Source organism: Corythoichthys intestinalis, chromosome 16 (assembly GCF_030265065.1).
Source record: "Corythoichthys intestinalis isolate RoL2023-P3 chromosome 16, ASM3026506v1, whole genome shotgun sequence".
Lineage (NCBI taxonomy): Eukaryota > Metazoa > Chordata > Actinopteri > Syngnathiformes > Syngnathidae > Corythoichthys > Corythoichthys intestinalis.
This window is the reverse complement of record NC_080410.1, coordinates 42,931,151-43,075,329: the sequence shown is the minus strand read 5'-3', so window position 1 is coordinate 43,075,329 and position 144,179 is coordinate 42,931,151. Positions and strand designations below refer to the sequence as shown.

General features: G+C 40.2%; 1 protein-coding gene across 3 annotated transcripts; it reads left to right on the top strand.

Annotated features, from left to right (window-relative positions):
• The first annotated feature begins 84,250 nt into the window (after positions 1-84,250).
• Positions 84,251-141,634, top strand: LOC130904874 (adhesion G protein-coupled receptor E2). 3 transcript variants are annotated; one of them, XM_057817960.1, is made up of 22 exons: positions 84,251-84,338; positions 84,411-84,582; positions 92,399-92,490; positions 108,795-108,875; positions 114,988-115,110; positions 115,200-115,235; positions 116,565-116,711; positions 116,812-116,958; positions 117,052-117,177; positions 117,269-117,312; positions 117,382-117,486; positions 126,298-126,451; positions 126,522-126,644; positions 126,727-126,917; positions 128,053-128,217; positions 128,288-128,482; positions 128,612-128,829; positions 128,902-128,962; positions 130,321-130,412; positions 130,498-130,666; positions 133,715-133,807; positions 140,987-141,634. In XM_057817960.1, exons 3-22 carry the CDS (start codon positions 92,460-92,462, stop codon positions 141,026-141,028), a joined length of 2,343 nt encoding a protein of 780 aa, XP_057673943.1. In that variant the 5' UTR covers positions 84,251-84,338; positions 84,411-84,582; positions 92,399-92,459; the 3' UTR covers positions 141,029-141,634. The 3 variants fall into 3 exon arrangements, with proteins under 3 accessions (XP_057673943.1, XP_057673944.1, XP_057673945.1); XM_057817961.1 differs by lacking the exon at positions 92,399-92,490; XM_057817962.1 differs by lacking the exon at positions 108,795-108,875.
• The last annotated feature ends 2,545 nt before the right edge of the window (positions 141,635-144,179 follow it).

The window sequence follows — 144,179 nt, the reverse complement described above, 5'->3', positions numbered from 1 at the left end:
GTAGCCGGATATAAAGACAGCTAGTGCTATAGTTCAGTGAGGCATACAGATCTTGGCGAAGTCACTTCCTGGTGTCACAGTAAGCACCAGCCAATGACGGATGACCATACAACTGTCTGAAGGAATAGAGGTCAACTGTATTAACTGCCTCTTTGGAGAGAGCAAAGATCTGCCACACGGGTGAAGCGACTGTATTAGAAAAAAGATTGTGGGTTGAGAATAGAGCTGAAACAAATACTCGAATAATACGAGTAACTCAATTTTAAATATTGATCGAGGAATTTTCTCTGCCTCGAGGAATCGTTTATTTTGCCAGCTCTAAGCATGACATTTTGCCTGGACTACTTTTAATGCGGCACAACGCGCTGACGTCACGTGCGTACAGGAAAGAGAAGCCGGATATATTTGATTCCAACCACGCATGAATATAGACCCTACTCACCTACGTCACAAAATGACGTGTCGCTGTATCCGGCCGCCATATTGTCCATATTTTTTAGACCTATTCTCATTGTTTTCAATTAGTCGTGCAAGTTATAGAGTAATTCATGAAAGCCCCGGTGTTATCTGACGCTGTAAACTCATTGGATGCGTTGCATAAAAGGCGTTATGTGGAAAAGCTTCAGTTTATCCATTCGCCAGATCCATATTTGATGCCTAAATCGATGTTTTTCGACCCGCTGTCTTCGCCGTCTTTGCCTGACATCTGCTACACTGATATTTACAACTATCTTGTCCACACAAAATCAGCCTATTCTCACGAAAGTCTGAAAAACTTTAAGAGCTTGGAGGCTTATAAATACTTCGTTGCTGGTTGGGTGAAACAGGTCCTCGTCCACGAAAATTCGGCAGGAATCTATCTTGTGCTCGGGAAGGTGAGTTACGAAATTTTCAATTCAAAATCTTTTGTTCTTGCTAACATCCACTGTCAAGTCTAATGTATTTCATGTCATTTGTCAATGGAGCTAGGGCTTTCAATGTTTATACGGTTTAGCGATAGCACTCTCACTACATACATATATAATATGTAATAAATATGAAGTGCGATAGCACTACTCCAGATTGTCCCTAGTTTAATTTATTTTTTGGCTTTTTTACCTCAATAGTGAAATTGTAAATTAATTGTATGACAACTGTTTTATTATCCCCTTATAATTATATATTTTCAGGTAGTTCATTCACAACGTCTGAGTGTATGTTGTCGGCGATTAGCCTAGCAATGATCTTAATTGTGGTTGTCAGCCCAAAACCCTCAAAATATATATTAAATGCACCTTACCAGATATAAAATGACTACTACATAATCTGAGGTAGTCGTTTGGAGCCCAGTTTTCTCGTCGAATTGCAGCAGTCTATCTCGTTCTCCTCTCCGGGTCTCTCGGAATATGGTAAAACTTCAAGTCTCTCCGTCTTCTCTGTTTTTGCAACCGACCGCCACACACGACTTCACCATTTTGATTATTAATGTTAACGAGCAGAAAAACACGGCATAATAGGAGGAATTTACGAGGCGCTAATGCATTAACATGACGAGTAGACGGACAACATGGCACGGGGGCGTGGCTGTGACGTCACGTGAGTAGGGTCTATAGAGGTAACCAGGCATGCAAACTGGTTTGGGGTGAAAAAGGTGACAAAGTAACATGGACACACGGCATGTGCGGAAAAGTGCATTTCATAGTGCAACCAGAGACATCCCGAATTAAACACAGTACATAATCATTTAACATATACAAGTCGAAATCTCTCATCCTGAAATCAGAACATATAAGACGCATTAAGTAGCAAATTATACAAAATCTAAATTATAAAATATACAGTATGTCCCATTTGCATTAAGCAGAGAACAGCTGTACTCCTGTCTCTCACTATTGTCAGTCATTTATTGTCACGAGAAGAGAGTGGCGGTGATAGGTCTAGGTCATCGGACTAGAGCAGGGATCCCCAACCTTTTTTGCACCACGGACCGGTGTTATTTGGGTCTTTTTTTCACAGACCGGTGTTCTGACAAATTTTGTAACAAATAAAAAATTGCAACGATGTGGTTCTGCGCATGCGGGTAACGTTAAACATAGCCGCAAAATGCGCAAATACAGCGTTTCCAAAGTAAACACTACACAAACTTTCTCGAAAGAAAGGAATATTAACTTACGTTTGATCATGAAAGGACTTGTACAAAAGTTCTCCACAGATACATCCTGCCATGTTAGCTGCACACAAAAACTGCACACCGCTCTCACCATTAACGACTTCGCCTCGTCGTTAAGCATTAATTAAGAAGCCCGCTTCACAAAGATACGATGTTGGAAATTGCAGGTTTTCAATGCTCTCGTAGCAATGTCAGGATATTCCGGAATGACTTTAATCCAGAACCTCGGTAGAGTTGTTGTCTCAAATGTACGTTTAATAAGGTCGCTGTCATTTGCGATATCTACAAGTTGATCCTCCTGTTGAACAGACATGCTGGAATCACTCGGTTTATTCGCAAACGGGTCACGAATCCACTCCTTCGCCGTTCGTGGGTCTTCAAGGTTGTAGGCTCGTCAGGTGCCCTTTTTGCCGTAAAAATATCTCCAAAGACGTCTGTTTTCCAGTCATCTTCGCTCGTGTGGGGGCTAATTATTTCCGGGAACAAATGTGCTGCGCCCGCGGCCTAGTAATACGTTATTATCGAGGACAAGCGCACATAGATATATTATATACGCAAAACAAGATGTACTGCTAGCATTCCAATCAATGGATTTCTATGACGAAATTCTAATCTTTCCCATAGTATTATATCTAGAGTAGGCAGGGCTATTGGCGTGTTAAGCAGGGGCACAGGGTTAATTCGGCCAGAATGCGGTCGTTATTAAATTATTATTTCTGTGCGGCCTGGTAGCAAATGCACACAAGAACCGGTCCGCGGCCCGGCAGATGGGGACCCCTGGACAAGAGTGTAGTTTTGAGCATGGACTACGGTTTTGAAGTTAACGGTTTCACTCGCTCGTTGACAGAACCCCCCCCCCGTCCCATTTTTTTCTCCTCGGATCTACGTGATTCAGAAGAATGACCCATTTTGACTTCAAAATGGCGAAATTTCGCCGAATGGTGGCAAGTTTGCATGCCTGGGACATAAAGCCCTCTAGTGGCTACAGTCAATATGACATAACTCAAACTCAAAAATAATTAGGCTAGTTGAAGTCGGAGTAGACTCACAGTTTAGTCTAAGCTGCACTAGAAGCTATAATGCTGGGGGCAGTACAGCCGCTGAGTTCTATCTCTTTTTCTTACTCTACCTACCACTTGTCTTACTTTATTTCTATTTTCCAGTGTTAATATCTATTTGTCTAGTCTCTTCATCACTAGTCACCCGGTGTACCCTTTCCCCCCTCCCCTCTGGGGAGGGGCTATTTTTCAGCTGCAGCCTCCTGACTGTCCGGACCCCTGGCTGGATAGACGTCCTCGCTGCTACCCCCGTCTCATCTGACTAGAGGGACCTCTTCTTGCTCCTTTACTCCACTATATTTTTACGGACTATAACTTCGCTTGCTAATTCCCATTAGCAGTTCTGGGGTTCCTGTCTATCCGTCCTGGGAGTGGATCTCTCCTGACTGTGGTACTCCCCAAGGTTTCTCATTTTTCTCCCAATTGACTCTGGAGTTTTGGGAGTTTTTCCTTGCCGGCATGGAGGGTCTTAAGGATAGGGGATACCCAGGACTTGAATTGTATCTATTCATCTTTGTTGCTTCATTTCTAATTGTGTATCATATTGCCTCTGTAAAGCCCTTTGAGACTTCTGTTGTGATTGAGGGCTATACAAATAAAATTGAATTGAATAACTCATCTAACATGGCTGAATCCAGCTGCTCTGTTAAAAACCAACAGAAGGTAAGATTTTGTTTGAGCTAATATCTTTGTTCATGCATTCGTTATTTAGTTTAGAAATATATTTCGCAGGGGTTTTTTTGCAGGTAGATACAGTATATTTGAACAATTTGTTAGGAGCTTTGTTTAAAAAAAAAAAAAAAAAAAGTTTGCATTTTATAGCATTTAAGCTAGCGGACTTTTGCAATGTAAGTTAGCCAATTGTTTTGGGGGTTTTTTTTTGTTGTACTTAGATCTGCATTTAGTTATTTTTTTTTAATACCGTTTGGGGCTAAGCACAGGTATTTTAACATTTTATTTTGAAATGTATTTATTGCTCTTGTGAAATCATACCCATCTAAGAACACTCCCAAGGACGGACTGGCATACGGGGAATCTGGGGATTTCCCCGGTGGGCCGGTGGCCCAGTAGTCAAATGAGTGGACCCTGAAATTAGCGCACACGCGTAATCCAAGCATTACGGTAATTGCAGCAAAAGTGAGCGGCAAGGCAGTTGACTTCCGTGTGCTTGCGTTGTTCCCAACTCTTAAAAACACTCTCAACATTGTAAAATATATAATAACACCATTGTCACCATTTAAAAATGAAATAAAGTCACCTGATTTTAAAACTGCTCTACCTACATGTGCGTTACGCGCGCTGTCACGTTAGCACAATATTATGCGATTCCCCTTGGCAACGGGTCGTTTTAGCAGATGGCAGGTTACAGTTCTCAGTTTTGTGGCACAGTAAATCCACACATCTGAATAAGTACTGGCTCAGGTTGGTGAGTACTAGTAGTGGACTTCTCTGACAACTCCCATACTCAAAACTATGTATTTTTACTATCCTAATATTTCAAAAAATGAATTAAAAGTAGGGCTGTCAAACAATTACAATTTTGAATCGAGTTAATTACAGTGTAAAAATTAATTATCGTAATTAATCTCATTTCAAACCATCTATAAAATATGCCATATTTTTCTGTAAATTATTGTTGGAATGGAAAGATAAGACACAAGACGGATATATACATTCAACATACGGTACATAAGTATTGTATTTGTTTATTATAACATTAAATCAACAAGATGGCATTAACATTATTAACATTCTCTTAAAGTGATCCATGGATAGAAAGACTTGTAGTTCTTAAAAGATAAATGTTAGCACAAGTTATAGAAACTTTATATTAAAACCCCTCTTGATTTTTTCGTTTTATTCAAATTTGTAAAATTTTCAATCAAAAAATAAACTAGTAGCTCGTCATTGTTGATGTCAATAATTACACCATGCTCACTCATGGTACTAACCCATAAAATCAGTTGGACCCAAGCGCCAGCAGAGGGCGCCAAACACCAAAAAACAAGTAACAAGCGGACATTACACTGTACTGTACATTTTAATCTGTTTCAGCAGGGCATGTGCGTTAGTTGCGTCAAATATTTTAACGTGATTAATTTAAAAAATTAATTACCGCCTGTTAATTCGATAATTTTGACAGCCCTAATTAAAAGTCCGAAATGTATACCTTAATCGGGTTGCAGTTTGCAGTTTTGTGGTACTGTAAATCTAAAATTCTGAATAAGTTCTGGATAAGGATGATGAATATTAGACGTTGACATCTCTGACTATTCCCAGACTCAAAACCATTTTTACTGTACCAATATTTTTTTTTAATTATTTAACTCAATTGCTCCTAAAAACATATAAATACGTTCTATTTTTAATTGTTTCAGTGGCCCAAAGACGTATTTATATATCTTTTACGTTTTTTTTTTTGTTTTTTTATTTTTATTTTTTTACAAGAGACATCTCTGGGTTCTGATTTAATTTAGCTCCAAAGCTCAAGGATGAAAATCCATTTCAAAGCAATAAAACTGGCCACTGGCGAGCAGTAGCGCATTTGGTAAGACCCGCACCCCGATTCAACGGCACAAACGGCCGGGCCGCCGGCAGAAGACAACCGAATGGCGTCCAGGATGCCAGGCGGCGGACGAACGAGCAGAACAACCTAGAGGACGCCCGGGATGCCAGGCGCTGGACAACTGAGCAGAACGACCAGGACCATCAGTGCAGCAGACGTCCGTGCTGCTCACCGAGCAGACCCCGCTGAGACTCAAAAAAATCCATCTTTATGAGACAGGCGGCAATGAGGGAAAAGTTTACCCGGCTGTCGCGGCAACAACAGCGTCATCTCTCAGTTAGTTATGTGTAAATAAATTGTTACTTTGCTATCAAAAGCTCTATTTGTCTTGTTGTTTATGTTATTTATAAAAGGAAAACATTCAGATGTGTGGGATGTAACTAAAGCAAAAAATAGCTGTGTTAAAGTCAAAAGATATGTTTGAAATGTATGCTTTCACAAAAAGCTCAATTTCTCTGTTTTTTCATCAGAAATTGGAAAATTGCTCAAACTAAGCTATTTTCTAATGCTGATTTCTAAAGAATTGAAAACAATATGAACTTACTTTTTTTTCCTGCTGAAAGAAGAGAGTCTAATCTTTCTTTTGGTGGTCATGTTTATATAGCAATAGAATAGAATTTTCTGTGGGCCTTGCAAAATCAGTCAAAATCCATTTAAACGGCCGGGAGCGAAGGGGGTTGCACCCGTGAAAATGGCTGGGAGTGAATGAGTTAAGTGTCCTAAATGTGTGACTTTGATCTGGTTACAGGTCTCATTTTTGTGGTACTGTAAATCCTCAATTTTGAATAGGTTCTGGCCAAGGTTGATAAATATTAGTAGTACCCCTCTCTTGACTACTCCTACTCAAAAGTATGCATTTTTACTGTACAAATATATAGCAAATTTGAATTAATATTCCAATATGTGGACTTTGATCCGGTTACAGCTTACAGTTCTCATTTTTGTGGTACTGTAAATCCACAATTCTGAATGAGCTCTGGACAAGAATGATGAATATTAGACATGGACATCTATGACTACTCCCAGCCTCAAAACAATTTTTACTGTATCAATATTTACAAAATTTTGTTTAAATGTCATAACTGTGTGACTTTGATCAGGTTACAGGTCTCATTTTTGTGGTACTGTAAATCCACAATTCTGAATAAGTTCAGGCCAATGATAGTGAAAATTAGAAGTGGACCTCTCTGACAACTCCCTGCCTAAAAGTATGCATTTTTACTGTACCAATATTTAGAAAAATTGAATAAAATATTCTAAATTTGGACCTTGATGTGGTTACATTTCTCATTTTTGTGGTACTGTAAATCCACAATTTTGAATAAGTTCAGGCCAACTACTCAAGTACTACTCCCACTCAAAAGTATTTGTTTTTACTGTATGAATATATAGCAAATTTGAATTAAAATTCCTATATGTGGACTTTGATCTGGTTGTAGCTTATAGTTCTCATTTTTGTGGTACTGTAAATCCACAATTTTAAATAAGTTCTCGCTGAAGTTCGTGAATATTAGTAGTGGATCTCTCTGACTCCTCACATGCTCAAAATTATACGTTTTTACTAAAGATGTCCTGATCGATCGGCATCCCGATCGATCGGGTCCGATCATGTCATTTTCAAAGTATCGGAATCGGCAAAAAAATATCGGACATGCCTTTTTTTAATATATACAGTATATATTTTTTATTTAATTCGTTTTCTAATTGTATTTAACGTTACAGACAAAATGGCTTACACTCATCCAGAGTAGTTTTGGCTTAAAGTAGGGCTATCAAATTTATTGCATTAACGGCGGTAATAATTTTTTTTTAATTAATCACGTTAAGTAATTAACGCATGCGCTGCACGACCCACTCACGCATTGTCGCGTTCAATCTATGAAGATGCTGTATTACCTATAGATAGCGCTAAGAGGTAGCGTATAATGAGTAGAGAGAATTTTGACAACCTTTGGAGCCATTTTTTATGTGGCTAAAGCCTTACAATACCTCTCTCAGCAATTAAATATAACGTGGGAATGTGGGGAAGAAAGGTAGTAGTTGATCATTTTCTTAACACCCTATGTTCTTCCCCAACCAAGAGAAGATATATCAATTGGTAGCCCTAGGCACAGTCATGGTTGCACTTCCCATCATGCATTTGGGCAAAAGTTAAATGGCTGCAGTATCATTTACTGAAAGCTCAACAAATACACTAGATGGCAATATTTAGTCACAATATACAAAGTCACATTTATCCTTTAAGAATTACAAGTCTTTCTCTCCGTGGATCCCTCTCACAGAAAGAATGTTAATAATGTAAATGCCATCTTGAGGATTTATTGTCATAATAAACAAATACAGTACTTATGTACTGTATGCTGAATGTATATATTCGTCCGAGTTTTATTCTTTTTTTTTTTTTAATGCATTGCCAAAATGGTTATGATCGGGAAAAATTATCGGGAATGATTGGAATTGAATCGGGAGCAAAAAAAAAAAAAAAAGCAATCGGATCGGGAAATATCGGGATCGGCAGATACTCAAACTAAAACGTTCGGGAGCAAAAAAACATGATCGGAACAACCCTAGTTTTTACTGAACCAAAATTCAGAACATTTGAATTAAAAGTCCATTGCATATTTTGATCAGGTTACAGTTCTCATTTTTGTGGAACTGAAAATCCACTGTCCTGAATAAATTTTGGTTGAGGTGAGGGAACATTGGTGGTGGACTTCTCTGTGTTGCTGGCTGGCTGGTTTTTGAAACCGGTTTTGGTTTTGGGCTGTTCTTTCCATGAATCCCGGGCCACTGCAAGCCCCCATAGGGAAATATCGCACACAGACACAAACAGCCAAAGTTCTATTCATTTATCAATACGGATATTTGAACACATGTCAAAAGTGAGCTCCCTTCACATTCATGACAACAGGTTAAATCTAGAAAATGGGAGTGACCTGATTTCAAGCTGTTAAGTAAGCCAACTTTGCAAAAGAAGGACAAGAACGAGGGATGAGGGTTATAAAAAAGCAGGAAGAGAGATGATTAACACTTCAGGGCTAAAGCACGGCTTTGAGTGAATCAAGGCAAATTAGGGAAGTAGATGGGGGGAGGCAATCTGGGGTGTGTGGAGGGGTTTACTCAGGATAGCTCTGAGGAAGCGGAATACTTCAAGGCCTGTGGTGCTCGGGTCCTCCTCCCTGGCGGAGGCTCAATTCTCACCACCTGCACTTTAATTAGATATTATGGAGATACATCCATATCCGCATTCGGAGAGCGGGGCAGGACGAGAGGGATGCATACGGTATGTGAAGAGCTGGTAATTAATGGATCTGAGTGTACATTTATGATTGGATGATACGAAAAGGACCTTCTGTAGGTTGATTGGAGGAAAGATTTACAGAAAAATTTGCTTTTTTTCCCCTTGGTTGAGCATAAATATCACAAGGCTATGTATTAAAGGTAGATGGCACTGATGAGTTCAACTGTGCTTCATGTGTAATTTATTATCGAAGTATATATATGACTGAAATATGGATTTTGGATTTCATATGGTCAAGATAGATTGACAAGGTACAACTGAAAAAGAACTACCGTAATTTCCCAAATATAACGCGCACTTTTTTTCCCCCAAAATCAACTTGTAAAATCATGGTGCGCATTATAAACGGGTACATGGGTGGAGACAGAAATACAGTGGTACCTCTACATACGATCGCTTCGACACACGAACTTTTCGACATCCGACGTAAAATTTGACTCGCCATTTGTTTCTACATCCGACGACATGCTCGAAATACGACGACAATGGCAGCACCACAGACGAATGCACGGCGGATTTTCTTGTGTGACAAATCAACACAGGTTTCAGAAAAGGTTGATACAGGTGGTGAAACAAGGAAAAAGTTGATGCTTACCTTCTAAATGAAGATGCAAATGACAGAAAAATATGAGCGTGGGGTGGGCATCCGTGAAATGGCTCAACAATACATCTCCACGGTCCTCCTCCGACCATCGTTCGCCAGTCTTTATAAGTTAAGCTGACAATTCTTATTGTGGTAACATCTCCAAAGAAATCGCCAGCTTCGCCACGTTTTCATCATTTCTTTCACAACTTATTCAACACAAAACGCCTGCTGTCTGCCGCAATTGACGGTGTTCTCAAGAGAACATTCAAAGTGAAAGTGAAACTCAAGCTCACCGGTCCGTCTCTGGCACGTCAGCGCCGCGGTGCGTTCAGGTACACAAAAAAACGTCCGCCTTATTAGAACCCGATTCGTTACACTATTACAGGAATTATTATTATTCTTTTTATTATATTATTCCAATTTTGATTTATAATTTATTTGTTTTGCTACGTGTGATTGCCATTTGTAATAGCACCAGCAGTATTTTTTAAGGATTTAGTGCAGGTTTTTGGGCTGTGGAACGAATTAATGGAATTACAATGTATTCCTATGGGAAAATCCTGCTCGACATACGACCATTTCGACTTACAAACAAGGTCCTGGAACGGATTAACTTCGTATGTAGAGGTACCACTGTATATATATATTACATACATATATAAACCGATTTTCTTTTATTGACATGGCCATGTTGTGTTGAAGAAAACGTATGCGGCGATCCGTTGCCGACCATTACGGTACATGACGTCACCATTTTATACTTCACTCTAATCAGCCGAATGATTTTGTCTGTGTTAAATTATGCTTTTTCCACTCTTCACAAAGCACAGAATGTAGTTTCTTGAACTCATTTGAGTCAACATTTATTGCAGCTCCGCAACTCGGACCATAACAAACGTAAGCACACAGACTTCCCGTGTCCGTCAACTTTATCTGTCCCTCGGGAAACTCAAACCCAGATAACAATAGTTCCTATTGTTACTGTCGTGTTGACAGCGATCAGCTCTCACGGATTTCCGACTTACGTTCTCACTTTCATTTTACCGTATCAATCCATTGAAGAAACATTTATTCATCATGATGAAACGAGCAAGTTATACAGCAGCCTCTAAAAGAAAAGTCACATGTTTTGTTTTCTCCTAGATTCTGGTAAGTTGGAGAAGTTGTCAAATCATATTATTACCGTAAATATTGTCAGTTTATGGTAATGTTTTGAACTACCAATGTGCTATGCTTGTGCTGTGTTTCACCAGTCAGTAAAATGACATTTGTGTATCTGTACACGAGCTCTGTTTTCTTGTATTCTTCTATTTATTGGTGCTAAAATTAGGGTGCGCGTTATAAACGGGTACAATAATTTTCCCTAGATTTTAGAAGTAAATTTGGGGTGCGCATTATACACGGGTGCGCCTTATATTTGGGAAATTACGGTAATAAAAGTATAAAAGTATAATAACGCCTCGATCTCATAGAGCACTTTTTAGGACACTCAAAATGCTACTACTACATTAGGACATAAAACCACAGAAACATAGTACACTCACCGCTGTCTTGCTTCCTTTTCTCCTCTTCTGCTTTTTTTCCCTCTCTTTTTGTCGCTTCCAGAAGGATAGCTTCTCTTCATTTTGGATATACGCCAATTTTAAAAAAGCCAAACCGCCGTTCACTCTCACTCCGAGTCACGTGAGGGAGGGGGTGGGGAGTGTAGAACGAGTGAAGTGGACCCTTCAGGTAACTCAGACACAAGGCTTTCACTGGCACTGTCGCTGCGACAGTGCAGTAAAGCTGCGTTTGCTAAATCTGTTGGCCCTCTGGGGGCCCCTGCTGGCTGGGGGCCCTAGGCAATTGCCTTGTTTGCTTAATGGGACGCGACACCTCTGGCCCAAAGGACCGTAGAACCAAAGAGAATTTCATTGTTTTGAATTTGCATTGTTCTCAACTAGAGCTGAAGCTATCGAATATTTTAGTAATCGAGTAATTCCATCGATTCATCGAGTAATCACATGAAACATTTCTTTTTTTTTTTTTTTTTTTTTTTTTTTAGGTAAAATGCAATTATAAGTATACATGAGAAAACAAGACATTTCTCCTAGTATTGAACCATTTTCAGACACTCAATGTTTTTATTTTCGATGTACGTTGTTGAAAACAGCCAACAATTGCATATTTGATGTGACTCAGAAAAAAACCCCAACAAATTCACTGCTTTCACTCAAAAAACTAATTAAAAAAAAAAAAACGTATTTCTTACCTAAAAATGTCATTACGCTTGGTAACACACATCACTTAAAAGTTAGGTATTTATCCCACGTGTTTCAATTGAATTTCCATTTATGTCAAGCTATTTTTAAGTTGTAGTTAAGTTTTAAGTAGTAAGTCCTGAGAGAATTTTGACTTTTTTGCAGTGTTCAAAATGGCTGCGTTGGAGCACTTAAGGTACCAGTGCTACTTGGTGTTTTATCCATCAATGACTACCGAGCTAAAATTGACAATTAGGTTTATTATGTTTTTATTTTACACCTTCATTACGGTATGAGAGACACGTTAGCCCAGTACTTCTCAAATAGTGGGGCGGGCCCCCCCAGGGGGGCGCAGAGTGATGCTGGCGGTGGCGCATGTGATCTTGGGAACATACTTTTTTGCCCAACTAGAATAAAGTGTAATTGCACATCTGCTGATTGGGTGGCAGTGGCACTCTCATTTTCAGCATGTGTGCAGTATTTCTGAACCAAACAAGAGCACACAGCAAAGAGCACTGGAGATATGAAAAGCTAAGACAAAGAAATATGACGAAGCATATGTGTCAAGAACGGCAAGCCGTTGATGTGAATCCCAAAAACAGACCAGGAGATCAGGTAAAGCTAATGTTTGTGTTTAATAATTACAACAAAGGGAGCACGCCAAAAATGCGGGTTTAACAAACTGAGAGAGCACGCCAATAAACGCGAGTGTAATAATAAATTACAACAAAGGGAGCACGCGAAAAATGCGGATATAACAAACTGAGAGAGCACGCAAATAAACGCGAGTATAATAATAAAGTACAACAAAGGGAGCATGCGAAATATGCATGAATATAACAGAGTACAAGAATCAAACTACAAAGCCCAAAAGAGCACTAAAGTAAAGATGACCAAACCAAAATACGACCGTAGAACGTCGAGAAACTCGAAGGCTGACGATGAACACACAGGCGGTAAGCAAGGCAAGTAGCAAGCAATAGTCCGACACTTGCAGATGGTGACAGGTTTCCTTAAATACTGAGCTTTCCTAATCAAGCACAGGTGTGTCGCATTACCCCGCCAATCTGGCTCGATCAGGTGCTGCATAAAGAAAAAAGAGCTGAGAACACACACAAATATGACAGAACCCCCCCCTCAACGGACGCCCCCTGGCGGACCACCTGGTTTCGAGGGATGAAGGGAGTGGAAATCCCGCAGCAGCGACGGATCGAGGATCCAGGAGCGGGGGACCCATTGGCGTTCCTCTGGGCCATAACCTTCCCAGTCGACCAGGTACTGCACCCCTCTACCCCGCCTCCTAGAATCAAGAATGGTACGCACCGTATACACCGGCCCACCGTCGACCACGCGAGGAGCAGGAGGAGGCACTGGCGGAGGGTTCAAGGGGCAGGTGGAGACCGGTTTGAGCAGGGACACATGGAAAACTGGGTGGACCCTCATGGAGCTAGGAAGCTTCAGCCTGACAGAGACCGGATTGACCACAGCATCCACAGCAAACGGACCAACGTATCTAGGGCTCAGCTTCCTAGAAGTCCCAGCAAGGTGCAAATCCCTCGACGACAGCCAGACCATCTCGCCTGGACGATAGACCGGAGCAGGTCTTCTGTGGCGGTCAGCTATCTGGCGGTTGCGTGCTGCCGTGCGGACCAGTGCAGCCCTTGTGTTCCTCCAGACTTTATGGGCCCTCCTCAGGTGGACCTGGACAGACGGCACAACTACTTCTGCTTCCTGCGACGGGAACAATGGAGGTTGGAATCCGTATGCGGTCATGAATGGTGACCTCCCGGTGGCTGAGCAAACGAGGGTGTTGTGAGCATACTCCACCCACGGGAGGTGTGCTGACCAGGAGGCTGGATGCAGTTGACAAACACAGCGGAGGGCGGCCTCTAGCTCCTGATTGACCCGTTCTGTCTGTCCATTCGATTGCGGGTGGTAACCAGAAGACCGGCTTGACGTGGCCCCCAATGCCTTGCAGAACGCCCCCCAAACTTTTGAGACGAATTGTGGCCCCCTATCAGAGACCAGGTCAGTAGGAATGCCGTGAGCTCGGAATATGTGCGCCACCAACAAATCAGCAGTCTCCAGAGCTGAGGGTAACTTGGGGAGTGCGACAAAGTGTGCCATCTTTGAGAAACGGTCCACCACAGTCAAGATGACAGAAAGACCTTTGGAGCGCGGGAGTCCAGTGATGAAGTCCAGTGCCACATGGGACCAAGGGCGAGATGGAACAGGAAGTGGATGCAGCAATCCAGCTGGGGGACGATGAACCGTCGTGCCTCGAGCGCAGATGGTACAAGCAGCGACGTAGTCCATGACGTCCCTGCGCATACCCGGCCACCAAAACCTCTGGAAAATGAGGAAGAACGTGCGAGACACACCGGGGTGGCAGGCGAACTTGGAAGTGTGACCCCATTTCAGCACTCCTGCACGTTGAGCATCTGGAACGAATAACTTGTCAGCGGGGCAGCCTCCAGGCACCGTTACACCCCGCAAGGCCTCCTCCACCAGACGCTCGACCTCCCACCGTAGCGCCCCAACAATCAGGCGGTCAGGTACGACCGGCTCCTCTGAAGGACCCTCCTCCACCGGTTCATGGATCCTTGATAGCGCGTCAGCCTTTCCATTCCTTGACCCTGGACGGTAAGTAATTGCAAAGTTAAAGCGGGTCAGGAACAACGACCAACGGGCCTGGCGAGAGTTGAGGCGTCTGGCAGCCCGAAGGTACTCCAAGTTTTTGTGGTCTGTGAGTATCTGGAACGGCTCTTCCGTCCCCTCCAACCAGTGCCTCCATTCCTGCAAAGCCTGCACAATGGCGAGTAGCTCCCGGTTGCCGACATCATAGTTTGCTTCCGCTGGGGTGAGGCGGCGGGAGTAGAATGCGCATGGGTGCAGTCTCTGGTCGACGGTAGACCTCTGGGACAGGACGGCCCCCACTCCGGAACTCGATGCGTCAACCTCGACCACAAACGGAAGATCAGAATCAGCATGGACCAGGACAGGTGAACTCGTAAATGCCCGTTTAAGGCCTACAAATGCGGCCTCTGCCACCGAAGACCACGTAAACGGCCTTTTGTTGGATCTGTCATATTTGTGTGTGTTCTCAGCTCTTTTTTCTTTATGCAGCACCTGATCGAGCCAGATTGGCGGGGTAATGCGACACACCTGTGCTTGATTAGGAAAGCTCAGTATTTAAGGAAACCTGTCACCATCTGCAAGTGTCGGACTATTCTGTCAAGAACGGCAAGCCGTTGATGTGAATCCCAAAAACAGACCAGGAGATCAGGTAAAGCTAATGTTTGTGTTTAATAATTACAACAAAGGGAGCACGCCAAAAATGCGGGTTTAACAAACTGAGAGAGCACGCCAATAAACGCGAGTGTAATAATAAATTACAACAAAGGGAGCACGCGAAAAATGCGGATATAACAAACTGAGAGAGCACGCAAATAAACGCGAGTATAATAATAAAGTACAACAAAGGGAGCATGCGAAATATGCATGAATATAACAGAGTACAAGAATCAAACTACAAAGCCCAAAAGAGCACTAAAGTAAAGATGACCAAACCAAAATACGACCGTAGAACGTCGAGAAACTCGAAGGCTGACGATGAACACACAGGCGGTAAGCAAGGCAAGTAGCAAGCAATAGTCCGACACTTGCAGATGGTGACAGGTTTCCTTAAATACTGAGCTTTCCTAATCAAGCACAGGTGTGTCGCATTACCCCGCCAATCTGGCTCGATCAGGTGCTGCATAAAGAAAAAAGAGCTGAGAACACACACAAATATGACAATATGTAGCATTTGGCTTTTGACTTTTAGTACAGTGGGAGATGAGGAAAGACCAGTCTGTTTACTTTGTCTAAAAATGTTCGCAGCGGGCAGCAGGAATTTTTTTTTTCCAGCGAAAAGGTGCCGAATATTGCCAACAATTGTCCCGCTTTGTCAGTGTTACATCAGCAAACCAGCGTACACTGTCAGCATGACATAAGGTGGCATACCAAGTTGCTCAATGCAAAATAACCCAACACCACATCAAAGGAGCTGATACTGCCTGCAGTAAAAATAAAAACTGTCTCTCTATCCAATGACACTGTCGTTTTTGTTGTATTAATTTTTGTTTTTTCACTCTAATGGTTTGGCATATTGTCCTCTTGAGTTAATGTTGCTAATCAATTTGACTTTAGGATTATTTTTTTATTTCATTTTATTTTATTTTTTTGGTATCATACGGTCAAAAAATGTATCTTAAGTCAATTTTTACAGTATGGATGTGTTCTTTTTTTTAACACTTTGTTTTTTTCTTCATTAATATTAAAAAGGACACAATGTTATGCAGAGGTGTGCTTATATTATAATAATAAGAATTTTGTAGACAAATGATACTACTATATTTACAGAGAGTTGGGGGGCGCGGAACGTTTATGTCTTCCTAATAATTGAGAAGCACTGCGTGAGTCACGCATCGACACTAGTCATAATGAATAGAAACCGTTGGATCTGGTTGCAGGTCTTTCCAAATGCGCTACTGCCCTCCATTGGCCAGTTTTATTGCTTAAAAATGGATTTTCAGCTTTGTGCTTTGGAGCTAAATTGAATCAGAATCCAGAGATGTCTCTTGTTAAAAAAAAAAAAAAAAAAAAATTAAACGCAAAAGACGTAAAAATACATCTTTGGGACACTGAAACCATTAAATATAAAACATATTTATACGTTTTTGGGAGCAAATGAGTTAATGTCGTGTCTGCTACTTTGGACCAGTTTTGGCCCCAAACTGTTTGCTGATTCAGGTGAATCGATACTGAGTTTGGCCCATTGTTCAAAAAGACACCTGGGCGGATCCGTTTCACGAAATAGGGCCGAAATTTGTTGTACTTCTAGCCCATGTCCGCTCCTGTTGTATTGGGCTTTGGGAGTTATTCAAGCGTTGTTCGCTCGCTGGCTAACTCGTGAAAAAGTAGACAATTTTCAGAGTGAGGACAGCACACCAATCATCTTGGCAAATATTCGATTACGGGTGTTCAACACATTTTTAGGGATTGTTTGACTCTGGCTACTCTTAAAGAGGACCATTCCCTTTAAAATTTGTATCACTTCTCAAAATGCACTACATCATTTACTAGAGATGTTCCGATCGATCGGCATCCCTTTTATTAATATATATATATTTTTTAATTAAATCGTTTTCCAATTGTATTTAACGTTACAAACATAATATGTTATACTCATGCAGAGTCTTTAGTTTAGGCTTAAGGTAGGGTTATCAAATTTATCCCGATAACGGCGGTAATTAATTTTTTTTTTAATGTATCACGTTAAAATATTTAACGCAATTAATGCATGCGCTGTACGACCCACCCACGCATTGTCACGCTCAATCTGTAATGGCACCGTTTTTACCTATATAGAGAGATACAAGGCAGTGTTAAATGAGTAGAGTGTATTTCGGCAGCCTTTGGAGCCTTCTTTTATTTGGCTAAAGCCTTACAATCCCTCTCCCTACAATTAGAAATATCATGGGAAGCAATGTGGGGAAGCAAGGTAGCTTTTTCTTAACACCTTATGTTATTTTCCAACGCAGAGAAGATATATCAATTGTTAGCACTACGCACAGTCATGGTTCCACTTCCCATCATGCATTTGGGCATGGCTAGAGTATCATTTACTGAAAGCTCAACAAATACACTAGATGGCAATATTTAGTCACAATATAGAGTCACAAGTCTTTCTATCCGTGGATCCCTCTCACAGAAAGAGTGTTAATAATGTAAATGCCATCTTGAGGATTTATTGTCATAATAAACAAATACAGTACTTATGTACTGTATGTTGAATGTATATATTCGTCCGAGTTTTATTCATTTTTTTCTTAATGCACTGCCAAAATGTATATGATCGGGAAAAATTATTGGGAATGATTGGAATTGAATCGGGAGCAAAAAAAAGCAATCGGATCGGGAAATATCGGGATCGGCAGATACTCAAACTAAATCGATCGGGATTGGATCGGGAGCAAAAAAACATGATCGGAACAACCCTATCAATTACCATTGTTTCACTCGGTATTGGTATTTTCCAACAGAGATTCTGCTTTGTCACTGCCACTGCACATTTTCGGTCTTCCCGTGAAACCAAGGGCTCTTCTAAGGGTGTCTGCTTCGCCAGGATCCCTGTTAATCCTCTGCCTTTGTGGTTATGGTGGTAAAACACATTTCCGTGCTCATGCACTATAGCAGCCAGCTTTTGTGTGTGGCTTAAGCTCGCAGCAACAACGAGGTAAAGATCCCGCCATTTTTTCTTGCCATGTGAGAGAATATCTTTCTGGTTGCCTTACTGTTGGACGCGTGTATTTTGGGGATTAGTGGCTTAATCGACCTTGTAATGGGGAGATCAGAATGGCATAGAAGTATGGAACGAAAGAGACACATTGACACTTTCCTGTGTTCCTCCCATTTAAGCAAACAAACGTTCACATCCTGACTTTATTAAACCACACAGCTGTCATCACACGTTCAAAGTTAACTCAAAGGCCACTGCTGTGTCTGAAACCAGCGAGCTCCCACTGGGTATGGTGTATTGTATGTACACACCACACATGAACACTAATAACCTCATACGTCTTCCTCGCAACAGCCAGAAAATGTACTCTCGCACACCACATAGTGTATTAAAGTACATTGGACATCTTACCGCCACCCACAACTCCCATATAGGTAATATGCTGCGGCTGCATAGAACACCGAGGTCTCTCCGGGGGGTCAGCGTATTGTCTCAATGAACAATGAGCGCTCGGCTAATGCCTGTGTAGACTCCAGAGGTCACCCCGCTGAGTCACCCGCCATGAATTTCCGCTAGAGCACGTCCATCTCTTCTGTCGGCGAACAGCACAAAGGCTTCGTTTTTCTCTCTCCAACCCGCCAACTGGTGTACCAAACTGGTTTGAGTTGGAGGACTGAGCTGTAATCCGCATGTTATCTCTCAAACAGCGTCGTTTGTGGAATCCGGTGCAATGTGGCTGATAAGATGAACAAACAGTTGGGATCATTAGAGCGGAGATATTGTGTAATCACTTCGCTAATCTTCCACTAATCCCAACATCTCCAAATTTGCCAGAGCCTCCAAAACGTGCGCGCCGATACACCAGCCCAACAGTCGCGTTTGGTTCCAAATGCGCAAATAACATGCAGCGCAAGCGACACAAACTCCGATGCATGCAAAAAGTATGGTTATCTATCCATTTTCTATAGCCTGATACGGCACTAAAATGCTGGCGATCGCGAAATTCCTTTTCTGACCTCTGCTACCTTTAACCCCACAAATGTTATAGCCATTTTAGGTTTTGTAATGCTTATATAAGAAATATTTATTCAGGATTTTATTAAGGAACAACTTTGAACTTTGGGGCAGTGCCTCTGGATTGGCAGACCGGGGTGGTGGACCAGAGGGTGTGTTCCAATTATAGAGGGATCACACTCCTCAGCCTCCCCGGTAAAGTCTATTCAGGGGTGCTGGAGAGGAGGGTCCGTCGGGAAGTCGAATCTCGGATTCAGGAGGAGCAGTGTGGTTTTCGTCCCGGCCGTGGAACAGTGGACCAGCTCTACACCCTCGGCAGGGTCCTCGAGGGTGCATGGGAGTTCGCCCAACCAGTCCAAATGTGTTTTGTGGATTTGGAGAAGGCGTTCGACCGTGTGCCTAGGGGAGTCCTGTGGAGGGTGCTCCGGGAGTACGGGGTACCGAGCCCCTTGGTAAGGGCTGTTCGGTCCCTGTACGACCGGTGTCAGAGTCTGGTCCGCATTGCCAGCAGTAAGTCGAATTCGTTCCCAGTGAGGATTGGACTCCGCCAAGGCTGCCCCTTTGTCACCGATTCTGTTCATAATTTTTATGGACAGAATTTCTAGGCGCAGCCGAAGCGTTGAGGGTGTCCGGTTTGGTGGCCTCAGCATTGCATCTCTGCTTTTTGCAGATGATGTGGTGCTGTTGGCTTCATCAAGCCGTGACCTCCAACTCTCACTGGGGCGGTTCGCGGCCGAGTGTGAAGCGGTTGGGATGAAGATCAGCACCTCCAAATCCGAGACCATGGTCCTCAGCCGGAAAAGGGTGGAGTGCCCTCTCCGGGTCGGGGATGAGATCCTGCCCCAAGTGGAGGAGTTCAAGTATCTTGGGGTCTTGTTCACGAGTGAGGGTAGGAGGGAGCGGGAGATTGACAGGCGGATCGGTGCAGCGTCTGCAGTGATGCGGACTCTGCACCGGTCCGTTGTGGTGAAGAAGGAGCTGAGCCAAAAGGCGAAGCTCTCGATTTACCGGTCGATCTACGTTCCTACCCTAACCTATGGTCACGAGCTGTGGGTCGTGACCGAAAGAACAAGATCCCGGATACAAGCGGCCGAAATGAGTTTCCTCCGCAGGGTGTCCGGGCTCTCCCTTAGAGATAGGGTGAGAAGCTCAGTCATCCGGGAGGGGCTTGGTGTCGAGCCGCTACTCCTCCGCGTTGAGAGGAGCCAGTTGAGGTGGCTCGGGCATTTGGTTCGGATGCCTCCTGGATGCCTCCCTGGAGAGGTGTTCCGGGCATGTCCCACCGGCAGGAGGCCCCGGGGTCGACCCAGGACACGCTGGAGAGACTATGTCGCTCGACTGGCCTGGGAACGCCTTGGAATCCCGCCGGAGGAGCTGGCTGAAGTGGCTGGGGAGAGGGAAGTCTGGGCTTCCCTGCTAAAGCTGCTGCCCCCGCGACCCGACCCCGGACTAAGCGGAAGATAATGGATGGATGGATGGATGGACTTTGAATTTTTTTAAGTCGCTGCTCATGGAGACTTCATACTGTACAGCAAGTGTGTAGGTTTGGTCTCAACATTGGTAGGGACGATATGGCATAACCTGCATGTACACTTTCTGCTGGGGACGGGACATTCTTAATAATCAACGCAAAATAAATCTGTATTGACTTGTACTAACTTTTATGTGTATTGGTTCAGCCTACACCATTCTTTGTTTTCAAAAATTACTAATGAAACATTTTGAAAAATTCCAGAAAAAATGTCCGGATTTTATGAACAAATTTAAATTGCATTATCTGAACATAAATTATATTAACATACACAATATATACAAGCTTGTTAATAATCTCTTAACTATCCAGGAATGCAATAAATAAATAAATAAATAAACATTTGTCTGAAGACCACTCAACATTGTCTAAATCAGGGGTGGGCAAATTATTCCACAAAGGGCCGCTGTGGGTGAGGGTTTTTGCTGCAACCCATCAAGAGGACACCTTTTCACCAATCTGGTGTGTTATGAGTGCAATCAGTTGATTGCAGTCAGGTGATTCTTATTTCCATTGAAACCTAATTGGTTAAAAGCTCTGTGCTGGATCAGTTGGAACAAAGACCAGGACCCACGGTGGCCCTCGAGGACCGGTTTGCCCACCCCTGGTCTAAATAAATAAAATATAACTGAAAAAAACTTCATTGTCAGGCAATAACAAAAGAAAAAAAATAAAATAAAATAAAAATGGAGCCGTCCTTCATGTAAAACACTACTGCTTTTGTCCACAAGCACAGCCAAACTCAACAAAAAAATGAAAGGTCCAGTCAGCTGCTTTAAGACCACATAAATCAAATAAAAAGTAAAATTGGGGAGATGGGGTAAAACTCGGTTCACGACATTTCTCACAGTTTAATTAACGTTAATAGTAATGGTAAATAGTGATACACTTGTATAGCGCATTTCCAGAAAATACATAAAGGAGGACACTTCTCTCTAAGCAGCTACCTATACTCGAGTTTTGCAGGTTAGCAAGTTCACACAGTTTAATGTTATGTTGACTTTCAATAGCAAAATTAGGGGTGTGTTCCCCACTTCCACAACATTGGCGTCGTTTTACATTTCTTAGAGTGGCTGCTGCTGGCTGGGAAAAAAACTTACCTAAGTTTGTGTGTGTGTGTGTGGGGGGGGGGGGGGGGGGGGGGTCAGTCATCAGCCAATCAAATGTGCGTTTAAGAGGATAAAAATGGACCGGCACATTCAGTAAGTGAAAAGAGGTACATGTGAGTCTGAACATAAATCACTTAATAATGGTGGGGTTAATTACAACAATTAAAACATATGGGAAGACAATCTAAAGGACCTATATAACTTACCGTAAGTCATTATATAACACAAATAAAGTTGCTTAAAAGTTGGTGGGGACAATTTGAGCATCCTGAAAAGTTGGTAGTGTTTTGTCCCTACCGTCCCGATGTATACCTACGCCCTTGCTGTACAGTGCCCTCCATAATTATTGGCATCCCTGAAAAAGATGTGTTTTTTAGCTTCTAATTAGTGATGCACGATAATGCATTTTTCAACCGACACCGATAACCGATAATTTCCTCCTCATTCCAACCGATAACCGATAATGTCAAGCCGATAATTCTATTAAAAGATTTATGTAAAATTTTAAAGTATACACAAAAGAAAATATTACTGTGCAAAAATATAATTTATTGCTCTTTTTTCAACACAATGTATGAACAAGTCGTCAATTCAAACATCTAAATAATGACAGATTGTCTGACATTGTGTAATGGTAAACCTTTGGCAACAATTACTTACAGAGTAAATACCTAAGTTGCACAAAAATGCGTTTAAAAGTAAGCCATTCCTAACATATATAACATTAATCCGCTGCAAAACACACCTCCTTAAAACTAGTCCGTTTTTAGTGTAAATCTATTGGCAATAAGTGAAATTATCTGCCATCGCTTCAAGTGTATTTCTCTCAGATTTCTTGGAAGAAAAATAGCTTGCTGAAAATAATCTTAACAGCCTTGTTTTAAGCAATACATTATTATACTTAGTCCTAAAAAAAAAAAAAAACTTGAAGAAGGAAAGATTTTGAATAATATTTGTGGCTACAGAATATTGATTTAAGAATTTGATTATCTACTGTGACTGTAATTGAGCAAAGAAATAAGTTAAATAATTTGAAAAGTGATTACTAATGTTATATGCTTTGTTGCACACTGTGAAAATGATTACCTCAAAAGAGCGAGATGTCATGTACCCATTCTGCAGCGCTTTGTTTACATTTGCGGCTTTCACGACATTTGCGTTACAGCAGCTAAACTGCTACACGGCAGTACTATTTGGACGGAGTTTGTGCTCGCATCCGTGTGCGTGTTGTTTTGTGCCCGAGTTTTATTAAGCCGAAAATAAAGGCAGCGTTACAAAGTCATCTGACCGCTCGTCATTTCACATTCTGAATGCATTATTGACTGGCTGACTTCGTTTTCTCCATGTTTAAATTATCTTATAACCACTGTGCCGTCATGATAAGCTTGCTTACCGGACATCACTTTTTCATGAAGAATGGTGGTCGTATAAACTGCATTATTTCTTTTATCCAGGGCTTTGGTTCTCGTGTCATTAAGGTAAAAAAAAAACTGTGTCTCGTCTCGGCGGCAGGTACATTCGTACCGGATAATCCGCCCGCCCGCCCCGGCCGGTTCGCCGCGGCGTATTCGGGTCCTGGCTCTGCTCGCACGCCGTGGGGGAACGCTCGAGAAACCGGGGTGTTCGCCGGAGGTCCAGAGGCCGGGGAACCGGGCTCGGCCCACCCCGTCTATGGCGAGGCGGCGGCGGCCTGCCGGACTGGCCAAAGCGGCGGGCTCCGTCGGAATTTACCACCCGCCTTTGGCTGCATTCCCAAACAGCCCGACTCTGTATCGTCACAAGCCCTGTAGCTTAGCTTAGTGTTTACAATAGCTTTAGCATTCCTGCTAGCAGCAGCCTCGTATATGTTCCAAAATTCTTTGTGATGCAGTTTTAAATGGCTGCTGGGTTAGTGGTTTTGAATGAGGACGCGTTCTTTCTGCCTCGTGGAACTTGTACGGTACATGTTTCGCAGATGGCGAGAGCGTCGTTTTTTTAGTAACAGCCGCCATAATATTCAACTACTTCTTGTCTTGTAACTCTGCCTCCTCAACCCCTCCTCCCTCAGGGGCTTCAGAGAGGGGAGGGGTTGAGGAGGCGGCGTGCTGAATTCTTCGGTTGAGCGCATTTGGAGGCAAAATCAAGTATATAATTATCGGATTGCATTATCGGTTGAATTTTTTTATTATCTGGATTATCTGTGTGACGTCATAATTGCCATTATCGGCCGATAATTATCGGTGACCGATATTATCGGGTATCTTTACTTCTAATATATATTTTTTTATTATTCAAATAATATGGGACCTTGGTCTCATCTGACCAAAGCACGTTGAAGCCTGGGACCGAGTGTATTTTTGTGTGAGACCAAGATTGAGCTTTTTGGCAACAAACACTCTAAGTGGGTCTGGCGTGCCACGAAAGATGCGCATGCTGAAAAGAACCTCATACCCACTGTGAAGTATGTTGGTGGGTCAGTGATGCTGTGGGGCTGTTTCGCTTTCAAAGGCCCTGGGAACCTTGTTAGGGTGCATGGCATCATGAATGCTTTGAAATACCAGGACATTTTAAATCAAAATGTGTTGCCCTCTGCCCGAAAGCTGAAGATGGGTCGTCACTGGGTCTTTCGGCAAGACAATGACCCTAAACATATGGCCAAATCTACACAGAAGTGGTTCACCAGACACAAAATCAAGCTCCTCCCATGGCCATCTCAGTCCCCAGACCTTGTTTTGTTGGCAAAAGGGGGTAGTACTAAGTATTAACACCAGGGGTGCTAATAATTGTGACACACATTATTTGATGTCAAATAATTTTTTTCTTTATGTGGGATTTTTTCCCCACTGAATGAATGCACTTGTATTGAAGGTTGGATTTTTCTTTTTTTTCCATTAAGGTCCCATATTATTTGAATACAAAGAATATATTAGAATAGGCACTGTATATGCCTAAGGGATAGGGTTGGGCATCGAGCATCGATGGGATCCGGCTCTAACACTCCGATGCTCCCGGAGCCATTCGAATTTTTAAATTTTGATTCGATGTTTCAATGCCCTGACTGCCGATCGGAAAATAATTGCTGCCGAAAACAACGAAAAAGAAGCCACATGAAGCATGTGTTTGTGCATTCCATTGTACCTTGATTACAACCATGGACACGGTCGGGCGGCGCTCAAAAGTTTGGCTCAACTTTACAAAAAAAAAAAAAGACCAGTCAGCTCAGTGCAACATTTGCAACACAACTATACCATGTAAAGATGGCTGCACGACCAATATAATTAATAGTGGTGCACAATAATTATCGGTCCGATAATAGGAATTATGACGTCATCCCAATAAATCCGATAACAATATGTTATCGGGCTTATTAATAATATTTTTGGCACGGTGTCGGATTGGGATATGTGCATTTGTTTCTACTCCTGTTTTGCCAGTATGCCAAGTTTTGTTACTGTTCTAGAGGCCGTATTTTTCCTTCACTGAGTTATAAACCTTACTATGGCAATTAGCAAATGTTTGGACACTTTATTTGAAAACAAAACTATTCTTGTCTTTTGTTTTTTTTTTCATTATAATAATGTTCGTGTCATCATGAAAATTCTGGTCCTGTCAAAGGCAAATCTACGCTGAATCAACCACTAGTATTTTTTACCTATGGGTGTTCAAAAACTCAGGTGAATATACATTGGAAAACTTAAATATGTATTATCGGTTATCGTATCGGTATCGGCCTTGAGGAGCAGGAAGTTATATATATCTGTATCGGTTTCAAAAAAGGGATATCGTGCACCCCTAATAATTAAACACCTCCAGCTTCATGAAATACAAGTGCCGAGTGCCAAATGCATAGGTGAGTGCCGCATATTTGACACGCTGCGCCAGTCCTCGTCCTCTAACCAGTCAGAACCAGGTAAGTAAAACAATAAATTACGACTGTCTTCTGCTGCCCCCGCAACCCGAACCCGGATTAAGCGGTAGATGTAGGCCTGTTGCGATAACAAATTTTAGTGGGTGATAAATTATCTCATAAATTATTGCGATATGCGATATTATTGCGCCCCCCCCCCCCCCAAAAAAAAAGGGGTTTTTTTGTTTTTTTTTGGTTTTTTTTTTAGCGTTTATTTATTTATTTAGTGTCATCATCATCGGTATCATTGACAGTTGCAAGATGTGATATGAGCAACCCGAAAAAAACGAAGAAAAGACAAGGGCTGACGAGAGAAGCATATGCTTATCAAGTCCCATCCCTTTTTAACCGATTTACAATAACACAGTGAGAATACATTATATATTAATAGATCAAGTGCACCCATTTAAACACAATAAATGTTTACTTTTAAATTAAAAAATACCTTTTAAGAAATCACAACTGAAAACAATCCACCATGCCTCTTTCAAGTAAATGACAACAATATTAATACCACACAGAAACACATAATAAATGTCTTTCTTCAAGAAAAAATAAAATTGCACTTAATAACTGAAGAATTTAGGCACATAGGTATAAAGTTGCAGTAACAGTAATTGCACTTCAACAACAACAGAGAACAATAGACTAAGTAAGTAGCAGTAACAAAAATTTGGCTCCCAAAGGTATCAAATATCATTTAACAGAGGTAAAACGGTCTCATTTCTTCAGCAATGTAGCGGACTTCACTTTCCGTGAGGGAACGCTATTTTGTGCGGTGTCGTCTGTATTTCTCACATCAAGCGAATACCTCTAATTGTCAATTAACGTGACGAGGAGGCTCCGCTTGTTGCGATGCAGGTTTCTTATTAAGCAGTGAAAACTGGAGAGGATGATAGTGTTTCAAATGAGCAAGTAGATTTATTCTGTTGGCCATCTTTGTTGAAAAAACCTCCAGAAACATTTTGCAGACTGGTTCGTCCTCTTCCTCATTCCGCTCGCTCATTGCTGTGCGCCGACAGTGCACTCGGCCCTGCCTCCATCCATTAAATGACGGTCACTCAAACTCAAATGTATAAAACGAACATACCCAGAAGTCAATAAAACACAGTGGCACAAGGAAGCTGAACTCTAAACAGCGCTGTCAAGCACGTCTGCCACACAGCTGCCGCAAGCGCGTGCGTCATGCGCGCACGCATGCACGCACGTTACAAACGCACGCGCGCGCACGTGCACGCGAGTCGATAAATCGCAGCAGGAAAATTACCGTCTTCATTTTTATATACCGCGCGATAAATGGAATTATTGCATATTGCGACAGGCTTAGGTAGATGATGGATGGATGGATGGCTGGACGGACGGACGGACGGACGGACGGACGGACGGACGGACGGACGGACGGACGGACGGACGGACGGACGGACGGACGGATGATCAGGCTAACATACCAGTTTACACCCACCTGGAACCCCTGCCACCGATGCGGCACACCGTGAGAGTCCCACGGCCCACAAGACCCAAGGCAGGCAAGGATCCCCACCAGAAGGGGGCGACACACCGGTGCCCTACCAGCATCTAGCTCCGCACAAAGGCCCAAGGAGCATGTGCCCAGAGGTTGGTAGAGTAGCCAAAAATTTTACTCAAGTAAGAGTAGCGTTACTTCTAAATAATATTACTCAGGTAAAAGTGAAAGTAGTCATCAAAAAATTTACTCAAGTACAAGTAAAAAAGGATTTGTTGAAGAGAATACTCAAGCAATTGTGAGCAGAGTTGTCAGTAACGTGTTACTAAGTAATCTGATTACATTTTTCAGTCACGAGTACTCTAACGTGTTCCTTTTTCTAAACCAGTAATCTGATTAAAGTTAGTTTCCTTAGTGTCTGTGCGTTACTATTTTGTTATTCCCGCAAAATGTATGTAGAATGAAGAATATTTTAGTCATGTACAAAAAGCATTTTGAATAGAAAAATGCTTGAAACGTTCCCGGTACATGTTTCCATGGTAACTGCTCTAACTACTTCCTGTTTTGGTCTCGAGTCACACGCGCTAAGTGTTTTGGGACCGAGAAAGGCGTGGGCCAGGCTGAAGTGCGGCTGCACATTCGAGCTGTGTGTTGAGATGTGCAAAGGAATGTGTGTACATCCACGAAGGAACGTGAGTACTTTTCCTTCATTTACGAGGGTATCAGCGATAGTTTGGACACCCTACATGCACGGCCGTTTCGTAGCTTTCGTTGCAATGATGTGCAGTCATCGGTACAAGTTGGCAAGCATTGTTTACATGATATTTGTGTTGCACATTTATGCCGTGAGGTGAAGTGTTCCTTTTGCATCTTTGGGATGTGCTTTAAGTCCGATTGAGTGTAAAGTGCTTAGTTGCCGCCACGTTTTGTAGCCAAGCCAACCGTGTGTGTGTACGGCGTACTTCCGGGTTGTGCGCGCACATCCGCGCAGTCAATTTGCATTGTTTTATATTGCCATTGATATGCTGTTAACCCTAAACCCTAACCCGAAGTTCAGAATTTTTAACATTAGGCTTAAAGTGCCTGTGACACGAAAAAGCATGTTTATTTCATAATACACGCGGTATTTTATGCCCCTGAATGATATGGACCGCTTGGATGTGTGTGGAAGCGATCGCTATTTTTATTTAGTTTTTTGAATCCCGCGCCATGAAAATGAGTGACTTCCGGCTTCGGTCTTGCATTGAGGAGGAGGGCACGGTAGAAGACGTCCTCTTCACGCTACAGTGTACTGTTGTGTATAAGGACGAAGGATTCAGCTGATTTTGCGGATTAATACGTTTATTTTTCGCATCACGCCAGCGAAACGGCTGCAGAAAAATCATTCTGTATGAGGGAGAGGGGTATGCGCCTTTTTGGAGTTTCAAAAGGTTCCCATTCACCGTGGATATTTACTGTGGGACCATTGGACTTACGAGGAAGTGAGTAAACATCTTGTTTTGTATTATGTCAAATACGAATACAGCGATTACACAGTAAACACTACAAACTTCCTTTAAATAAAGGACTACTTACGTTTGATCATTGATAGCCCTGTAAAAAGCTCTCCTAATGCTCATTAGCAGCAGCACGTTAGCTGCACAACAACTCCAGCCACCCTCCTCCGGGAACGAACTGTAAATTGCTCTCCGCCGGGCGGTTTGCCGATCCGCAAAGACAATCGACAACCGGGTCGTCATGTCAAATAATCCAGGCTAGTTATGTGTGATTTTCCGCTTCGAAGACTTTGAAACATCACTCGGTCCGGGTTAGCATGTCGGCTAGCTGTCACGCCTTCTGGTTTGTTTACATTCTCCAAAGCCGGCGAAGGGAAATGACATATGTCCAATTTAGGTGTCATAAAATATCGTTTGGGAGGTGCGACAGTAAAGGTGAAGTCGACAGTTTTGACCATTATGGAGTAATTTTGCCATGTCGTCCTGAATAAATGCATTTTTATTATTTCATATTCCATTCAGAACAAGACTGTTATTTGTCATGACCACGCCATTTATTTAGCAATTGGGGAAAATACTTGGATAAAAAGAATATCCTGTAAAAATATTGGAGTAGCGAGACAGAAACACTGACATTTTGCCGCTCTATTCATCGCGTTTTCCTCGTTGTGAATAGTTCCCCCTTGACGGGCTGACTGGTCCTTCTCAAGCCATTTATATAGCTATTAGGGAAAAAATACTTGGATAAAAAGAATATCCTGTAAAAATATTGGAGTAGAGAGACTGAAACAATGACATTTTGCGGCTCTCTTCGTTGCGTTTTCCTCGTTCTGAATAATTCCCCCTCAATGGGCTGAATAGTAAAACCGATGAGCCCAGTCTACCGCTGACGTCATCCACCTGTTGGGGACGCTAAAGCCCTATAATGGTAGGCGTGGCTAACCGGCAGATTAAAATACTAATTTCTCGTCATCTGCGCTTTGCTAAATTGTTGTATATAGTCGAATCGTCTCAAAATATGATTCTAATTCACATAATAATGCAATTTAAGACTTTTTTCCTCGTGTCATATGCTCTTTAATCTTTGAGTTAGCGTTGGTTTAATTAGTCAGTGGAGATGATTTCAACTAATTCCATGCAGTTTGTCAGAGTGTGATCCTTGCTCCCAACCTTCCCAGTCAAAATGCATTGAACGTCTAATCGCCGTGACTGTACGCCTTTTCATTGTGAACAGCTGCGTTATCGCAACACGTACCACAGTTCTTTTCTTCTAAACTAATAACCGTCTGTGTGTGCACAGCCAGCTCACAAGAAGAGAAAAAAATCAATAGTCTCTCAGTCAAAAATCAAGATTTCTTTTATCCGGCTATTTTTCCTCCCTCTTTTGCCTGCCCCCCGATCACTCAGCACTCCGTTCTTGGTCTGAAATTGGTCGGCTGTGATCTCAGTGGTAGTCCTCGCAGCACCAGTGGCTGATCTCTGCCGGTACAATGCCTCCGAGGCTGATCGATTCCAATAATAAGACATTTTCCCAGGATGCTCATCTCCTCTCCGTGACCCACTCCGATGCCCCCCGGACCCCAATCCCGGAAGCTCGTCTCCCGTGCACCGTTAGGTCATCCGGGCCCTCGCGTTTATTTGATAGGCTTTCCTGGATTCGTCTTGGCCGCCTCACCACCGCGGGATATAAAAAAGGATAAAAGCGGAAGGGGCCATTTTAGGAAACATGTAGATTCCGCAGAATCTATTTCATCAATCCTGGCATCTTTTCTTCGCTAATGGGGGACTAAACAAAACCGGATTTCTCAGTTTAGGAGCGCTTGCAGATGGACGAAAATCGGAGGAGCTCAAGATGGGCATCGAGAACGGACACGGTTCCCACGTCTTGCCAGAAATCGCGAGAGATTTGAAGAGGCAGCCTGTTTTTGTTTTGTTTTGGCACTATTAAAATGCTGCGTGCGTGCCAGCCAAGCCTGTTTGTAATTAATTGAATTGACAGACGCGGCCTGCAGTACAGAGAAGACAAAGAGAAAGGTGTCAGCAGAGGGAGAACCGAAAACTCTTTATGACCCGCTTTTTTATCTGTAAAATATACCGAAGCCTGCGTAGTTTGTTTTATTTATTTGAAGTTAGTGGCTTAATGAGATCCCAGCGGTACTACAATAACTACCAATGTAGAAACAAGAGAGACAATGTCAGGAATGAGAAGTGAGGCGGACAAGCGAAGAATGACAGGAGAAGAGATTGTTATAGGACACAGGTGTCAAACTGAAGGCCTGGGGGGTCAAATCTGGTCTGCCATGCCATTTTATATGGCCTGTGAAAGTAAATCATGTGCATTGGCTTCAGGGGCGGATTGGGGGGGGGTGTATGGAGTGGCCTGGGAGTCATTGAAAGCCCACTTCATGGACAGTGTTGGAAGCCATCCGGCCAGCAACACAGAGAGGTCCACTACTAATATATACATACAGTGCCCTCCATAATTATTGGCACCCCTGAAAAAGAGGTGTTTTTTACCTTCTAATATATATATATTTTTTTATTCAAATAATATGGGACCTTAATGGAAAAAAAAGAGAAAAATCCAACCTTCAATACAAGTGCATTCATTCAGTGGGGAAAAAAAATCCCACATAAAGAAAAAAATTATTTGACATCAAATAATGTGTTTCACAAATATTAGCACCCCTGGTGTTTTTACTTTGTACAACCCCCTTTTGCCGACAAAACGAGGTCTGGGGACTGAGATGGCCATGGGAGGAGCTTGATTTTGTGTCTGGTGAACCATTTCTGTGTAGATTTAGCCATATGTTTAGGGTCATTGTCTTGCCGAAAGACCCAGTGACGACCCATCTTCAGCTTTCGGGCAGAGGGCAACACATTTTGATTTAAAATGTCCTGGTATTTCAAAGCATTCAAGATGCCATGCACCCTAACAAGGTTCCCAGGGCCTTTGGAAGCGAAACAGCCCCACAGCATCACTGACCCACCCCCATACTTCACAGTGGGTATGAGGTGCTTTTCAGCATGCGCATCTTTCGTGGCACGCCAGACCCACTTAGAGTGTTTGTTGCCAAAAAGCTTAATCTTGTTCTCACACAAAAATACACACGGTCCCAGGCTTCAACTGGGACCGTGTGCTTTGGTCAGATGAGACCAAGGTGCCATATTATTTGAATTTAAAAAAATATATATTAGAAGCTAAAAAACACATCTTTTTCATGGGTGCCAATAATTATGGAGGGCACTGTATATAATACAAACAGTAAATCAGAGAAACGATACTATTCCCTGATTGATTATATTAAGTTTATTAGAGTAATGCAAACAGACGGTGACTACGAGAAACTTCATCTGCCATTGACGGCACTAGACGTCCAATCTGCCAGTCCCTCCCAGTCAAAATAAATAGTACGTCTAGCTCCGTTACTTGCAGTCATAGACTTAAAAACTTAATTGGGTTGGTTTTCCGTCGGAAACCATAGCTATGATGTGTCCCACGACAAAGATAAGTTGACACCCTGATATAGAAGTAACACAATCCAACCCTACTGTTGACCAATCATAGTCCTGCTGCTGAGCTCAACAGTTGCTCATTGATAAACATCCTCCGTGAGTCACCAGATTGCTCGAGCTCGGCCCGAGACCGATTGGCTGTGGCGTTGCGGCGGCAGCGGTCCAGCCCTCTGTGCCCAGCAAAGGAATGGAAAACAGATGCCACATAAAATGCTCTGGCAGCGGGGCAGTGTGTTGATTCACTCGCTCCATTTTCTCTTTCAACAATGCTGCTTTATTACACGGATAAATATACTGGATGCTTGCAAGCGCACATGTGCGTGTGCTTATGCTCCACAGTGGATCTAAGCCTCTGCACACAAGCGTCAAACAATGGTGACAAACAGTTAAAGGAAAAAACTGGAAGGCCGTGGTATCAAGGGTTTGAACATGCTTGAGTGGGCAATTCTTGGAATTGACGTCCCTTAGTTACAGCGCTTTTGCATGACAAACACACACATAGTAGGCATACGGATCGCTAGATGCCTCTGAACACATTGTGGGATGTTGACTGATAAATACTCAAAGGTGATTTATCCTAATACTGTGTTCCCCACGACACGGTACTAACATTGTTTGCGCACTTACCCGTTCACACACTTTTATCTGTCCTATCTTCCCTTTCCCTCTCTTTCAGTTACTAGTTATATCCCCTCCACACATGGTGTCCCCTCGGTAATAGTAGACAGCAATGCCAGTTGTATGCAGTAGCATAAACAACATATTTAACTAGAAACTGCAATTTCTGGAGAAATTACTATGGGGCTTGGCTGTGGGGAGATACAGATCTAAGCCCCGCCCAAGTTGATTTAGGGACATTTCGGGGACAATATCAGGACACTTCCTGTTGATTTGGGGACATTATGGGGACAGTTACTGTTGATAAATGAATGGGAAATTTGGACTTCCATGGCCGTCAGTGGCATTGATTTACATATGCGTCAAAGGAATCCAAGTACATTAGCAAAACTAAATGCTATTGAAAATGAATGGGAAATTTGGACGTCCATGGCTGTCAATGGCACCGACTTCTATGTGTCAGTGGAATCGGGGACATTTGGGGGACACGTCCTATTGATATCTGGTCATTTCCCGTTGGTTTGGGGACATTGGCTTTTTTGCCATTGAAAATGAATGGGAAATTTTGATATCCATGGCTGTCAATGGAATCGACTTCCATATGCGTCAATGGAATGGGGGACATGTTCTATTGATATCTGGTCATTCCCTGTTTATTTGGGGACATTGTTTTTTTTGCCATTGAAAATAAATGGGAAATTTGGATGTCCATGCCGTCCATGGCATCGACTTACATATGCGTCAATGGAATCCAAGTACATTGGCATCAATAGACTCGACAAACATGGCCGTCAAGGGCATTAAACAAAGTAAATGCCTCTGGAAATGAATGGTAAATTTGGACGTCCATGGCCATCAATGGCAATGACTTCCATATGCGTCAATGGAATCCGAGTACATTGGCATCAATAGAATAGACATATGAGGAAACGGAAAATTTTTCGGGGTCGTTCAAAAAAGTCTTCTGATCATTTCGATATTTGAACGGTGCCGATTGGTCAAAACTAAGGGTGTAACGGTACGTGTATTTGTATTGAACCGTTTCGGTTCTGGGTGCTCGGTTCGGAACGGAGGCGTACCGAACGAGTTTCTGACGTAATGTAACCCTTACTTTTCGATGCTGTGAGTCGACCGGGTTACATACAGTTACTTTGTGTAGATTATATTTATTCCGTCTTCTCTACCATAATGAGGACCAACACGGTAGGACAGTAAGAAACGTCAACGTCGCGACAACATGGCCGCCGTGAGAACACAGTGAAACGCGGGCGTAAAGTCAATTAGCCAATCCACATCAGTTGCAGTGCGGCCACGTGTTAGACGCCTCCCAGAAGCAGCTCAACGCGACGCACGAGAAAAGAACGGCAGAGTTTATTATTTGACGCGAGACGCGGCCCTCCAGCGTCAATACTGCTAGCTAGGCTCGGGCAGACCGGAAGTCACTCGTGTAAAAATATGGTGGATCCGGTCGATTTTCAAACTAATATGAAATCGTAACCCACTTTTGAGTCCATCAGATCTCTTGAGTGGTAGATTGGGGCACAGTTGACTTGTCTTTGTTGATTTACTGCTGTCTTCTCTGCTATAATAATCACCAACACAGCCCAAAGTTCAATACAAAACTCTTCTACCACAACAAAACAAGGAAACAAGGAAAATTATACAACATAAAATATACAATATAAATGAATACTACATCACATTTGTAAAATATAAACACATAATAAAGTAAATAATAGCCCATTTAAATAAAATAAATTGAAATGAGCTAAAACACCTGTAATGAAATAATAAGAATAATACACAGATCCTGCTTACAAAATTAAATTTATTAATTTCTGTGTGGCACTTTAACTTGAGAAAATCCACCAATAAAGCTTTTAAAAACCGTTCACAAGAAGAAGAAAAAAAGATTCATTGAGGCATTTCATTTGTAAAATACATGTTGAAATCTTTGTCATTGGGATTGCTTTTCTCTTTAGCACAGGACTTCTTTTTTCATCTTTCTTTCAGAAAGAAAGCTGACCAATACGCGGGATCTGAAAGGCAAATTGTTGTTGGATTATCTTTAAATACCCACTACTTTTTGAGCAGAATTCTAACTTTGTATAGGCTAATGTTCCTATTCTTGAAAGCACAAAGGTGTGTAGTAAAAACTAGCACATTTATATTTTGCATTTTGTTTTCTTACTGTACTGAAAATGAACCGAACCGTGACCTCAAAACCGAGGTACGTACCGAACCGAGATTTTTGTGTACCGTTACACCCCTAGTCAAAACCCACGATTTTTTAACAGACCAGAGTTCAGTTATTTCATTCGAACTAGAGTTCGTATGCACGTTCATTTACCAAATGAAGCGGACTATCTGAGAAAGAGGACACATTTAAAACAGATCAAATAGTTCTAGTGTGAAAACTCCCTGAACTGGATTTATCTGATTAGAATGCAGAGATTTAAGATACACGGGTCCAAATCAACGCCGGCACAAATAAAAGACTTATAATGTTGTAAGAATGTAAATTTCCAATACATACCCAAAGAATTGCACTTCATTATGTAGTGGGATAATTTAACACTTTAAGAGGCTCGTTACCACTTCCTAAGATCCTCTTTTGTCATTTTAATCACCCTACGCCTTGCGACTATGTTACCCACCCGCAAAGAAAAGCCAAAGCCGCTTTCCTGATGTCATATCGTCTGTTACCTTGTTGTGTCCCTATTTTATTGGAATTACAAGCACCATTGGAGGTACTATGACGCTAATGTATGACGAATTGAGGCAAGGGACATGAAGGCAACCTGCGTGGCAGCGACGAGAGGCGAGGAGATGAGGGCACAGAAAAATGCAGAGCTGAAGGGTTCGGAAAGAGCAAAATCAGCACTTACACAAACACTCCAAAAGTAACTACACACAGCCATGCATGTTGCGTGTTTGGCTGTACGAATAATCGCATCCGTATCAGGATGTCACACTGGGCAAAGTCTTCTCTTGGAAAAGTGACTGTGCATTGTGCTGTGAGACTATTACATGGTCTAACAGAGCTCAACTAATAACGGGGACCAAGTCAACCTACCAATTCTCTTCCAAGATCACATGCCACAACGGTAGGACTCATTTTTACAAACTAATCATGCCACGTGGGGCATCTATCAACCATGACTGTCATAACAGAAGTAAAGCTAGGTGATATTGGCATAAAAAAAATCTCTAATTTCTCATTTTAATTGATTTTTCACAATTTTGATAGTCCATAAATTGTTTACTAACGCCCGCATCGAGCTTTCTGTAGATGTGCTGCTAACGCCACTGAGTCTATATTGCATCTAGTCCTATATAAATATGATATCTACCGTAACATTATGTGGACGTACTTTGTAGCAGCTGTCGGCAGCAGTCAGGTATGTTGTTGTTTTTTTTCATCTCGCGGCATGAGTTGAGCTAGAGCCGTGAGTTGAGCATTGGCATTACCCGAGGGGCCGGGTAATGACAAGCATGATGTTTAGCTACTCTCGCTCCGTTCCTCATTGCATCCCGAAGACCGCGCGGCGCGCTGAGTGTCTTTTACTTCCGCTTTACTTGACATATTTCAATAATCGGAATTTGGATGTTTGTGAATCGTTCTCGAATCTTCCACGGCCGAATCGCGAATAATCAAAGAATCGGAAATTTTGCACACCTCTACAGTTGGTGCAGATTTGTCGGCTGCACATCCATGATGCGAATCTCCCGTTCCACCACATCCCAAAGATGCCCTATTGGATATAGATCTGGTGACTGTGGAGGCCATTTGAGTACAGTGAACTCATTGTCATGTTCAAGAAACCAGTCTGTGATGATTCCAGCTTTATGACATGGCGCATTATCCTGCTGAAAGTAGCCATCAGAAGTTGGGTACATTGTGGTCATTGATGGACATGGTTAGTAACAATACTCAGGTAGGCTGTGGCATTCCAACGATGCTCAATTGGTACCAAGGGGCCCAAAGAGTGCCAAGAAAATATTCCCCACACCATTACACCACCACCAGCCTGAACCGTTGATACAAGGCAGGATGGATCCATACTTTCATGTTGTTGACGCCAAATTCTGACCCTACCGTCCGAATGTTGCAGCAGAAATCGAGACTCATCAGACCAGGCAACGTTTTTCCAATCTTCTATTGTCCAATTTCAGTGAGCTTGTGCAAAATTGTAGCCTCAATTTCCTGTTCTTAGCTGAAAGGAGTGGCACCCGGCGTGGTCTTCTGCTGCTGTAGCCAATCTGCCTCAAAGTTCAACGTACTGCGCGTTCAGAGATGCTCTTCTGCCTACCTTGGTTGTAACGGGTGGTTATTTGAGTCACTGTTGCCTTTCTATCAGCTCGAACCAGTCTGGCCATTCTCCTCTGACCTCTGGCATCAACAAGGCATTTCCGCCCACAGTACTGCCGCTCACTGGATATTTTTTCTTTTTCGGACCATTCTGTGTAAACCCTAGAGATGGTTGTGCGTGAAAATCCCAGGAGATCAGTAGTTTCTGAAATACTCAGACCAGCCCTTCTGGCACCAACTATCAACAACGTTCAAAGTCACTCAAATCACCTTTCTTCCCCATACTGATGCTCGGTTTGAACTGCAGGAGATTGTCTTAAACCATGTCTACATGCCTAAATGCACTGAGTTGCCGCCATGTGATTGGCTGATTAGAAATTAAGTGTTAACGAGCAGTTGGACAGGTGTACCTAATAAAGTGGCCGGTGAGTGTATACCGTAGTATCATTTGTTTACAAAATTCTTATTACCGCATTGGCCCAAATATAAGACGGTGTTTTTTGCATTGAAATAAGACTGAAAAAGTGGGGGTCGTCTTATGTTCGCGGTCTAGACGTTATACCCATTCACGACGCTAGATGGCGCCAGATATCATTGAAGCGATGTTCTGTCATGACAGATCCCAGCTACTCTCAAGTTTAACCAGTTTGCATTATTTTATTGCAATGTTTTTCCTTATTCAGATTTGTTTCAAGACTACAGTGACAGTTAGACTTCACTTTGATGGTTAATGCAGTTATTGCAATTTTGTTGTTTCAGTAGTTTTTGAAAAATAAAGTTAGAATCGAATTATATATTACTTGAACTGATACAGATGAAATTATCAAAACAAATAAATAAAATGATCTTTTTTTTTAACCCGATTCAGATCCAAATGAAAGCGGAAGGATTTCACATTGACCATCGCATCCTTTGTTTTTTCCGAAAGCGGCACTCGGAGGAAAAAATGTTTGGACACCCCTCATTGAGAGCAATGGTGCAAATTTTCAAGGAGTCAGCGTAACAGGCAATGGTGGCAGTACATCTAATTCCAAACCTCATCAAGGACACATTTTAGCTCGGTGCAATTACAACATCACAAAAGTCGACTGGAGCTGACTATTAAATACAATGATTTTCCACGTGTCATCTCCCTTTATCGCTCTTGTCGCTCCTTGGAATCAATCCAATCAGCAGCAAAGCGCACCAGCTAAACTTTAAAATACAACGAATGACAGCAGTAAACAACTCACCGCCCGCTCGCCGCAACTTTTTAGGGAGCGAAGGTGTCGATGCGAAAAAGGCTGTGGACTTTTCAATTGGTGTTGAGTTGTGTTTGAGCAAGAGACAGATGTGAGCTCAGCCACGACGACGATGCGTCCCGCGGGAAGCGCTTTTGGAAAGCCTGCCACTGCTTTTCAAACTGACGAGCAAACACACAACGCAATTAAAAATGGAGAGCGGTAGCAACTTGTTCCTCTTTTACTGAACCTACATCGTATGGACTTAAGTTTAAAGCTGAAACAAATGCGGGAAGAGCTTCCACTTTTATGAGAAGACTTTTTACAGTCTTTTGTGCATTCAATATTAGAGGCATGACAATATATCGAAAAGGCGATATATCGCGATGCTTTGTGGAGCATATTGATAATAGGGGTGTGACAAAATATTGAAATGGTGATATTGTCAGGGAGCGCACGGGCAGGCAGGTTGTGTGGACCCAAATTCAAGGAAACAACAATGCAAGGCAGGTGGCAGAGAACTCAAAAAATGGTTTTAATTATAACTAACAAAAGCACAAAGTACAAACAAAAGGACTGGGGATCAAAAGGCAAGGTTCTAAACAAAACTTACTTAAACGGAGGGACTGGTACACGAAGGCTTGGAGAGGTCTTGACTTTGACACAGACAGACATTGACAATGACGCAACAAGGAGTGAACAGAAAATGGGAGCTTATATACACACAAGCAGACAAGGGGTAACGAGACAACAAGGAACAGGTGAGCACAGGAGGATAGTCTAGGAGAAGGCACATCAGGTGAAATCAATGGGCAATCACAGGGACAAGTCACACTAGGAGAAAACAAACACAAAACCTAACAGATATATCGTGATACTTTGTATCCCAAAAGGTTATCGATATGCTCCTGCCAAGAATCGAGATATCGTTTTAAAAAGGTGTCAGTATTTTAAAAAAAAAAAAAAAAGGGACCAACAAGCTGCTACCAAAATCTTCCACCATAATATTGTCTCAGATAACTAAGGATGCCATTGATGATGCTCGACGCCCAATCCATTTAGACTGGGAACATTCGTTCATTCGAGATAGGGCTGCAGCTATCGATTATTTTAGTAGCCGATTAATCGATGAACTGTTCATTTCAAATAATCGAGTAATCCGATAAGTAACATAAAAAATTAAAATACCTGAGCTAAGCCTCACACGGTATATATATATATATATATATATATATATATATATATATATATATATATATATAAAAAAGAGGATCTATGTACAACAAAAGAACAATTGACTAACTTGCATAGCAAAAGTCCGCTAGCTTAAATGCTATAAAATTTTTTTACAATGCTCTTAACAAACGGCACACACATATTCCCACAAAAAATGGCTAAATATACCTTTAAGCTAAATTACGAAAGCATTCAAAAAAATCATTAGCGCAATCAAAAACTTATCTAATATCGGTCTTAACAGGGTGCAGATGGATTCAGCCATGGGAAATGAGGTAGACTAGAGGGCCGTGTATCCACCCAAATCAATGAAAATAAATGCAAACACTTTCAAAACAAACCATTACAACGCCACTTTAATTAAACGAATACTCAAAGCAGCAAAACTTAATTTGAATCTTTTTCCTAATCAAATACTCGAGTTAATCGATTAATCGTTGCAGCACTTATTCGACACCAGAGCATTGGCAGTCATTCCGTCCGATTTTTCGGGGCATTTACAGGTCACTTGCTGTTCATTTCCAGGTCATTTCCTGTTGAGTTTGAGTCACAACCTAATCATTTGGGTGATTCCCAGGCAGGGGTCGCGTTAACCGAATATTTTCCCTCATTGACCGTTTTTTTAAAATGGTGACGGAAAAAACTGACGTCCATCCGTCATTTTGACAGGTTGCAATTCACACCCCAGACCACAGGGTGGCAAGTGAGCTTATTAATTAGCTATTGTCTCTCTTAATGTATGACGTCGTTGGCCTTACTCGGAAAAATGTCAAGGCAACTGAGTGTTTGCCTGGCACGGCCAGACTGTTCTCCCTGTATTTTTCAAACACTGAGAGAAAAGTCTGGGACACAGAGTGGGTACAAAATCAATCGACAAATCAGATTTGTTTATTTGCGGGACGTGTTCTTCACGAGCAACGTCACTCTTGCGCGCCGAAAGTCGTCTCTACAACAACACGGATGGCGGGAGAGCCGAGAATATGTTCCAATCCGCGGTAAATTCAGTTTTAAATGAGCTAAAACACATCGACACGAGACATTGACAACAGTCTGTCTCGCGCTCGCCATGTTGAATAAACTCCGTTCTCCTCGTATGTTTACTTCCGCGCGCAAGTCCCTCGTCCTGCCCTCGTCGCTTTGCTAACGGCACTTCTGCCCGTCGCTGATTGGTGCACTCCGCTGTCTGTTTGCCTCTTGTTAAGCTTGTTCGGACAGAATATTAATTAAAAATGAATGAAAACTAAATACTATTGAATATGTCATTATTATTTAAAAATGTAAGTGACTGGTAAAAATAGATTATGACCGGATTTTTATGACACTGTCAGTCAAAATGACAGACAACGAAAAAGTCTAGCGCAACCTCTGTTCCCAGGTCACTTTCTGTTCTGTAACTCAAAATAAACAGGAAGTGACCCATAAAATTCCCCCAAATCAACAGGAAGTAACTGAAAATCAACAAGTAAATGACCTTAAATGACCCAAAATTACCTCATTCGCTGCCAATGACGGCCATAGACGTTCAATCCGTTTGAAGTGGAAGGGATGGCGGCGAATGAATGGATGTTCATTCGCTGCCACCCTCCCAGTATAAATGGATTGGACGTCTACTAGTGATAAACTCATTCCAATTCACAGCAGAAGCTTGTTTTTCTGTTTATTAGTTCTTTGTAGAATATCCTAGAATGATTTCCTGACCAACGTATCGATAATCATTGTATCGCCATATTATCAGATCATCGTTATCGTGAGGTTTGTATCGCAAATCGTATTGTAACATGAGGTAACAAGGTTCCCATTCCTAATTGATAACCTTTTGGGATACAAAGTATCACTATATATCACCTTTTTTATATACAGGTAGTCCCCGAGTTACGACGTACTCGACTTAACGAGGCCAGAGTCTCTTTTTTTTAGTCGCATAAACAAAACCTTATCGGACCTCACAGTATCTTATTTTTTACTTTACTTTATTAATATGATGTGTTCTGTCCTCACTAAACGTGAAGTTGTTCAACTTTACAGACATCAAACAATTGTGCTTTTTGAAGCTTTTCACTTTTTAACTTTTGAAAATTTGTGACGGGACTACCTGTATTGTCAGAAGGGTTGCAACTATCGATTATTTAAGTAATCGATTAATCTATCAATTAGTTATTTCGAATAATCGAGTAATCAGATTAGGAACATTTTATGCGTTGCCGAATAAATTCTAGGTTATGTAAAACAAAGGCATGCCAAGATTGCACTTTCAAAACAGCATTAAACGAGAATACAAAATAAAATTCCTGATTGTTTTTTCAAATTATGCAGGAATGCACTTTCATTTCACAAGAGCAATAAATGCATTTAAAATAAACTTAAATACCTGATCTTAGCCTCAAACATTATAAAAAAAAATAATAATAATAAATCAGGATCTCAGCACAACAAAAGAACAATTGGCTAACTTGTATAGCAAAAGTCCGCTAGCTTAAATTCTATAAAAAGCTAACGTGTTTTTTTTGGTTTTTTTTACAATGCTCTTAACAAATCATTCAAACACATAATCCTACAAAAAAAACTGCTAAATATACCTCTAAATTAGATTACGAATGTAGAAAAAATATATTAGCCGAAACAAAAATTTACGTTGGTCTTAACGGGGAGCTGCTGGATCCAGCCAGGTTAATAGAGTTACTTCAGATTCACTGTTGCCACTAGATCTTCTGAATTATTTTCTGTCCAGCCCCCGAGGAAGACGTAAACGTTTCACCGAAAAACTAAAAATTGATAGAATAAAAACGACAGTGTCGTTGACTCTTTGCACAGAAGGACAGTTTTTATTTTTGCTGCTGGCAGTATGAGCTCCTTTGCAGTATTGTCACTGCAAACAGTAACGCGTAACGCGTTCCTGTAATCTGATTACTTTCTTTCAGTAACGAGCAATCTAACGCGTTCATTTTTCCAAGCCAGTAATCTGATTAAAGTTAGTTTCCTCAGTGCCTGTGCGTTACTATTTTGTTGTTGCCTCATACTGTATGTAGAATGAAGAATACTGTCGTCATGTACGAAGAGCATTTGAATAGAAAATACTGCTCTTGAATTTGGGAGTGACATCACATCTCACGTTTTGTCATCGGAGAAAAAAAACGGGTCAAGTTCATTACCGTGCTGTGTGGGCGCCGGCTGCCATGTCGGTCAACAACATAACCTGTCTACCTATCAGGATGCTAACAGTAAAGGAGCCGGAGAGATACAACAAACGGCTGCATTTGCTCACTGGAGATACAGCCATTACTTCACATATCAGTAAAGATGACAAAAATATCTCCGTGCGTTAAGCCTGTCGCAATATGCAATAATTCCATCTATCGCGCGATAAATAAAAATGAAGGCGGTAATTTTTCCGCTGCGATTTATCGCCTTGCGTGCATGTGCGTGCGCGCGTGCGGCAGACGTGCTGTTAAAAGTTCGGATTCCTCGTTACCAACTGCGCAAAATGCATCTTCGTTCCAGGTCCGCAAAAACTAGCGCCAGAACCAATCGTTCCCATTATATCTTATTGTTCAAAGTATACAAGCCGCGTCAGTGCTCCGGAGTGATTGTGGACCATCTATGGCGCGCCGGTGTTGTTGACGTGTGGGCGCTCCCGTCAGGAGTGACATTTCAAGCGGGGCGGCTATTTTTCGGCACAACGCCGGATATTTACAACGAAGTCCGCCAAAACATTGTTACCGACTTGGCTGCTACGAACAACCTCGCTTTGACAACGAACAGCTTAATGAAATTAAGAGCGCTGTGCTTCAAACTCGTCCTGTTTATGAAAGTCGATTGCCATATGCTGGTGTTGAGTAGTAATGAGCAGAAGTGACTTCAGCAGCGCTTGCTAACTTTTTTAATGCGCGCACACACTAGATATCATAAAATGGCAAACTAGATGTGCTACGTCTCATGCCATTGGCTACGTGAGCCCCGAGTGATTATGGGACACGTAGTCCATATAACTACATCGATGAATTCTAAACTGTCATGACTGAATGGAAGTTAAGAAGGCCAAATCAATCCATACCAGTGACTATAGATAATGTTGCAAATATTGTCAATTCAGTACGATACACAGATGGATTCGGACCACAAATAGGATGTCTTGCTCATGTAGTAAACCTAGCTGCTAAGAGAGCTGTAGCGATCAACAGTGTGCCCTGCCTCAATTTACAAACAGCAAAGATTGTTCTCAGCACTTTTATACATTTTTTTTCACATCAGTAAGAAGTAAGCACATAAATATTATGCACTAAATGCATGTTTATATGATGGAAATTTAATTTTTGCTCGTTAGCAAAAAAAAAAAAACCAACAACAACAACAAAAAGGAAACAAAAAATATAATTGTTATTTTTTTACAGAGCATTAAATGTATTGAATCGGATCAAAAATCGTGTCCCCCGTATCAAAAATCGGACCAAACCATGACTTAACTGTATCTTTGCATCCCTATGGAACACCATTGCAGAAGCTATGACGGGAAAAGTTTTCATTTGCCTAAATGCTTAAGTTATTAAGTGCAATTTTTTTTTAAACACATTTTATTTATTCTGTGTTTCTGTGCGTTATCAATTGATCTATTAATACTGTATATACTGTATTCTCACTGTGTTATTGTAAATTGGTTAAAAAAAAATTGGGGGGGCGCAATAATATCGCATATCGCAATAATATGTGAGAATAATTATCGCGCACTAAAATTTGTTATCGCGACAGGCCTACCATGCATTGCAAACTCTGACTGGCTCAGAAAGACTGTCGACCGCTAAAAACTCGACATCCAATTCAACAAGGAAGCACTTGGAATTACAGCACACGCGAAAAAAGTCGAAACTAAGCCAACAGGTAACGAGAAAGCCAGCACTTCTACAGTTTGTAACCAGCCTTTATAATATATGTAATTATGTACATTTTATAGTTACAGTTTGTTATCATAGGTGGAGTTTTACATTTGTGGGACTGGGGGAAAAGCATGTTGAAGACTCTGAAACAAAAGTCAAAAGTTTGGACACACTTCATCATTTTTGCGTTTTATATATTTTCACTACTATTGTAAATTCTCACTGAAGACATCAAAACTATGAACGAACATGTGGAAAGGCAAAAAAAGTTAAATAACTGAAAACAGGTTTTGTATTCTACATTCTTCAAAGTATCCACCTTTGAGGTGTGTCTCCTAACTTTTGGCCAATACTGTATATATAGCCTACACACATCTTGACACTGTTCGAGTTCAATCAACTGTTCAAGTTGTTGTTGGTAGCGTTTCAAAGCTTAGGTTTAAAGAAATTCTAAATATCCATCTTGCCTCCTCCGGTGTAGTTTTGACTTAGCAAAGCAAAGGATAGTCTCCAAGGTGCTAGTCCACGGGTGGGCAAACTATTCCACAAAGGGCCGCAGTGGGTGCGGGTTTTTGTTGTAACCTATCAAGAGGAAACCTTTTCGCCAATCTGGTGTCATACAAGTGCAATCAGTTGATTGCAATCAGGTGCAACTTTTTTCCCCGGACCTATTATTGGTTAAACTGCCTGTGCTTGATCAGTTGTAACAAAGACCAGGACCCACTGCGGCCCTTGAGGACCGGTTTGCCCACCCCTGTGCTAGTCACATGATCTGTTCGAAAAATGATTTTGACCCATTATGAAAACTGTACGTTGTAGGATTTTTGTTCATTTCATTCATTTTTGTTGTTTGTTGTGTTGCCTTACAACTTTTATAAACAAAATTTTAATGGCTAGGTCTTTATTTCAAAGAGGAAGTTCAGAATTTTTGACATTAGGCTTAATCTTGGAGTTAGCGGGGTTTAATTAGTCGTTGGAGTTGATTTAAACAAATTTCGTGCAGTTTGTCAGTTATTTGTTAGTTTTAGGGCTCCGGAATGGCTAAGCTAGGGCGAGTCAATGGTGGTTGAAATCAACTCCATCGACTAATTAAACCCCCGCTAACTCAAAGATTAAGCCTTATGTGAAAAACTCAATTACACGCGATGACATTTTTCTGTTATGTTTATGTTGAAGCAGCAAAAGGAGGGAAAATTTGTAAAAAGTAATTGATAAGTTACTTTTAAAGTAACTGAGGCTACGTTCATACTACAGGTCTTAATGCACGAATCCGATTTTTTGTCATATCCGTTTTTTTGGCGTGCCCGTTCAGACTGCCTTTATCCATTGAGACCGTCCAAGTATTACGCATGCGCACTAATTCGCAGTCCGACACGCGCTAAGCAAGAAGACTCGCATGCGCAGAACCATCAAAACAAATGACAGACGTCATCCGTCATTCCAGGGATATCATATTTTGCTTTTCAAAAGGTGGACACAAATAACAGACATAAATAATCCCCGTTTAGGCTTATATTCAAAGTTTATATGGGTCGATAGCATGCACGCACTGTCCGTGCACGTCACACACACATACGGGCAGTTTGTCCCGACTCTCGGCCGTGGAGGCAATGTTGAAATATTGCTCACTTGGAACAGAGAGAAAACTGAGCATTCTCAGGCTTATCTTCAACCCATTTTTATTTTTTATGACTGTTGTCAAGCTCAGCCCTTCCTCAAAAGCAGTGTTCACTGCAAGCTAGGCGCTAATAACACACAGGTGCATCGCTACGGTAACGACTCTCTCGCTATTTGATGACGTAATTGCTGCATTAAATCCGATTTGCGGGACTGGACAGTACAGACCGCCGCGACAGTCTGGAAAAATGTGGCCCAGATCGGATTTAGACCACATACGAAAGTGACCCAGATCGGATTTGAAATGGTCCCGTTCTATGCGACTTGTCACGTTCAGACCGTCAAGTTAATGCCTCACTCGAGTCAGAAAAACACGAAAAAATCGGATTCGTGCATTAAGACCTGTAGTATGAACGTAGCCTTAGTTACTTTGATAATAATCAGTAAAGCAACTACATTACTTTTTTGAGGTGTAATCAGTAATCAGTAATTAAATTACTCTTTTTAAGTAAACCATGACAACACTGCTCCTTTGCTATGGTGTGAGGTTATTTTGCACTGAGCAACTTGGCATGCCACCTTATATGATGCCAACAGTGCTTGCTGGTTTCCTGTTTTAACATTGACAAAGTGGGACGATAGTTGGCAATATTCGGCACGTTTTCCCTGAAAAAAAATCTAGTGGCTTATCAATGTGATTGGGATCTAATGTCTTTAATTGACATCTGAATTGAGTTGCCTTCTTGCTGTCCGCTGCAAACATTTTTAGACACAGTAAACAGACTGGTCTTTCCTCGTCTCCCACTGTATTAAAAGTCAGCCAAAAGCTAAATGCTAGATACGCTTCGTCATATTTCCTCATCTTAGCACTTCATTTCTCCAGAGATCTTTGCTGTGTACTGTTGTTTGGTTCAGGAATACTGCGCACACTCTGAAAATGAGAGCGCCACTGCCCCCCACTGAGTGGATGTGCAGTTACACTTTATTCTTGTCCGGCAAAAAAGTATGTTCCCGTAGGTCACATGCGCCACCCCCCGGCATCGCTCTGCGTCCCACTATTTGAAAAGTACTGCACTCGAGAGAAGTGTATCCACTAGGGGTGCACGATATCCATTTTTTGAAACCGATAACAATATCGATAACTTCCTGCTCCTCAAAGCCGATACCGATAACCGATAATAAATATATACCGTATTGGCCCGAATATAAGACGGCCCTGATTATAAGACGACCCCTCTTTTTCAAGACTCAAGTTTGAAAAAAGACATTTTGAACACCAAATTAATTTTTATACAGAAAATAATTACAGTACATCTGAAACAAATGATTATAAGAATATACAGTGCTGCTCGAAAGTTTGTGAACCCCACAGCGATGGTCAGATTTTTTGTAAAAAAAACTAAAATAACCTTATTAAATGTTAAGTTATACCCAAATCCACAATACTGACATTCCAAATAATGGACTGAAACAAAAGAAATAGTTATATTGTCATTCTTTATTTAACAAAAGTGGTTGATTTAAGAAAAACTCAGATATCATGTGTGCAAAAGTATGTGAACCCCTTCAGTTAATAGGATATTGCGCCTCCTTTTGCAGAGATTACCTCAACCAAACGGTTTCTGTAGTGACTAATCAGCCTCTCACATCTACTTTGGGGGATTTTTGCCCATTCTTCCTTGCAGAACGCAGTCAGTTGAGAGAGGTTTGATGGGCGTCTGGCATGAACTGCTCGCTTCCGGTCCCGCCACAGCATTTCAATGGGATTTAGGTCAGGACTTTGACTGGGCCAGTCCAGAACACGAATCTTCTTCTTTTTCAGCCATTCCTTGGTTGTATTGCTGGAATGCTTTGGATCATTATCATGTTGCATGATCCACCTTCTGCCAAGCTTTAACTTCAAAACAGATGGCGTCAGGTTATGTTCTAGGATTTGACAATATTCCTCAGAATTCATGATTCCCTGGACTATGTGGAGTTGTCCAGGTCCTGAGGATGAAAAGCAAGCCCAGATCTTGACATTCCCACCTCCATGCTTCACTGTTGGGAGAAGGTTCTTTTGGTGGTATGCAGTGTTGACTTTTCGCCAGACATGGCGGTTTTGGTTGTGACCAAACAGTTCAATTTTGCACCTACATCAGTTGATGAAAACTCTTTTTAATTTAGTCTCGACAACACAACTGTTAAAAAAACAAAAAAAAAACTACTGAATTGATTGATTAGGAAATCAGGTTGAAATAATAGAAAATTCCAAAATGTTGAGGGGGTTCACAAACTTTTGAGCAGCACTGTATTTGAGGGGAAAAGCATGTTATTTTGCCTAATTCAAATTTAATATCTGAACATTGAAATATGTAAACTAAAGTGCAATCACATTCGCAAATGAATGGCTTCTGGTTTTTGAAATGTAAATAAACCAATCTATTGTGATGAAACAACAAAATTGCAATAACTGCATGAACCATCAGAGTGAGGTCTAACTAACTGTAGTCTTGAAACAAATCTGAAAAAGGAAAAACATTGCAATAAAATAATGCAAACTGGTTAACCTTGAGAGTAGCTGAGATCTGTCATGACAGAACATTACTCCTCAAGTTCAGCATTCGCTTCAATGATATCTGGCGCCAGCTAGCGTCGTGAATGGGTATAATGCCTAGACCCCGAATATAAGACGACTCCCACTTTTTCAGTCTTATTTCAATGCTAAAAACACCTTCTTATATTCGGGCCAATACGGTAATATATAATTTTTTAAATGTATAACCTGAGTTTTTGAACACCTGGAGGTCTTAAAAAAAAAAAAAAAAAAAACTAGTGGTGGATTCAACATAGATTTGCCTTTGATCTCACCAGATTTTTCATAATGACATGAACAATACATTGCGTTTCACTTCTGCACTGCCCTACAGCCAGCTAAGAATGAATGCACTTCCATAAACCACAAGACTTGATCTTTTCTTGCTTTTATGGGAAGACACTCATCTTAATATTGTGACAGTACAACAGAAAATTACATATATTCAATACTCAATGTACAACAAACTGCATAATACACTTATATACACAACTATTATATGTATAGCATAGCACACTAGCTTGAGCTACTAAAGCATTGGCTGGCTTCGATAACACAACAACTTATGAAGTTCTGTACATATGACCCTTCACCACAGAAGTAAATATATATTGCACATCCATATGTTATAGTAAACATGAAATACTTACATATATTTCCGAGGCGGAAACGTAACAGAAACCATTCACGATTGTCAATGCTACCGCTGGACACCGCAATGTGTAAGTGAATGAACCAAACTACTGTAACAAAAAATAGATGCAGCGAATTATTCTGACCAGCAGGCGGCAGCAATACCCCGCAAACGGTCAACTGCTTTCCCATACTAGTGTGTAAACTGTAAAGCCAGCACAGTATATACCGTATTGGCCCAAATATAAGATGGCCCTGATTATAAGATGACCCCCTCTTTTTAAAGACTTAAGTTTGAAAAAACACTTTTTGACCACCAAATTAATTTTTATACAGAAAATAATTACAGTACATCTGAAACAAATGATTATAACAATATATTTGAGAGAAAAAGCATGTTATTTTGCCTCATTCAAATCTTAATATCTGAACATTTAAATATGTAAACTCAAGTGCAATCTAATTTGTAAATGAATGGCTTCTGGTTTTTGAAATGTAAATAAACCAATCTATTGTGATGAAACAACAAAATTGCAATAACTGCATTAGTCATCAAAGTGAAGTCTAACTGTAACTGTAGTCTTGAAACAAATCTGAATAAGGAAAAACATTGCAATAAAATATTGCAAACTGGTTAACCTTGAGAGTAGCTGAGATCTGTCATGACAGAACATCGCTTCAATGATATCTGCTGCCATCTAGTGTTGTGAATGGGTATAATGTCTAAAATGCGAATATAAGACGACCCCCACTTTTTCAGTCTTATTTCAATGCAAAAAACACCGTCTTATATCCGGGCCAATACGGTATTATCGGTCCTATTAATAATGTTATTGGATTTATCGGGATGACGTCATAATTCCTATTATCGGACCGATAATTATCGTGCACTAGTAGTATCCACCCAAATGAATGAAACTAAATGCAAACACTTTCAAAACAAACCATTACAACACCACTCTAATTAAACGAATCGTCGGAGCAGAAAAATTTGATTCGAAGCTTTTTTCTACTCAAATTACTCAACTTAATCGATTAATCATTGCAGCACTAATCGACACACCCCAAATAATAATATTCCATGATATGTTCATAATTTGCAAATAAACTCAGACGGCCGCAGTTTGAACCCCCCATGCTTTCAGTTATCTAAAACAGCAGAATATAAAAGGTGTCATTGTACTTTTTTTCCTCCTCAATGATTCGACCATCCACCAGGAAAAGATGGAGCTGCACTCCGACCAATGTTGTTTCACCAAACATATGTATATTATCTTCCAGTCAATGCGTTCGGTTCCAGGTGACTTAATAGCGTTGCATAATAACACAGCACAGCACAAAAAGAGCTCCTTTGGGGGATTGTAATGGAATGCCATTAGTGCGCACAAGCACCGCTCTGAATGGCCTTCATTCCAAGTGGTGGCGCACTACTGCAAAGTGGCATTCTACATGAGGCGCACACTCCAGCATCAGGCCTTTTTGCCTCTGCACTCCCTCCCTTGACTCATTTCTTCCTTCATCAACTCAATGACATCCATCTATGGGCCGTGACATTACAGAGAAACAGAGCCGAGGAAGGAGAAAAAAAAGATTGAAACTGCATGGGCAAGCCAGAGAGATTAAAAGAAAGGGGTTAGCGGGGTTGGGGGCCTTAAAATAAGATTGAGAGGGAGCAAGCTAGACGCCGAGCGGGGGACGAGAGAGCGACTCCGTCAATGTCACCGGAGACGTCGAGGTGGCCGCGGACATGGGTGAAGGAGCGGTGAAGCGGCTTTGACGGAAGCCCACTCATGTGACGGGGGAACCGCTCTCCTTGAGAGAAAATGCTCAGTATTTCAAAAGGGAGAAGTGGGAAAGGCCGTGTGATGGAGCCTGACTTATTTTTAGAGGCCTTATGTGGGCCTTGTTTGTATTATATTCCTGTATATTAGAGATGCACGATAATATCGGTCACCGATAATTATCGGCCGATAATGGCAATTATGATGTCACACAGATAATCCAGATAAAACGAAATTCAACCGATAATGCAATCCGATAATTAAATACTTGATTTAGCCTCCAAATGTGCACAATCAACAGTTTTGTCCAATTCTGCTAGTTTTAAGGAGGTATTTTTGCAGTGTAGTAATGTGATATATGTTAGGAATGGCTTACTTTTAAAGGCATTTTTGTGAAACTTGGGTGTTTACTCTCTGAGTAATTGTTGCCAAAAGCTTACCATTACACAACGTCATTGCCATTGTTTAGTTGTTGGAATTTACTACTTGTTCACATTTGATGTGGGAAAAAAATAGCACTAAATTACATTTTTGCACAGTAACATTTTGTATACTTTAAAATTTTACATACATATTTGAATAGAATTATCGGCGTGACATTATCAGTTATCGGGTGGAAGGGGCAGGAAATGATCGGTTATCGATATCGGTTAAAAAATGTGTTATCGTGCATCACTACTGTATAGACCCTACCCACGTGACGTCACAACTCCGCTCTCCTGAATGGTACCGCCCACTTGTCCGTCAAAACATAGTGTTAACCTGTTACGGCTACATACATTTCTCCTATTTACGGCGTGTTTTTCTGCTCCTTAACATTAATAATCAAAATGGTGAAGGCGTGTGTGGCTGTTGGTTGCACTAACAGAGAAGATGGAAGGAGAGACTTGAAGTTTTACCGTATTCCGAGGGAACCAAAGAGAGCGAAATGGACGGCTGCAATTCGACGTGAAAACTGGGCACCAAAAAATCACCACAGACTATGTAGTAGTCATTTTATATCCGGTAAGATGCATTTAAGATATACTTAGAGGGTTTTGGGCTGACAAATAACAACAATTAAGATCATTGCGAGGCTAATCGCCGACAACATACGACGTAGTACGACATAGTTTCAAATTCAAGATGTTTGTGACTTCCCTTTCTTCCACCATCGTTATTTTTTGAATAATATTTAGCTGGTACCAAGTGAAAAAAACTGGCCTCGTCTACGGGGCTGACAAATAACCACAATTAAGATCATTGCTAGGCTAATCGCCGACAACATACACGTATGTATGTAGTGAGAGTGCTATCGCTAAACCATATAAACATTAAAAGCCTTAACTCCATTGACAAACGACATGAAATACATTAGACTTGACAGTGGATGTTAGCAATAACAAAAGATTTTGAATTGAAAATTTCGTAACTCACCTTTCCAAGCACAAGATAGATTCCTGCCGAACGAGGACCTGTTTCACCCAACAAGCAACGAAGTATTTATAAGCCTCCAAGCTCTTGAAGTTTTTCAAATTTTCGTGGGAATAGGCTGATTTTGTGTGGACAAGATAGTTATAAATATCAGCGTAGCAGATGTCAGGCAGACAGGGCGAAGACAGTGGGTCGAAAAACATCGATTTGGGCATCAAATATGGATCTGGCGACTGTATAGAACGAAGCTTTTCCTCATAACGCCTTTTATGCAACAGATCCAGTGAGTTTGCGGCATCAGAAAGCACCGGGTCTTCCATGAAATGCATTTTAAATTCTGCCATCAATTGAAAACAATGCTAATACAGAGTCAAAATGACGGACAAGTGGGCGGAACCATACAGCGAGCACGTGGTTTTGTGACGTAGGTGGGTAGGGTCTATATAGTACGAGTGGGAACCTCTGAGTAACTCACGATATAAAACCATTTGCAATACAAGACACACGATATGGCGATACAACAATTATTGATACATGGGTCGGGAAATCATTCTAGGATATTCTATAATAAAAACAAAAACAACCTACCGTACTGGACCGAATATAAGACGGTGTTTTTTGCATTGAAATAAGACTGAAAAAATGGGGGTCGTCTTATATTCGCGGTCCAGACGTTATACCCATTCACGACGCTAGATGGCGCCAGATATCATTGAAGCGATATTCTGTCATGACAGATCTCAGCTACTCTCAAGTTTAACCAGTTTGCATTATTTTATTGCAATGTTTTTCCTTATTCAGATTTGTTTCAAGACTATAGTTAGTTAGACTTCACTTTGATGGTTAATGCAGTTATTGCAATTTTGTTGTGTAATTACAATGGATTGGTTTATTTACATTTCAAAAACCAGAAGCCATTCATTTACGAATATGATTGCACTTTAGTTTACATATTTAAATTAGGGCTGTCAAACAACTAAAATTTTTAATCGAGTTAATTACAGCTTAAAAATTAATTAATCGTAATTAATCGCAATTAATCGCATTTCAAACCATCTATAAAGTATGCCATATTTTTATGTAAATTATTGTTGGAATGGAAAGATAAGACACAAGATGGATATATACATTCAATATACGGTACATAAGGACTGTATTTGTTTATTATACCAATAAATCAACAAGATGGCATTAGCATTATTAACATTCAGTTAAAGCGATCCATTGATAGAAAGACTTGTAGTTCTTAAAAGAAAAATGTTAGTACAAGTTATAGAAATTTTCTATTAAAACCCCTCTTAATGTTTTCATTTTAATAAAATTTGTAAAATTTTCAATCAACAAATAAACTAGTAGCCCGCCATTGTTGATGTCAATAATTACTTACACAATGCTCATGGGTGCTTAAGCCTATAAAATCAGTCGCACCCAAGCGCCAGCAGAGGGCGGCAAAACTCCAAAAAAACACAATTAACAAGTGAGCATTTCACTGTACATTTAAATCTGTCTGAGCGGGGCATCTGCGTTAATTGCGTCAAATATTTTAACGTGATTAATTTAAAAAATTAATTAACGCCCGTTAACGCGATAACTTTGACAGCCCTAATTTAAATGTTCAGATATTAAGTTTTGAATGGGGCACAATCACATGCTTTTTCTCTCAAATATATTGCCATAATCATTTGTTTCAGATGTACTGTAATTATTTTCTGTATAAAATTTCATTTGGTGTTCAAAAAGTCTTTTTTCAAACTTGAGTCTTGAAAAAGAGGGGGTCGTCTTATAATCAGGGTTGTCTTATAGTCGGGCCAATACGGTATTTTCACCCTTCTACTGTGAATTGGAATGAGTTTATCACTCGTAGACGTCGCCATTGAATCCATTTTAGGGCATTGAACATCATTTCCTGTTGATTTTCGGTCAAATTCTACTAATTCAACTAATCCATCCATCAATCCATCATCTGCCGCTTTATTCGGGGTCGGGACGCAGGGGCAGCAGCTTTAGCAGGGCAGCCCAGACTTCCCTCTCCCCAGCCACTTCAACCAGCTCCTTCGGCAAGGTCCCAAGAAGTTCCCAGGCCACCCGAGAAACATGGTCTCTCCAGTGCGTCCTGGGTCATCTCCAGGGCCTCCCGCCGGTGGGACATGCCCGGAACACCCCTCCAGGGAGGCGTCCAGGACGCATCCGAACCAGATGACCCACAGCTCGTGACCATAGGTGAGAGTAGGAATGTATAGATTGTCTAGTAAATTAAGAGTTTCGCCTTTTGGCTCAGCTCCTTCTTCACCACTAACTAGTGCAGAGTCCGCATCACTGCAGACGCTGCACCGATCCGCCTGTCGGTGTCCCACTCTCTCCTACCCTAACTCGTGAACAAGACCCCAAGATACTTGAACTCCTCCACTTGGGGCAGGGTCGCATCCCTGATCCGGAGAAGGCACGCCACCCTTTTCCGACTGAGGACCATGTTCTCAGGTTTGGAGGTGCTGATCTTCATCCCAACCGCTTCACTCTCCAGTGAGAGTTGGAGGTCACAGCTTGATGAAGCCAACAGCACCACATCATCTGCAAAAAACAGAGATGCAATGCTGAGGCCACCAAACCAGACCCGCCTCAACGCTTTGGCTGCGCCTAGAAATTCAGTTGCCTTGGCTGAGTCCAACGCTCACAGGGAACGAATTCAACTTATTGCCGGCAATGCGGACCAAGCTTTGACACCGGTCGTACAGGGACCGGACAGCCCTTACCAAGAGACTCGATACGCCGTACTTCCAGAGCACCCCCCACAGGACTTCCCGAGGCACACAGTCGAACGCCTTCTCCAAATCCACAAAACATATGTAGACTGGTTGAACGAACTCACACGCACTCTCAAGCATCCTGCCCTCAAGCATCCTGCTGAGGGTGTAGAGCTGGTCCACTGTTCCACGGCCGTGACAAAAACCACACTGCTCCTACTAATTCAACTAATCGATTAGCAAATTAATCGACAACTATTTTGATAACCAATTAAGTTTAGGGCCTTCTTCACCTTAAACCTGTCTAAATTCTTGAATTATAACATACATATAACTTCTCAGTTGTAAATATCAGATTTCTTCATTATATTTTTGTTCAGTCAAAGTAGGACATGAACAAAAATCTGCTTTTACTTTGAAAAAACAACAATTCCCATTTTTGCCAATTTTCAGACATCTTACTGTCTAAACTAGCTTCTTAATAAGGCTGCAACAAACAAGTAATCGATTAAATCGATTAATAAATTAGTTGCCAACGAATTTGATAATCAATACAGTTGTAGACTACAGTTAAGTCAGGAAGCTGTAAATATATTATTTTTGAAGGAAATAGTCATCCATCTTGTCTTCATTGATACTTACAACATGCCTAAAGGCCCAAGTACACTGCATGCGTGATCGTTGCGGTTCCGGTCCGGTTCAGTGTTGCCTGCGTGCCACGCAGTCGGTCAAAAACAGGCAAATCATACCAGCTGCTGCACGGCTGCGGTCCGCCAACCTCGTGCCCCCCGTGAGCTCTCGCGTGATCGCGCCCGATAATGTGCCATCTAAAACAACGAAAAACACACGGAGTCTATACTCGTCAGAGAAGCAGAGAGAGAGCACATATTTTCTTTGCATATTGATATTTTAGTTAATCTGGAATTAAGAGACAGACATGACTGCATCATGATGAGATCAGGACAGAAAAACACACATAATAGGACACCTTGCAGCTTCCTTTTTTATATTGTCCTTATAGAAAGGATCTGCTGCATCATAAATGATTTTGTGGGTTTCCACCTCCATGATGAAGCGCTCATCATCCATCTTCGCTCGTGTTTAAACCGTGATTAGGCACCTGGGTTGTTACGTCCAGGCCCAGCTCCGCCCATTTTGTCGGATGCGTGTCCGGCAAAAATAGAAAATAGCCTATACCATCCGGCGGGCATGCGGCACGCCGGAGGTGGTTCGCAGTCAAGCCGGAGCACTGACGCGGCCGGTATACGTTGAACAATAGGATATAATTGGAACGGATTGGCTCCGGCGCTACTTTTTACCGGAGTCGGACCGGAAACGCAACGATCACGCATGCAGTGTACTTGGGCCTTTAGACAACAAGGTAAATTGGGTAGATTGTGAAGGTAATTGAAAAAAAGTGACATTTGTCAGATTAATCGATTGATTAATCGTGCGATTAATCGATTATGAAAATAATCGTTAGTTGCAGGCGTAGTTTTGAGACATTTACGGGTCACTTCTTGTTGATTTGGGGAAAACCACTTTCTTTTCAGTAAACCATAACCAACAGGAAGTGACTTGTAAATGCCCCAAAATCAACAGGAAGTGACTTGAAAAACACTAGCTGTAAATGGTCTGGTTTCAGTGTCATTGACGGTGCTAGATGTCCAATCCAGTCAAAACGAATTGAATGTCTAGCACTGTCAATGGCAACCTAGCAACCTGTCACTTTCTTTTTTTTAAAATAGTGACACTTTTCAAAACGTTTCGTCTCGATTCCTGGTGGGAGCATACAAATAACCTTTTGGGCTACAAAGTATTGCAATACATCACCTTTCCGATATATTATCATAATATAAAATGTAGCAGAACAACCACATATAGTATTTATCAAACATTATTCGCACATCACATTCTGTATTAATAAATGAAAAAAACATTTAAATTAACTACTTTTATACTGCTTTTAACCAATTTTCACTGACATATTGAAATCACAAGTGTGATACACAAAGAAATTGAATTATATAGCATGTCAAAAGCACAGTGCGTAGTACATGAACTGTATCTGCTAGCATTGCGATTAGCCACTAGCAACTAGCGCTAGCCTAGTGCTAATGACTAATTAGGATGATTTTTAGACAAGAACGATAGTACAACCCCTACAATAATTTTCAACACTTCTAGAACTCCGATCGGTTTTTATGAATTATCGAACAAGACATAGTTTAACAAAATAATATACATATGAGCACAAATAAGCATAAATAGCGTGCCTTGCTTACCTTAGCTCAGTGCTTCTCAATTATTTTCTGTCACGCCCCCCCCAAGCAAGACGTAAATGTTTCGCGCCCCCCCAAACTCTCCGCCGCCACTGTAAATAGTATTATTCGTCTATAAAATTACTATTATAAATACGCATCTGCCTAACATTGTGTCCTTTTTTTCTAATAAAGAAAAAAAGTAACAGATCAACTTATAATAAAGTATAACTTTATTAACATTGTTTTGTTTGTAACAAAGACTTGACGTGCATCAATTTGCCTGAATTTAAAAAAAAAAAAAGTCACATTCAAACTGTAAAAATACACTCAAGGTATTTTTGACCATTTGATACAGAAAAATAAAATGTAATAAAATCCGTAAATAATAACAAATTAAAATTGATTAGAAACATTTACTCATGAGGACAATATGCCAAAAAATTTGACCGAAAAAACAAAAATGAATAAAGGAAAAAAAAGAGTGTCCTTGGACAGAAGGACAGTTTTTATTTTTGCTGCTCACACTCAGTATTACCTCCTTTGCAATGGTGTGGAGTCATTATGCAATGAGCATGCTAACAATGCTCACTGGTTTACTGATATAACACTGACAAAGCAGGACTATTGTTGGCAATATTCGGCACGTTTTCGCTGAAAAACAATCAAGCGGCTTATCAATGAGATTGGGGTCGAATGTCTTTAAGTGGCGTCTTAATTGATTTGGCTTCTGGCAGTCCGCCATAATTATTTTCAGACACAGTAAACAGTAGTCTTTCCTCATCACCCCACTGTATTAAAAGTCAAAGCTAAAAGGCAAACGGCCCGAAAAAAGCGCATTCTCGGCGGCCGAGGTAGAACCGTAGGTGAGGGCGGTCGTCGTGACGATCCCAGGCCGAAAATGGCACTTCTCGGGCGGCGACGTGAGAACCGGACAAGACAGTGGGTCGCTGTGTGAGTGAGTCCGGTAAGAAAACGGCTTTCGAAAACGGCGGCGGCGCACTGCTCTTCATGTCTGTTTTCTGTGTGCTGAGTGCTCTTCCTTAGTTCAAAAATACTGCACGCACTCTGAAAATGAGAGCGCCACTGCCACCCACTGAGTGGATGTGCAAGTACACTTTATTCCAGTCCGGCAAAAAAAGAAAAAAGAAAAAAGCATGTTCCCCGAGGACACATGCGCCCCCCCTGGCATCGCTCTGCGCCCCCCCAGGGGGGCGCGCCCCACTATTTGAGAAGTACTGCCTTAGCTCAACGTGACGACCACAGCTCATCACGTCTTCATAAACGCACACTTCTTTGTCCTAACAAGTAAGAAACTCGTTAGATATCGCTATAAATTTGATTATCATTGCTTTTTGCATTTCTTTCGTACTGAAAGCTTGCTCTGCTTTCAAGATGCTTAAAGAAGGAGACTCAATTGACTCAATCTTGATAGACGTGGGTAATTTATGTCATATTCACTGATGCCACCAGAGGGCAGTGTAGCCTCCCAAATCAATAAAACATAGTAAAGCATTTTCAAAACATCAAATCACTACAACGCCACTCAAATTAAACGAATCGTCGTACCAGCAACATTGAATTCGAAGCTTTTTTCTAATTGAATTACTCGATTTAATCGATTAGTTGTTGCAGCACGAGCCTGTTTAACTTGTTGCCTGCCATCGACAGTAATAGAGGTTCAATTCATGACACTGACAGAAATAGACGTCCAATTTATTTTGACTGAGACAGGCAATGAATGAATGACTTGGAATGAGTTTATCGATAATAGACATCCAAACTGTTTAAAGTGGGAGGGATGGCTGAGAATGAACGAATGGATTGGACGTCTATGGCGGTTAATGGCAAACAATAGGTTCAATTTTGGTGCATTTCAGGTCATTTGCTGTTGATTTTTTAGTCATTTGTTGTAGATTTTGGGGCATTTCTGTGTCACTTCCTGTTGATTTTGGGTTACAAATCAGGAAGTGACCCAGGAATGACTAAGCAGTGACCCAAAACTGAAAAGCAAGTGACCTGTAATAACCCTAAAATGAACAGAAAGTGACGTGTAAATACCCCGAAAGCGGAAAGAAGTTAAAATGGATTGGACGTTTAGCGCAGTCAATGGCACCCAGTGAGTTAAACAAGCGTTAACTCTGACTTGCGCTGCTATAATCTAACTCTATTTTCGTATTTTTACCATTCAATTTGTATTCTGTTATTCAGCCGGTGGAATTTGCTGCCGCTCTGGCCAAGTGAACTTAATTTAGCCTTGCGATAAAGGTAAGACGACTAAGACTGAGATAGCATGTAATGAGGGAGGAGGGCGGTTTAAAAAAAAAAAAAAAAAAAGAATGACAAGACATTAATTCAGAGATTTAGCTCCGAGCTAAATGAATGTTCTGCTGGGTAAAAATAAAAAAGGGGTCACGGTGAGTGAAGCTGCAATGAGAGGACACAGATTAGAATTCTTTCCAATGCAGCTGCTTTAAAGTGTCGTTCTAGGGGCAAAATATTCTATTGTCGAAGATTGAGGGATGTGAAAATGTTGGCGAGTGGGATGACAATAATAGCCGCTGAGCTAATTAGAAGATGACTTCAATTAAGCATTAAGCAACAAGATAATCTCCATCATTTCTCCAAACTCTAATTTGAGTGCAGATATTCATTTATGTGAAGAATGGTATTCATTTTCTCTATCACACACACATAAATATTCCTCTTGGTGCCACTAGAAAACACTGCTTGATAGTTCTGAATTTGACATGTGAAGGGGCTATAGTGCATCCTGCTGGTGGACTGCATTTACAACATGCCTCATGAAGGAACTGCTTGGATATTGCATTTTGCAGAGGACAGTGAATGGCAATATAATCAGGGGTGAAAGTGGCTAGAATTTCTTGCCGGAACTCCCCGACGTGAAGGTCACCACGGAGCCAGAATTTTTTTTTTTTTCCTTTAATTTCTGGAGGGGTGGGGGGGGTCAAACTTCTTAAACTACTGAAATGCAAAGAAAACTATTTTAGAACAGTTCATAGGCAGAGTTTGATTTTTGGGGCAGGTGGGGCACAACATGTCGATGACCCCGAAACGCAGTGTCAGCAATAAAATTAACTTACACGAATATTTATAATAATAGTTGACGATGAGCGTTTTTTGTTTCCCATCATTCTTGAGTGGAATTCTAAATCAGGCTGCTTAGGACAGCTATACTTTTCGCCAAGATCGTCATCCATTGAATATGGTACGCCCGCCGGTGTCAAGCCAATGTAGTTACCCTAGTCAAAATTGCATCCCCTGGGCAGAGCCATATGGAGGTAGATTTGTGTCTTTATTTTCAATTAAAATAAAGGTTGCTTCAATCAGAATATTTATTTTCAACCCAAAAAAAAGTCGCTTCAATCAAAAAAATGTGGTTGAATGCAAAAATAAATTTGAAACTCCCAAAAAAAAAAAAAAAAAAAAAGCATGTGATTTTTTTTTTTTTTTTTTTTTTTTTTTGATTGAAGCAACTTTTTTGATTGAAGTAATGTTAATTTGTGTTTTTGCAAGGACATTTTTGTCTTTACTAATCAATCAAAAAATAAGTTTCTTCAAAAACAATTTCAAAAAGAAAAATCACTTCAATCAAAGTAAGAAGAATTTCAATCATAGAAAAAGTTTTTGAATGCGAAAAAATATTTACGATCGAAAAATTTGCATCTGAACATTTAATTTTTCATTAAAAAAGTTTTCTTTGACTGAAGCAATCCTTTTTGTGTTTGGGCCGTAATATGATTAGGACATTTGTGTCGAAATCATTCAATCCCAAAAAAAGTTGCTTCAATCAAAAAAAATATTTTCAATCAAAGAAAAAAATCATTTTTTAAAAAGTTTTTTTCTAACATCTGTATATATACTGTATATATATATATATATTTGTGATGTCAAGCGATTAAAATATTTGATCGCGATTAATCGCACAAATGTCATGGTTAACTCGAGATTAATCGCACATTGATCACAACTTTGTATCTATTATAAATGTCCCTTGAATTATTTTAGTACTCTTATCAGCATGGAAAGGTGGATAGGCTTGCTTTTTGCATTTTTTTTAAAACAATATGTAGTGTTATATTTCGCAGTACCATTCTCACTTTGAGCAGTCATTCACATTTCAAGCAATATCTCACACAAGTTCAGACACGTACCTGCAATTATATAAAGAAGCTCTTCAGTGTTGTTAGTCACATAGAGCTCCCTCACTCACTCACTCACTCACTCACTCACTCACTCACTCACTCACTCACTCACTCACTCACTCACTCACTCACTCACTCACTCACTCACTCACTCACTCACTCACTCACTCACTCACACACACACAGATAGCCCACGCTGGTATCAGTAGTTGCAGTAGTATATGGGGAGATAGGAGGTATATGTCTCTCTCTCTCTCTCTCTCTCTCTCTCTCTCTCTCTCTCTCTCACACACACACACACACACACATTAACATTACTGTTCTGAAACATATCTACTTCGATTATTAAATTAACAGATAGGCACATGACATGTACAAACTAGGAGTTACCTGCACTGCTCCAACGCAGCTTTGAGCTTCCTCATTTTCTCCAGCTCGGTAGCTTTTGGCATTGCGACATTGGTTGGGTGGAGGGCCAGCGCATATCTCAGATGTCCCGTATTCCGCTGGATGTGCTTGATCATTTCAAGGGTACTATTCCAACTAGTTGACACTTCCTGTGTGAGCAATTCTTTCTTCTGATGGTGTGCGATCTGTTGCTGCTCTAGCTCCATGGCATTTGCTGGGCTGTGTTTGAAATGTCCAACTTTTGGGCATTTTCTCAATGCGCTGTCAAACGGGTTGTTATGTAAAGAAACTGTGACTGCTCGGTGCACATTGTGTGCAATGCACGGCAAGTGTTCAAAAGGAAGGTGTCTGGCCGCAGCAATCAAGTTGCCTGCACTATCAGTGGTCAGTGAGACCATTTTGTGTTCAATGTTCCAGTCTTTGGCTACTTGCATGAAATGCGCTGCAACAACTTGGCTGAAGTGCCTCTCTTCGGTCTTTATAACAGTCAAAGGATGCGACTGAAGTTCCCACAGTGGGTCGACATAATGTGCTGTTATCCCCGAGGTAGTTATCAGATATATGTATGTTATCATTTAAAATGTCCTGGTATTTCAAAGCATTCATGATGCCATGCACCCTAACAAGGTTCCCAGGGACTTTGGAAGCGAAACAGCCCCACAGCATCACTGACCCACCCCCATACTTCACAGTGGGTATGAGGTGCTTTTCAGCATGCGCATCTTTCGTGGCACGCCAGACCCACTTAGAGTGTTTGTTGCCAAAAAGCTCAATCTTGGTCTCACACAAAAATACACACGGTCCCAGGCTTCAACTGGGACTGGGTGCTTTGGTCAGATGAAACCAAAATTCAGCTTTTTAAATCAAAATCTGTTGCCCTCTGCCCGAAAGCTGAAGATGAGTCGTCACTGGGTCTTTCATCAAGACAATGACCCTAAACATATGGCCAAATCTACACAGAAATGGTTCACCAGACACAAAATCAAGCTCCTCCCATGGCCATCTCAGTCCAGAGACCTTGTTTTGTTGGCAAAAGGGGGTTGTACAAAGTATTAACACCAAGGGTGCTAATAATTGTGACACACATTATTTGATGTCAAATAATCTTTTCTTTATGTGGGATTTTTTTCCCACTAAATGAATGCACTTGCATTGAAGGCTGGATTTGTCTCTTTTTTTCCATAAAGGTCCCATATTATTTGAATTACAAAAAAAATATTAGAAGCTAAAAAAACACATCTTTTTCAGGGGTGCCAATAATTATGGAGGGCACTGTTTAGTCCGAAAAATACGGTAAATCCTTTTCACCACAATTCATCAGTACAAGAAGAAGGCCAGCTCCCATTTCCAAGATGGCCACACCCTTGAAACCAAGCTTCACCTCCCGTAAACACATCAGAGAAATTGTGGTTCAGAGATCGATACAATTAGTGCTTCAGCTTGCGTGCCAGTGCATCTGGATCTTAGTATTAGTGAAAGTTATTTCTCATCTTTAATGAAATATTAATGAGGACCGTGTGGTATTAACCCACAATTTCTCTAAAATTTAAAAAAAAAATCTTAAGTAGTCAGTAAATCTAAAGTCTAGAAAGTTTGACAAAAAGGCCAAAAGTTTCTGCACATATGGATATTGACCAAGATACAGATTGTGTCTATTTGTAGTTCTGTTGTGCCCCTTTGCACTCACAGATGCGAAATATATGTAAAATAATGCAAAATAATTGCTAAATAACGATCTCGAAGATATCACGTCAAAGAGCTTTCATTTATCCCGGGAGCCATCCTGTCGTTTGGCGATTATTCATGCACCTCCAAACCAAATCAAGCCCGCATTACATTCATTCCGTACACGCTTACAAATGACGGCAATCAATTTCAAGTGTCTTTCAAAACAATATGAAGTACATCAGTCTGTGATTATTAACTTAGTGGTGTTGAACGGGTCCAGAGGGGCTCACTTTTAGACAAATGGGCTTTCCGGGATCCACATTAGGCGAAGGAATCATCGCGTTGCCGGGTGGGAGTGATGGCGTCGTTAGCGCTTTGCGGGCTCTTCTTTTACAGTCAAAAACAAAATGTATACCATAACAACAACATTACAGCAATCAATTTCCAGTGTTTTATGCTTTAATTTGGTCGCTAATCTTAAAATCAATAGATACAGTTAACTTGGAAACGAGATAAATAATCCCTTTTTATAGCATCATTCATCAAACATGATGACTCGTATAGATCTTGCAAAGCATACATTTTATTGCATTAATCCAGCTAATAGCCTGAAGGGCTCGTTAGTAAATAGCTCATAGTGAAAGATGTGTGCAAATTTAATGTAGTGCCGTAAAAGTGCGAGTTTCACATGATGACCGCTCGAGTGGGGATTGTTAAAACTTTGAACGTGAGATAGTGTACGTTGTGGACTGGTCGCCGGCCAACCAAAAGGCATGTTTGTTTTAGAGCTGTCAAACGATTACAATTTTTTTATCGCGTTAATCACAGCTAAAAAAATTAATTAATCGTAATTAATCGCCATTCAAATCATCTCGAAAATATGCCATGTTTTTCTGTAAATTATTGTTGGAGAGGAAAGATAAGACACAAGACGGACATAAACATTCAATATACTGTACATAAGTACTGTATTTGTTTATTATAACAATAAATCCAGAAGATGGCATTAACATTATTAACATTCTTTCTGTTAAAGGGATCCATGGATAGAAAGGCTTGTAGTTCTTAAAAGATAAATTTAAGTACAAGTCATAGTAAATTTATATTAAAACCTCTCTTAATGTTTTTTTTTAAAATAAAATTTGTAATTTTTTAAAAATAAAATTTGTAAAAATTTTCAATCAAAAACATAAACTAGTGTCTTTAACTACGTAAGGTGGTGATTGAAATACACCACAAGGTGTCAATGGCGAGTTTTAAATTAATTAGAGATCTAGCCAAGGCAAAGTCTGAGTAAGTTTTATTTGTATTTTGTAGGGCTGTCAAAAGTATCGCGTTAACGGGCGTTAATTAATTTTTTTAATTAATCATGTTAAAATATTTGACGCAATTAACGCAGATGCCCCGCTCAGACAGATTTAACAGCGAAACGCTCACTTGTTGTGTTTTATGGAGTTTTGTCGCCCTCTGCTGGCGCTTGGGTGCGACTGATTTTATAGGCTTCAGCACCCATGAGCATTGTGTAAGTAATTATTGACATCAACAATGGCGGGCTACTAGTTTATTTTTTGATTGAAAATTTTACAAATTTTATTAAAACGAAAACATTAAGAGCGGTTTTAAAATAAAATTTCTATAACTTGTACTAACATTTTTCTTTTAAGAACTACAAGTCTTTCTATCCATTGATCGCTTTAACAGAATGTTAATAATGTTAATGCCATCTTGTTGATTTATTGTTATCATAAACAAATACAGTCCTTATGTACCGTATGTTGAATGTATATATCCATCTTGTGTCTTATCTTTCCATTCCAACAATAATTTACGTCGCGATTAATTACGATTAATTAATTCTTAAGCTGTAATTAATTCGATTAAAAATTTTAACTGTTTGACAGCCCTAGTATTTTGCATAGCTATTTTAATTGGGAATGCCAGTTCTCTTTGCATTGAGCGCTTTTCTTTTTGTGAACATTATTTTTTTTGAGAGAAAGGAAAATTATTTTTGTTGTGCTTTCAGCAAATGATACTGTAGCGACTTAACTGTTCCGCCCAAATGCTTGATGGGAAGTTGGGCAACCATGACTGTCAGTGGTGGCTGCAAATGGTATACAGTATGTTTTGCGTTGTGTTCAATTAAGCGTGTTAAGAAAAAGATCGTCTCCTGTGAGAGATATGCTATGGTATGCTCACATTAACATTCGGCTAATGCTAACGGCGAGTGTCGTCTTAAACTCTCGGACAACTTTATCTTTACATACAGTTTGTGGCGTCCAGATGGGTATAATTAATTGAAATAATACAATGTTTTCCTGCCGAGTGTGTATTATTACCAACTTGGCGTTGTCTTTGTAGACGCTACAATATGTACCATATGCCAATGTTTATTCGAAATAGTTGGAAACCCTGATTTTTGTAAAGAGTAATTTATTTGCTGCCAAAAACAACACTGAACAAACACACCCTTCCTCCGGACCACAGCCTGCACCACCAGAGCCTTTTAAAGATTGAATGTTTAACTAATTGTTGTAATTTTTCTCGGGAACCTTTTGTTGACTTGTGATATGGTGACCCTGGATCCAGTTTGCCTCCTTGCCTGGGTCTCTCTGTGCTGTATGATTGCTGCCGACTTGGAATGAATTGTCAACTTGTGTTTCGAATCCTTTTTCCAGCTTTTAAAATGGAGTCAGTACAAGGGGTTAAGACTAAGGTGAAGGGGAAGTTTGGCCTTTTGGCCAGGTCGTTGGAAATGCACTAGCACGGCTCCGGCGGTTCGGCTGGTGTGATTCCGGCAATCTGTCTAAAAGGTCAGATTCCTTCAATATATACTGTTTATATTTTAATAAATGTTTTTTCAGCACTTCAAATGTAATAATCATGATAAATCTTAAACATGTTACTGTCCCACCGAAATTTTTTAAACAAGAATGAAGTCGAAAAATGCTTGTCTTTGTTATATTCTCCATTCAGTGAGTCCACTCCAATACGCTCAAGCTGCTCACTTACAATGAGTTGCCACAGCAACTGTTTAACAAGTTAAACCATGATTGACGCATACGGCGCTTTGAAGCTTCAGCTTCCAGGTATCCGTTGTAAGATCAAACATGGCAGCTGCAGGCGACCGAACGATCACTGTCAACCATCCCTGTCCAAATGGATTGGACGTCTATCGCCGTCAAACACAGCCAATGAGTTTATACATCGATGGAACTTCAATTTGAGCGGTTTGAAATAGTGATGTGTCGTTCGCGAAAAAAACGGCTCTTAGAGCCGGCTCTTTGAAGTGAACGACAGGAGCTGGCTCCTAATTGGCTCCCGTCCCGACTCCTAATTTTTTTTTTCTCCTGTTTTTTTTCCTTCCTTCGGTTAAAGCCGCACTTGATTGGTCAAGATCCGTGGTAGAAGAGGGAGGGGAGTGTTACACACACACGCTGCAGTGAGGAGAAGGGGGAGGGGTTAGATACATACTAATCTATATATAATATATATATATATATACAGTATATAATATACTTAGATAATATATGGTTATGATATGGTTTTTCTTAATGCCAATCTTCGCTAGCTAAAACTTTTAATTGGATGCTGCTTTTTTCTTTTTGTTTAACAAATTTGAATTTATAATTTGTTGTGTGGTAATCAAAGCTTACCTATGTTGTTTTACTGTAAATATTTAAAAGCTTATAAATATACATAATCAGAGATTGGAACTTTTTGTTGACCTTGTTTTGAAATGGGTCTTTGTTTTTGTACTTTATAATTCATTTTTTGTAGCACTCCATGTTGAGTATGTTCAGAAGAATATAAATAAAGCCATATATATAACAAATATTTGATATACTGTATATTTTTTACATTAGTAATTCATTTTACACATAATTTCACATTATTTTTGGTAGTAAATTAATTCAGGCAACAAAAAAACTGAGGAGCCATTTGGGAGCCGAAAGAGCCGGTTCTTTTTAGTGAGCCAAGCCAAAAGAACTCTCTTTCTAAAAAGAGAACCTGTATCTCGTATTTCAATTCAAAATTTGACTCCAAAAAGCATTCTCTTCTCTTCATACAAAGTGAAATATTTCAAGATACCAAGATATTTTGTTCGATAACTTTGTCTATATATGAGATGATTTCATGCCTTAAATACGACAAACAACAGCATGATTGTTGTTCTAAATGAAGAATAATATTGAATCACAACTATTGAACAAAATTCAAACTAGATGCATACCTTTTAAGTTATTATTTAAAGTGAAATAGCTTGCCCAAGGTGCAGTTGGTCTCCTGCTGGACGCCCTCTGCTCAGCCTGCCTGCTTTGCATTTAAGGGCTTTACAAAGCAAGCAGGCAGACCGGCTTTCTGGTTCCTCCATTCCCACCGTCATGGAAGGTGGCAGGGGGTGCTTTGGCCCTATTGCCCAAGGCGAGGAGAAGTTCTCCGTGTGGATAAAAGCTCCAGCAGAGCAGAACTTTCACACTTTCTCCTCAGATAGCTTTTGAGCACCACGGAGACCGAGTAGAAGCAAGTCATGTAAAAAGTTTCATTCGGGTGGATTTTACACTGTATGCTCAATCCCAGGTGTGACTGTGGATCTGTCTTCACAGGCACACTCTCTATCATACATGGCACCCACTCACCCCTTTATTTTATTTTTTTTTTAAGTCAAACTCAATTCCTTGTGCGATGCTGTCACACACAGGAAATCACGGAAATTGAAATCACATGTTTCAGGGTGGAACGTTGGCCATCCTAAAACCTGTATGATCCAGGTTTTTATCACGACGGCAGTCGTAAAAGTAAGCTAGCTGGCAGACTTTTCTTTCTTTCATACTGAGATACTCAAATGTAAGTAGGCTACCGTATTTTTTGGACTACAAGCCGCTAGTTTTTTCTCGCCGTTTCTACCCTGATGCTTTTATAAGCAAGAGGCTTATTTATGGATTTTCTTTTTAACAAGCAAGCTTCAAATTTTCGTGTTAAAAATAATAAAATTTGATAATTAGACATATTTTAAAAGAATGGCTTTCCAAATTTTGCCATGACAAAGCTCTTAGCTGCTAAGCTAGCACCGATAAAGCTTGCCAGAAGCTCGTCAGACTTACTCAAAAACTATATACTGTATCTGGCTCCATCTGATACTAAATGCTGCGACAAAGAATAGTTTTAAATGGATGGTCATCCACTATTTGCTATGACAAGAAAACGCAATGCTAGCTTTGATTAGCCGTTTTCAACTGACCCTTGGAGAACTTTATTTCCAAAGTATGCTACAACAAAGCTGCTATATAAGGGTTAACGCTAGCTGTTAACCGCTAGCTGTTAAGGATTTAATCCACTTCAAGTTTACCATTTACCATTTTGGATGATAATACTTTTTAGTCATATTTTAGTAATTTCAAAATGTGTTTGTCTTTGTCTAGTTTTAGTCAACGTATACTCAATATTTTCGTCTGTAAAGTTGAAAAGTTTCACTACAAAAATAAATTTACAAAAAGGTTTCCAATGAGCGCGTATTGTAGCATCTACAAGCATCTACAAATCTTATCACATGATAACATACACTCTGCAGGAAACCAGTATATTATTTGGAATTAATTATACCTACCTGAACGCCAGGAACTGTATGTAAAAAAAAGTTGTCCGATAGTTTAAGACAGGGGTGTCCAAACATTTTGCAAAAGGGGCCAGATTTGGTGTGGTAAAAATGTGGGGGGCCGACCTTGGCTAACGTCCTTTACGTATAACAATATATTTAGGTAAATTTTAGCAAGTCATTCTGTGTCACTTTGCTTTATTATTGTTTTAAATTAATAATTTCAACAATATCGCAACTAGCCTTTGCAGCGTTCTCTTTCGACTCTCGGGCTCTTGTGAAGTACTGCTGCTGTAAAATTAAACTTGCTTAAAGTTGCTTCAATTTCTCGCTACGTATCTTCCCTGTAATCTTGTACATGTCAACGTGTCTTGTTTGGTAATATCGCCTCACATTGAACTTTTTAAAAACACAGACTGTCTCTTTGCAAATGAGGCAGACACAGTTGTTGCGTATTTTAGTGAAGAAATAGTCCAATTTCCACCTATCCTTCAAGCGTCGGCCGTCGCAGTCAACTTTCTTTTTTTTTTTTGTTGATTGTCGACCTCTTAGAATATTGGGAGTAAAGGGTCACACGGGGTAATGTTGCTTAGAGTGCTGCCGCCTTTTAGTGGGTAAATGAGGAGCAGCATTTAGTGTGTAAGCTGGTAGAAGTACTGGTGACCAATTTATTAAGTCTGTGTGCGGGCCGGACGTTATTGATTTTATGACAGAGGCTGGACGCCGGATGAAATTTGACCACAGGCCGCATTTGGCCCCCGGGCCGGACTTTGGACATGTCTGGTTTAAGAGGTTGCTTCCCATTAGCAATAGCTTCATGCTAACGCAACACTTCATGGACGGTGTTGGAATCCATAAAGCTGGCAACCAAAGTAATTGTACCAGTACCTTGATGAAAAAAGAACAGAATTTGATGTTGTTTTAGACAAAAATAAAAAAGTAACAAATAACCCAAGCCATTAATTAGCCTAGAGTAAAATAATTACAACAGTGTTGTTATTTAAAAGCATTAGAGACCATTAGAGAACTGTAACCTGGTCAAAGTATACATGTGGGACTTTTAATTCAAATTTTGAAAATATTGGTAGAGTAAAAATGCATAGTTTTGAGTTTGTGAGTAGTCAGAGAGGTCCACTACTAATACTTACCAACCTTGGCCAGAATTTATTCAGATTTGTCGATTTACAGTACCACAAAAATGAGGATTAACCTGTAACCAGATGAAAGTTAACATGTAGGACATTTAATTATTTTTTCTTAAAATTGGTCTATTTGAAGGGGGAAAAAAACAGCTTTGAATATGTGAGCAGTCAGAGAGGTCCACTACTAAAATTCACCAACCTTGGGCAGAACAATTTTGAATTAAAAACAGCATTATGAAATAAAAAGGCCATAGTGGATGAAGACATTATGAAAAAAATGTGTGAAAAACACTTTTCATCTTGTAAAATCTCACTGTGTTGAAAAACGACATTATGAAATAAAAAAGCTATTGTGAAAAAAGGCATTATGAAATCAAAAATATTTTGTGAAAAACACTTGTCTTCATATTAACTCATTTGCTCCCAAAAACGTATAAATACGTTCTATTTTTAATTGCTTCAGTGCCCCAAAAACGTATTTATACGTCTTTTGCGTTTTTTTTTTTTTTTTCTTCCCACAATCAACATCTGTAGGTTCCCATGTATTTCAGATAGAATACACAAAGCTCAAAACCCATTTTAAAGCAATAAAACTGGCCACTGGAGGGCAGTAGCGCATTTGGTAAGACCCGCAACCCTATTCAACGGCAACCAACGGCCAAGCCGCAAAGCCGGGGAGAGGGCGGAAGGCGATCGAAATGATGACTGGCGGCGGACGACCGAGCAGAACAACCGGTAGAACGCCGGGGATGCCAGGCACTGGACGACCGAGCAGAACGAACGGGACCACTACATGCCGTACAGTCCGTGCTGCTCGCGAGCAGAGCCCGTAGATACAAAAAAAAAAATCATCTTTTTGAAACAGGCGGCGATGAGGGAAAAGTTTAACCCGCTGTCGCGGCCAACACAACGTCTTTCAGTTAGTTACGTCTAGATAAATTGTTACTTTGCTATCAAAAGCTCTATTTGTCTTGTTGTTTGTTTTTTTTGTAAAAGGAAAACATTATTCAGATGTTTGGGATGTAACTAAAGCAAAAAAATAGCTGTGTTAAAGTCAAAGTTATGTTTGAAATGTATGCGTTCACAAAAAGCTCAGTTTCTCCGTTTTTTCATCAGAAATTGGAAAAATGCTCAAACGAAGCTATTTTCTAATGCTGATTTCTAAAGAATGGAAAAAATATGAACTAACGTTTTTTTCTGCTGAAAGAAGAGAGTTTGATCTTTCTTTTGGTGGGTTCCATGTTTATATAGCAATAGAACAGAATTTACTGTGGGCCTTGCAAAATCAGTCAAAATCCAGTAAAACGACAGGGAGCGAAGGGCCTTGCTCCGGTGAAAATGGCTGGGAATGAATGAGTTAATATCACTTATTTTAAAATTTAATGGCCATATTACACCATTTGTCTTTATCAACCAAAATGCTATTGATTTCAAAATGCTGTTTTTATTTATTTGATTTAGACCTTTCTTGTCATGGCTTGAGTTTGCTTCTGTGTGAGTGTGTCTTGTCCTGTGATTACTAATGAATTTCACCTGTTGTGGCCTGCTCCTTGTGTGTTGATCAATCCGCTGCCTCGTTTCACCATACCTGTCAAGTTGTACGGTTTCGGCGTAATTTGTAGAAGCGAGCAGTGATTTTTAAATGTGTACGCCGTGCGTTCAAAATCTGTACGTTTGACGTCCATTACGTTTTTTTTTTTACCCATTTGGATTTGCGACAATGTGTGTTACGATGTGTAGCCCAGAGAAAAATATTGAAGCGTTATACCCAATAACAACACTAGAGGGCATGAGCGACATTTGAATGAAGTCAGAGACTCACAACTGTGACGTCAGCCATAATCACTCGGGGCTCACGTAGCCAATGGCATGAGACGTCGCACATCTAGTTTGCCATTTTATGATATCTAGTGTGTGCGCGCATTAAAAAAGTTAGCAAGCGCTGCTGAAGTCACTTCTGCTCATTACTACTCAACACCAGCATATGGCAATCGACTTTCATAAACAGGACGAGTTTGAAGCACAGCGCTCTTAATTTCATTAAGCTGTTCGTTGTCAAAGCGAGGTTGTTCGTAGCAGCCAAGTCGGTAACAATGTTTTGGCGGACTTCGTTGTAAATATCCGGCGTTGTGCCGAAAAATAGCCGCCCCGCTTGAAATATCACTCCTGACGGGAGCGCCCACACGTCAACAACACCGGCGCGCCATAGATGGTCCACAGTCACTCCGGAGCACTGACGCGGCTGGTATACTTTGAACAATAGGATATAATGGGAACGATTTTCTCTGGCGCTAGTTTTTGCGGACCTGGAACGAAGATGCATTTTGCGCAGTTGGTAACGAGGAATCCGAACTTTTAACAGCACGTCTGCCGCACGCGCGCACGCACATGCACGCAAGGCGATAAATCGCAGCGGAAAAATTACCGCCTTCATTTTTATTTATCGCGCGATAAATGGAATTATTGCATATTGCGACAGGCTTACTGGATGTGTGTGGAAGCGATCGCTATATTTATTTAGTTTTTTGAATCCCGCGCCATGAAAATGAGTGACTTCCGGCTTCGGTCTCTCATTGAGGAGGAGGGCGCTGTGACGTGTACGGTAGAAGACGTTCTCTTCACTATACAGTGTACTGTTGTGTATGAGGACGAAGGATTCAGCTGATTTTGCGGATTAATACTTTTATTTTTTGCATCACGCCAGCCAAACGGCTGCAGAAAAATCATTCTGTATGCGGGAGAGGCGTATGCGCCTTTTTGGAGTTTCAAAAGGTTCCCATTCACCGTGGATATTTACTGTGGGACCATTGGACTTACAAGGAAGTGAGTAAACATCTTGTTTTGTATTATGTCAAATACGAATACAGTGATTACAAAGTAAACACTATAAAATTCCTTTAAATAAAGGACTACTTACGTTTGATCATTGATAGGCATGTAAAAAGCTATCCTCATGCTCATTAGCAGTTAGCTGTTAGCACGTTAGCTCCACAACAACTCCAGCCACCCTCCTCCAGGGAACGAACTGTAAATTGCTCTCTGCCGGGCGGTTTGCCGATCCGCAAAGAAACTCGACAACCGGGTCGTCGTGTCAAATAATCCAGGCTAGTTATGTGTGATTTTTCCACTTCGAAGACTTTGAAACGTCCCTCGGTTCGGGTTAGCATGTCGGCTAGCTGTCACTCCTTCTGGTCTGTTTACATTCTCCGAAGCCGGGGAAGGGAAATTACATATGTCCGATTTAGGTGTCATAAAATATCGTTCGGGAGGTGTGACAGTAAAGGTGAAGTCGACTGTTTTGACCATTATGGAGTAATTTTGCCATGTCGTCTTGAATAAATGGATTTTTATTATTTTATATTCCATTTAGCACAAGATTGTTATTTGTCATGACCATGCCATTTATTTAACAATTGGGGAAAGTACTTGGGTAAAAAGAATATCCTGTAAAAATATTGAAGTAAAGAGACAGAAACAATGACATTTTGCCGCTCTCTTCGTCGCGTTTTCCTCATTGTGAATAGTTCCCCCTCGACGGGCTGACTGGTCCTTCTCAAGCCATTTATATAGCTATTGGGGGAAAATACTTGGATAAAAAGAATATCCTGTAAAAATATTGGGAGTAGAGAGACTTAACAATGAAATTTTGCGGCTCTCTTCGTCGCGTTTTCCTCGTTCTGAACAATTCCCCCTCAATGGGCTGAATAGTAAAACCGATGAGCCCAGTCTACCGCTGACGTCATCCACCTGTTGGGGACGCTAAAGCCCTATAATGGTAGGTGTGGCTAACCGGCAGATTAAAAGACTAATTTCTCGTCATCTGCGCTTTGCTAAATTGTTGTATATAGTCGAATCGTCTCAAAATATGATTCTAATTCACATAATAATGCCATTTAAGACTTTTTTTCTGGTGTCATATGCTCTTTAATGTCCATAAACGGCCTCATTGAAATCTGTTTGAGGCAATGCGAGAGCGGCTCATGCACGCGTTCAGGTCAGGTTTTTTTTTTGATTGGAATAAAAAGAAAGATCATCAGATTGGATTCAACGATGGCGAGCTAACCCAGAGTGATTGAAGAACCAAGATCATTCAAAATTCTGGAATAACAGACGGACTGTGTGTGGTAGGATTGTATCAGTCATTGGACTGATACACACATTTTTCTTTTTTTTTTTTTTTTTTCTTCCAAAGAGTGCACTCCAATGAACATAGGACAAAAAAAAACTATTGCAACAGTAAAAACTTGAGACATTGAATTATTCGACGATTTTGGCTTTGACAAACAATTGACTGAGACCCAACACGACTATTTTTTTCTTGTTGTTAATTTTATAGTGTGTTATTAATAGTTCATTGTGTGTTTGTTAAAATTGTTTTATATATTGTTCATTAAAAATATACAAAAAGGATTCCAATTGCTTAAACCTGATGTATGATGTGATCATCGTATCTAAATCAATTAAGCCGAACCTAGATATGAAGGGTATCCCTCCAATCGTTGTATAGATAGGGGCTACATATGCGTTACTACGTTGGTTGAATGACGCGAGAAAAGTCAGAGCCACAGAGAGAGAAGAGTGTTGTGACGCTGTTGCAAACGCGATGCTGGGCTAGGTGGCTCCAATATTTCCTGACTGTTGCCGATAGCCTACAATCGACGCCCACTTGATGGTACACAAGATATCACATCATAGAACTAGATGCGAAAAGACAGACTGGGCGGAGTTAGTAAACAGCCGCCATCTTCAGGCAGTAGATTTCTCAGAAAGGCTCAGTTGTAGTAAACCTTTCTAGTGAACCTAAGTAACTTTATATCTAAAATACTCCTAAATCAGCAAAATCTTGACTTGAATCTATCTTTAGATGATGAAACCGTTTTAAAATGTTCACATTTCGAAAGTAGAAGTGAACTAATGCAAAAACGGGAACAATTTTAACAACTTTAATTAAATGACTTACAAACATAGCAAAGGTTACCAATAAAAAAACATGAACGGTAACACCAGTTACTTTGCCAAGCAACGAATTACTCTTACATTCAGGTAACTGAGTTATTATCTCAATTACCTTTTGGGAGAAGTCATTTGTAAATGTAATTTTTTAAAGTAAGATTAACAACACTGGTCATAGAGATGCAGTCTGCAGAATGAAAAGTGAATTTGCTGCCGAACACAATTTGCCTGCAACTATTGCTGATCATTTCTCAGAATTAGTAAAAGAAATGTTCCCTGACTCAAAGATTGCATCAGTAAGTTCATTTAATCAATTGACCTTTTTAATTTATAATTGGACACACTGACGATTTACCTTCAAGTCAAACTGAATTGGGAGCTGAAGTGCCATGAAGTGCAGCCATCAAAAGACATGATAGAAATTGCTAAAAGTGCTACATTCAATTATAACAAAAGTCACTGTTAAATTTTAGTAATCATGATGTAGCTGAAGATAGTGATTGTTATTTGATTGCACCAGGTTAAATGTGACAATATTACCAATAAATAAATTCATATTACCGCATTGGCCCGAATATAAGACGGTGTTTTTTGCATTGAAATAAGACTGAAAAAGTGGGGGTCGTCTTATATTCGCGGCCTAGACATTATACCCATTCACGACACTAGATGGCGCCAGATATCATTGAAGCGATGTTCTGTCATGACAGATCTCAGCTACTCTCAAGTTAACCAGCTTTTATTATTTTATTGCAATGTTTTTCCTTATTCAGATTTGTTTCAAGACTACAGTTACATTAGACTTCACTTTGATGGTTAATGCAGTTATTGCAATTTTGTTGTTTTATCACAATAGATTGGTTCATTTATATTTCAAAAACCAGAAGCCATTCATTTACAAATGTGGTTGCACTTAACTTTACATATTTAAATGTTCAGATATTAAGATTTGAATGAGGCAAAATAACATGTTTTATCTCTCAAATATATTGTTATAATCATTTGTTTCGGATGTACTGTAATTATTTTCTGTATAAAAAATGATTTGGTGTTCAGTCTTTTTTCAAACTTGAGTCTTGAAAAAGAGGGGGTCATCTTATAATCAGGGCCGTCTTATATTCGGCCCAATACGGTATTTTAAAAAATTAAGGTTTTTTTTTTGTGTTTGTTTCATATTGCATGCTATATGCAACGTTGTAAGATTAGTCACCAATTTGTAAGGGCATACGGCACTATTTGTAAGATTGCCAACGGCCTCGGGTTGACAGGTATGGTTTAACCCACCTGTGCCTCATTGTCTCTTGTCTCATGTCTGTATTTTAGTGCCCCATGCACTTTCAGTCTTTGTTGCATATTTGGGTCCACCTCATTCATGCAACCTGACACTCTTGGGGTTCCAGAAAAGAAAACTAGGCTCCCTCGTTAAAGTACAGGCACACAGATACAATGTTATACAAACAATACAGGTTCAAAGCAGGCTATCATAAGTAGAAGTGGGAACCTCTTGGTACCTCACGATACCATACGATTTGCGATACAAAGCTCACGATAGCGATGATCTGACGATATGGCGATACAACGATTATCGATACATTGGTCAGGAAATCATTCCAGGATATTCTACAAACAACTAATCAAGAGAAAACAAGCTTCTAGTGTGAATTGGATTTAGTTTACCACTAGTAGACGTCCAATCCATTTGAACTGGGAGGGTGGCAGCGATTCGTTCCCACTTCAAATGGATTGAACGTCTGTGGCTGTCAGTGGCAGGCAATTAGGTAATTTTGGGCCATTTAAAGTCTCACTGGAACAGCACCAAACAAAAGTTCCAACATCATCACCTTGTCCAATGCAGATTTTTTACTCTTGACACCTTGTCCAATGCAGATTCTTGACTCTTGACAAGGTGATGATGCTGGAACTTTTGTTTGGTGCCGTTCCAGTGAGATTTACAAAGATGATTGCCTGAAGAATACATCAAAATTCCCTCAGTCCTTGATGATATGGGGCTGCATGTCAGGCTAAGGCACTGGGGAGATGGCTGTGCTTAAATCTTCAATTAATCATAATGGCCAGCAAATAGCCCAGATTTCAACCCTATTGAAAACCTGTGTTGGAAATTTTAAAAAATGGTCCACAGCAAGGCTCCGACCTGCAAGGATGATCTGGCAACTGCAATCAAAGAGAGTTGGCACCAAATTGATGAAGAATACCCATCAAGTCCATGCCTCAGAGACTGCAAGCTGTCATAAAAGCCAGAGATGGTGCTACTAAATACTAGAGATGTGTTTTGATTGTTATTTCTCTTTTTCTCATGATTCCATATTTTTTTTCCTCAGAATGGAGTGATTTAATATATATATTTCCCTATACTTGCTGTATAAAAGTAACATTTACTGACCACCACAATGTTTTCTATTCATTTCTTTTAGTGTTTCTGAATGAAAGAGTTGCACTTTTTGAACTAGTTATTTTTTTCAAGCTTTTTATCTGAGTTTGTTCTACATGATAAAATGTCTGAGTGAGTGTTCGTCTGAGACTGGTGATTGCATACTTTTTGCTAGGGGTTGTATTATGGTGGAAGATTTTGATAACTTGTTGGTTCCTTTTTTTTTTTTTTTTTTTAAACATTCTCACCTTTTTAAAACGATACCTCGATTCTTGGCAGGAGCATGTCGATAACCTTTTGGGATACAAAGTATCACGATACATCACCATTTCAATATTTTGTCACACCCCTAATTATAAGCATCAGTTATTTGCTAAATGCCAAACATAAAATCATCTGTGTAGTGTATGTGCCCTGTTGTAATGTCACCAAGCAGGCTTATTCGTATTTTTTTAGGGCTGTCAAAATTATCGCGATAACGGGCGGTAATTAATTTTTTAAAATTAATCACGTTAAAATATTTGACGCAATTAACGCACATGCCCCGCTCAAACAGATTAAATGACAGCACAGTTTAATGTTCGCTTGTTACTTGTTTTTTGGTGTTTGGCGCCCTCTGCTGGCGCTTGGGTCCAACTGATTTTTGTGTTACACCATGAGTGAGCATGGTGTAATTATTGACATCAACAATGACGAGCTACTAGCTTATTTTTTGATTGAAAATTTTACAAATTTTAATGAAACGAAAACATTAAGAGGGGTTTTAATATAAAATTTCTATAACTTGTACTAACATTTATCTTTTAAGAACTACAAGTCTTTCTATTGATGGATCGCTTTAAGAGTGTTAATAATGTTAATGCCATCTTGTTGATTTATTGTTGTAATAAATACAGTACATATTTGCCGTATGTTGAATGTATATATCAGTCTTGTGGCTTATCTTTCCATTCCAACAATAATTTACAGAAAAATATGGCATATTTTATAGATGGTTTGAATTGCGATTAATTACGATTTATTAATTTTAAAGCTGTAATTAACTCGATTAAAAAATTTAATCGTTTGACAGCACTAATTTTTTTAAATTTATTTGTTTTTTACCATTTACAGCAGCAATCGTGCCTCGAAAGGAAAGAAAAAGAAAATTAAAGTTTTGTTAAACCTTGCTAGTTTGGAATAGGTTGTTATTTATTAAAATATATGAATGAATATGTAATTACATAATACATCTGCAATATTTTTTCTTTATTTAATTAATACACACTATTTTACCGAGGCAGCAGGGCTGTCAGTTACAAACACTGCAAAAGGTGTCATTTTTTCCCCCTCTGAGCACCTGCCCCCCGAATTGTACGTGTACGCCCCTTCACATGTGTACTTAAAGAATGGATCATAATTCATACAGTAATATATATTTACCTTTAATTTTTCTGATGACAGATGGCTTTATTGTTAATAGATTATTTTAAAATTCTGTTTTCTGATTGTAATTCAATTACGTATACCTTGCATCATTAATACATGCTAAAATCTGCACTCGACAAAAATATAAAATAAGGTTGGCTAGTTTACCTCATACAGAGCAATAGCACCCACTAGTGGACAAATATGGTTACGTTCTTTCCTCTGTTTTCTACTGTAACCTTTACACATTACTTTAAAGATGCTATTATTTCTATATTTTTTTTAGACCGACAGCACTTCGAGTATTTTTTTAGTCACATTTTGTATCCCCTCGTGTGAATTATTATTGAAAGGAGTTGGTCGTGTATTTCCAGCACCAAGAAAAATCTTCTCATCAGGTGCAATGTGGAACAACAAACTGGAAATTAAGGCAAAAGCACTAACTCAGCAACTTCTGCAAGTTTTTTATTTATTTTTCTGTACATTTTAAATAAAACTCCACAAAATGCTGACCCAAACATTCCGAACACGATGTACTGGTCTACATGCAGCATAAGCCAGGAGGCGGCTGGAGGCAAAATGATGGAATATGTTTTATGTTTGCAAAAAAACATAGTTGCATTGCATTGGTCTCTCTGGATTAGAGATTTTCAAATGGGCTACATTTGGACATGTTGGATTCAATTAAAAGATTGTACATAGTGGATTTATGGTTCATGTGTATTCAGTAGTTTGGTGGCTGGGCTTGCGCTTTTATTTTTAACTCATTCACTGCCGTCGATATGAAGGGTATCCCACCTGACTTTAGGCCAGAGACGCTCTGGCATTGTCACATTCCAACAGAGGTGGGTAGTGAAGGAGATTTTTCTCGTAGGCACCGTCTAACTGTTTGCATTACTCGAACACACAATATAATTAATCAGGGAATAGTATCGTTGCTCGTATTTACTGTTTGACTGTTTGTATTACTCTAACACACCCAGTGTAAAATAAATAGCACTTATACCATAGTTTAAGGAAAACGAGCAGAATATACGGCATAAAAGATACACGACGCCTTCCTATCACGGAAGCCCAACATGTAAGTCATGAGCAAGATTGACGCACCAACTTTAGCAATCAGTTCTCCTGGACAGTCCAGAACAAATGGCGGGACACTCTGTACTAACACAAGGAGCACCGGAGAACGCCCGATATCCAACTGATAGCACAACTGACAAGACTCCAAGACATAAGCGGATTTTAAGGGAGGGCAGGGGGGCCAGGACCGCCCCCCCCCCCCCCGGTGGCCGAAAAGTGCTTGACTTGGCTTGAAAAGTGCTTGACTTTCCTATATATATATAAGGGCTGTCAAAATTATCGCGTTAGCGGGCGGTAATTAATTTTTTAATTACGTGAAAATATTTGACGCATTTTACGCACATGCCCCGCTCAAACAGATTAAAATGACAGCACAGTGCAATGCCAACTTGTTAATTGTGTTTTTGGGAGTTTTGTTGCCCTCTGCTGGCGCTTGGGTGCGACTGATTTTATGGGCTTAAGCACCCATGAGAATTGTGTAATTATTGACATCAACATTCACAGGCTACTACCGTAATTTCCCGAATATAACGCGCACTTTTTTTCCCCAAAATCAACTTGTAAACTCATGGTGCGCATTATAAACGGGTACATGGATGGAGACAGAAATATATATGTATTACATATATATATAAACCGATTTTTTTTCATTGACACGGCCACGTTTTGTTGAAGAAACGTATGCGGCTACCCGTTGCCGACCATTACGGTACGTGACGTCACCATTTTTTTCCGGTAATACTTCATCTAATCGGCCGAATGATTTCTTCTGTGTTAAATTCTGCTTTTTTCACTCTTCATAAAGCACAGAATTTAGTTTCTTGAACTCATTTGAGTTGACGTTTATTGCAGCTCCGCAATTCGGACCATAACAAATGTAAGGACACACACTTCCTGTGTCCGTCAACTATATCGGTCCCTCGGGAAACTCAAACCCAAATAACAATAGATTCCTTTTGTTACTGTCGTGTTGACAGCGATGACCTCTCACGGATTTCCGACTTTCGTTCTCACTTTCATTTTACCGTATCAATCCATGGAAGAAACATTTATTCATCATGAGGAAACGAGCAAGTTATACAGCAGCCTTTAAAAGAAAAGTCACATCTGTTTTGTTTTCTCCTAGATTCTGGTAAGTTGGAGAAGTTGTCAAATCTTATTATTAGCGTAAATATTGTCAGTTTACGGTAATGTTTTGAACTACCAATGTGCTATGCTTGTGGTGTGTTTCACCAGTCAGTAAAATGACATCTCTGTATCTGTACACTAGCTCTGTTTTCTTGTATTCTTCTATTTATTGGTGCTAAAATTAGGGTGCGCGTTATAAACGGGTACAATAATTTTTCCCAGATTTTACAAGTAAATGTGGGGTGCGCATTATACACGGGTGCGCCTTATATTCGGGAAATTACGGTAGTTTATTTTTACATTGAAAATTTTACAAATTTTATTCAAACGAAAACACTAAGAGGGGTTTTAATATAAAATTTCTACAACTTGTACTAACAATTATCTTTTAAGAACTGCAAGTCTTTCTTTCCATGGATCGCTTTAACAGAGTGTTAATAATGTTAATGCCATCTTGTTGATTTATTGTTATAATAAACAAATACAGTACTTATGTACAGTATGTCGAATGTACTGTATATACCCGTCTTATCTTTCCATTCCAACAATAATTTACAGAAAAATATGGCATATTTTATAGATAGTTTGAATTGCGATTAATTACGATTAATTACAATTAATTTTTAAACTGTAATTAACTCGATTAAAAATTTTAATCATTTAACAGCCCTACCATAATTCCATCAGAGCATTGTAAGATGCCAATACTTTTGGCCAGCACTGTATGTCATTTTATTATGTTTAGTAAATTAGGCTATTAAACTGTGTGGATATGTAAGCATTTGCATTGCAAAATATATATTTTTTCATATTAATGAAGTAAATAAGTGGCTGGACGGACATTGTGAAGGCAATTTCAACCCCTTAAAATTTGAAGATAGTTACATAAACAATATAAGATACTTCCTCAATGTTAGCTTGTTATTCAATAAGCAGAGTCATTTCCCCTGAGAACACAAGGTCAACATTTGCTCGAGAAAACAAAACTCAATGTCGTATCCAGCGCAACAATATGTTTTATTTCGGCACTTTATATAAAAAAAGTTCAGCTCCAATGTATGAGAGAGGACAGAGTAAATCAGCGCTCTCCAAGTACAATTTCTTCTTGACAAAATGAGGGAAATGTCATTTTGCACATATTGTAACAAGTTAGCACAAAGCGTCCTATTCCGAGGCGGACATGTTTGCCTTAAAAGGTCACTGTGACTGGATTCAGAATTTATTCACATCATTGTATTTTTTTATAGCTTCCAATGGCTAACATACGGTTACATAAACATAATTATTGTTATTAGCTCATTTTATTTAATCACCGCCAGCAGTTAGAACATTTTACAAACAAAATACCGTTCAAAAGTTTAGGGTCACCCGGACAACTTTGTGTTACCAAATGAGACGCGACCTTCCGCATAGGAAGACGTAAACGTTTGGTGCCCCCCCCCCATACCCAATGCCGCCACTGTATATAATATCTTAGTTATCTATAAAATTATTATTATAAGTACACCTCTGGATAACATTGTATAACATTTTAATATTAAAGAAAAAAAGTAATATTGATCAAATGACTATAAAGCAGTGCTTCTCAATTATTTTCTCTTACGCCGCCCCCCAGGAAGACGTAAATGTCTCGCGCCCCCACCCCAACTCTCTGTCGCCCAATGGCGTCGTTATGCCTCTTTTAAGGGGCAATATTCTTAAGCCCCCCCTGAATAATTTGATGCTACTTAAAAATAATAATAATAAAAAAATTACAAAAAATGCTGACAGCTCTAAATTAACACTGCTACTTAGCTGCTGCTAGCTAGTTATTCTGAAATGCATTGTGGATGTCCTAGAAGAGTTAAGTGTGCAATCTTTTTCCCACTATCTTTGTGGTGACTTCCTTCTGAAGCATCAACTGTGTTTCTCACTTTATTCAAAGATGAGTACAGAATCTGAGCTCATTCACGTATGATTATCATCAGTAGATAGTCATAATAATACACTAATAATAATCACTCCACCACCTTTACTGACCTGTAGGAGTCAGAGCAGAGAAGCAAAGAGGGTGACAGGGGAGGGACCTCTACTTAAAAGGTGAGTTGGAGAGTAATGATTAGAAAGTGGAGAAAGCTAAGAGCATATATATATATATATATATATAGCATACACACACATAGACATATGTATATATATATATTTTTTTTTCAGTCTTTTTCAGCTGTTTGTGAAGTTTTGTGCTTGTATGCTACGTTCACTTACATCCTGTGTAACTCCTGGGGGCTAAGCCCCCCGTTCTTACTTACAACTTACAATAAAGTACTTTATTGACATTGTTTTGTTTGTAACGGAAAAGACTTAAAGTGCATTAATTTGCCTGAGTTTTAAAAAAAAAAGTCTCATCTAAACCGTAAAAATACACTCAAGGTACATTTTTGACCATTTGATACTGAAAAATAAAATGTGATATAATCAATAAATATTTTTTTTTTAAAATGACTAGCAAAATTAACTCATAAGGACAATATGCCAAGCAATTTGACCGAAAAACAAAACTGAATAGAAGAAAAACGACAGTGTCGTTGGACAGAGGGACAGTTTTTATTTTTGCTGCTCGCAGTATCAGCTCCTTTGCAATGATGTGGGGTTATTTAGCACTGAACATGCTCGCTGGTTTCCAGATATAACACTGACAAAGCGGGACAATTATTGGCAATATTCGGCACGTTTGCTCTGATAAACAATCAAGCGGCTTATCAATGAGATTGGGGTCTAATGTCTTTAAGTGATGTACTAATTGATTTGGCTTCCCGCTGTCCGCAACAAACATTTTCAGACACAGTAAACGGAGTGGTCTTTCCTCGTCTCCCACTGTCTCAAAAGTCAAAACCAAAAGACAAACGGCTCGAAAACAGCACATTCACGGCAGCCAAGAACAACTCACCTACAGGTATGTGACTTTCAGCTAACAAAGAGTCTTGTAATCCTGATACTGAGCTCATTTTTGTGTTTTCCCCTCTAGATCTTTTACTGCTTGCCTGGCAAAACTCAAAGCCAAACGGCTCGAAAACAGTGCATTCTCGGCAGCCGGGAGAGAACCGGAGGTGAGGGAGGTCATCGTGACGATCCCAAGCACATCTTGGGTGACAACCGGAGAAGACTGTGGGCCGCTGCCTGAGCCCGGAACGAAAACGGTGCACAGCTCTTCATATCTTTTTGCTGTGTGCTCTTGTTTGGTTTAAAACTACTGCGCACACTCTGGAAATGAGAGAAAAACAGAAAAACACTGACAAGACAGAAAAAGCAGTTTCTGCTCTTGCACTCCTCTTTAAAAGAAACTGCTTTATTTTAAGCCAAAAGAACTGTTGTGTTTGATAGAACAATGTCTATATGCTCCCATAGCAGATTCATGGCGCATTAAGCCCCTGAACTATTTTTTTATTTGTCCGTTTTACCATGGAAACCCCTGTTTACAGACGTCGCGCAACCGCTTTTCTTTCAACCCAGCCATAAAATGAAAGTAATTAATTATGTTTATTATTCAAAATGTCTGTCTTTTTTAGCTTAGAATAATCAAATGTCTAATATTTGGTTTTTAAAAAAACGTCTTTAAAAAATTATTCACTCGCATATCTTAAACTTTTAAACAAATTACGTCACAATGAAAAATTTGGCGTCTGGAAAAGAGTCACGGATAGCTACCTCGTAAACTATGGCTTAATTGTACTTTTTTGTTACTGTCGCATTTTCCCCGATATGTTAGATGAAAAATAAAAGATCCAAACAAAGAAATATTGAAAAATAACATTTAAAAGGGTAACTATATGAAAAAGAAAATCTCAACTTGTTGACTGCGATTTCTGCATCGCGACCCTTGTTATATCACCATGTTTCACCCATAAAATTTTTAAAAATCCGGCTGTGGCCATTCACAGCTGTGTCTTGACACTCGGTGATACATGCTATATGGAGTTTTTGGATCGAACCAAGGTAAGTACGCGATATCTCGTTATAATCGAGGCGTCTTTAATTCTGCTCTCGAATGTTTTCGCCTCCAGTTAGGGTTTTGCTGTTTCTTTTTTTTTTTTTTTTTTTTTTTTTTTTTTTTTTTAATGCCCTCCTGTTCAAAATTTTTCTTAAAATCTAAATTTTCTGGGGGAAGACACATGAACATTAGTTCATTCGCTGCCATCCCTCCCACTTCGTCTATGGCCGATAGTGGCAGCCAATGCCAGACAATGCCATTTAAGGTCATTTACCTGTTGATTTTCAATTACTTCCTGTTGATTTTGGGGTATTTATTGGGTCTCTTCCCGTTTGAGTTACAGAACAGGAAGTGACCTGGGAATCACCCAAATGAATAGGCAGTGACTAAACCTCAACAGAAAATGACCTGTATAGACCCCAATCACCAACGTCACACAATCACGTGATCGCTGTATTGTGCCGCCATATTGTCCGTCATTTTGTGTCCGTATTGTCAATGATCGTAGTTTCTAAAGGTGGATTCACTTGCAAATTATGGAAGCCCCGGTGCTTTCAGACGCTGTAAACTCATTGGATGAGTTGCATAAAAGCCGTTATTTGGAAAAGCTTCGGTCGATCCAGTCGCCAGATCCATATTTGATGCCCGAACCAATGTTTCCTCCCGTCCGGTCCCGTGCGTCAGAGCTCGTCCTGAGACCACAAAATTTCCAATCATACTCCAGTTTACAGTATGTCACGATGAGGAGTCGGGTACCCAAAATCGGAACCGGCCCGAATATAAAAAGACATTTGGTCAGCTGTGCGTCACCGTTGTCACGATTGTAAAATGAAACTTGATCGACAACGGGCCGGTGTGTGCCGAAAAATAGCTGCCCCGCGTGAAATGTCCCCCCTGACGGGAGCACTTATTTATAACGCTTTATTGACGTGACAACATCAAATGTTTTCATGGACGCATTACAGTAATGGATTTACGACTGTAAGATCAGTTTTAAATAATTACACAAAATATTAGTACTGTATTTTAGTAACAAATCATGGACTGGGCCACATAACCATCTTTGAACAGTAATGTATTAGTCTACATTCTACAGGTTTTCACGACCATATCCCAATGACAATCACACAGGTATGACATTTATTAGTTCAAGCAGAGTAAAAGAATACATATTCACGGTACAAGAAAGTTGTTTCCGTGTGGACGCTCCCGTCAGGGAGGGCATTTCACGCAGGGCGGCTATTTTTCGGCACAACACCTGTTGTTGCGCTCACCTTCTTGCTGCGCGACCATGGCGACGACCTTCGTAGTCTCCGTCTGATGATGTCTGCGATCGTGTTGGCATCATACTGATGTTTTCGTCGCTGTCTAACGGCTGTCGACACAAACGCATCATGGACCGAGATGAACAAACCGTGCTGCTTTAGAGATTTGCCCTTTTAACAATGGGCACACAGCAACTACTAAAATGACCGTTTATCTTCTCTGTTACTGCAACCAACCGTAGGGTTGCCACCTGTCCCTTAAAATAAGGAACGCTCCGAAATTGGGAATTAAATGTTGCGTTCCGTATTGAACTAATACGGAATATAAATGAATCGATAAATTTCTATGCATTTTAGGAGTTTTGGGGATGTCCCTTTTTTTCTCTGCCTGTACAGCTTTGGGCGCGAGGGGGGCGTCACGTTTTTCTTATTTCTGAAAGGTGGCAGCCCTAACCAACTGCCACACATGCCTTCACGATTTTGATTAATCAATGTTAACGATTGTCAGGAAGGTTTTTGGATTCATTTACTAGGCGGTGAGTCCTTAGACAAGCAGAAAAACACGCAGTAATAGGAGGAATGTACGTAGCGGTAATATGTAAACACGATGAGCTGACGGACAATATGGCGGCACCAGTCGGGGGGGCGGAGTTGTGACGTCACGTGATTGGGGTCTATATGCTCTAAAATGAACAGCAAGTGACCTGTAAATGCCCTGAAAATCGGACAGAATGACTGTGAATGCTGTGGTTTCGAATGAACGAACATTCCCAATCTAAATGGATTGCCATATAGACATATTTAATTTGCAATATAAACTAATTACAGTATGATACATTGAACAAAATGGGCTCCAAATTTAATACTGAAAACTGTTTTGATACGAATCTGGCCCAGATTGGGCAACACGTATCCAAGCCATACATTAATGTCGTGTCTGCTACTTTGGACCAGTTCTGGCCCAAAACTGGTTGCTGATCCGGCAAGAGACTCCTTACTGAGATTGGGCCATTGTTCAAAAAGACACTGGGGCAGATTCGTGTTACGAAGTTGGGCCGAAATTTGCAGTACATCTGGCCCATGTCCGCTTCAGTTATGTTTTGCTATCTGGGAGTTCTTCACATGGACCGATAGATAAAAAGAAAATGCAAAAAAGGAAGTGCATTTTTTGCAATTTTTTACATGAAGCTATTTTTTACTTTGTTGCTTCATATTTTCATTGCGATCGGAAACGGTGTTTGTTTTTGGGGTTTTTTTTGTTTTTTTTTAGATGAAGTGTGAAGCTCCAGTGGAAATTCTTTTTTTTTTGGCTCTCTCATTTTTCAACCTGTTCTCTGAATGTGTGACTCATGGCTGTATTGAATTTGGGATATTATTTCTCCTTTGATGACAATTGCAAATGTCTGTCTAAGCAGCCAGACTGAAAAAAATACTCCGGCAAAGACTCATAATTTTATCTCATCTCTTAATTTTATTGCTGAAACTGCGTTGCGGGTTCATCAACATATTGTGCCCCCCCCTGCCCCAAAGTCAAACTCCGCCTATGATTCTAGTGGAAGATTTTGGTAGCAACCTTTTGGTCCCTTTTTTTATGATTATTATTAATCAGTGACAGCTTTTTAAAATGATATATCGATTCTTGGCAGGAGCATATCGATAACCTTTTGGGCTAAAAAGAATCACAATATAACATTGCCCCACCCCTACTCATGGCTGTATAGATAATTTGGGATATTATTTCTCCTGTGATGACAATTGCAAATGTCGGTCTGCGCAGCCAGTCTGAAAATAAAGACTTGCGGCGTCAGTCGTGAACACGTCAAGTCTCCATCCTGAGCCCTTTTCTGCCCCTGTGTTTGTCAGGAAGTTGTTGAAACAGATGGGCTTGCAAGCAGCTCCCTCCTCATTGTTTGAGAACTCCCAAAACAAGGCGCAACCAATACAAAACAGTCCAAAATGTTGCAAATGCTTTCTGTGTGTGCAGGAGGAAAGTGGTGAGATAACAGGATAAGCCCTTGAACAGATTCATCAGTGAATAAAACTGCCTGACAGAAACTTTATTTTAATACCTGAATCACAGTGAGATGATTTTTTTTTTTTTTTTTTTTAATGTCCAGTGACTTCAATCCTTTCACGAGGAAGCTTTCTTTTTCCTCATTATGCGAAAGAACTGTGACTTGCTTCCTAATGTGGAACAGCCTCTTTGAAGACCCTGTCAGGTGAATTCAGAGATTTGTTCCCAAATACAGTACAGTATACTCGTCGGAAGATAATTGCTAAAAAATGTTCAAAGATTGAGCATAATTGTGGAGTTGTAGGATAAGACTGTTTTTTTTTTTAAACCATGATTTATTCTGACTTTATTTTTCTGCTTCATGTAGTTAATTCCGCCCAAATTTTTTCCCATCAAAAGTCGTCATGTAATATTTCATTTTAAAGGCCTTTTTGTAATTATTCCAAGGAATAGCAAGTCTACAGTTGATTAAAAAGTGGTTTCCCCAGGTAAATGTTCTGAACTTTTTACCCCAATCACATCATTTATACATCAAAAAATTCAAAACGTTAAGGGGCACGAAAGCTCTATACGGTTTTTGCTAAAAAAAAAACGTATGGTTTGGCCAAAAATTGCCAAAAACTTACCCATTCACTTCTAATGGGCAAAATTTCCCATTCATTTCCAAAGGCTCTATTCCAATTTATTTTAATAGCTCAAAAACTTCCATTCTCTCCTATTGGTTGTCACCTAAGTGACCCCAAAATAAACAGGAAGTGACCCGATATCTACAGGTTGTCCGAGATGCTTCAAAATAGCAGGAAATGACCCTGAAATGTCCCAAAATCAGCAGGAAGTGACTCAATATGCTCCCAAAATCAACAGGAAGTGACCCGATATCTACAGGAAGTCTGAGATGCTTCAAAGTCAACAAGAAGGGAACTGATATGTCCCAAAATCAGCAGGAAGTGACCCAATATGTACAGGAAGTGAACCCGAAATGCCCCAAAATAAACAGGAAGTAACCCTGAAATGTCCCAAAATCAGCAAGAAGTGACCCAATGTGTACAGTAAGTGAACCCAAAATGCCTCAAAATAAACAGGAAGTGACCTGATATCTACAGGAAGTTTGAGATGCTTCAAAATAATCAAGAAGTGACCTTGAAATGTCCCAAAATCAACAGGAAGTGACCCAAAATGTACAGGAAGTGAACCCAAAATGCCCCAAAATAAACCGGAAGGTAGGGTACGGAACGGTACGGTACAGTACGGTACATTACCCTTCCATACCCTACCCTATCCTACCATACCATAGAGAATGGTACGGTACCCTTCCATCATGAAAATAATAACAGCCTATATCTTACCAATCTTGTAATCTCGATGGGTCTTGTATCCATTCCAAGTCAGGTAGCCTAGGCACATTGTTTGCATCCTGATTAGCGTCTGGCTAATACATGTTAGGTCCAACATAATATTCCAAGCTCCTCTTCTTCCTCCAACTCTTCAAAAACTTGGATCTCCTCCCTTGCGCGCGATCTATCGCTTATATCGCTGTTTGAAACATTGTTTGAAGGGCTTTGTATGGCTGCCGTATGTATGGAGCTGCCATCGCTGTTCCCGGTGTGACGTATCACTTCCGGGTTCGTCCCCTTTCAGGCTCGAACTTCGGAAACGCGATTATTTTGTCAAATATACAACATATAAATTATTTTTTCATGCTTTATTTGTTGGACAATGTTTAATTACTTTACTTGTGACCCTATTTGGCATGTGAAGAAATTACTTCACATTACCCTACCCTATGGTAGGATAGGGTAGGGTAGGGCAGGTACAGTATGGTACCCTTCCATACCCTACCCTATCCTACCGGGCAGGGCAGGGTAGGGTAGAATAGTGTAGGGTAGGGTAGGTACTAGAGCTGGGAATCTTTGGGCACCTAACGATTCGATTACGATTCAGAGGCTCCGATTCGATTATAAAACGATTATTGATGCACCCCCCTCTTTTTTTTTTTTATATTTATTTATTTATTTATTTTTTTAATGTTTTGTACATTAGTTCCAAAATTGTTCAAAAATCCTCTCAGGCTATACCAAACTACTATTTCAGTATCAAGTTAACATATAACAGTAAACAAATATACAAAAATAACAGTAAATAAAAAAACTCCAGTCCCCATTCTGTATCAGCAGCTTTAAACTACATTCAATTAATTTAATGTTGTGAATCAACTGTTACAGTTGTTAGAATTGCTCCCGTTATTCCACAATTTCCCTTCTGTCTACTTTTGTCAAAGTTTTAAAACTATTTCATCATTTAAAGATAGATTCAAGACAAGATTCTACCGATTTAGGAGTATTTTAGATAAAAAGTTAATTAGGTTCGCTACAACAGAGCCTTCTAGAGAGGTCTACTGCTTTAAGATGGCGGCTGTTTACTTACGCCGGAAAGTCTGTCATTTCGCATCTCTGTTCAATAATACATGTTCTAACACTGATGTCTGTCATTTTGCATCCAGTTGTATATATATATGATATCTACTGTAGCCGTATGTTTGTAGCAACTAGCAACTGGGCGTTGTTTGTAGCGGCTGTCAGCTGCAATCAGGTATGATTGTTTTTTTATCTAGCGGCATGAGTTGAACATGATATTTACCCTCGGTCCGTTCCTCATTGCGTCCCAAAGACCGCGCTGACTGTGTTTTACTTCCGTTTTACCTGGTATAATTCAATAATCGGAATTTGGATATTTAGGAATCGTTCTCGAATCTTCCACGGCCGAATCGCGAATAATCTAAGAATCGGAAATTTCGCACGCCTCTAGTAGGTACAGTACGGTACCCTTCCATATCCTACCCTATCCTACCATAGGATAGGGTACCATAGGGTAGGGTAGGGTAGGGTAGGGTAGTAGGTATGGTACGGAAAGGTACAGTTCCCTACCCTAGGGTTAAAACAGAAAACATACATTAGTAGAATTGAATTAGAAGTGTAAAAATAAATCTGCAAAGGAAAAACAGGCAAAGAAACAAGAAAAAAGGAGCTTTCTAAATATAGCCTATACACTTCAAAAATATGCTGACAATGTTTAAAGTCATTGCTTAACTGATGAAAAGCAAATAAAATTGCACAATTTGCCTTCAAAAACAGCTATTTCAGCAACATAATCAAATTTGGTGTGTCTGAAAATAAAAACCACGTGTCATTGTTTTACATTCTATAAATAACATTCTTTTTGTTGACCAATGACCAGTGTTATTTTCATAGTCATGAATTAATAAAATGTAAAATAAGTCAAAATGGATGACAATGAAATGAATTACAGCCAACGAGTTCAGTATAAAAGGTTAAGATATTTCCTGGAGAGACTCCAAATGAGAAAATATTTGGAAAATACGAAAAAGGAAGCTTCCATTTTTGTTCCAAGGCAACATTAGGCCCATTGTTTCACTGTAATCAGCGGCAGAAGCCATATATATGTCATCGTCATAGTTAATAGCGTGTCTCTGTAATACAGCGGGTGGGTGAAGCATCAGTGTCGGGACACATGAAACAATGACAGGTCACGGAGTCCAAACAGCTTATGACCCTCCGTCTACCCACTGAACAGAGAATTAACATGTAGAAGGAAGTGAGAGGTTGACGTGTTGATGTGTGCAAATGTTAAACAAAAAAGGAAAACTTCATGCATTTACACCCCCCACTTTCTCACCACACCCACACATGTGCACAGGAATACTCCCTCACCCTTTTTTGTTGTTACAGTCTTGATACAAGAGTGGTGAGTGAGAGCACTCCAGAAACACAAGTTGAAGCTCTGGTCACCATGGTAGGGTGGAAGAAACTTCTGCTTCTGGGTGAGTCAAAGCTATGCTTTTATACAGAACCTTACTCGGAAAATCATCTGGTTTTCGTCTTAGCACCGACTTCAGCAGTGCCAGAAACTTTTTAAATACAATTGTTGATGTCTGTGAGGGAAATGTATTCATTTGCTCGGAAATCTATTAGTACCACTGTGGGAATTGACCAATTTTTGTTTTAATTTAGCTTCCATTGTTGTTTTCTTGATGATTGGCTCAGCAAAAAAGATTTTCTCTGCTTTGTAATGAGGACTGCATGCTGATTTTAAGTACAGTATGGAGGAAAGTGTCTGGATGGATGGATAGAAATATTTTTTACCCAACTGCAGCAGATTAGCGCAATGTATTTTTTTCTGTTCTGTTACTTAGACACGAAGAATAGGAATCTGAGTGTCCACATGGTCTGAACAGTTTTAATGCTGAGTATGAATGATTCTTGACCACATGGGGTTTGATATACTACCATTGTGGTTGTACATTTTATTTTATATATGAGGACAAAACGCGAACAGGAGGGGATTATGGGGGGGACGGAAAGGAAGGAAGCAGACAGAAGAGAAGAACAAACAACATGAAGAAATATATTTTTACGCACAACATACATAACGCTTCACGGTGGGGCTTCGGACAGGGTTCATCTGTGTTGACGCGAAGAATAGCGAAGACGCGTAGGTTTGGCGTCAACATTGGTAGGGAAATTGTCTGTCTAAAAAAATTAAATATCACAAAAATTCTTCTTAGTCAGGGAATGACCAAAAAAAATGGAGCCTTCCTTCAGGTAAAACACTACTGCTTTTGTCCTGGAGCACAGCTAAACTCAACCAAAAATGAAAGCTCCTTTGGGCTGCCTTAAGACCACATAAATAAAACATGGTACCCGCAGGTTATTAAAAGTATTAAAAAAAAGCATTGAATTTAGTTTTCCATTGTTAAAGGTATTAAAAGTATTAAATTAGCTGTTGTAAGTCTGGATTTTTTTCACCGTGGTCTTAATTTTCAAGAACATCTCAGTGCAACCTAAATTATATCCGTGACGAAGTTTTTTTTTTTTTTTTTTTTTTTTTTAAATCCATAACGAAGATGACGCAAAGAATTTTTACGATGCACTGCACTACAAATCGAAATGCAACTCGTGCGTGCCAAACCACCACAACCGGCAAAACGGAGAATCCATCCACCTCTGCATCGGGAATGCGTCCGTTTGTCGGTGGAACGAAAACCCAGCAGGCAGAAGAAGTATTGTGGATTCTGAACACCAAAACAGACCACCATTCATATACTTCAAATGAGTCCATTGGTGATCTGTGTCGGATATTACGTCATTTTTGGTCGGCGTCGGCTGTCACAATGTTGGTCATATTGCGTTTTGTTCCCGATGTCGTAACTGTCTTTTGTAACGAATTTTCAGTTGGCAGAAAAAAACGCACATTTTCTTAATGTATAAATAGTCTACATATTTTTATGATCATTATAAATGCATTTACGCAATGGAATAACGCTGGAAAAGTTTGTTAAACATAATGTTGGTCAAATCGTGGTTGTTTTTTTCCAGAGGGCGCATTCCCGACTTCGTAACTGCAGCCAATTTAAGCTCATCAAGACTTTAAGATAGAGGTAAAATCAGGCCTAAAAAATCCAGCCCAACCCGACCTGGTCTGCGGGTATTAAAGCCCGACCCGCGTTTCGTGTGATAACATTTGTGACAATGTCTGCATAAAAGCCTGTCTTTTGTAACGAATTCTCAGTTGGCAGAAAAAAAAAAAATTCTTGATGTTGAAATAGACTACATATTTTTATGATCATTATAAATTTATTTACACAACGAAATAACGCTGGAAAAGTTTGTTAAATATAAATAAACAGATGCGGTTTTGCGGACTCGCAGAGGGGAAGATTAAAAAGGGCGTGTAGGCACGCTCATGCTCTGCAATGACCATACGGCGCCTTCTTTTTTTTATCCAAATTATTTATTTTATAACAAGTATTCCTTAGTTTATCATTCATACATCGTTAATATATAGTTATTTCAAAAAGTTAGCGAGAAAGAACCCTGGCCCGGCCCGACGTAATAATTTTAATTTTGGTTATGTTTTCAGTTTAATTTAGCTGTTTCCAGCTTGCTATGTTTATAATTGCGATGTTTGTTTACCACTTTTCGTCTTGCTGCGAAGAGGGAGGAAGTTACATCGACCGCCGCTATGATATTTAAGTCATCAGCCATCTGCTGTGACCCGGGAATTTAACGCCTGCTTTCACGCACACTGCTTCCCATGTCAGTCGACACGGGAAATTGTTTTCACACACAACTGCTGCACGGTTAAGTCCCGCGATATTCCCGTTGTTTTGGAGTATGTGATAGGGGCTCAAGTTACATCCAGATACTTTAGGTTGCAGTTTATGGGTCATGCGAAGGCAGTGGACCTGCTTCGGTTTGCCTTTCGAATGAATGTGAATTTCACCATTTTAACTCAAGAGTTAGCCATGTTCACGGGGGTCTTGGCAGGTGCACGAGCGGCTAGCCTGTTACAGAAGAATGCTGGTCTGAGTCCTGTTCTCCTCCTCTTTTTTGTCCATAATTATTGTGTGCGTGTTTAAAAAAATTCTGACAGACTTTATAATGTTACTTTAAATGTGTTTTAATTGTATCTTCAATATATGTGCATTCTTTTGTCAAAGACACTTAGTAATTCAGATTCAGAATATTTATTGTCATTGCAACAAAAAAGCACAACGAAACTTTGTTTGGAGCATCCATCCAGCTCATACAGCTAAGTTGGTAAAGTGCAAAGTGCAACCCCATAAAATAAATACCCATCAGTACCAAGTGTAAACATTACCACAGTTTTGGACATACAATGCCTTGCAAAAGTATTCGGCCCCCTTGAACCTTGCAACCTTTCACCACATTTCAGGCTTCAAACATAAAGATATAAAATTTTAATTTTTTGTCAAGAATCAACAACAAGTGGGACACAATCGTGAAGTGGAACAAAATTTATTGGATAATTTAAACTTTTTTAACATATAAAAAACTGAAAAGTGGGGCGTGCAATATTATTCGGCCCCCTTGCGTTAATACTTTGTAGCGCCACCTTTTACTCCAATTACAGCTACAAGTCGCTTGGGGTATGTTTCTATCAGTTTTGCACATCGAGAGACTGATATTCTTGCCCATTCTTCCTTGCAAAACAGCTCGAGCTCAGTGAGGTTGGATGGAGAGTGTTTGTGAACAGCAGTCTTCAGCTCTTTCCACAGATTCTCCATTGGATTCAGGTCTGGACTTTGACCTGGCCATTCTAACACCTGGATACGTTTATTTTTGAACCATTCCATTGTAGATTTGGCTTTATGTTTTGGATCATTGTCCTGATGGAAGATAAATCTCCGACCAAGTCTCAGGTCTTGTGCAGATACCAACAGGTTTTCTTCCAGAATGTTCCTGTATTTGGCTGCATCCATCTTCCCGTCAATTTTAACCATCTTCCCTGTCCCTGCTGAAGAAAAGCAGGCCCAAACCATGATGCTGCCACCACCATGTTTGACAGTGGGGATGGTGTGTTCAGGGTGATGAGCTGTGTTGCTTTTACGCCAAACATATCGTTTTGCATTGTGGCCAAAAAGTTCAATTTTGGTTTCATCTGACCAGAGCACCTTCTTCCACATGTTTCCATAAAGGCCAGATTTGTGCAGTGTACGACTGATTGTTGTCCTATGGACAGACTCTCCCACCTCAGCTGTAGATCTCTGCAGTTCATCCAGAGTGATCATGGGCCTCTTGGCTGCATCTCTGATCAGTTTTCTCCTTGTTTGAGAAGAAAGTTTGGAAGGACGGCCGGGTCTTGGTAGATTTGCAGTGGTCTGATGCTCCTTCCATTTCAATATGATGGCTTGCACAGTGCTCCTTGAGATGTTTAAAGCTTGGGAAATCTTTTTGTATCCAAATCCGGCTTTAAACTTCTCCACAACAGTATCTCGGACCTGCCTGGTGTGTTCCTTGGTTTTCATAATGCTCTCTGCACTTTAAACAGAACCCTGAGACTATCACAGAGCAGGTGCATTCATACGGAGACTTGATTACACACAGGTGGATTCTATTTATCATCATCGGTCATTTAGGACAACATTGGATCATTCAGAGATCCTCACTGAACTTCTGGAGTGAGTTTGCTGCACTGAAAGTAAAGGGGCCGAATAATATTACACGCCCCACTTTTCAGTTTTTTATTTGTTAAAAAAGTTTAAATTATCCAATAAATGTTGTTCCACTTCACGATTGTGTCCCACTTGTTGTTGATTCTTGACAAAAAAATTAAATTTCATATCTTTATGTTTGAAGCCTGAAATGTGGCGAAAGGTTGCAAGATTCAAGGGGGCCAAATACTTTTGCAAGGCACTGTATGTACAGCAAAGATTCAACAGCAGCATGAGGTCATGTCAGTGCTAAAGTGCAGAGCAAAAATATACCAGTTGAAAAACAGGCAAAAATCAGTGCAAAACCCAGATAAGTTAATCAAGTATAAGCAAGTACAGCCTACTGGTTGTCAACCAATGGGTAAGTGTCAGGGAGGAGGAAATAGTGGATAGTGACATACTGCAACAATGCAAACCAGCCCAGAGTTATTGTTGTTGGTGAATGTGGATTATTGTCCGTAAGAGGGGGGCAGAGAGGGGAGAGGGGCAGAGTTCAGTAGCCTCACAGCCTGTGGGTACAGACTGTTGGACAGTCGTGATGTTCTGGCCTGTATGGACCTGTACCTTCTACCTGAGGGCAGTAGGTGGAAAAGGTTGTGAGCAGGATGGTGCTGGTCTCGCAGGATGTTGTACACTCTTCTCAAACAGCGAGTGGAGTAGATGGTGCTGATCTCAGGGAGAGTCATTCCTATGATTCTCCCGGCAGCTTTCACCACGCGCTGGAGCGCCTGCTGGTCTGCCTTAGTGCAGCTGGAAAACCACACTAAAAATCCGTATGTCAGAACACTGCTGATGGCACAGTTGTAAAAGTTCACCATCAGTGGTATGGGGGTGTTAGTGCTCTTCAGCTTCCTCAGGTAATAGAGGCGTTGTTGTGCCTTGCCCACCGCTGTGGAGATGTGGTCCCCCCAGGACAGGTCCTCAGTCACTGTTACCCCCAGGAATTTAAAGCTTCTCACCTTCTCCACCACATCGTTGCCGATAGTAAGAGGCTGATGGATGATGTGACTCCCCTTACGGAAATCCACCACGAGCTCCTTGGTTTTCTTTGTGTTTAGAGCCAAGTTGTTTTTGTGACACCATGACTCCAGATGTTGCACCTCTCTTCTGTAGTCCGTTTCATCGTCGTTGGAGATGAGTCCGAGCACTGTGGTGTCGTCGGCAAACTTGACGATGAGGTTGGATGCAGAGGAGGCGGAGCAGTCATGAGTGTACAGGGTGTAAAGCAGAGGGCTCAGAACACACCCTTGAGGGGCCCCGGTGTTGATGGTGAGAGTGGAGGAGGTGTTTTTGCCCACTGTGACACTCTGTGTGCGATTAGTCAAAAAGTCCACAGTCCAGTTGCACAGGGCGGTGTTGAGGCCCAGTTGGTGAAGTTTGGACCGGCGTTTGAACGGCCGGATGGTGTTAAAAGCAGAACTGTAGTCCACAAAGAGGAGCCGTGCATAGGTGTGTTTATGCTCCAGGTGCACTAGAAGTGTGTGCAGCACTGTGGCGATGGTGTCCTCAGTTGAACGGTTCCCTCTGTATGCAAATTGGTGTAGATCAAGTGAAGGCTGTATTGCAGCTTTAATGTGCTTGATGACCAGTCTCTCCAGGCATTTGGCGGGGATGGGGGTGAGAGCCACAGGTCTGTAGTCATTGAGACATGTGACGTTGGACTGTTTTGGGAGAGGGACGATTGTGGCTGCTTTAAAGCAGGCAGGGACCAGAGAGCAGGACAGTGAGGTGTTGAAAATGTAGGTGAAGACGTCTGTCAGCTCCGCGGCACAGTCCTTTAGCACCCGGCCCAGTACTCCATTTGGACCGGCCGCCTTCCTGGTGTTAATGTGGCGGAGGGCACATCTCACCTCATGCGCGCTCAGGACAGGAGCGGGGTCGGACGAGGGAAGGGGGGGCAGGACAGCGTCTTTATTGTCCCTGTCAAAACGGGCATAAAAAAGGTTTAAGTCCTCAGCGAGAGTGGGACTGTCAGCTGAGGGTGGTGGTGGTTTCCTATTGTAGTCTGTGATGGCCCTGATGCCCTCACAGATCTGCCTCGGGTTTGTGGTGTTTTCAAACCTGGCCTCAATACGCCTCCGGTGGTGGTGCTTGGCAGTAGTGATGCCCCTCCTGAGATTAGCCCGAGCAGCCCTGTATGCCTCCTGATCACCAGTGTAGAATGCAATGTCCCTTTCCCGTATAAGTTGTTTTACCTCATGTGTCATCCATGGTGGTGTATTAGGAAACACACGGAACTTTTTCCAGCCTGTGACATTGTCCACACAGAAGCAGATGTAATGCAAAACAGTGGAGGTGTAATTGTCCAGTGAAGTGCGATCATCTGTGTCGTGCTCTTTAAATACATCCCAGTCAGTGTGGTGGAAACAGTCCTGGAGCATATGAACAGCATCCTCCGGCCAGGTTCTCACTGTTTTTACTGTAATCCCAGCGCTCTTGATCTTTGGTGTATACAGTGGATGTAGCAGGAGAGAGAGGTGGTCTGACAGACCCAGGTGAGGCTAGACCTGGGCTCTGTATGCATCCGCTACGTTAGTGTACACCTGGTCCAAAGTTCTATCTCCTCTGGTGGCACACTTCACATTTCGGTGGAATTTGTGAAGCACTGATTTTAAATCCGTGTGATTAAAGTCCCCAGCTGCAATGAAAACGCAGTCTGGATGTGCTGCCAGGCTGTTGTGGCAGCTGCTGCTCACTTGTGCTAGGGCTAGCTTAGCGTTAGCATCAGGTGGAATGTAAACGGCGCAGATGTAAACACACGAGAATTCACGCGGGAGATAGAATGGTCGACACTTTAACAATAACAGTTCTGCCTCTGGACTACACAGTTTCTCCATTACCGTGACATTCGTGCACCAGGAGTTGTTAATGTAGATGCAAAGTCCCCCGCCGGTCTTTTTACCAGAGTCCGCGGTCCTGTCGGCCCGGTAGGCGGTGCGGCTAGTTAGCTCGATAGCCGCGTCTGGAATGGAGCTGTCTAGCCAGGTCTCGGAGAAAATCAGACACGAACATTGATTTAAAATCCTTGAGGTTAAATTTGATGTTCAGTGCTTTATTTATTTAATATGATTCAATATGATCTAAATAATGGGTGCGAGAAAAGTATTCATTTTCAGTTGAAATGGCATTAAGGTCTTAAAAGTCTTGAATTTAGATTTATCAATCCTGGGGGGACCCTGTAAAAGAAAAATTAAAATTGCAATTTCTCACAGTTTAGTTTAATTAACGTTAACAGTTGAAAACACATACTGGAGGACACTTCTCTCTACGCATCATCCTACTCAAGTTTTGCAGGTTAGCAAATTCACATAGTTTAATGTTATGCTAACTCTGATGCAGGTCGGACTTTCAGTGGCAAAATTAATGGCGTTTTCCCCACCTCCACAACGTGTTTTTTTTTCCAGTGGCTGTTGCTGCTAGCCGAAAAAAAAAACATCTAATATCCTTCCTCTTCGAAGTGGGCGGAGGACGCGGCATTTGTCGACATGTTGTAGTTTTGTCGTGGTTGGGTGGGTGTGTGAGTGTGTATGTTTGTCATCAGCCAATCAAACGTGTTTGAGGGGGGAAAAATTGCACATACAGCAAGTGAAAAGGGGTGAATGTATGTCTGAACATAATGAAAATAATTTAATTAATAAAACTAGGGTCAATTCTATCCTTACAACATATGGGAAGACAATCTAAATTACCTAGATAATTGAACTCATTATATTGTATAATGCAAATAAGGTTGATTAAAACCCGTCGGTGTTATTTGTCCATATTCTGATTTATTTTTAGTATTTTTCTGTGTTTCATCAAAGAAAAAACATTGGAAAAATTACACTAGGGAGCTTATATTTCCCCAGGATAGTAAAAACATGTAAAGTTCAAAATGGCACCATGCTGCAATTTCTAAGTTATTGCAAACAGGTTGGGGAGATTCGCACTAAATTCTTGCAATAATGCCATGTTCTGGCTCATTATAAATCATAATTTTTGATATGCTGTAAACCTGATGTGTTATAATGCATTTTCTGTGATTACTGTTGCAATCGCTTCTATAGCGAGTCAAAATCATGTAAATAGAGGAATTTGTGTGTTGAGAGTCTTAACACCCAAAAGTCACTCGGTGGCGCCATAGGCCAATACATGAATTTGCTTGAGAAGAAATTCTGTTGTTATGACTTATGGACTTATTTGGGCCTCTAACTATGTCATATAAAATATTCAAATTAGACTTTTATTTTATATATATATACTGTACAGCATAGTTGGTTTTGCTATTAGAATAATACTGCTATTAATGTCCATATGGGGCATTAATTATTTTTTTTTTTTTTTTAAATAAAGGCAAGGCAAGCCAAATTTATTTATATAGCACAATTCAACACAAGGCAATTCAAAGTGCTTTACATCACATGAAGATCATAAAAATCACATTTAAATCAATACAAAGTAAAAACCAAGACAAAAGATCACATTTCATCACAAATAGAATAAAAATAAATAAATAAAAATAAAACAGAAATAAAACAAAAACTACTACTACTAATAGTAATTGAAATTAGCAATAAAGATAAGCACAAGAGGAATAGAAAGCAGGTAGATTGAAATATATAGCCAGTTATGGATATGCAGTGCTACACAAAAGCGTTTTAGCCCTGATTTAAAAGAGCTAACAGTTTGAGCATACTTCAGACGTTCAGGTAACTTGTTCCAGAGGTGAGGAGCATAATAACTAAATGCTGCCTCACCCTGCTTGGTTCTTGTTCTTGGAACATGCAGAAGACCGGTTCCAGACGACCTTAGGGGTCTAGATGTCTCATAGGAATCTAATAAGTCAAGCATGTATTTTGGTCCAAGGCCATTAAGTGAAAAGTAGTAAGTAAAAACTATATACAGTGGGGCAAATAAGTATTTAATCAACCACTAATTGTGCAAGTTCTCCCACTTGAAAATATTAAAGAGGCCTGTAATTGTCAACATGGTAAACCTAAACCATGAGAGACAGAATGTGGGGAAAAAAAAAAAAAGAAAATCACTTTGATTTTTAAAGAATTTGTTTGCAAATCATGGTGGAAAATAAGTATTTGGTCAATACCAAAAGTTCATCTCAATACTTTGTTATGTACCCTTTGTTGGCAATAACGGGGCCAAACGTTTTCTGTAACTCTTCACAAGCTTTTCATCCACTGTTGCTGGTATTTTGGCCCATTTCTCCATGCAGATCTCCTCTAGAGCAGTGATGTTTTGGGGCTGTCGTTGGGCAACACGTATTTTCAACTCCCTCCACAGATTTTCTAAGGGGTTGAGATCTGGAGACTGGCTAGGCCACTCCAGGACCTTGAAATGCTTCTTACGAAGCCACTCCTTTGTTGCCCTGGCTGTGTGTTTGGGATCATTGTCATGCTGAAAGACACAGCCACGTCTCTTCTTCAATGCCCTTGCTGATGGAAGAAGATTTTCACTCAAAATCTCTCGATACATGGCCCCATTCATTCTTTGCTTTACACAGATCAGTCGTCCTGGTCCCTTTGCAGAAAAACAATCCCCAAAGCATGATGTTTACACCCCAATGCTTCACAGTGAGTATGGTGTTCTTCGGATGCAATTCAGTATTCTTTCTCCTCCAAACACGAGAACCTGTGTTTCTACCAAAAAGTTCTATTTTGTTTTCATCTGACCATAACACATTCTCCCAGTCCTCTTCTGGATCATCCAAATGCTCTCGAGCGAACCGCAGACAGGCCTGGACGTGTACTTTCTTCAGCAGGGGGACACGTCTGGCAGTGCAGGATTTGAGTCCCTGGCAGCGCATTGTGTTACTGAGAGTAACTTTTGTTATTGTGGTCCCAGTTCTCTGTAGGTCATTCACTAGGTCCCCCCGTGTGGTTCTGGGATTTTTGCTCACCGTTCTTGTTATAATTTTGACGCCAGGGGGTGAGATCTTGCATTGAGCCCCAGATCGAGGGAGATTATCAGTGGTCTTGTATGTCTTCTATTTTCTAATAATTGCTCCCACAGTTCATTTCTTTTCACCAAGCGCTTTACCTATTGCAGATTCAGTCTTCCCAGCCTGGTGTCCTCCGACAGGTCTTTGGTCTTGGCAATAGTGGAGTTTGGAGTGTGACTGACTGAGGTTGTGAACAGGTGTCTTTTATACCGATAATGAGTTAAAACAGGTGCCATTAATACAGGTAACGAGTGGAGCCTCGTTAGACCTCGTTAGAAGAAGTTAGACCTCTTTGACAGCCAGAAATCTTGCTTGTTTGTAGGTGACAAAATACTTATTTTCCACTCTAATTTGGAAATAAATTCTTTAAAAATCAAACATTGTGATTTTCTGTTTTTTTTTCCACATTGTGTCTCTCATGGTTTGAGGTTCACCATGTTGACAATTACAGGCCTCTCTAATCTTTTCAAGTAGGAGAACTTGCACAATGGGTGGTTGAATAAATACTTATTTGCCCCACTGTATGTGTAGATAGGTCTGATGCCACTGAATATTTTTGAGTGGTTGAAAGGGAAAAATATTCAGAAATGACTTCGTTAGCACACTTCAAAGGAAAAGCCATACTTTGGACAAAATCACAAGAATTTAGTCAAAATAAGATAACGGCCACGGTTGCTTGGGACAATTTGAGCATCCTGAAAAGTTGTTAGTGTTATGTCCCTACCGTCCCTATGCAAACCTATGCCCTTGGGTCTGAACAGTATACTCCCATTGTGGTTATTCCTTATTTTTCATTCATGAGGACAGCGCAACGAACAGGAAGGGGTAATGTGGGGACAGAAAGGAAGGAAGTAGACAGAAGAGGAGAAGAACAAACATCAAGAAATACAGGGATTCCTTGCTACTTCGCGCTTCAAACGTCACGCCCTGAGTCCATCGCAATAAATGCTGTATTTTATAGAGCTGTCTCGATCCAATCACGTAGTTACTCACACTCACTCCTGCCGTTTGTCTTGGTCAGGCAGTGCGCTGGAGTTGCTTATTAAAGTTAACGATGATTGACAGACATTAAGGTTTGATCTTGCATGCGTCAATCATCATTTAACTTGTTAAACAGTTGCTGTGGCAACTCATTGTGTGTAAGTGAGCAGCTTGAGCGGATTTCAGTGGACTCACTCAATGAAGAATTTAATAAAGGCAAGCATTTTTCTACATTATTCTTGTTTAGAAATAATTCATTGGTGGCAGAGCAACAAAAGAGACGAAAAGTTTCGTTCGAGGAGGGGAAAAAAAGGGTTGCTACTAGGATAAAAGGATACTCAAGAATAAACATTGGCCCAGGTTTCACTCGCTGGCATGACCCCCTCCCCTTCAATCTAATTCGTTTGGTGGCGTGGGGGGTTAGCCACACGGTTGCTAACCGTCATATGCTATTGTTTAGCCACAACTATATTCATTACTTTATTACTATTCATCCTTAACACAGCCGCTGGAAACAGAAATGTCATTTAATCCATCTGCAGGCAACCTGAAAGCAGTCTTCCTTAAAGCAAAACACGACCACTTTTGTCCACCGGCGTCGCTAAAATCGACCAAAACTGAAAAATTATCTAAAGTTGCTTTAACATCTCATTTAACCGTATTGAGAACCTTGTTTTAATGTATTGGCAAACTTGTTTCAACGACTAGATAGTGGCGAAAGCTAAATGCTGAAAACAGTACATTTTCCCATCGTTAGATGTTAAAATTAGGCTAGCAATCGCTTGAAACGAGTTGTCAATACGTTAAAATGAGAGAGCCCTGGTTCCATTTGCCACAGGCTGCCATCCCACCCTTGTTGCTTATCCATAAGCAGCTTATTGCGGGAGACGACTTCATCTTTCTATTCTACGCTACTGCTTTTCATACAGAACAGTGGTCTGGAAAACTTTTCACAGGCCTTGTAAATGGCTTACAATTCTCTTTAAGGCATTCTACAAAAGATGTGAACAATTACCATATGCATTGAACCTAATATGTACTGTATGTTTTGGGGATGGAGGAAGAAGCTTGTGAAAGAGTCAAAAGAGTCAGCTATCAGTCAAACAAAAGGGAAGTGGGAGGATGTGTGACTCTGCTTTCCATCCAACAACTCCCTATCTGACGTACAGAAAATATAGAGAGGGCTCCCTGTTCTGCTTTTTTAAAAAGAGACATTTATAAACTATGAGCTCATTGCGTCCACAATCCGCCTGATAGCAGCTGCAACCCCTCGAGGGACAAAACAAACCTCTTTTATTATTAATATACAGCAACAAGGCACAGCCATACAAAAAAATTTATGACATCACCTCACTTAAAAAGAGAGATTTAAAAAATTGTTTGTCACTTGTTGCTCAAAATGCCATCCATTGGTTTGAGAAAGATTTTTCTTTACACACTGCTTGCCAAAAGTATTGGTACCCCTGCAATTCTGTCAGATAATGCTCAATGATTGCAATTCCAAATGCTTTGGTTGTAATACCTTCATTCATTTTGCTTGCAACGAAAAAACACAAAAGAGAATTGGGGGGGGGATCATTATCATTTGACACAAAACTCCCAAAATGGCCCGGACAAAAGTATTGGCACCCTTTAAAAAAATAATGTGATGCTTCTCTAATTTGTGTAATTAACAGCACCTGTTACTTACCTGTGCCACATAACAGGTGGTGGCAATAACTAAATCACACTTCCAGCCAAGTAAAATGGATTAAAGTTGACTCAACCTCTGTCCTGAGTCCTTGTGTGGACCACATTGAGCATGGAGAAAAGAAAAAAGACCAAAAAACTGTCTGAGGACTTGAGAAGCAAAATTGTAAGTAAGCATGGGCAATCTCAAGGCGACAAGTCCATCTCCGTAGACCTGAATGTTCCTGTGTCTACCGTGCGCAGTGTCATCAATAAGTGTAAAGCCCATGGCACTGTGGCTAACCTCCCTAGATGTGGACGGAAAGGAAAAAATGATGAGAGATTTCAATGAAAGATTGTGCAGATGGTGGATAAAGAACCTCGACTAACATCCAAACAAGTTCAGGCTGTCCAGTCCGAGGGTACAACAGTGTCAACCTGTACTAAAATTAATGAAAAGGGACTCTCTGGTAGCATACCCAAGAAGACCCCGCTTCTGACCCAGAGACATACAAAAGCCAGGTTGGAGTTTTCCCAAAACTTACCTGAGAATGCCCAAAACGTTTTGGAAGAATGTTCTCTCGTCAGATGAGACAAAAGTAGAGCTCTTCTGAAGCCGGTACACAAAAAAGCCCACCCGTCTCATCAGACCATAGGACACCATGTGCTTTGTTGACATGTTTTCAGCAAACTGTTTGCGGGCTTTCTTATGTACCGTCTTCAGAAGAGGCTTCGCCCTGGGGTGACAGCAATGCACACCAATTTGATGTAGAGTGCGGCATATGGTCTGAGCACTAATAGGCTGACCCCCACCTCTTCAATCTCTGCATCAATGCTGACAGCACTCCTGTCATGAGTCACATGACATTTTGGAGGGGAATGACAAACAGTACTCAATTTGGACATTTAGGGATGTACAGTGTGGTCAAAAGTTTACATACACTTGTGAAGAACATAATGTCATGGCTCTCTTGAGTTTCCAGTTATTTCTACAACTCTGATTTTTCTCAGATAGAGTGATTGGAACAGATACTTCTTTGTCACAAAAAGCATTCATGAAGTTTGGTTCTTTTATGACTTTATTATGGGTAAACAGAAAAAGTGATCAAATCTGCTGGGTCAAAAATATACATACATGGATCTGAAAAAGCGAATCATTGACTTGAACAAGTCAGGAAAATCACTTGGAGCCATTTCAAAGCAGCTGCAGGTCCCAAGAGCAACAGTGCAAACAATTGTTTGTAAGTATAAAGTGCATGGCACTGTTTTGTCACTGCCACGATCAGGAAGAAAACGCAAGCTATCACCTGCTGCTGAGAGAAAATTGGTCAGGAGGGTGAAGATTCAACCGAGAATCACCAAAAAGCAGATCTGCCAAGAATTAGAAGCTGCTGGAACACAGGTGTCAGTGTCCACAGTCAAGCGTGTTTTGGATCTCCATGGACTGAGAGGCTGCCTTGCGAGAAGGAAGCCCTTGCTCCAAAAGCGGCACCTTAAGGCTCGACTGAAGTTTGCTGCTGATCACATGGGCAAAGATAATCAGAACTCACTTTTGTTGCCGGGGATTTAGATATTAACTCATTTGCTCCCAAAAATTGCTCCCACCACCAAACTTCACTGTTTTGTGGCAAAAGGTGGGTTTTTCAGACGAATCTTCCATTAAATTACACCACAGTCGCCGCAAATATTGCAGAAGACCTACTGGAGCCCGCATGGATCTGAGATTCACTCAGAAAACAGTGAAGTTTGGTGGTGGCAAAATCCTGATCTGGGGTTACAACCACTATGGGGCTTAGCTGCCTCTTACATTCCTAACCATGAAAAGGGACAAATTCTGCAGCAGGATGGTGCTCAATCGAATACTTCAATCACTACCTGAAAGTTCCTCAAGGCAAAGAAGATCAAGATCCTCCAGGACTGGCCAGCCCAGTCACCAGACATGAACAGGATGAAAGAGGAAGCATGGAAGACGAAACCCAAGAATGTTGATGACCTCTGGGAGGCATGCAAGACTGCTTTCTTTGATGTTCCTGATGACTTCAACAATAAATTGTATGAATCCTTCCCAAACCGCATGGATGCAGTCCTTTAAGCCCATGGAAGTCATACAAAATATTACATTTGCATCTCACAGCACCACTACTTAATTCGCTTATGTTATGTAAAATATTTTTGTATTTGAAGCAGAGGTTGCGCTAGACTTTTTCATTGTCTGTCATTTTGACTGACAGGGTCATAAAAAATCCGGTCATAATCTATTTTTACCCGTCACTTAAATTTTTAAAATGTTAATAATGACATATTCAATAGTATTTAGTTTTCATTCATCTTTAATTAATATTCTGTCCGAACAAGCGTAACAGAGAATCCACACCGCGCCATCACATATCAAGCAGCTGTGCTTCTCTCTGCTCCATATAAGCAATATTTCAACATTGCTTACACGGCCGAGAGTCGGGGCAAACTGCCCGTATGTGTGTGTGACATGCACGAACAGTGCGTGCATGCTATCGATCCATATACTTTGAATATAAGCCTAAACGGGGATTATATATGCCTGTTATTTATGTCCTCTTTTTAACAGCAACAAGCCTATGGCTACGTTCATACTACAGGTCTTAATGCACGAATCCGATTTTTTGTCATACCTGTTTTTTTGGCGTGCCCGTTCAGACTGCCTTTGTCCATTGAGACCATTCAAGTATTACGCATGCGCACTAATTCGCAGTCCGACACGCGCTAAGCAAGAAGACCCGCATGCGCAGAAGCATCAAAACAAATGACACACGTCATCCAAAATGACGGATGGACTTCAGTTTTTTCCGTCACCATTTTAAAAAACCGGTCAACGACGGAAAATATTAGGTTAACGCAACCCCTGATTTGAAGTACATTATTCGTTCATTTTTCACAGTATTTTCTGTAGGCGACAAAACTTTTGACCTTGATGTCTTCATGAAATGATTCATCTTTTTTCAGTGAAACATATATTTTTGAACATTCAACATCATTTGGGAGGGTCTTAGCTTTCATATGAGCCATTTCTGAAACCAATTGAATCATTAAAACTCAGGTTATTAGCAATTGTTTCTACAAAATGGATAAGCGACAAGACTTTTGTCAGGGACTGTATAGGAGACACAATATTTTGTCTTTGTTTTTAAGTGAAATGACATCATAATAGTTTTTTTTTGTGTAGGGCTTAGGCTTGTTGTCACCCTCATTGCCAGCCGAGGTTTCCTTACCCATAGGAAGCCCTTGTGAATGAGTGATGGTGCACACTGCGTAGACGGGAACAATCCGAGGAAATGAGGGAGGAAAAATGAGGGCATTTGCCTTTTTGACAAAGTCTCTCTCACACTAATTCCATGTCAAATGTATCATTTGACATGGCTGTGGGTGCGTTTTTGGATGGATTGAGCGACTGGTGGGAGATGAATCGTGGGCACCACTTGAAGACATGTCACAAGTGTGAGCAGGCGATGAACTGCGAGCTGAATGCAATTTCTCGTCTTTTCTCTTTCAGCTCTGTACCTGTCGCTCATCTCGGTGGAGTCGGTCTTCATGTGCGATCTGGGATTTGAGTTATACGATGGAAAATGCGTTGGTATGAACATGTTTTCGTATTTAGAAAAATAACCTGTTGGTGCTAGCATGTGTTTTTTGAGACATAAATGAATTCCACCTAGCAACAAGTTACCTCAAAGCTAGCAATTGAATTATTCTTTGACACATTATGACACCCAACTCATTTAGTAAAGATTTACCGGTAGTTTTTCTTTCAAATAACTGTGTCTTAGAAATTCTGCCTTGCCCGATAAATAAATGTAATTATGTTGAGTTGCTAGTTGCGTGTTTCACTTAAAAATGTTACAAATTTGGAGCTCAATAATTAATAATGACGGTATTTAGTAAAGATGTCCCGATCGATCGGGATGCCGATCGGGTCCGATCACTTCATTTTCAAAGTATCGGAATTGGCAAAAAAAATATCGGACATGCCTTTTTTTAATTAAATCGTTTTCTAATTGTATTTAACGTTATAGACAAAATGTCTTCCACTCATCCAGAGTCTTTAGTTTTGGCTTAAAGTAGGGCTATCAAATTTATCGCGTTAACGGCAGTAATTAATTTTTTTTTAATTAATCACGTTTAACGCAATTAACGCATGCGCTGCACGACCCACTCACGCATTGTCGCGTTCAATCTATAAAGGCGCCATTTTACCCGTATATACAGCTAAAAGGCAGCGTAAAATGAGTAGAGTGGATTTTGGCAGTCTTTGGAGCCTTTTTTTAATTGGCAAAAGCCTTACAATCCCTCTCTCAACAATTAGAAATATGGTGAGAAGCAATCTGGGAAAGAAAGGTAGTAATTGATCTTTTTCCTAACACCCTATGTTATTTCCCAACGCAGAGAAGATATATCAATTGGTGCCACGACGCACAGTCATGGTTGCACCTCCCATCATGCATTTGGGCAGAACAGTTAAATGGCTACAGTATCATTTACTGAAAGCTCAACACTAGATGGCAATATTTAGTCACAATATACAAAGTCACATTTATCCTTTAAGAATTACAAGTCTTTCTATCCGTGGATCCCTCTCACAGAAAGAATTTTAATAATGTAAATGCCATCTTGAGGATTTCTTGTCATAATAAACAAATACAGTACTTATGTACTGTATGCTGAATGTATATATTCGTCCGAGTTTTATTCATTTTTTTCTTAATGCATTGCCAAAATCTATATGATCGGAAAAAATTATCGGGAATGATTGGAATTGAATCGCGAGCAAAAAAAAAAAAAGCAATCGGATCGGGAAATATCGGGATCGGCAGATACTCAAACTAAAACGATCGAGAGCAAAAAAACATGATCGGAACAACCCTAGTATTTAGTTCAACAAGATTTCAAAAATCACAGTGAAAATTAGAGGAGCTCTCGGAGAGAGGCAATCTTCGCCTAAGCAATCAAATTTATGGGGGAATGAGGTTGCGTTCAGACTGCAGGGATATCTGATTCTAATGGGATTCTTCCGCAAATCTGATTTTTAGGGCCAGCTGTTGAAGGAATAGTATCTTTTCTCGTATTTACTGTTTGACTGTTTGTATTCTTCTAAAACACCTAAGATAAAAACAAATAGCATTTATATCATGGTTTAAGAAAAAAACTAGGGATGTCAAACGATTAAAATTTTTAATCGAGTTAATTACAGCTTAAAAATTAATTAATCGTAATTAATCGCAATTAATCGCAATTCAAACCATCTATAAAATATGCCATATTTTTCTGTAAATTATATATATATTCTGTAAAATAAATTGTTGGAATGGAAAGATAAGGCACAAGATGGATATATACAGTGGGGTGAACAAGTATTTGATACACTGCCAATGGGAAAATCCATTGGCAGTGTATCAAATACTTGTTCTCCCCACTGTACATTCAACATACGGTACATAAGGACTGTAGTGGGCATTTCACTCTACTGTCATTTAAATCTGTCTATGCTGTCCTCACTCCGAAGCGTCTACTTTTTCCAAAGCTAGACAGCTAGTGAACGACGCCTTAATAATCAGACTTCTTCCTTTTTCATCTGATTTATTAATAAAATAGCCTCAAACCATTGTCCTCTTTAGACCGTCATAAAACTACAAAAAAAAAAAGTACACAAGCATTGCATTAGCAACAACGTTAGCTTAGCACGCTATACAGGTTCACTAAACATAAACAATTAGCGTCTCATACAAAAAATAGAACATTTTGCTTACTAACATAATATGTACATTCTTTACAACAACCATACTTACGGACAAATCTTGTCCAAGGATCATATAAGCACAACATTACAACGTAGGCGTCAGCCCGAGACGTCGTGCAGCAATATTGAACTAGCAAGAAAAAAATAAACCATGTCGCAAAGCGACCACAAGAGTTCGCTGTTACAGCACAAAAAGCCTTGCTGTAAAACTTACCAAAAGGCAGAATGCTGTCTGAGCGGGACATGTGCGTTAATTGCGTCAAATATTTTAACGTGATTAATTTTAAAAATTTATTACCGCGCGTTAACGCGATAATTTTGACAGCCCTAAAAAAAACCAATATATTTGATATTATGAACAGTTGCACTTGGAATGATTAGAACTTACAGCGTCAAGACAACGCGCACATAAGGACGCCTTCAAACCACGGAAGCCCAACGCGTGCGTCATGCAACTGACTGAGCAAGATTGACGCTGACTACTAGGTGATAGGCAAGACATCTACAAGCCCACGTCTGCAACACGTAACCCTGCAATCAGCTCTTCAGGACAGTCCAGAACAAATGGCGGGACGTCCTGTACTGCCACAACACCCGATAACAAAAAGAACTCCAAGTTTGATAGCTCAGCGCCTCTCAGACGGTGAGGCGCCTCGAACCTCCCACCGGAGTTGCCTCATTAACTCATTTGCTCGCAAAAACGTATAAATATGTTCTATTTTTAATTGTTTCCGTGTCCCAAAAACATATTTATACGTCTTTTATGTGGTTTTTTTTTTTTTTTTTTTTTTTGACAATAGGCATCTCGAGGTTCTGTTGCACCTAAACTGCAATGCACAATGCTCAAAACTCATTTCAAAGCAATAAAACTGGCCACTGGAGGGTAGTAGCGCATTTTGTAAGAACTCATCTCGGGCCAAGGAAGGAAGTGAAGAAAAATAGTCAGGAAACGGAAGTTGGAGGGATCTTGTGAAGACGCGTGAGAATTTGAGAAAAATGTGGAGAACGATCGGGGAAAATAAAGGCAAACGACACTGGAGGAGTGTTTTGAAAAGAAAACGAAACCATCGTCAAAGAAGGATTCAAAAAAATCTATCTTGATAAGACACGGTGACGGCCACAACAGCGTCAGGTTCCACACGCGTTCTGCGGAGCTCACGTTGCGTTACTCCTAAGCCCAAGGTTGAAACCAACGATGAAGATGATGAAAAAAGTGAGACCGATCTTGATCCGGACTCCTCAGATTACTGGGAGCCACCTCATTCAACCAGGAGCAGCCGAGAGCCTTCCCCGTTACGTGCGCAAATAGTTCAACAGTTCAATAGCTTAGTTATGAGTAAATAAATTGTTACTTTGCGATCAAAAGCTCTATTTATCTTGTTGTTTATGTTATTTTGTAGAACGAAAACATTCTTATGTTTGGGGTGTCACAAAAGCGAAAAATAGCTGTGTTAAAGTCATGTTTAAAATGTATGCTTTTACAAAAATCTCAATTTCTGTTTTTTCATCAGAAATTGGAAAATTGCTCAAACTAAGCTATTTTCTAATGCTGATTTCTAAAGAATGGAAGATAGAAGAGAAGAATAAGAGAGTCAAATTTTTCGTTTGGTGGGTTCCATGTTTACATAGCAATAGAACAGAATTTTCTGTGGGCCTTCCAAAATCAGTCAAAATCCAGTAAAACGGCCGGGAGCGAAGGGCCTTGCTCCGGTGACAATGGCTGGGAGTGAATGAGTTAACCATGACCCAGCAACGGTGACACATGAACTTGACCACCCAAATCTGCAACAAATGAAGACCCAAACACACCCGTCTTCCTGCCCACGGCCCGCCCCACTAAAGCATTCAAACAGACAATGTTTTACTAATTGTCATTTTTCTCGGGAACCTTTTGTTGACTTGTGATATGGTGACCCTGGAACGAGTCTGCCTCCTCGCCTGGGTCTGTTGCTGTTTTGCCTTGCTGTTTGATCGCTGTTGACCTGAATAAATTGTCAACTTGTGTTTCAAAGCCTTTTTCCAGCTTTTAAAATGGAGTCAGTAGAAGGGGTTAAGACTAAGGTGAACACGCGGAGTTTGGCCTTTTGGCCGGGTTGTTGGAATTTTGCCGGCCCAAGTTGTTGGAGCTGCGCGGGTGCAGCGGTTTGGCTGGCGTGATTCCGGCAATCTGCCTAAAAGGTCAGATTCCCTTACTGTTCACACTATTTTTAGCAAGTGTCCAAATGAGATATGGGCCTGCTCACACTGGGCCAAATTATTGACACAGCTCACAAGTTGCTATGGCAACGAAAGGCGTCATCATACGTGGAGATTAAGGGGGAGCCGGGCCGGGCATAGCCCCCCTGGTGGCCGAAAATGTCATTGCATATAATTGACTTTCCTATATATTAATTTAAAATTAAGACTTTGCCGGTAAAATGTCTAAAAAAGCAGTAGGGCAATTTTAAAAAAAAAAAAAGGGCAAAAATGAGTGAAATGAACAAGAAAATATTTTGTAATGGGTCGAAATTATCCCAAAAGTCCGAAAGTATGTAATTTGTTTAACGGAAGTAAACACTGCCCTCTGGTGGCAGCGTTGGGTCTGGCTGGGCTGTCGTTCAATAATGCTTCTATACAGGAGCACTCAGACGTCTGACACGGATAAAGAATAGCTGCGCTCTGGTTTGGCCCACATAAGGCTGTAAGTTGTTTCAGCTCATATATGTTTGTGTATGCATTTGTAATAAAGTTTAGAGCTACAAAAAAAAGTGATTTGATATTAGGAATTGGAAGCATTTAAGATAGCGGACTTTTGTGATGCAAATCAGGCTTAATCGAGTAAATTTCCATATTGATCAGACTAGATAGATGTTTGAACATCAATTGTTTTTTGTGGAGTGTTTTATTGTTAAAATACGTGTGATTTTGAACAGACATGTACAGTACATATGTGTGTTATAGCCAGTGTTGTCACTAACGCGAACGCGTTACTGTAATCTGATTACTTTCTTTCAGTAACAAGTAATCTAACGCATTCATTTTTACAAACCAGTAACTAAAAGTTAGTTTCCTTAGCGTCTGTACGTTACTATTTTGCTTCATAATGTATGTAGAATGAAGAATTGTCATCATGTACTAAGAGCATTATGAATAGAAAATGTTAGAAAGGTTCCCGCTACGTGTTCGTTTCCATGGTAAATGCTCATAGGTCTTCCTGTTTTGATCTCAAGTCATACGTTTTAGGACTGACACATGCCAGCACGGGTGCACATTCGAGCCGAGTGCAGCCAACTGTTGAGATGTGCGAGGGAATGTTGATTTGTGTGCGTCCATGAATGAATGTGGGTATTTTTCCTTCCTTCTGGAGGGTTCCAGCGATAGGTTTGAGCCGGTACATGCGCGGCCGTTTCGTAACTTTGCCTTGCAACGGAGGGTAGTCGTCGCTCCCGCTCGTCCTCGTGAAGTCGGCAACCATTTTTTACATCATATTCGTGTTGCACATTTATGACATGAAGTGATGTGTTCCTTTAGCATCTTTGGGATGTGTTGTAAGTCTTATTGAATGTAAAGTACGTTTTGTGGCATATTTAATAATTAAATTACTTTTTCAAATACGGTGATCTGTGACAACACTGGTTACAGCTTTACAAATTGTCAAAAGCGAAGGAAGCTAAACACTACAAAAAACACAATTGCTTTGTTTGCTGTCTGTCAAGCTGAACAACTTCAGGTTTAGTGAAGGGACAGAACAAGTCATGTTATTCAAGTATAAAATAAGATACTGTGAGGTACAATTAGTTACTGTCTGTGCAACTAAAAAAAGAAAAAACCCTGACGTTGTAAACCCGGGGACTACCTGTACTGCAATTTTCCTAGAATACTAAATCATTGATAAAACAATTTCTCTTTTCAAACAAACACCAATGACTGTTGCATGAGTAATTATTTATTAATTGTTTTTTTCTTCTTAAAGATCATGACGAATGTAATGAGACTGCTGGAATTTGTGGAGATTTCGCACAGTGTTTCAACACCCTTGGCAGCTTTTCCTGCAAATGTCATGATGGTTTCACTCTTGAATCGTTTAATTGTAGAGGTAAATCTTGTCTCCAAAGTTATAAAACCATATCAGATTTGTTTCACAGTTGGTTTCATGTTTGATTTCTTTTTTTTTCTCACCCGCAGATATTAATGAATGTCAGAAGAATAACTGCAGACCTCGTGAGTGTTATAACACTTTTACAAATGCCTTTTGTAATCGTACCAGGAGTATTTTTTAGGGATTTAGTGAAGGTTTTCGGGCTGTGGAACGAATTAATTGTTATAATGTATTCCTATGGGAAAATCCCGCTCGACATATGACCATTTCGATTTACAAACAGGGTCCTGGAACGAATTAACTTCATATACAGAGGTACCACTGTATAGTGGTGCAATATAGGCACTGCTTCCATAACTTCAGTTGAAGTTTTTTAAATTTTTCACTGAATGTTTATGGGAATAAAGTGAAGTTGTTACATTTATCATTGATTAAAGTGCGTACGACAGGAGGAAAAAAAGTCTGAAACAGCATTATTATGTGAATTAGAAAACATATTTTGAGACGATTCGGCAATATACAACAATTTAGCAAAGCGCAGATCACGAGAAATTAGTCTTTTAATCTGCCGGTTACCCACGCCTGCCATTATAGGGCTCTAGCGTCCCGAACAGGTGGATGATGTCAGCAGAGTAACGATTTCATCTGATTTAGTATGCAGCCCATTGAGGGGGAATTATTCAGAATGAGGAAAACGCGACGAAGAAAGCCACAAAATTTCATCGTTTCGTCCCTCTACTTCAATATTTTTACAGGATATTCTTTTTATCCAAGTATTTTTCCCCAATAGCTAAATAAATGGCATGGTCATGACAAATAACAGTCGTGTGCTAAATGGAATATGAAATAATAAAAATGCATTTATTCAGGACGACATGGCAAAATTACTCCATAATGGTCAAAACTGTTGACTTCACCTTTACTGTTGCACCTCCCGAATGATGTTTTATGCCACCTAAGTCGGGCTTATGTCATTTCCCTTCCCCGGCTTCGGAGAATGTAAACAAACCATGAGGCGTGACAGCTAGCCGACATGCTAACCCGAACCGAGTGATGTTTCAAAGTCTTTGAAGCGGAAAATCACACATAACTAGCCCGGATCATTTCGCATGACGACTGGGCGGCGAACAAGTTAGAGCTCGTCGGTCATGTCAGCCACAAAATGCAAGCCACCTACATATCAAAATGATCCCAGTATTTGACATAATACAAAACACGATGTTTACTCACTTCCTCATAAGTCCCATGGTCCCACAGTAGTAGGGCTTGTTAAGTCCACGACCGCATACATCGATATTGGTTTGATATCGGTATCGGGTTTTTGGAGTTGGACAATATCGGGATATCGGATAAAGAGTCATTATCGGACATCTCCAGTTACTACCCACCTCTGGCAATGGGGATGACTTCCTTATTTAGAGATTGTTGATGTTTGTCTACTCACTGTGTAGATGCGGGTGATTGTACTGAGGCACATTCGTGTGGGCCAAATGAGGCATGTATCAACACGATTGGCAGTTATCACTGCATTTGTAAAGCCGGTTTCACAATCAAGTCTGGTGCCGGCAACTTCACGTTACCTGAAGGGCTGTGTGAAGGTCAGAAATGTTTCTTCGTGGAAGAGTGTCAAAAATCATCAATGGTCTGTATTTGTTGTTCTATTTAGAGATTGATGATTTTCGTCTGTTCACTGTGTAGATGTGGATGAGTGTCTGGGGGAACATTTATGTGGGCCCAATGCTGCTTGCATCAACACACCTGGCAGCTATCGCTGCATTTGTAATGCCGGCTACGCAATCAAGTCTGGCGCCAACAACTTCACGTCACCTGAAGGGCCATGTGAAGGTTAGCATTACCAAAGACAAGAGACTCAAAAATTCTAAACGGTCTCAAGTAGTTATGTTGTTTTGGCATTCCTACGAACTACTTTTTGTTTAGCCGGATGTTCGACTGATGGAGGAAACTACTGTGGAAATGGAACATGCCAAATTGGAGACAGCGGCCCTTACTGTGCCTGCAACGCAGGGTTCACGAATTACGGCCACAAAGCAGGCCGCTGCACAGGTGGGAACATTTTCTCGAGCATCCTTGTTGAGTTCAAGACAAGTCAGTCATGTGTACTGCATATAGGTAAATAAAAACATTTTTTCCTCAGTGTTAGATTGTGATGTTTTTAAAGACATGGAGGATTTGGAAAAGGTAAAGCATCGCACAATCTAGTGTACTTTAAAAGCTCTTATCGTTAACACTCAAATTATTCATGTTTAGAATGTCCCTGTTGCATATGACCTGGTGATGCAGCTGAAAAGAACTTGTGTGAACCTGACCGAGGGTGAGGCTCAAGAATCCATAGATGACCAGGAAATGCTTTCGGTATTTCAGATTCATTATTCACATTTTATTACTATGTTAGAGTGTTATTTATTTATTTATTTATTTATTTTGGATGTATTATATATTTATATATTTCACTTATTATCACTTGTTTATACCAGAATGTCAAATAGTTGTTGTCTGTCCATCTGTCTATATCTATCTATATCTGTCTATCCGCACATCTATGCATCCATATATCTATCTATCCATACGTCTGTACATCCATACATTTATCTATACATCTATGTATCTATACATCTTTAAATCCATACATTTAAACATCCATACATGTATCTATACATCTATCTATCTTTACATCTATACATCTATCTATATATCTATGTATACATTTATACATCCATACATCGATGTCTTTCTATATACATACATTTATCTATACATCTATTGTATCTATACATTCATACATCTACCTATACATCTACCTATACATCGATACATCCATCTATCTATACATTTAACCATCCATACATCTATCTATATATCTATGTATATATGTATCTATCTATACATCTGTCTGTCTATGCATTCATACATATATCTAATCATCCATACATCTACCTAGCTATCTCCATCTATACATCCATACATCCATCTATTTATAAATCTATCGATACAGCTATACATTCATAAATCTATCTATAAATCTATACATCCATACATCTATCTATGTACACATCTATCTATACATCTATCTATGTATACATTTATGTTTGTATACACCTATCTATCTATAAATCTGTACATCCATGCATCTATCTAGAATAGAATAGCCCTTTCTCATTATACAAATGTGGAATGAAATTGTGAAGCATTACATCCTATACATCCATACATCTATCTGTACATCTATCTATCTATAAAACTATACGTCCATACATTTATCGATACATCTATATATATATCTATATATATACGTATATATATATATATATATATATATATATATATATATATATATATATATATATATATATATATATATATATATATATATACATCCATACATCTATCTGTCTGTCTATACAACGATCTATAGATCTATCTATGAATACATCTATACATCCATACATCTATCTATACACCTTGTTAGATTTGAAGCTAGGTTTATATACACCTAACTTGGCTAAAAAAGAACACGCAGGAATTCAATGTAGCTTTTGTGGAGATTGGTAGCTGCTCCCCCAGTTTGTTTTATTCAGGGGCAAACACTATGATGGGAGCGGAAGGAAAGCAACATAGAACATAGAATAGAATACTTAGACTACAAGGGGGCCACATGGCCCAGGACAAAGGAAAGGCTGACTAGACAGAAGTTATCCTATCTGATGACTGACTATAATAAGGAAAGCATAAATGTTAACTGTATTCACAATAATCCCAACACATCTATACAGTATATGTATACATCCATCTGTACATCTATGCATCTATCTAGCTATCTACAGTGCCCTCCATAATTATTGGCACCCCTGAAAAAGATGTGTTTTTTAGCTTCTAATATATATATTTTTAAAGGGATCCTCTATTTTTAAGACAAGTAATTCTTAAAAGATAAATGTTAGTATGAGTTATAATAATTTGATATTAAAACCCCTCTTAATGTTTTTGTTTTAATAAAGTTTGTAAAATTATTTTAAGTGATAAGTCGCCATTCTTGTTATATCGCAGTGCGTGACGTCACTGGTCCCGTTGTCGCAATTCCAGCGTGTCACTCGTTAGCTTTCCCAACATGTCATCAGTTCTACGCTTCCTATTTGAACCAGATCTGAAAAGTGAAGAGCAGGACAGCACTATCAGTCGTTCACAAGACGAGCTTCAGGGAAAAATGCGTGCAGCAAATACCTGATAAGACAAAAGTTGGGCAAAACTGGTGATGCGAGAGAGTCCTGTTGGGAACTCCGGTTGGTAGCGAGAGTGCATGCTGTTGGGATTTGGGAACTCCGGTTTTATTAGCAGATATTCAAGGTAAGCATATTGTGTTTTCAAACTTATCCCAATATAATTATGTAGATTGTTAGCATCCAGAGCTGTCGTGTGCTTTACATACAGTAAAGGCCAAAGAGCACACCTTGTGTAATCCAGGTCTTGTACATTGTAACGCGTGGTAGCTAGGATACGTGTATAAAAGTACCAGAAAGGGGAGAAGCTTCCACTTATGCACATTTATTCACAAAAATTAATATTTCCACCTTGACCACTCTTCACTCGGGAGCTCAGCAGTACGCAAACACGCGTTCCCTGACGAACTAACATTGTTGTAAGGTCCACGTCAGAGTCGTCACTGTAGCGTGCCATAGTGCTTTAATTATTTAGTATGATTTGGGGAAAACTCCCACGAAGAACAGTCAACAAAAAAGATAGCAATAGTAATCCAAATCCGTGTTTTTTACTCACTCGAAGATGCAGGAATTAGACCGATCCCATGGTAATATCGCAGCCGCGATTAGGCCGTCGATTCCACAAAATAGACTGATCCGAAAAGCCGCTGTGGGACCGACAAATCAAAAAAATGGACAGATCCAAAACCATTAGTGCAGACGCGATGGGACCATCGGATCCAGAAAATAGACGGATCCCTTACTTGACTGAGGATCCAGGAAAAATGTTCGGGCGCCAGTTGTAATGCGGGTAGGAAACGTGCATACAGGGACCAAAAAGGGGGAGAAACTTCCACTTATGCACATTTATTCACTAAAAATAATAATTCCACCTTGACCACTCACTCCACCCCACTTGTTTCCGTTTGACTGGAAATTTCATCCAAAAGCAGCACATCGTGTCATTTTACTTCGCGAGTTTAGGCAGCAATAAGCAATTGTTGAACACACTACACATTTGGAAAGATACCAATTACGTCATCACTGCCAGCCCGCAAACCATGGCGCCAACTAACGGTCAAAATATGGACTAAATATTATAAAATATTGCCATTGATTTAACATTTTATGTGTTTCTAACAACATATTTTAGTGCAAGAGAACAATTGTGGTTTATTAGAGCCTACATGTATTTAAGTTAGAGGATCACTTTAATTCAAATAATATGGGACCTTAATGGAAAAAAAGAGAAAAATCCAACCTTCAATACAAGTGCATTCATTCAGTGGGGAAAAAATCCCATTTAAAGAAAAAATTAGCTCAATCTTGGTCTCACACAAAAATACACACGGTCCCAGGCTTCAGCCCGGACTGTGTGCTTTGATCAGATGAGCCCAAGATTGAGCTTTTTGGCAACAAACACTCTAAGGCTACGTTCATACTACAGGTCTTAATGCACGAATCCGATTTTTTCGTGTTTTTCCGACTCGAGTGAGGCATTAACTTGACGGTCTAAATGTGACAAGTCGCATAGAACGGGACCATTTCAAATCCGATCTGGGTCTCTTTCGTATGTGGTCTAAATCCGATCTGGGCCACATTTTTCCAGACTGTCGCGGCGGTCTGTACTGTCCAGTCCCGCAAATCGGATTTCATGCAGCAATTACGTCATCAAATAGCGAGAGAGTCGTTACCGTAGCGATGCACCTGTGCGTTATTAGCGCCTAGCTTGCAGTGAACACGGCTTTCGGGGAAGGGCTGGGCTTCACAACAGTCATAAAAAATAAAAATGGGTTGATAGGCTGTATTGGCTGAGCCAAAATTGTGTTGGTTCGTTCCACTGAAATGGATCTACATGACCTCTGCATTGTAATTTACATAAAGTTCTACTCACGGTTTCCAGTCATTTTTTAGTAATTAGCGTTTTCGTGTCGGTCTTTTTTTCCCCCGTGGCACAGTGATATTGATACGGCGGAGTCGTATCGTCAGTGTGTGAAGCCATTTTAGGTCACGTGCACCAATAGGAGACGAGGACTGTTGCTATGCAATTCAAAAACAAACAATATGGCGGCGACCGTGTCAAGCTACGACACGAGCGAAGATGAACCAAAGATAAGAAAACCGCATTCGGAATTTAGTCAAAAGGCATCGAAACGATGCTATATGCATCTCTCAACTGTCCAAGGGCGAAAAAGGGCAGGAATTTAGAAAAAACGTGCAGAGCCCGCGTGGTTGCGTCAGACAATGGCTTTCTCCCCAGGCTCCGTCGAAGGATCTTGCTGAAAATGCGTCGACTGGGATTTTTAACGACATTCACTACAGGTAAGCCACACGCACGCCTTTACTACAAGGTTAATTGTTATTAACTTATGCTCAAAAAATTCTTATTTAAACTAGTGTTGTAACGATACCATTTTTTAGCCCAGATATCAATACCACTTTGTTATAAAATGTATATAGTGTACAGTGTGTCGAAAGTGAATCCAGTATAACTTTTTATTGCATACCAGTTATGGGTGACAATGGTTAAATAAACCTTTTGGCTCAAGAACATCAAGCTGTAGTCAATAAAAGCCCTGATACTGACGTGGCAGTGATTGCTGTAAGTCTGCAGATAGATTTACAGTGTAAATTGCATTTTTTCACAGGAGGAGGCAACAGAACGAGGACTGACGTCTCTAAGGTCTCTGCAGCTCCTGGCACTAGTGTGTGTTCAGCACTCATTGGCATCCATACATTCACAGGTTGTGACTCTGCTTGTGCCTTTCATGGCAAAGGCAAAAAAAACCTTTTCTTTTGCACGTCATAAAAAAGAATACCTGACTGGGTTTGCAAAGCTGGGCAGCAGTTTTAAACTTGACCTACAAACATTTAACACGTTGTGTAAATACGTGTGCCACCTGTTTGGCCAGTCATGTGCCAAAAATGATGCCAAATGCAGATCTTTCTGTATAGCCTCGTCAGCCTTGCCAGAACATTCTATTCCCCCCAAAACTGATGCTCTGTACCAACATTGCAGGACAGCAAACTATCAAGCAGCAATTATGAAACGTTGTCTGACAGTTAAAATGTGTGCCCCTTCACCCATTGGGAATGGGTGGGACATTGAGGATGGGCAGTTGGCAGTGACATGGATGACTAAAAATCCTGCCCCTGATACTGTTTTGCAAGTAGTCAACTGTAGTTGAAAGGCAACCAATTGTGACATGGGAAGATGTTCCTGTATGTCTGCAAAACTTAAACTTAAATTTATATCGGTGCCAAGCATGTGAGAATGTTTCCAAAGAAACAGAAGACACTTGGATGGGATGATGACTTTGAGTAAAGCGATTTTGAGGAGTAATGTTGTCATGTACAGTTTTACTATTCTTTTATTTTTATTTATTTTTTTTTCGTTTTTCAATATTTGTATGTGTAATGTGTATTTTTATAGTATGAGACACTTCCATGTTTAAATAAATGTGTACCAACAGTACCATACTTCAATGATTCCAAACTTTTGTGTATATACAGTGTGATTAAAAAAGGCTGTGCCAAAATCAAAATGCCATGTCAAAAATGAAAAACATAAAAAAAAAAACTACCTTGGACAGATGTAGGAAGTAACTAAGTTTAATTTCATGTTTTCATAGTACTCAAATATGGCCATCACCAGCAGCATGGACAACATCAAGTTGACATGAGAATTCCTCCCTCCCGCGTTGATTGCGTCTGTTATGTAATCTTTCATGTCATCAATATTTGCTGGAAGTGGTGGAACATACACTTAGTGTATAACATACGTTATGTGCCATAAAGATGGATAACGAACTTTGTCTTTAACATACCAACACGTCCAGCAAGTACTGATGATGCGAAATATCGAACAACAGTTGCAATCAAGACAATAACTGCGACATGCACACGTTTGAGAGGAATTCTCATCGTGGCTTGATTTTGTCCGTGCTGCTGGGTGTGCTCACATTTGAGCACTTGTGAAACATGAAATAAAACTTGGAAGTTATCTTCAACACATGTCCATCACTTCTTTTGTGATGTCTTTCATTTTTTAAGTATCACGTTATGATTTTGGCACATTATATTTTTGATCACCCTGTAATTTTTTGGTCTTATTCCATTTTTGCCATGATTCACATTTAGGAGGGTGTGGTAGCAATTGGGTTGATTTTCAGCTATTTATAATCATGGCGTGCATTTTTTATTTTATATATTTCATTGCATAGTAGGTTGTGATATTTTTAATATGACACATAAGCCTTTAGCTTAATTCAATATATATTTCATTGTGCTGGGTGCAAATCATTAATGTTGAAGTGTTTCCTTCAAGAAATTAGCTACATTTTTCATTCTGAATTCACCTATGTGTATACTAAGGCACCAATACTTGTTTCAAATGTTTGGTAGATGTGTTTATGACATTTGATAAAGATTTTGTGTTGCCAGAATTAATATAACACCGAAAACAAGCAAAAACAGCAACACTAGATCTGTATTTTTGTGTATTCACATCAAGATACATTTCTGGCTGGTGACTAAGTTAGGAGGGTATTGTCTTTGAAAAAAATCCATTTTCTAAGCACTTTTTCCATGGTCCCAATAAAGCCATATTTCCACAAGCTTGTCCATTCGCAGCACTTCCTGGTCAACTCTAATCTTTTAATGGACGACGGTCTCACAGAAGAAGTTGCAGCTGTCAGTGAAGGGTGTTTCAGTTCTGAAAAACACGCACACACACATAAACCATGTGAGAACTGTTTCATCCATATCATATTTACATAATCTTCCAATCCAAATTATATAGGCTTGTCCATTCTGCCATTTTTTCCTGAATAAAATTATCAAATAGGTTTTTGGAACTACGGTTAAACAGACTAAATACTATGTTATTTGTCAATCTAAACTTTTTGCTCAAAGTTAACAATCTAACATCATAATAATGACCGCTACAGCCCAGAACTCACATTGCAAGTCTTAACTTCAATTGTGATCTGACCAGAAGCCCACAACTCCCATAGTTATTCACAACAAAAGGCGTGTGTGTGGCTTACCTGTAGTCAATGTCGTTAAAAATCCCAGTCGACGCATTTTCAGCAAGATCCTTCGACGGAGCCTGGAGAGAAAGCCATTGTCTGACGCAACCACGCGGGCTCTGCACGTTTTTTCTAAATTCCTGCCCTTTTTCGCCCTTGGACAGTTGAGAGATGCATATAGCATCGTTTCGATGCCTTTTGACTAAATTCCGAATGCGGTTTTCTTATCTTTGGTTCATCTTCGCTCGTGTCGTAGCTTGACACGGTCGCCGCCATATTGTTTGTTTTCGAAGTGCATAGCAACAGTCCTCGTCTCCTATTGGTGCACGTGACCTAAAATGGCTTCACACACTGACGATACGACTCCGCCGTATCAATATCACTGCGCCACGGGGGAAAAAAAGACCGACACGAAAACGCTAATTACTAAAAAATGACTGGAAACCGTGAGTAGAACTTTTTTTTTGGTAGTAATTAGCAACGTCTGTAAATTACAATGCAGAAGTCATGTAGATCCATTTCAGTGGAACGAAATCCATTTTCTAAGCACTTTTTCCATGGTGCCAATACAGCCTATGAGGATAAGCCTGAGAATGCTCAGTTTTCTCTGTTACAAGTGAGCAATATTTCAACATTGCTTACACGGCCAAGAGAGAGTCGGGGAAAACTGCCCATATGTGTGTGACGTGCACGGACAGTGCATGCATGCTATCGATCCATATAAACTTTGAATATAAGCCTAAACGGGGATTATTTATGTCTGTTATTTGTGTCCTCCTTTTGAAAAGCAAAACATGATATCCCTGGAATGACGGATGACGTGTGTCATTTGTTTTGATGCTTCTGCGCATGCGGCTCTTCTTGCTTAGCGCGTGTCGGACTGCGAATTAGTGCGCATGCGTAATACTTGAACGGGCCCAATGGATAAAAGCAGTCTGAACGGGCACGCCAAAAAAACGGATATGACAAAAAATCGGATTCGTGCATTAAGACCTGTAGTATGAACGTAGCCTAAGTGGGTCTGGCGTGCCACGAAAGATGCGCATGCTGAAAAGCACCTCATACCCACTGTTAAGTATGGGGGTGGGTCAGTGATGCTGTGGGGCTGTTTCGCTTCCAAAGGCCCTGGGAACCTTGTTAGGGTGCATGGCATCATGAATCCTTTGAAATACCAGGACATTTTAAATCAAAATCTGTTGCCCTCTGCCCGAAAGCTGAAGATGGGTCGTCACTGGGTCTTTCAGCAAGACAATGACCCTAAACATATGTCCAAATCTAAACAGAAATGGTTCACCAGACACAAAATCAAGCTCCTCCCATGGCCATCTCAGTCCCCAGACCTTGTTTTGTTGGCAAAAGGGGGTTGTACAAAGTATTAACACAAGGGGTGCTAATAATTGTGACACACATTATTTGATGTCAAATAATTTTTTTTTTATGTGGGATTTTTTCCCCACTGAATGAATGCACTTGTATTGAAGGTTGGATTTTTCTCTTTTTTCCCATTAAGGTCCCATATTATTTGAATAAAAAATATATATATTAGAAGCTAAAAAACAACAAAATGATCTTTTTCAGGGGTGCCAATAGTTATGGAGGGCACTGTATCTATACATATATCTATTCATCTATACATCTATCTATCAATACATCTGTACATCCATACATCTGTCTGTACATCTATACATCCAGACATCTACTTTGAATTTAAGTTATTAAAATGGATTAGACGTCTGTTGCCGTCAAAAAGTTAAATTGTAGAACATACTTTATACCTGTTTTGTACTCAGAAAATGCTCCCAAAACAACATCAGTCAATTTCAGTAACAACCAATCAAAGTGGCTCCTGTCATTCCCTTTAATTAATTGTCTCACATTAAATAGGTGCATTCTTTGTGCAAATACTTTAAATTTACCCAAAAATTATTCCAAATTGGCAGAAATTTCTGGCGATCATTGACCTGATTTTGGCCACTAAAACCCTTAACGACAACAGAAAGGTTTCAGTCTTCCTGAACTTGGCGGAGAGCGCGCTGAGACTGATGGGACCTCTCATCAAAGCCCCAACAATGAGGAGATTTGCTAAATACACAGGTAAACACTGAAGTATATATAATCGTATAAAACAAGGCCTTCAAATCAACATCGCTTAATTGTCATTTAGAACTGGACCTACTTTCATACAAAAAACCCACGTCACCCCAAGGAGTACTGCAATTAATAACTAACGCAGTCACGTTGAAGATGCAGTTGGAAACGGTTGCAGGAGATCCTTCCCAGTATCCAGGTGGGGATCAGCTAATTCAACAAATGACCCATTTTGAAAAGACGTCTGCCTGATCGTTGCGCTCACATTGTCACTGCGACAGGCTTCGCGAGCGCGGCCTTGCTCAGCTACGCAAACCTGGAGACCTTCACCGACGGCTTTTACGGCGGGATGAATCCACGAGACGACCAAAGATTGGTCATCAACTCCAAAGTAGCGACTGTCTCCGTCACAAACACTAACACCAATCATCTGAGAGATCCGGTCGAGCTAGGTTTTTACCACCTGAAAAAGGTCAGCAATAACTCGTAAATCAATGACTAACGCTGAAAAATTGGATGCCTATCACCGTCAGTGGTGCTAAAACATGAACATTCATTACAGCATGTTTTTAAATTATATAAATTCAAAGAAGTGTGCTCTAAGTTGCCTATTAAAAGTGACTACAATTAATTTCCATACAAGCATCCTGCTGTTCAGTGTTGTTTTTGGCAGCCCTTTTCATTTTCGTCTTTGTCTTTTAAATGAAAATACTTTTTAGTCTTTGTCATATTTTAGGTAATTCAAAATGTGCTCGTCTTCGTCTAGTTTGAGTAAACGAAAACGCAGACAAATTTCACCTAGTTATAGCAAACAATTCTTAAAATGTTTTTGTCTATAAACTTCAAAAGTTTTAGTCCATATATAAATCCATTGATAAAGATAAAATATTTCCAACAATTTCGAATGAACATTGAGAGACAGCCATATAATTGTAGAGTCTACAAGGACATCAACGTCTTCATGATAATATACATTCAGCAGGAAAACAGCACTTTATTTGGAATGAATTAAACTCACCTGGATGCTATGAACTGGTAGTAAAAAGTTTGTGAAGACAACGAGTCACCGTGCAAGGTGCTTATGCATACTGTATACTTCATAATGATTGACAGGTCAGATTCCCCATTCACTGTGTCACGCCTTCCTGAAGTGGGCCGTCCAACACTCCGCTTCATTTATTAGCAGCGATCTAAAGCCGGAACTAGGTTGAAAAAGTACGAAAGCTGTACCGCATACAAACAGGAAGGATTGTCTCAGAAGTGATTGAGACAAAATATTAAATGTTATGGTTCACTTAATTATTTCCCTTCCTTCTGTCATTGTTTGCATACTATCCTCATTTAAATATGAAAAATGTTTGAGTGATTTTAGTTAAAGTAGTCAGTTTTTCATCTGTGTGATTTTGACAAAGATACATTTGATGATGATTTTATGCAGAAATGTAAGAAATTCTAAAAGTTTCAGATACTTTTTAATACCACTGTATGTAAGGCTAAAACATCATATTACCATTTGTTGGCCCGACTCCCTACATTGCATTGCATCCCACCAAAAAATATTACATACACTGTGATCCACTGTTAATGCTCATATTGTCGTCTTGCAGGTAAACGACTCCCACCACGTATGTGTGTTCTGGGACACCTCCCAGGGGGCAGGGAGCTGGTCTGCTGACGGCTGCACGGCGGTGAAGTCCGACTCTGAATCCACCGTGTGCTCGTGCAACCACTTGAGCACATTTGCCGTGCTCATGGCCCTCTATGACGTCGAGGTACACTTCACAATAAGTTGGGCAAGTACTGAAAAAAAGGTCTCTTCTAGCGTTATTCTCCTCTGGACAGGAGATTTTCGAGTTGCAGCTCTTGACCTCGTTGGGATTGTCCCTCTCCCTGATTTGCCTGCTCATCTGCATCCTGACCTTCTCGCTCGTCCGCTCCATCCAAAGCACGCGCACCACCATCCATTTGCATCTGTGCATCAGCCTGTTTGTCGTCGCCTTCGTTTTCCTCGTGGGGATCACTCGTACAGAGAATCAGGTGATCGACCTTTTATAGGACATTCGTTAGCCGACATTGACGTCGCTAGACCATCGTCTTGACGGACCCGCGAAAGTGTGGAGGGGCCTCTGAATAATTGAGATCCAAAACTCTTGGTTTGTCATTTAGAGCGCCTGTGCGACGATCGCCGGCCTGCTGCATTTCTTCTTCCTGGCCGCGTTCTGCTGGATGTGCTTGGAAGGCATACAGCTCTTCCGGATGGTCATCCTGGTCTTCAACACCAACTTTCGGACCTCCTACATGATGACGGTCGGCTATGGCATCCCGGCCATGATTGTCGCCATCTCAGCTTCGGTCAACCCTAGAGGATACGGCACCCCAAGATAGTAAGTTATGGTTATTGTGGTGGTTTTCAATTAGGGTCACCATGCAACTGACTTTTAAATGTGTGTTTGCAGTTGCTGGTTGAACGTGAAATTCATCTGGAGCTTTTTGGGCCCAGCTTGTGCCATAATTGCTGTAAGTAAAATGATAAGAAAACAATCAATGTCTCAAACGTGTGTTTTTAACAGAGACCTATTTTACTTACGAGGTTCGACTTCATTTGCAGAAATAGACAGACTCAGACTAAGAGCGTGTTAAATCCCTGAATTCTTTATAGATATAGACGTAAAACAGCCTCGATTCTTGGTTAAAAGTACAAAAAATGGGCAGTTAGCATTTATTTTATGTAAATATGTCAAATGTGCTGCTAGTCTTTAAGCCACTGTGGCACCGCCTTATCACCACAAAGAGCTTTTTACGTTGAAAATTCTTGTGAATAAATGCGTAAATCCTTGAATTCTTTATACATATGGATTTAAAACTTAAACAGTCTTGATTCTTGGTTCAAAGCAAAAAAAACGGGCAGTTAGCATTTATTTTACTTAAATATGTCGAATGTGCTGCTAGTCTTTATGCCTCTGTGGCACCACCTTATCACCACAAAGAGCTTTTTACGTTGTAAATTCTTGTGAATAAATGCATAAATCCCTGAATTCTTTATACATATGGATGTAAAACAGTCTCAATTCTTTGTTAAAAGAGCAAAGAACTGGGAAGTTAGCATTTATTTTACGTTAACACGTCAAATGTGCTGCTAGTCTATAAGCCACTGTGGCGCCGCCTTATCACCACAAAGAGCTTTTTACGTTAAAAAATTCTTGTGAATAAATGCTTAAATCCCTGAATTCTTTTTAGATATGGACGTAAAATTCTTGATTCTTGGTTAAAAGCAAAAAACCGGGCAGTTGGCATTTATATTGCGTATGTATTGCGAAACCACCAATGCCGTAGTGGTTAATTTCTCCCATTGATTTTTTTTTTCAAGTTTTAAAATGCTTGCATGGTACGAAAAATACCTTGAATCCTCGAACAAATCACTCCTGAGACAATCCTTCCTGTTTGTATGCGGTACAGCTTTCGTACTTCTCCAACCTAAATCCAGTGTTGGATCGCTGCATGTGTTTGAAAATAACTGCGACCGACTGAAGCGGAGTGTGGGACGGCCCCCTACTTGAAGGCATGGCGCAGTGTCTGGGGAATTTGTCCCATCAATATCATTATGAAGTCTATAATTTAAGTGTTAAAATTACTCTGATACACCTCCACTCCCATTGCTCGAATGGTTGTTGCCTGCAGAAAATTTTCCATTAACACTACCCCCGCCCCACATATCAGACGATCATATTGAAAGGCCTGCAAAAGTGTGGAGGAGCCCGCGAATAATAATCCCCTAGGACTCCCACCCATTGGACGTTCACCCATTTTTACTTATCACACCCAGGCCTTGTTCACATTCGACACTCTTTGTTAACATGACACTTTTTGTTTTCCAGATTAACATTTTCTTCTTTGTCATCACCGTTTGGAAGTTGGCACAGAAGTTTTCAAGTCTAAACCCTGACCTGAACACCTTACAAAAAATTCAGTAAGTCAGTGTAAAAAATGCTAAAGTCGGTCCTATAGGCTCCATACTGATTTCACTTCCTATGCTCCTCTGCCGCCCCCTGCAGAGCATTTACCGTCACGGCAGTGGCCCAGCTCTGTGTACTGGGCACCACGTGGATTTTTGGCTGCTTCCAATTTGATAAGAGCACCGTGATAATGTCTTATCTTTTCACCATCTTTGCCAGCCTTCAGGGGGTCATGTTGTTTGTGATGCACTGTTTGTTCTCCAAGCAGGTCAGTCATTGCATAAAAAGGGTTCAATGTCCGTTGGGTTGGTTGTCACACTTGCCATAACTCGACCACCAGATGGCGGTGTTGTACAATATCAGTATTGATGACCATAATTGTGCCGAGAAAAAAAAAATCCATGTTTTTACTGTAAAGGACTGATTTAAGGTAATTACTTTTTTTATAGGGGTCAATTAATAAAACTAAGGTCTTCACTCTTCTTTTTATGGGTCTTTACACAATTAATTTCTAAAAAAGAAAGTGTGACCGCTGAAAAGTATAAGGACAAAACTAAAGTTTTGATTCACATTTTCTCGCTACCAGTGAAATGCTAGCTGTTAGCTTAGAATTAAGCCCTCCAAAAAGTTGCAGTTGATTGTCACACCATTAACAGTTAAAAAAAATTTCAAATTATTTAATATTTGTTAGTCATGCAACATTATAAATTTTTAAAAAGATAATTAATTACAAAGAAGTTATCATTTTAATGACCGTAATTTTTGGACTATAAGCTACTTTTTACCTTCATTTTAAATCCTGCGGCTGACAATCCAGTGCGGCTTATTTGTTGATTTAGTTGGGTTAATAGGTAATACTTAAATTGACAACGGTGTCATGAGACAGGTGTTGTAAATAACAGCGTTAGAATATAACGGCGTTTCTAAAGGCGTTATTTTTTTAGGAGTGAGTAATCTAATTAATTACTTTTCTCATCTTTTATTTATTTTATTTATTTATTTATTTATTTATTCATTTTCCCTTCAGGCATGACAAATCCAAACAAACATACAGCATTTATATGTGTTTACAATTAATTCAACCCAAAAAGAAAAGGGCAGACGGGAGAAGCCGAAGTTTATTGAAACCCGCCCCCCGTATACCATATAGGATGCAGAAAATATCGAATAACAAGTTTTGACATTCAGATTTCGTAGTGATTACAAGTTTTGTTTTTTTGTTTTTTTTTTAATAACCATCCCCTCTGATTGTTTATTTTCCCAATAGTCCATTGTCGATCGTGGCAATGTGCTCGTTATGTTGATTAGATCCAGTAGATTAGTTCATAATTCAGTAGTTAGTTCGATCCAGAAGATAGGGAATAGCTGAGGACCGATGGTAGGTCGTGTCCGCCACCCTCCTTTTGTCGACTTAATCCTCGTCGCAGTTTTCATTCCTTGCTCACTCCTGACGAACATTCATCTCAAGGTTGCGCAGCTTCGTAGTAAGTTGCATCGCCATTCTGGTTGTGGACTCAGGGCCTGGGGGACTGGTGTTGCTAGGTTGCACTGGGCAACGCCGTTACCGTTACTGAGGATGGAAAGGCGTGCGTTACTATGCGGTACTATGTTGGTTGAATGACGCGAGAAAAGTCGGAGGGAGACGGAATCACGGAGACGACAGAGCAGGAGTGGGGAAGAGGCAAGGGAGTTGTGATGCCATTGCAAACGCGATGCTAGGTGGCTCCAATAATACCTGACTGTAGCCGATAGCTTACAAACTATGCCCACATGGTGCTACGGTAGATATCACGTTGGCCTATACAGTATATAGAACTAGATGCAAAATGACAGACACGGCGGCGTTAGCATCATGTATAGAGAACTAGAAGCGTTAGTAAACAGCTGCCATCTTGAAGCAGTAGACTTCTCAGGAAGGCTGTGTTGTAGAGAACCTTCCTTGCGAACCTAAGTAACTTTTTATCTATAATACTCCTAAATCGGCAAAATCTTGACTTGAATCTATCTTTAAATGATGAAACAGTTTTAAAACTTTCACATGTCTCAAGTAGACCCCTAAACCCCTGTGTCTAGTTAAATTTAGGGTAAAGAATTTGGCTAGGGCCAATTGTCCCAAAAACCCTTTAAACTTCACATAGTGTGACCTATGTTTTTTTTTTTGTTTTTTTTTGTTTTTTTTAGAAAGAAAAAAACATGAAAATTATCACCAGTTACTTTGCCAAGTAACAAATTACCCTTGCATTCAGGTAACTGAGTTACTAACACAATTACTCTTACATTAGTTAGTTACTAATGCGATTACTTTTTGGGAGAAGTAATTTGTTACTGTAATTAATTACTTTTTTAAAGTAAGAATAACAACACTGCATACGTGCATCATAATTATGACATGACACTATCATGGGCATTACTGTATTCTTATGACAGATGTCATTAAGTGTCATCCTGCAAATTATGTTACTAACTCCATTTATGTCCAGCTCGGATCTTTTACATCCATTCAAAAGTGAGATCATTTGCTGGATAACATTAAAATACATCTGTTATAAGCATTCATTAATGCTCGTGACAGTGTCATGTCATAGTTATGATTGTCTAATGACAGTCTTATGGTGCCACTGTAAAAGAAAGTGTTAACAAATACCATAACTAGCAATTAATGAAACAACTAGAACAGTAACTGAAGAAATAATTAGCACAGAACATGAATTTTGATTGTTATTTACATCTGTAGCACTGCATTGCATGCTAGAAGGCATGTTGGACAACAACAGTGTTGACAGCAGGTGGCAGCGGAGGTTGCCTATTAAACCCAAGGGAGCAGGGATAACCAAATGAAGCTTTTGAAGCAATGAAGCTTTGCAGCCAATTGGTTCAAAGCTTCATGGTGGTTCATTTGGTCTTATGACAGTCGTATGATGCCGCTATCAAATAAAGTGTTAACGGTTAATAATATTTGGTGTAAATATCCCATAATAAACTGAGTACAGCTGTGTCTTATCTCTGAACAAATGACGTTTTCGTGTCAAATTTGGTGGGTTGCGGCTTATAGTCAGGTGCGCCTTATAGTGCGAAAAATACGGTATAAGTGACAACCAAACTCAACACAAACTGTCAAGCCGACTCTGACAGATAATTCATCACGGTAAAAAAATAATAATAATAACACTAATAAATAAATCCAAGCCAGGATATGAAGCTTCTCTTTAACAAATGGTTATAAACTGCACACGAAAGAGTGAAAAATGTGACAACCAACCCCTTCATTCAAAGCCCAAAGAGCGACATTTCAAACGTGTTTCTTTTTTTATTTTAGGTGAGGGACGAGTACAGAAATTTCCTGTCCAGGTTCAGCGTACCGTCAAAGAAAACCTGCGCTGAGGTCAACTTGCTGACCGGCATACAGCATGTAAGAATTTCAATTTAAATCCCCTAGAATTCAATCAAAATGTCTGCTTCAAACCAAAATAGACGAATTATTCAATTACAAGCTTTGAGACTTGACAGAATATCGAAGTGATTCCTAAGCCATAGACTTAATTACAGTTGACGGAACACGGGCCACGTGGGCGATCCGTAGGTGGCCTATTTTCAAAAACTTCAAATACCTCCCTTAGGCACATATGAGTCTCCATGAGCAGCGGCATCAAAACATTTAAAGTCGTTCCCTCATAAAATCCCGATTATTATTTGTTTAAGTATAACAAAATTTAAAATGGCTATAAAATTCTCATATTTTACGCTAGATGCACAAAAATCACCAAATGCAGAGAATATCACCTATATTTTCAGAATCAATAGCAATATGTAACATATCATATTAAGTTTTTTCCTTAAATAGCGACTTAAATTGTTTTTTATTTAGTGCAATTTTGACATACGTTTTGAACAGCTAGTAAATCACTCGATTTACACATTGGAAACTTAACACTTGAGGAAAGCATGCAGAATCATCTTAATTTTGTTCAACAGAAGCTAATTTTGCATTTTTCTTTATATCATCACAACTTCTGATGTCACCATTTCCTCAGTACATCTTGCCGGCTGCCTGGCCCTCATCGTTTTCAGATATGAATTGTTACATAAAATAAAACACGTAAAAGCTGAATTTTTTTTTGTATGGACGCAGAAATGTCTAAATTACTAGTTTTTGCCAAAAAACGAGCAGTTGACCGAAAATTACCTGATTATTTGAATGTAAAGTTACGCTATTGTGTATGGATACAAAAGCCAACATGGTGGCCATCACAAAACAAAGAGCTTTTTAAGTTGAAAATCCTTAAATAAATGCGTAAATCCCGGAATTTCCACAGATATGAATATAAAACAGTCTAGATTATTGGTTTAAAGGAAAAAAATGGGCAGTTATCATTCATTTTACGTAAATATTTCAAGCTAAAGTTAGGCTATTTTTTTCCATTCATTTTTTTCACGACGTTTCAGAGTGCATGCATGGTGCTATACGCACTAAAACTTTCATCCTGTTTCCACCTAAATCTGGCGTTAGAACGCAGCGTTTGTTTGAGTTTATCGCAGTGAAAGCCACCACCACGCTCTGCCTGGCCCGGCCCCAGACAGGAAGCCGTGGCGCAATGTCAGTAGCACCTGTCTCGTCAACTGTAGTGAAGTCTATGCCTAAGCAAATAAGCTAAATCATTCCAATAAGTTAATCATTTAAATGTAAGGCTGCAACTAACGATTATTTAATAATGGATTAATCAGACAACTAATTAAACGATTAATCGGATAAATGTCGATTTTTTTTCAATTACCTTCACAATTTAACTTGAAGTTGTTTTAGGCATGTTGTAAGTAACAATGTAACACAAGTAACACAAATCAGACAAAAGTCCTTTTATAATGAATCCGTTTTCTTTATCAAAGTTGTTCATAAATACAATCCAAATCCAATTTCAAAGCACACTCTCTTGTATGACAATTTACAGTTTGAATGGGATTTCTTGTTGAAGGACTAACCTGTTATATGAATGGATTTATGTGTGTGGTTTCTCTTTAAAAAGAAATGTGACAACTTTGCTATCTAACAATACCTCAAGTGCTAATATGCTTCTTCAGAACACAATACAAACGGACATGTAAGACACTAATTAGCATACTCGTAAACTAGCTTAGCGCTTCGTGCTAAGTAGTAACGTCTCATCAACAAAGAACACTAACAATACAGTGTATCACAAAAGTGAGTACACCCTTCACATTTATTTAAGTATATCTTTTCATGGGAAAACACTGACAAAATGACACTTTGACACAATGAGAAGTAGTCCTTGTGCAACTTATATAATAGAGTTAATTTATTTTCCCCTCAAAATAACTTGAAATATAGCCATTAATATCTAAACCCCTGGCAACAACAGTGAGAACACCCCTATGAAAAGAACGTACATCCCTAAATGTCTAAATTGAGTATTGCTTGTCATTTTCCCTCCAAAATGTTGTTGCCAGGGGTTTAGATTCTAATGACTATATTTTGAGCGGAAAATAAATTAACTCTATTATATAAGCTACACACAGACTACCTTTAATTGTGTCAAAGTGTCATTTTGTCAGTGTTGTCCCATGAAAATATATACTTAAATATCTGCAGAAATGCAAGGGGTGTACTCACTTTTGCGATACACTGTGCAATTGGCTTCATTTACTCACCTCTTATATGGGCACACTGGATCTAACAACACTAAAGACCAAGGGTCCCCAAACTACGGCCCCTGAACAATACCAGAGAGAATTTTGATTTTTGTTTTATTTTTTTCCAATAGTGATATTTATTTCCTGGCTTTTTTCGATGAAGAACCCAGAGAGGGTTATTTGGTTATTATCTATTTAATAGTGGTTTTATTTTATTATATTACAGGGGTCCCCATCTGTCGGGCCGCGGACCGGTACCGGTCCGTGGCGCATTTGCTACAGGGCCGCACAGAAATAATAATTTATTAAAGACCGCATTCTGGCCGAATTAACCCTGTGCCCCTGTTTAAAACACCAATCTCCCTGTCTACTGGAGAGGTAATACTACAGGATAGATTAGAATTTCGTCATAGAAATCCATTGATTGGACTGCTAGCAGTTCATCTTGTTTTGTGTACAGTGCCTTGCAAAAGTATTCGGCCCCCTTGAATCTTGCAACCTTTCGCCACATTTCAGGCTTCAAACATAAAGATATGAAATTTAATTTTTTTGTCAAGAATCAACAACAAGTGGGACACAATCGTGAAGTGGAACAACATTTATTGGATAATTTAAACTTTTTTAACAAATAAAAAACTGAAAAGTGGGGCGTGCAATATTATTCGGCCCCTTTACTTTCAGTGCAGCAAACTCACTCCAGAAGTTCAGTGAGGATCTCTGAATGATCCAATGTTGTCCTAAATGACCGATGATGATAAATAGAATCCACCTGTGTGTAATCAAGTCTCCGTATAAATGCACCTGCTCTGTGATAGTCTCAGGGTTCTGTTTAAAGTGCAGAGAGCATTATGAAAACCAAGGACCACACCAGGCAGGTCCGAGATACTGTTGTGGAGAAGTTTAAAGCCGGTTTTGGATACCAAAAGATTTCCCAAGCTTTAAACATCTCAAGGAGCACTGTGCAAGCCATCATATTGAAATGGAAGGAGCATCAGACCACTGCAAATCTACCAAGACCCGGCCGTCCTTCCAAACTTTCTTCTCAAACAAGGAGAAAACTGATCAGAGATGCAGCCAAGAGGCCCATGATCACTCTGGATGAACTGCAGAGATCTACAGCTGAGGTGGGAGAGTCTGTCCATAGGACAACAATCAGTCGTACACTGCACAAATCTGGCCTTTATGGAAGAGTGGCAAGAAGAAAGCCATTTCTCAAAGATATCCATAAAAAGTCTCGTTTAAAGTTTGCCACAAGCCACCTGGGAGACACACCAAACATGTGGAAGAAGGTGCTCTGGTCAGATGAAACCAAAATTGAACTTTTGGCCACAATGCAAAACGATATGTTTGGCGTAAAATCAACACAGCTCATCACCCTGAACACACCATCCCCACTGTCAAACATGGTGGTAGCAGCATCATGGTTTGGGCCTGCTTTTCTTCAGCAGGGACAGGGAAGATGGTTAAAATTGACGGGAAGATGGATGCAGCCAAATACAGGAACATTCTGGAAGAAAACCTGTTGGTATCTGCACAAGACCTGAGACTGGGACGGAGATTTATCTTCCAACAGGACAATGATCCAAAACATAAAGCCAAATCTACAATGGAATGGTTCAAAAATAAACGTATCCAGGTGTTAGAATGGCCAAGTCAAAGTCCAGACCTGAATCCAATCGAGAATCTGTGGAAAGAGCTGAAGACTGCTGTTCACAAACACTCTCCATCCAACCTCACTGAGCTCGAGCTGTTTTGCAAGGAAGAATGGGCAAGAATGTCAGTCTCTCGATGTGCAAAACTGATAGAAACATACCCCAAGCGACTTGCAGCTGTAATTGGAGCAAAAGGTGGCACTACAAAGTATTAACGCAAGGGGGCCGAATAATATTGCACGCCCCACTTTTCAGTTTTTTATTTGTTAAAAAAGTTTCAATTATCCAATAAATTTTGTTCCACTTCACGATTGTGTCCCACTTGTTGTTGATTCTTGACAAAAAATTAAAATTTTATATCTTTATGTTTGAAGCCTGAAATGTGGCGAAAGGTTGCAAGGTTCAAGGGGGCCGAATACTTTTGCAAGGCACTGTATATAATATATCTATGGGCACTTGTCCTCGATAATAATAGTATTACAAACAGGGTACCCGCGGGTTATTAAAAGTATTAAAAAAGCATTGAATTTAGTTTTCCGTTATTAAAGGTATTAAAAGTATTAAATTAGCTGTCGTAAGTCTGGAATTTTTTCACCGAGGTTTTAATTTTGAAGAACATCGCAATGCAACCTAAATTACATCCATGACGAAGTTTTTTTTTTTTTTTTTTTTTTAAATCCATAACGAAAATGACGCGTAGAATTTTTACGATGCACTGCACTACAAATCATAATGCACCTCGTGCGTGCGCGCTGTTAGCATCATTAGCATCAACATAGACAACAGCAGGCAATCGCACAGTACTGTGTGCTAACGTAAGGAACTGCTCAGATGCTAGTTGTTATGTTCGACGAAAGCCTCAACAATACAACCAAGTACAAACAGTTGGACCAGCATGTGAGGCACTGGATCGGCGACCAAGTCCCATCCAGATACTTTGGGTCGCAGTTTATGGGTCATGCGAAGGCAGTGGACCTGCTTAACATTTCAAAGTAAGTTGCCAATTTCTCCAATTAAAATGTGTTAGATACAATAATGTATTTCTGCATGGTTTGCCTTTCGAATGAATGTGAATTTCGTAGTTTTAACTCAAGAGTTAGCCATGTTCAATGGGGTATTGGCAGGTGCACTAGCCTTAGCATGGATAAACCGGAGTCGTAGATCCACCATCACCCTCAGATACACAAGACGGTTGACACTATTATTGGAACGCGTGCGGGGTAACATTGATCTGAATAACATGGCATGGTGATAGGCAAATTATAATGTAGGTGATAGTAAAACACCTCCTGGTATTTTTAAATGTTTTTCTTGATTGAATAAGAGTATGGATTTTCTCTACCTGATTAAAAGAAATGTCTTCAATAGCTAACAAAGGATTAACATGTGTTTTGTATACTTCTTGTAATGTGATTAGAAAAAAATAATTACCAAGGGAAATGGTCATGTGTGGCTTTTTTATTTTGTGGTAATTAATGGTAAACTACTGCCATTTAGTGACTGTTTTTTAAACTTTCACTGCCAACTCCAAGCACTTTACAGTTAAGGTGACCAACTTGACAATCACCAACCTACCACCTTGACTAGGTCCTCTTAAAAACCAAACCTGTTGTATTGCAAATTTAATTTCTGAAGTTGCTTTACAAAAATAGTGTAAAATCCATTTTATCCTGGAAAAAAAAAATCTGAAAGACCTTATATTTAAATGTGTTTTAATTGCATCTTCAGTAAATGTGCATTCTTTTGTCAAACACACTTAGTAATTGAGGTTAAATTTGATGTTCAGTGCTTTATTTTTTTAATATGATTCAATATTATTTAAATAATGGGTGCGAGAAAAGTATTGATTTTCAGTTGAAATGGCATTAAAAAAGGTCTTAAAAGTCTTGAATTTAGATTTATCGATCCTGGGGGGACCCTGTACAAGGCCGCGGGCGCATCACATTTGTTCCCGGAAATAATTAGCCCCCACACGAGCAAAGATGACTGGAAAACAGACGTCTTTGGAGATATTTTTTATGGCGAAAAGGGCACCTGACGAGCCAGAAGATGAGCCTACAACTTCGAAGACCCACGAACTGTGAAGGAGTGAATTCGTGACCCGTTTGTGAATAAACCGAGTGATTCGAGCATGTCAGTGCAACAGGAGGATCAGCTTGTAGAGATCGCAAATGACGGCGACCTTAAACGTACATTTGAAACAACAACTCTACCGAGATTCTGGATTAAAGTCATTCCGAAATATCCTGACATCGCTACGAGAGCATTGAAAACCTTGCTACAATTTCCAACATCGTATCTTTGTGAAGCTTAATTAATGCTTAACGACAAGGCGAAGTCGTTAATGGTGAGAGAGCGGTGTGCAGTTGTTGTGTGCAGCGAACATGGCAGGATGTATCTGAGGAGAACTTTTCTACATGTCCTTCCATGATCCAAGTTAATATTCCTTTCTTTAAAGAAAGTTTGTAGTGTTTACTTTGGAATCACTGCATTTGCGGCCATGTTTAACGTTACGCGCATGCGCAGAACCGCATCGTTGCAATTTTTGATGGGTTGGGAAATTTGTCATAACACCGGTCCGTGAAAAAAAGACCCAAATAACACCGGTCCGTGGAGCAAAACCCCTGTTTTGGGGACCCCTGTTATGTTATATTATATTATATTATTTTATTTACTTTTGTTCCATAAAGAATCCAGAAAGGGTTATTTGATTGTGGCTTTCTGAAAAAAACAATAATTTTTTACATTTTTACTCCTGCAATCGTCACACTTTTTCTGTTACAAACTGACCCCGGCCTCTCATCAAAGAAGGGAAAAGTTATGTGGCCCTCACAGGAAAACGTTTGGGGACCCCTGCTAAAGACAATCTAACTCTTGACACTTAGTAATATTATTGATTCAGCAACCCAACAGCAGCTGCACTTGCAGCAGTGAACTCTCTCTCTCTTGCTATAATCATTGGTGCGCCTCACATTACACACAAACAAAGACCCAAATGGTGTGGCGGCAAAAATCGATTATCAAATAAATGAGTTGGCAACTCATTTATTCATTGATTTTAATCGATTTATTTAAATGACTTCGACTTCAAAATAAAACACTCAAAATCTTGCCGTGTAGAAACTGCCGTGTAGAAAAGGATAAAACCTCAACGATTGATTACGTGAAGGTGAAGCGTTTTCACGGCTCTGACAGGAGCCGCCCAGCCTTTGCTGATAATGAACGAGCAATAAAGTTGTCCAGCGGTGACTGATTGTCTTGTCTCTGTTCTTCCTGTCATCCATCCCAAGGCGTCCAGAAGCAGCCAGGACACGGGAGAGTCGCACACCTGAGGAGACAAACTCTCATTTCGATGTCGCTTGCAATCCACAAACGCCGGCCAACTGTCTGTCAGTTCTTTATGAATGTGCCAAAATATTAAAAGCGACTGACATGATGTCATTTAAATTCTTGAATTCTGTTGGCAAAACATGAGAAATTGATCTGATTAGGCTAAGGTGCAATATGTGTGGAAACCTGGATTCAAACTAAAAAGAAAATTTTTGTTTTGTCAGGTGCATCAATCCAGGTACTGTATGTTACTACCCCCAACAAGCTAAAATGTTGTATATATTTGTTATTTTTTCTGCAGTATGTTCGATGTATTTCTACTGCATGAATATTGTCATTAAAAACAGAGTATGTACAACTAGATTTCTTTGTCTATGTTGAAGTGCTTAGACACTGCTCCATTCAGTGTTCTGAAATGCAATGTATATTTGGTTTTATAAATGTAATAATTTAATAAATTAGAATTTTTTTCAAGTCTCTTTTCAGAATTTGTGTTTTAATATATGTGGATGTTTTTGTTTTGGAACAACACATTAAAGAATCAGACTAAAATCAAACTTTTTTAAATATGTACTTCCTAATATGAGATAGCATAGACACTGCTCCATTCAGTGCTCTGAAATGTAATGTATATTTGGTTTTATAAACGTAATAATTTAATACATGAGAATTTTTTCAAGTCTCTTTTCTGAATTTGTGTTTTAATATATGTGGATTTTTTTTGTTTTGGAACACCACATTAAAGAATCAGATTAAAATCGAACTTTTTTTTAATATGTACTTCCTAATATGAGATAGTCAAAAATATCTTCATATCATTACAAACATTTTCATTAGCGTCGTCCGATAATGACTTTCCAATCAATATCCCGATATTGTGCAACTCCAAAAATCTTATAACGATATCAAATCGATGCCAATATACGGTAGGTCTATGGCAGGGATAACAATGGTTTTTCTCCACTAGAGGGCACTCATGCTCTCTGGGCAGGTAATCAGTCATAGTGTTCTGAGTTTAAATTTGATGATTTTTGTGTCATCTTTTTGGCATAATACGGTCATGTAATAGGCTCAGCAACTCGACAGGGATTCCCAACCATTGGGTCGGGGACCGGTACCAGTTCGTGGCGCATTTGCTACTGAGCCGCAGAGAAATATGAAGTCATTTGCTGACGAGCACTATCCGGCCTGTGCCTCTTGACTAATCTGAGTAGAGATGTGCGTACGTCGCCCTCTAGTGGTTGGTCGAAATTACTGGGGTGTTTGCACACCTATTGCGGCTGGGCAGGCACGCCACCGAGTACTTTACTTGAACACCAAAAACACCTTCTCAAAAAAAAAAAAAAGCCGTATGTGTGCCACTAAGCCGCTGCATTACCCCCCCCCCACACACACACACACACACACACTCGAGTAAATAGTGAAAATTCTTCCACCAGGTTAATTGTGGAATTTTTTTTCTTATATATTTTTCTACTTTAATAATTAATTACACCCCTACCCCCACCCCTTGGCTATTTCGATCCATGTCTCTCTACTCTATAAGCGACCATATTTGCCCTTTCTCATCACAACTTGATCTAGAAAGGTACACATCTATAAGTTCTCGTTTTAATCTAAATGTAATATTTGCAATACGTCCCTTTATTTATTTTTTTATTTATTTTTAAACCTGTCCTGTTCAGCTGCTTGACACGGAGAATGGAAGTCTAAGTGCCCGGATGGTCTGAACACTTTTAATGTTTCACATTGAGAGTCTGACATACTCCCATTGTGATCATTCAATATACAGGTACCTTGTTTATTATGACAAAGCAGCGAACAGGAAGGGGTTATGGGGGAACAGAAGAAAAGAAACGCAAGAGAAGAAAGATAAACACAAACTACAAAAAGAAATACATTGAATATCTAGACCAATTACTAATATGTTGCTGCTATCGTCAGCTAGATTTAGTTCTGGTTGGCACCATGTGGGGGGCCGGTTGACACCATGTGGGGGGCCTGTTGACCAGAGAAAGAGGGGGATGGGGGTGGGGGAGTCTAGAAGCTAAATGATTGAAAGGGGTAGAGTGTACACAAATCAGCTCTGTGAACTAGAACCCAGTAATCGTGTGAATCCCTTGTGAGTGTAAGCCCGTTGGCGACCGACCCTATGCCTTCCCGTCGCCAATCCCGGCACCGGGACCCCCCACCCGAGCACGCACCATCACATCCAGCTGCACGTGAGCCCCACCAGGCGCGTGACAGCCACGCAGACAAGCGGGGACGCCGTGCAGGCACCAACCCAGGGCCACGGCCCCCACCCAGCCAGCCCGGGGAGGGAGGGCGGGGGGGGGGGGGTGTCAGCGCAGCCCATCCCTCCTCCCGTACAGCAAAGGAGCCATTGTCCCCCCCCCAGGATCCAGGGTGGTCCCCTGGGCCACCTGCGCACCCATCTCCCGGCCTTCAGGGATGGCAAGAGGGGACGCACCACCAACCCCACACCCACTTCCACCCCCGTCCGCCCACCCGGCCCACGAGCCGCAGCCCCCCAACCGGCACATCACGCCACAGGACCCCCAGCGGCCCACTAAGCCCAGGGTAGGGCAGGGTCCTCCGCCGGAGCAGGCAACACCCAGCCGATACACCTCAAGCCGTCCCTTTAATTCATTTTCTGTGATTCTGGTGTTTGAATCTGTTGAAATTCGCCTCCCCAGACAAGCCGCACGGAAACAGCGACAGCTGAACAAAGTGCCGCTCTGCCGATGCTGCCACCGCGCGCGCCAACTCGGTAGGCGGAACTTCGCGCGTTCATCTCTGATATTAACCCTTTGTACTGACTCCATGTTCCAAAAGTTTGAAAAAGACTTGCCGAAAGCAGGTTAACAATTTATTCGTCGACAATGGTCAAAAACAAGGTGAAAACAGACGACGGAGGGACAATTCTGGATCCAAAACAAGGCTACATGTTTCCGAGCAGCAAAATCTGTCTTATCTCAGTGTCCAGTGTTTTTTAAGTCCATGGGCCGGCCGAAGGTGTGTCCAGGCGTTGCTTTGGGATCATCCCTCTCTGGCCGGTTTCGGGCTGTTTAGGTTCGTGTGTGGATGGGATGTGGTTGGCACAGCGACCGACGCTGGTCTTGACGTCACAAGCGCCTGCTATCAACTTTGTTA

Bases quoted from the DNA above. Each gene is read 5' to 3' on its own strand.
- LOC130904874 (XM_057817960.1), top strand. From the start codon at position 92,460: ATGGTAGGGTGGAAGAAACTTCTGCTTCTGG. The intron at 92,491-108,794 runs GTGAGTCAAAGC...TTTCTCTTTCAG, and splicing joins GAAGAAACTTCTGCTTCTGG to CTCTGTACCTGTCGCTCATC. The intron at 128,218-128,287 runs GTACACTTCACA...TCCTCTGGACAG, and splicing joins TGGCCCTCTATGACGTCGAG to GAGATTTTCGAGTTGCAGCT.